The 107144-nt window shown below is 51.6% G+C and overlaps 6 protein-coding genes, 1 long non-coding RNA gene and 1 other non-coding gene across 8 annotated transcripts; all 8 read left to right on the top strand.

Annotated features, from left to right (window-relative positions):
• Positions 1–17244: 17244 nt before the first annotated feature.
• Positions 17245–20842, top strand: LOC129650774 (CMRF35-like molecule 6). The gene is made up of 3 exons (XM_055579580.1): positions 17245–17521; positions 19270–19393; positions 20710–20842. The coding sequence occupies exons 1-3, from the start codon at positions 17245–17247 to the stop codon at positions 20840–20842; spliced, it is 534 nt and encodes a 177-aa protein (XP_055435555.1).
• LOC129648606 (CMRF35-like molecule 6) lies at positions 19274–27642 on the top strand. The gene is made up of 5 exons (XM_055575062.1): positions 19274–19437; positions 22880–24139; positions 24668–24997; positions 25897–26020; positions 27495–27642. The coding sequence occupies exons 2-5, from the start codon at positions 24079–24081 to the stop codon at positions 27640–27642; spliced, it is 663 nt and encodes a 220-aa protein (XP_055431037.1). The 5' UTR covers positions 19274–19437; positions 22880–24078.
• A 12542-nt stretch (positions 27643–40184) lies between these two features.
• Positions 40185–50538, top strand: LOC129648608 (CMRF35-like molecule 6). Its single transcript, XM_055575063.1, has 4 exons — positions 40185–40348; positions 47426–47755; positions 48673–48784; positions 50269–50538. Exons 2-4 carry the CDS (start codon positions 47458–47460, stop codon positions 50414–50416), a joined length of 558 nt encoding a protein of 185 aa, XP_055431038.1. The 5' UTR covers positions 40185–40348; positions 47426–47457; the 3' UTR covers positions 50417–50538.
• Positions 50539–54433: 3895 nt separating this feature from the next.
• On the top strand, positions 54434–56839 carry LOC129650773 (CMRF35-like molecule 6). The gene is made up of 2 exons (XM_055579579.1): positions 54434–54791; positions 56535–56839. Exons 1-2 carry the CDS (start codon positions 54434–54436, stop codon positions 56693–56695), a joined length of 519 nt encoding a protein of 172 aa, XP_055435554.1. The 3' UTR covers positions 56696–56839.
• Positions 56840–60854: 4015 nt separating this feature from the next.
• LOC129650772 (CMRF35-like molecule 6) lies at positions 60855–65510 on the top strand. The gene is made up of 5 exons (XM_055579577.1): positions 60855–61402; positions 61865–62194; positions 62631–62632; positions 63036–63223; positions 64707–65510. Exons 1-5 carry the CDS (start codon positions 61342–61344, stop codon positions 64852–64854), a joined length of 729 nt encoding a protein of 242 aa, XP_055435552.1. The 5' UTR covers positions 60855–61341; the 3' UTR covers positions 64855–65510.
• A 3656-nt stretch (positions 65511–69166) lies between these two features.
• Positions 69167–73405, top strand: LOC129651106 (uncharacterized). Its single transcript, XR_008714010.1, has 2 exons — positions 69167–69239; positions 72608–73405. It is a non-coding gene; the product is annotated as an uncharacterized LOC129651106 (long non-coding RNA).
• Positions 73406–76767: 3362 nt separating this feature from the next.
• LOC129650771 (CMRF35-like molecule 7) lies at positions 76768–87289 on the top strand. The gene is made up of 4 exons (XM_055579576.1): positions 76768–76807; positions 84505–84834; positions 86391–86478; positions 87124–87289. The coding sequence occupies exons 1-4, from the start codon at positions 76768–76770 to the stop codon at positions 87287–87289; spliced, it is 624 nt and encodes a 207-aa protein (XP_055435551.1).
• TRNAE-UUC (transfer RNA glutamic acid (anticodon UUC)) lies at positions 77245–77317 on the top strand. The gene has a single exon. It is a non-coding gene; the product is annotated as a tRNA-Glu (tRNA).
• Positions 87290–107144: the final 19855 nt, after the last annotated feature.

Raw genomic sequence — 107144 nt, 5'->3', positions numbered from 1 at the left:
GCTTCCTAGACACGGGTTTCCTTAATGAGTCACCACTCAACAAACATTTAATTTACTTGCTGTGTGCCAGGAACTGATCCAAAGGCTAGGAATATGACTGTGAACTAATGGGCAAGGTTGTGTTTTCATGGAAGTTTCTTTCAAATGGGTAGATTTTAGACAATGGCAAGATGGATAAGAAGATAGATAGATAGATGATAGGTAGGTAGGTAGATATGGATGATCAATAGATACAAAGATACATACACACATAAGAATAGACAGAGGACAGTTGATAGAGATGTGTGAAAGGAAGGATAGCTAGATGTGGCTAGATGGATGGATGGATGGATGGACAGATGGATGGATGGACGGATGGATAGATGGATGGATGGATGGGTGGATGGATGGATGGACAGATGGACGGACAGACGGATGGATGGATGGATGGGTGGACGGATAGATGGATGGATGGGTGGACAGATGGATGGATGGATGGATAGATGGATGGGTGGAGGGTGAACAGATGGATGGATGGATGGATTGATGGGTAGACAGATAGATGGATGGATGGGTGGGTGGACAGATGGTTGGATGGATGGATGGATAGATGGATGGATGGATGGATGGATGGATGGGTGGATGGATGGGTGGACAGAGGGACAGATGGACAGATAGATAGATGGATGGATGGATGGATGGACAGATGGATAGATGGATGGATGGATGATACATACATAGATGAATATAGATAGATATGGATGGATGATTGATAGATACATACAGAGGATAGTTGGTAGAGATGGAGATATGTGATGGGATGGATAGATATATGATAGATAATAGAGGTAGATACTTGGATAGATAATAGATAAATAATGGAGGAAATGTCAGTTAACAGCAATCACTGTGAGGAAAATGAAGCAGGTGTGTAGGGTAGGGTGAGAGATGTTTGGGAAGTGACGGGCATAATGAAGGCTACCAAGATGCTCAGTGAAAACAAATAACCAAGAGATTGTCTTGGTTTAGATTTGTTCAAACTCGATCCTAAGACACGTTTTGGCGAGTAGATCCCAGGAATAATGGTGGAACAGGGAAGCAGGGAACGCCAGTGAAGCAGACACCAGTGAAAGACGTGTCACCATAGCAACGGGGCTCACTCCCCCTCAGAGAGACTCTGTGGGGCATCCCCCGGGTTGGTCCCACAGAGCAGTGAGGAAGCCAGGGTGGTGGTCCACACACACTGGTCCTCACGGTGGGAGAAGATGGAGAGGCTGGCGGTTTTCATACAGAGTGGTGAGGGACGGCCTCTCAGAAACAGTGACACTTGAACAGAAACCTAAAGAAGTGGGAGAGCCCACCAAGAAGGAGCCTGGAGGAGTGTCCAGGCAGGGGATTCTATAGCATGTCTGGCCTGCTTGGTGCAGGAAGCCACGCACACTCCAAAAACCAGAGATCGCCCCAAGCCAAGGATGTGGGAGACCACTGGTGGGCTCAGTACTGTCCAAGCAGCCAAGAGGTCATGTGGGCAAGGAGGGCACGAGGTGGGGTACCAACAGGGTTGGCCACAGGAGCCCAGTGTAATCTTGGAGGTGGCCCTGGAGGGCCACCTTAGGCTGGGAGCCAGGCAGAGGGTCGGGGAGGCAGAGCGATTAAGCAGAGGCTCAGGATGGGAAGAGGACATGGGATTTGTGAGGAGCTGGAGTGAGGGCAGGTCCTGGGACCCGGAGGTGAGAGAACTGGCCATGAGCTGAGCAAGGAGTTGAGATCGTTGTGGTTGAGACTGCGGAACCATTTAAACAGAACAGATGCTCTCCCACGCGGTTGTTAAGGGTGAGTGGGATCTTCCCCAGTGGTCCAGTGGCTAAGACTCCACGCTCCCAATGCAGGCGCCCAGATTAAATCCCTGGTCAGGGAACTAGGGATTCTACTTGCCACAACTATAAGATCCCACATACCACTACTAAGACCCAGTGCAGCCTCAATACCAACTAGACTTGACCTTGATTTTGAGTTTTGAGGCCACGGGACCTGAGCACAGAGGAAGATGGGGGAGGGGCCTAGGCCTCCTGTTGAAGCAGAAACTTACCACCGGTCACCGCATCCTCCCACAGGCCCCTGCTGGGCAGCACCCACTTCCTGCTCCTGGTCTTCCTGAAGGTGCCCCTGCTCCTGGGCATGCTTGGTGCTGCCCTCTGGGTCAACAGGCCTCAGTGGGCAGTTTGTGGGGAGACAAAACCAGTCTGACCAAGACAACCTGCAGCCCCGCTCCCCCACCATCAATATCCTGTCCAGAGACACAGCCGCTCAGACTAGAGAAGAACTGACCTTGAACTTCATGTCGCTTTTCACCTTATATCCAGAGACTCGATAAAAAAACAACAACAACCAACTTTAAAAAGTTTAATGAAATATATCACATATACAAGTGTCTATATGATGTTCACCTGCCTGGTGCTTGGCTGGAGAGAACTGGGAAGAGCGTTTCACAAGGGCACCCAGAACCCCTCATTCCCTAGGAGGGAGTCCCAGGCACAGCACCACCGCTCGTCAGGGGACCCCAGGGCCTGATTTTCTGCCATCTTGCCCACCTACGTTCCTTTGCCCCAGGTGTAGATTCTCAACTCTTCATTTCTTCATTCACTCACCAAATACAAAGAGCCTGGCATGTTTCTAGGTGTTGGGGAGAGAGCAATCATTAAACCATGGGTTTATATTCTAATGGGAGTTAAAAAAAAATAAAGATACAACACTGGTTTATAATAAACGTTGTGGGGACTTCTCTGGTGGTCCAGTGGTTAAGACTTCGCCTTCCAATACAGGGGGTGAGGGTTTGATCCCTGGTCAGGGAGCTAAGATTCCACATGCCTCATGGCCAAAAAACCAAAACATAAAGAACAGAAGCAATGTTGTAACAAATTCAATAAGCACTTTAAAAATGGTTCACGTTAAAAAAAAAAAAGCCTTATAGAGAAAAAAACAGACCAGAATTCAGAGGATGGGGCAACAGGAGGGCAGAGACGACCTCTCAGATGAGAGCCTCCAGCTGGCTGGGGGAGAGGGGGAGGTGGATGGGCTGGACAGAGGCAAAGGCCTGGGTCAAGAAGGAGCAGGGCTTTGACAACCCTCTCTCTCCAGCCGGGTGATCTCCTCTAAGTCAGCCAGCATCAAAAACAGTCTCCATGAAACAGAGCCTCTTGCTCTCTGGGAAGTGGGAGCTTGGGTAGAGGTGCAGTTTACCTCGTTGGGACCCATCCCCCGTGTCCGAGCCCCAGGTCAGTCGGAAGCCTTGCTGGGTGGATGTGGCATCTCTATTTCCTGACCTCAAGGGCAAAAATAGAAGGTAACCACTCGGGCTTCCCAGGTGGTGCTAGTGGTAAAGACCCCTCCTGCAATGCAGGAGACATAAGAGATGAAGGTTTGATCCCTGGGTCGGGAAGATCCCCTGGAGGAGAGCACAGCAATCCAGTCCAGTATTCTTGTCTGGAGAATCCCATGGACAGTGGAGCCTGGTGGGCTATGGTCCATGGGGTCGCAACGAGTCAGACACGACTGAGGTAAGTCGGCACACACCAGGGCACACTTGTGGCAGTTCTTCAGCCCACCACCAGACGGTGCTAGTGGCATCTTGCAGAGCTTCACTCCTTCAAGGACATACGAACAATTCTACTCTAACCGGATTGCCTCTCAGCTGCTGAATCTGATCCTGGCCACCGTGAGTATCAGAACAAGACCCGTTGCATCCTGACAGCCATTCCTCTCCAGGCTGAGTCCTACAGCCTCTTCCCTCTCGTCAGCCTGAGCTGTCTGAGTAGGGGTCACCTTCCCACCCTGGGATTGACCAGACAAGGACCTAGACATCCAGGGGTTGGATCTTCAGCTTCCCTGAGCAGCAGCTCCCTAACTGCTCTTCGGGATTTCTTTCTCTCTGGGAGGAGTGGAGAGACCCAGCGCCCCCTGCTGGACGTGTCTGCTGCTGCTGCTGCTGCTAAGTCGCTTCAGTCGTGTCCGACTGTGCGACCTCATGGACGGGCAGCCCACCAGGCTCCCCCGTCCCTGGGATTCTCCAGGCAAGAACACTGGAGTGGGTTGCCATTTCCTTCTCCAATGCATGAAAGTGAAAAGAGTGAAGTCGCTCAGTCATGTCCGACTCTTAGCGACCCCTTGGATTTCAGCCCACCAGGCTCCTCCGTCTATGGGATTTTCCAGGCGAGAGTACTGGAGTGGGGTGCCATTGCCTTCTCCCGCTGGACGTGTCTACTCGCTTGGAACTCGAAGTGGTGACGACTGTCAGTGTTTCCTTGTACCGCCCATGAGTGAGGGAAGCTGCTATTCCTATCAAACCACCAGTAGATATGCAAATGAGCAGGGCCCTATGGGGCCTTCCCGGGCTGGGGGTGTGTGTGGGGTGGTCAGGCCTTCCCCCTTATCCCTTGCTTTAGGTCCTTTCTGAAGTACCTAGGTAATAGTATGTGATGCACATTTCCTGCACTGTTTTGCAGAGGTGGAAACCCCCCACCAAAGGAAAGATGTTGACTACTTGAGGACCATGATCACTGGGCCCCAGGCCTCCTGGAGCCTCAGGACTGGTGGACGGAACCCCTGTGACACCCCCTGCTCCCCCTCACCAGCCGATCAGAGGAACGTGGGGGACCCGGCGACCACGCACCCCCCACCCCCCGCCAACCTGGCTTTTAAAAATGCTTTGCTGAAGTCTTTCAGGGAGCCCAAGGCTTTCTAGGCCTCCTCTTCTTGCAATGAAACTTCCTTTCCTCTGGACTCCAACGTTCCAGTTTGATTGGCCTCACTGTGCGTCGGGCACAGGAACTTGCATCAGCAAATTAAGTTTTAATCCAGTAGTCATTTTATAGCCCAGTTAATTCTACTTTATGGCCGTTTGTGTAACAGAAAGTCAGTTTCTGAACTTGGCACATTTAAAATACACTGCAATTTTTATAATCTTCTTTTGGTATCGCTCCTTTTTTTGAGACTCTAAGAGCTTCAAAAAATAAAAGGCTTTGAATAAAAGCCTTTGACTGTGTGGATCACAATAAACTGTGGAAAATTCTGAAAGAGATGGAATACCAGACCACCTGACCTGCCTCTTGAGAAACCTATATACAGGTCAGGAAGCAACAGTTAGAACTGGACATGGAACAACAGACTGGTTCCAAATAGGAAAAGGAGTATGTCAAGCCTGTATATTGTCACCCTGTGCTGGGGTCCAGCCCCGGCTGATCCAGGGTATTCGAAGGAGAGACAGCTTAGGCGACCTATTCAAATGTTAATTAGAGATATAAAGAGTAATAAAAAGAGGATAGCTCAGTAGGAAAATTCAGTGGAGAAAAGAAGCTGAGTGGCTTGGTTTACGTGGAAAATCAATATAACCCGTGACCCCAGGTTAGCTCTGACTACGGAGGCCGCAGGCACCCTCTCAAATAGCGGAAGGTGCCCCACCTTAGACACCTTCTCGAGTGGGTCTTAGAAGCCCAGGCAAATAAATGGTCGCAGAGGATATCCGCGCTCCAGATGGACACTCAGCTGGAGGTTGAGGGGAAGAATGACATGGGGAGACCAAGCGTTGGTGAGCAAGGCCCGTAGCTTTATTTTCAACAGGGGCTTATATACCCTAAGTTACACATAGAGGATAATAGGGGATGCAAAGTCAGCAGTCTTTGATGCTTATCAAAAACCAGGGTTTCTTTCCTGCAAATTTATTGTATACAAATGGTTTAGGTGATTTACATCATCTTCTGGCCAGAAGGCCTATTAACATTTTATGACTCTTGACAAGGACTTATCAACAAAGACTTATTTTCTCTAAGTGTAATTATTTTAAGGTTTGGCGCCATCTTCCGAAGATAAAATTGCATTCCTATAGGGCAGATGTGTAATGGGTTTACAACAAAGGAAAGAATTTATTACCTTAAGGGTCTAAAGTTACTAACACCAAGGCCACTACTTATTTTTTCTACATACCAACTATTAATTAATACACATTCAAGGATACAATTCAGGGGATGTGGAAACTTGGCAACAAACATTGGCTCATTAATGAAATCTTTTACTAGTTTTATTCTGACAGTTTCTAACTCTCTGAGAGGCTCTAAGCTATTTGAATATCTTAAGCTTCCCATGCCTCTGGAGGCTGGGAGACTGTAAACAATTGTATGCATAGCTGTAGGTGTCCTGGTAAACTTGTCAGGCGAGTTAGAGAGCCATCTGAGGGGTTTGAATTTAAACACTCCTAATTGCCCAGGAACTTTATTAACTGGAGCTGTAAGTTAACTCTTTGACAGAGAGAGCGAGATGGTGGTGGGGGACAGCCCCCAGTAAAGTCAGAGGTGAGAGCACAAAGCAATAAAGTAGGCAGACTCTGGTTTTTGGGGGTAGATGCTCGAGAATATCCGGGGGGACTCCCGAGGCTCGATCCCGCCTTTGCGTATGCCGAGCCTCCTTCCTCATGACCTTTGTTACGAGTGGAATGTCTCTCGCTGGCTCCTGGCAACCCTGCTTATTTAACTTATATGCAGAGTACATCATGAGAAACACTGGTCTGGAAGAAGCACAAGCTGGAATCAAGATTGTGGGGAGAAATATCAATAACCTCAGATATGCAGATGACACCACCCTTATGGCGAAAGTGAAGAGGAACCAAAGAGCCTCTTGATGAAAGTGAAAGAGGAAAGTGAAAAAGTTGGCTTAAAGCTCAACATTCAGAAAACGAAGATCATGGCACCTGGTCCCATCACTTCATGGGAAATAGATGGGGAAATTGTGGAAACAGAGTCAGACTTTATTTTTGGGGACTCCAAAATCACTGCAGATGGTGACTGCAGCCATGAAATTAAAAGATGCTTACTCCTTGGAAGGAAAGTTATGACCAACCTAGATAGCATATTCAAAAGCAGAGACATTACTTTGCCAACAAAGGTCTGTCTAGTCAAGGCTATGGTTTTCCCAGTGGTCATGTATGGATGTGAGAGTTGGACTGTGAAGAAGGCTAAGCGCCGAAGAATTGATGGTTTTGAACTGTGTTGTTGGAGAAGACTCTTGAGAGTCCCTTGGACAGCAAGGAGATCCAACCAGTCCATCCTAAAGGAGATCAGTCCTCGGTGTTCTTTGGAAGGACTGATGCTGAAGCTGAAACACCAATACTTTGGCCACCTCGTGTGAAGAGTTGACTCATTGGAAAAGACCCTGATGTTGGGAGGGATTGGGGGCAGGAGGAGAAGGGGACGACAGAGGATAAGATGGCTGGATGGCATCACCAACTCGATGGACATGAGTTTGAGTGAACCCCGGGAGTTGGTCATGGACAGGGAGGCCTGGTGTGCTGTGATTCATGGGGTTGCAAAGAGTCGGACACTACTGAGCGGCTGAACTGAACTGATTTTATAAAGTATCTACCTTATTCCCCAGGTTTCTGTGGAACTTAGAGAGACCCTGAAACCCAGAGGGAAATAAAGCTCATACTCCTGATCCACTCCCCGTCAAAGAAAGATAATTACTTGGCTTTAAGCTCAGTCAGTAAAGAATCCACCTGCAATGTGGGGGATCTGGGTTTGATCCCTGGGTTGGGAGGATCCCCTGGAGTAGGGCATAGCAACCCGATCCAGTATTCTTGCCTGGAGAATTGCCGTGGACAGAGGAGCCTGGAGGGCTGCAGTCCATGGGGTCTCAAAGAGTCGGACATAACTGAGCAACTAAGCACACAACTTTTTATTAATTATAGTTTTCCCTAGTGAAGTTCAGTTCAGTTCAGTTCAGTTCAGTTGCTCAGTCGTGTCCGACTCTTTGCGACCCCATGAATCGCAGCATGCCAGGCCTCCCTGTCCATCACCAACTCCTGGAGTTCACTCAGACTCACATCCATCGAGTCAGTATGCCATCCAGCCATCTCATCCTCTGTCATCCCCTTCTCCTCCTGCCCCCAATCCCTCCCAGCATCAGAGTCTTTTCCAATGAGTCAACTCTTCGCATGAGGTGGACAAAGGACTGGAGTTTCAGCTTTAGCATCATTCCTTCCAAAGAAATCCCAGGGCTGATCTCCTTTAGGATGGACTGGTTGGATCTCCTTGCAGTCCAAGGGACTCTCAAGACTCTTCTCCAACACCACAGTTCAAAACCATCAATTCTTCAGCGCTCAGCCTTCTTCACAGTCCAACTCTCATACCCATACATGACCACAGGGAAAACCATAGCCTTGACTAGATGGACCTTTGTTGGCAAAGTAATGTCTCTGCTTTTGAATATGCTATCTAGGTTGGTCATAACTTTCCTTCCAAGGAGTAAGCGCCCTTTAATTTCATGGCTGCAGTCACCATCTGCAGTGATTTTGGAGCCCAAAGAAATAAAGTCTGACTCTGTTTCCACAATTTCCCCATCTATTTCCCATGAAGTGATGGGACCGGATGCCATGATCTTCGTTTTCTGAATGTTGAGCCTTAAGCCAACTTTTTAACTCTCCTCTTTCACTTTCATCAAGAGGCTTTTGAGTTCCTCTTCACGAATGATGCTAAAGGAAATGATGGTAAATGAATGGTAAAGGAATGATGCTAAAGCTGAAACTCCAGTACTTTGGCCATAAGGGTGGTGTCATCTGCATATCTGAGGTTATTGATATTTCTCCTGGCAATCTTGATTCCAGCTTGTATTTCTCCCAGCCCAGTGTTTCTCATGATGTACTCTGCATATAAGTTAAATAAGCAGGGTGACAATATACAGCCTTGACGTACTCCTTTTCCTATTTGGAACCAGTCTGTTGTTCCATGTCCAGTTCTAACTGTTGCTTCCTGACCTGCATACAAATTTCTCAAGAGGCGGGTCAGGTGGTCTGGTATTCCCATCTCTTTCAGAATGTTCCACAGTTTGTTGTGATCCACACAGTCAAAGGCTTTGGCATAGTCAATAAAGCAGAAATAGATGTTTTTTCTGGAACTCTCTTGCTTTTTCCATGATCCAGCGGATGTTGGCAGTTTGATCTCTGGTTCCTCTGCCTTTTCTAAAACCAGCTTGAACATCAGGAAGTTCACGGTTCACGTATTGCTGAAGCCTGGCTTGGAGAATTTTGAGCATTACTTTACTAGTGTGTGAGATGAGTGCAATTGTGCAGTAGTTTGAGCATTCTTTGGCATTGCCTTTCTTTGGGATTGGAATGAAAACTGACCTTTTCCAGTCCTGTGGCCACTGCTGAGTTTTCCAGATTTGCTGGCATATTGAGTGCAGCACTTTCACAGCATCATCTTCCAGGATTTGGAATAGCTCAACTGGAATTCCATCCCCTCCACCAGCTTTGTTCGTAGTGATGCTTCCTAAGGCCCGCTTGACTTCACATTCCAGGATGTCTGGCTCTAGGTCAGTGATCACACCATCGTGATTATCTGGGTCATGAAGATCTTTTTTGTACAGTTCTTCTGTGTATTCTTGCCATCTCTTCTTAATATCTTCTGCTTCTGTTAGGTCCATACGATTTCTGTCCTTTATCGAGCCCATCTTTGCATGAAATGTTCCCTTGGTATCTCTGATTTTCTTGAAGAGATCTCTAGTCTTTCCCATTCTGTTGTTTTCCTCTATTTTTTTGCATTGATGGCTGAAGAAGGCTTTCTTATCTCTTCTTGCTATTCTTTGGAACTCTGCATTCAGATGCTTATATCTTTCCTTTTCTCCTTTGCTTTTTGCTTCTCTTCTCCCCAGACAGCCATACTGCTTTTTTGCATTTCTTTTCCATGGGGATGGTCTTGATCCCTGTCTCCTGTACAATGTCACGAACCTCCATCCATAGCTCATCAGGCACTCTATCTATCAGATCTAGGCCGTTAAATCTATTTCTCACTTCCACTGTATAATCATAAGGGATTTAGGTCATACCTGAATGGTCTAGTGGTTTTCCCTACTTTCTTCAATTTAAGTCTGAATTTGGCAATAAGGAGTTCATGGTCTGAGCCACAGTCAGCTCCTGGTCTTGTTTTTGCTGACTGTATAGAGCTTCTCCATCTTTGGCTGCAAAGAATATAATCAATCTGATTTCAGTGTTGACCATCTGGTGATGTCCATGTGTAGAGTCTTCTCTTGTGTTGTTGGAAGAGGGTGTTTGTTATGACCAGTGCATTTTCTTGGCAAAACTCTGTAGTCTTTGCCCTGCTTCATTCTGTATTCCAAGGCCAAATTTGCCTGTTACTCCAGGTGTTTCTTAACTTCCTACTTTTGTATTCCAGTCCCCTATAATGAAAAGGACATCTTTTTTGGGTGTTAGTTCTAAAAGGTCTTGTAGGTCTTCATAGAACTGTTCAACTTCAGCTTCGTCAGCGCTACTGGTTGGGGCATAGACTTGGATTACTGTGATATTGAATGGTTTGCCTTGGAAATGAACAGAGATCATTCTGTCGTTTTTGAGATTGTATCCAAGTACTGCTTTTCGGACTCTTTTGTTGACCATGATGGCTACTCCATTTCTTCTGAGGGATTCCTGCCTGCAGTAGTAGATATAATGGTCATCTGAGTTAAATTCACCCATTCCAGTCCATTTGAGTTCACTGATTCCTAGAATGTCGACATTCACTCTTGCCATCTCTTGTTTGACCACTTCCAATTTGCCTTGATTCATGGACCTGACATTCCAGGTTCCTATGCAATATTGCTCTTTACAGCATCAGACCTTGCTTCTATCACCAGTCACATCCACAGGTGGGTATTCTTTCTGCTTTGGCTCCATCCCTTCATTCTTTCTGGAGTTATTTCTCCACTGATCTCCAATAGCATTTTGGGCACCTACTGACCTGGGGAGTTCCTTTCAGTCTCCTATCATTTTGCCTTTTCATACTGTTCATGGGGTTCTCAAGGCAAGAATACTGAAGTGGTTTGCCATTCCCTTCTCCAGCTGACCACATTCTGTCAGATCTCTCCACCATGACCCGCCCATCTTGGGTTGTCCCACGGGCATGGCTTAGTTTCATTGAGTTAGACAAGGCTGTGGTCCTAGTGTGATTAGATTGACTAGTTTTCTGTGAGTATGGTTTCAGTGTGTCTGCCCTCTGATGCCCTCTTGCAACACCTACCGTCTTACTTGGGTTTCTCTTACCTTGGGCGTGGGGTATCTCTTCACGGCTGCTCCAGCAAAGCCCAGCTGCTGCTCCTTACCTTGAACGAGGGGAATCTCCTCACTGCCACCCTTCCTGACCTTCAACATGGGATAGCTCCTCTAGGCCCTTCTGCGCCCGTGCAGCCAGGGCTCCTTGGACGTGGGGTTGGTCCTCCCGGTTGCCGCCCCCGGTCTCGGGGGTGGGGTTGCTCCTCCCAGCCACGGACCCTGGCCTCAGGCTTGGAGGCGTGGGGTAGCTCCTCCGGGCCGCTGCCCCTGACCTCGGACGCTGGGTATCTCCTCTCGGCCGCCCCCCCTGACCTCAGACACAGGGTAGCTCCTTTCTGCCGTTCCTGCGCCGTCGCAGCCTGGCACTCTCGGCCGCTGCCCCTGACCTCGGACTTGGGGTAACTCCTCTTGGCTGCCGTCCTTCTGGCATGGGGTCCTCCCGGCTTCTGCCCCTGACCTCCGACGTGGGGTAGCTCCTCTCGGTCGCAGCCGCCTGCGCTTAGTGCGCCGGCACCAATTTGAAACTGTTAGGTGTCGTCCAGCGGGCTCCAAAGAGCTCTGGCACCACAGTCCTTTATGTCTCAGTGCAAAGAATTCAGTGAGGGCAAAGTGGTAGATAAGAAATTATTTATTAGAATTGGATGCTTGTGAGGTTTACAAAAGGGTGGCTGAGAGATATCACGCCCGAGAACTTACTGGGCTACAGTTTTATAATCAAAGGAAAGGGGAGGGGGAGGAGAACTTTGTCTTCCTCACGTAGACGTAGTGCTTCCATCATCAGCTCCTCCAGGTTGAGTAGTGGAATTTTCTTGTCCCTACATGGTCAAGCTAGGTCCACAAATTATTGTGTGTGTGTGTGTTTTATGTGTGCAGAGATCATTAATTACTGAGCTCACTGGACAGGATGTGGTCATGCCACCATCGTTTTATTTTTGGGAGGTTTTGTTGCTAAGCAAGCTTGCTTGGTTTTGTGGTTAAGCAAACCTGTTTTCATGAGTAATCATCAAATTACAAGACTTGTAGCTCAGCTGGTAAAGAATCCCCCCTGCAATGTGGGAGACCTAGGTTCAAACCCTGGGGTTGGGAAGATCCCCTGGAGAAGGGAAAGGCTACTGACTCCAGTATTCTGACCTGGAGAATTCCATGGACTGTATAGTCCGTGGGGTCACAAAGAGTCGGACACGAATGAGCGACTTTCACTTTCACCCCCCCACACACACACACCCATTTATTTTCTACTTACAGTCCCTAGTGGGGTGACTATTTAATCACCTACATTGTCCCTTTATTCTGTCCCTATCAAATTAACTCTGTGGTTGGTTCTTATGCTATTTAATGCTCCACTTGACACTTCAGGCTCTTTGCTCTACAGGTCTCTCTAGGAGCCCACTGAAACACAAACAGTTCATCAGCTCCGAGGAATGTCTGCGGAGGAGGTGGGGATGTCACTCCATAGGAGAGTTGCCATGCCCCCCTCCAGGGGATCTTCCCAACCCAGGGATCGAACCCAGGTCTCCCACATTGCAGGCGGATTCTTTACCACCTGAGCTTAAAGCCACATAATTGCTCTTTGAAGGGGAGTGGATCAGGAGTATCAGCTTTATTTCCCTTACAGAGGTTTGGGATCCCTGTTGTCAAGTCCTCGAAAGAAATCTTTCTGAGTTAGGTCTTCATGTGCAGACTTGAGAGTTTAAGAAGGAAATTCCCACAGGGCCAGATACACACCTATGTTGGTCAACACTCTCTAGAGAAACAGAACAATGGATGTTTGCATATGAAGAGATGTATTATAAGGAACTGGCTCACCTGGGAATACCACTGTCTGCTGTCTGTATAGTTCACACCAAGGTCAAAAGTTTGAGAAACAGAAGTGCCAAGGATAGGAAGCAACCAGGCATGAAGGGCTGAATACCTTGTTCCTCCACCTGTCAGGCTAACTTCATCGGACCGACTAAAGGATGCCCGCCTACACTGGGAGATCAAATGAGGTCCAATAAGTCAATCCTAAAGGAAGTCAACCCTGAATATTCACTGGAAGAACTGATGCTGATGCTGAAGCTCCAATATTTTGGTCATCTGACACGAAGAGCCTACTCATTGGAAAAGATCCTGATGCTGGAAAAGATTGGAGGCAAAAGAAGAAGGAGGTGGCAGAGGATGAGATGGTTGGATGGCCTTACCAACTCAGTGGACATGAATCTGAGCAAACTCTGGGAGACAGTGAAGGACAGAGGAGCCTGGCGTGCTACAGTCCATGGTGTCGCAAAGAGTTGGACACAACTTAGGGACTGAACTACAACAACAACCTACATTGGGCAGGGGCAACCTGCTTCACTGAGTCCACCCCTGCCCATGCCAATCTCACCGGGACCCTCACACACACCTGCAGAATTGTTTAATCTGGGCACTCTGTGGCCAGGCGGGTTGATGCATAAAATTAACCATCACAACAGGAACCCCTACAGAAAACCAGATGTGTTTCCTGCATTACTGTTGCCGTTGCCCATGCTGATTTTTCCAACCAATCAGCACAGCCAGGAGCTGGCAGAAACTGCTTTCAGCTCAAGAAATGTTTTTCTGGAAAGGAAGATACGCTGGGGAAGTTAGTGAGAAGGGAGAGATCTTGGTGGGTGGAGAAGGTGTAGGAAACAGTCCAGATCAGGTTTCTCAATTGAGATTACCATGGTGGCCAACAAAGGTTCGTCTAGTCAAGGCTATGGTTTTTCCTGTGGTCATGAATGGATGTGAGAGTTGGACTGCAAAGAAGGCCGAGTGCTAAAGAATTGATGCTTTTGAACTGTGGTGTTGGAGAAGACTCTTTAGAGTCCCTTGGACTGCAAGGAGATCCAACCAGTCCATTCTGAAGGAGATCAGCCCTGGGATTTCTTTGGAAGGGGAATGATGCTAAAGCTGAAACTTCGCCACCTCATGCGAAGAGTTGACTCATTGGAAAAGACTCTGATGCTGGGAGGGATTGGGGGCAGGAAGAGAAGGGGATGACAGAGGATGAGATGGCTGGATGGCATCACTGACTCGATGGACGTGAGTCTGAGTGAACTCCGGGAGTTGGTGATGGACAGGGAGGCCTGGCGTGCTGCGATTCATGGGGTCGCAAAGAGTCGGACACGACTGAGCGACTGATCTGATCTGATGGTGACCAACAAACCTCGCATTCTGCTTCCTGGCTCTGATGACTGTGTTTCTCCCTCTTGCTGGCCCCTGGCTCTTTCCCCTTCAGAGTCACTATATGGTGAGGAGATACTTAGGCTGTTGTGCCAGGGAAATCTGGGTTTGGGTCTTGACACCATCACTTATGATATGCTTCTGGTCAGTTTGTTTGGGCTTCCCAGGTACCACAGTGGTAAAGAATCTGCCTGCCAATTCAGGAGATGTGGGTTCGATCCCTAGGTCAGGAAGATCCCCTGGAGAAGAAAATGGCAACCCACTCCAGTATTCTTGCCTGGGAAATCCCATGGAAAGGGGAGCCTGGTGGGCTGCAGTTCAGGGGGCTGCAAAGAGTCAGACATGATTGAGCGACTGAACATGCACACATGCAGTTTGTTTACCTTTTGATTCGTGGGAAAGGTAGTTGGGAAGAGGTGAGGTTTATCGATATACTCTTTACTACAGGAAAAAGACCGGTAAATGATCAATTTCCACCCCCCCACCCCGCCAAAATCAAGCAAACTTTCCAAAGCATAATTTTCACATTTTGATTTTGCATGTGTGTTCATTACTTAATTTTTTATTTCCATGTTTTGGTTTTTAAATTCTTTCAAAAAAGGTTTATTAATTACAATGTTGTGTTAGTTTCAGGCATACAGCAAAGTGATTCAGTTACACACATACATGTATTCATTTTCAGATCCTTTTCCCATATAGGTTATTATAGAATACTGAGTAGAGTTCCCTGTTTTACACAGTAAATCCTTGTTGGCTATCTATTTTACGTAGAGTATTATGTGTTTGTTAAGCTCAAACCCCTAACGTATCTCTACCCCCACCCACATTTCTCCCTTGGTAAACCATAAGTTTGTTTCTGAAATCTGTGAGTCTGATTCTGTTTCGTAAATAGTTTATTTATATCATTAAAAAAAAAACAAACCTGGACTCCATGTATGATATCATATGATATTTGTCTTTCCCTGACTTACTTCACTTAGTGTGACATCCTCCAGGTCCATTCATATTGCTGCACACAGCACTATTTTGTTCTTTCTAAACTGGTGCTTAAATTCTTTTATCGAGGTAGAGCATGCAAACAGAAAGGGCACAGGAGGATTGAGATGGAGACAGCTGTAATCACAGAGTTGTCGGGAGAGAGGGCTATTGTAATGCCAGAGGGAGAGGAGGGAGAAAGAGGGAGAGTTAGAGAAATCCAAGACTACAGGATTTGGGTTCCAGGATTATTGTGGCCTCTGATCTTGATAAGGCAGTCTAGAAGAGGGACAGATCTGGGAAGAGAATATTTAGGAGGAAATCAGTAGACCTGGCTTTTGCAGGAAAAGGTGGAGAAACACATAAGGTGGGTGAGATGAACCTGCAGCTGGACCGACCTGCCTGTCAATCCCAGGGGGAACCAACCCTAAACCATGACGTCATGAGGACGAGTCACTCTGAGTGAGGACAGACCTGCCTGCCCACCTCCTGGGAAGGACCACCCCCCTCTCTGCATCTCTGCTCATCACTGCGAACTCAAAAAGAGGCCAGCTCTGGTGTCTTCAGGCAGACCGCCCCCATATTATACAGCCGCCCCCTCCACGCTGTTGGGTGGAGGGTAAAGGGCTGGAGTGAGATTCCCTGGGTCCCAGCTTCCCCCTTAGCATCTTTCACCACTGAACTGCCCTCGCTCACACTCAGTTCTCTGTGCTGAGGCTCACGATGCAGTCCACTCTCAAAGAAGAGTAAAAAGTGAGGGATGTGGAGGGTTGGGGTCAGCGGCTCCCCGTCTGTGTCAGGGATCCAGGAGACACACTGGGAGGGAAGCCATGGGCTGTGGGATTTGCTCTTGGACCCAAGACAGGACCTTCTGGAAGCATCAGAGGTTGACTGAAGAGGAGCCCGAGGCTCCACAGGGGCGGTGCTCTCACGGGTGCATGGGTCTGCAGGTTGGCAGGACACAGACCCACTGTGGTCACCACCCAGGCCAGGGAGGATGGAGGAACCTGGCACCTGCCCCCAGAGCCATCCACCCTGACCACAGAGGAAATGATGTATCACCAAGGGTGGGGACGCACCTCGGAGAAAGAGCCCAGCGTGGCCCAGGTGTTGGGGGGCATGCGTGAGACCCACAGGGGCAGCTATGGGCTAAGCAGAGTGGGCCGCTCATCCTCGGAAGGTGACCGCAGACGTCCAGTCACGAGACTGAGAGAAGCCGGGGGTCACCGGCTGGCGTCGCATGGCCCTTCTGCTCCTCACCCCAAGGTTTCTGCACGCGGCTCAGTACTGGCTGCCAGGAGGACTGTGGAGACCAGGGACAGGGCTGGACTAGGAGCAGAGAGGCCCAGAGGGGCAGAAGTGGGCATCGGGAGGGAATCCCCTGAGGAGGCCTGACCCTGTCCCTGCCCGGGGCCTGGCGCTGCTGCAGGTGACATCCCTGCTGGGGAAATGACCCCGAGGGGCAGGGCTGGGTGGCTGCCTTCAGCTCTGCTGCTGCTCCAGCTCCCAGGTAGGTGGCTCAGCCCTTCCTGGGGGAGGGGAGGGGCAGGGCTGGAGCTGGGTGAGTGGGGGGCCAGGAGAGGGGGGTGGGGAGAAGGTTCCAGAAGGGGCTGCCACCTGTCTCAGCAGTGAGCAGGAGGTTCAGGGCGCGAAGCAGGTGAGGCTGGTCCACTGTGCTGGTGGGAGGGGGCGCCTGTGAGGGTCAAACCTCAATCGTCACAGTCAGAGATGACCTCTTGGGGCACCACACACACACACACACACACCCTGAGTTTTTCTGTCTCCACAAAATCCTCTCCTCTGTGAGGAGGGACCTCCTTCCCCCTTCTTCCACCCCTGGGTCTGAGGAAGGGCCTGCCTCCTGCCTTGGCCTCCTCCAGACCCCACGGGCCCTCGATGGACCTGCATCCAGGGCTCCCCAGACCCAGACTCACTCGATGGAGTTGGACTCGGTTGTGTTTTACAGGCTGTTTGTCCCTGAGTGGCCCCCGAAGCGTGACAGGCATCGTGGGGGATCCATGAGCGTGGAGTGTGAGTACCAGGAGGTGTTTATGGACGACATCAAATACTGGTGCAAACACCCATGTGTGTCACTGTGGAAGATTGTGGAGACCAGAGAGTCAGAGAGAGAAGTGAGGAGGGGCCGTGTGTCCATCAGAGACCGTCCTGCAAGCCTCACCTTCACAGTGACCTTGGAGAGCCTCAGAGAGGAGGATGTGGGAACGTATGGATGTGGGATCTATGTGCCACTTTACCGTGACCCCACCTTCCAGGTGGAGGTGTCTGTGATCCCAGGTGAGCCTGAGACGCCAGCTCTAGGGCTGCTGACATACCTGGGACCCTGACCCTCAGGAAGGACCTGGAGCGGAGGGTGTCGTGGGATCAGTGATCAGGACCCAGGCTCTGAGTGGTCGGCAGGCACACAGCACACATCCACCTCTGGTTCTTCAAGACCTCCTCTGTGTCCACCCCTGACACACCCTCACACCTGAAGCTCTCCTGAGAGGAAATGGAGGGGGACACGCCCTGAATCTGGGGGCCTGATGCCTTGCTGTCTTCACAAGGGTCAGGTTCACTCTGAAGGTGACCCTGTGTCTATTCCTGGACTTCTCTGGCCAGCCCTATGGGGCGGGGACCAGCAGGGCCAGCAGAGGGCATTGCAGTGTCGTGGAGGGCTCCTGGGGCCCCAGCTTCGCAGTGGTGGTCCTGGGGGTCTGCAGAAGCCGTGAGAGGGGGGAGGCGGAGTCCCGGAGCCCACGTGGAGCCTTGGATGCTTTGGAGACCCCTCCCCACTCCAGCCTGACCTTGCCTATCCCTCTTCCTCCGGCACCTGGCACCCAAGGAGGAAACCCAGAGGAGCCCGTTAGGCAGAGAAGGATGAGGAACAGGGCTCTTAGGAGGTGTTATGGCCCTCAGTGGACCGCCACATGCTGCAAATGAATCTTTAAACTTTTCTTTCTTTCTCTTTGGCTGTGCTGGGTCTTGGTTGCTGCACGTGGGCCTTCTCTGGTTGCAGCAAGCAGGGCCTGCTCTTTGCTGTGGCGCTCGGCTTCTCACTGTGGCGGCTTCTCCTGCTGTGGAGCACGGGCTCTAGAGCCTGGGCTCAGTTGTTGTTTATGCCTAGTGGTGTGTGGGATCTTCCCAGACCAAGGATTGGACCCACGTCCCCTGCATTGGAAGGCAGATTCTTTGCCACTGGACCACTAGAGAATCCCCAATAAGTCTTCTTTAACAGAAGGCTGCTCTGGTTTCCTAAGAACCCAGTCACGATACTCTGTCCATATATTCGCTTTCTTCCCTTGACTTCTTGTTCTGAGGTTGTGCCCGGCTCCCCTGAGTTCCTTCCTGTTGGTTGTTGCTTCTCTCTCACGAGGGAGGTTTCCTTTGTATGTTTCTGTTTACAAGAAAGGAACCCAGAGTTTACTGGCTCCGCGGGGTGTGTCAGGGAAGGGTTCTGTCCACTTACCTCAGGAGAGGCCACATTTCACGGGGTCCACCAGGTTGATATCTCTCTAGATCTTTCTGGTCATGCCCTCCCACGGAGAGGACTGCCTGGGGCACTGGGCCTGGCTGACAGATGACACGGGGTCTCCTGATTCAGCTCAGAGTCAGCTGCAGGACTTTGCGTTTGAGCTTCGCTCCAGCCACTCCCCTTGCCCGTGACTGTCTGCCCCGTCTCTCTGTGTTAATCCCCAAAGAAAACGTGTCACCCCGTTTGTCCCGTGGCAGGGTGGACCAGGAGGACAGAGGTGTCACTGTGCCAGGGGATGATCTGGAGCCAAGTGCCCTCTCCACACTCTCAGATCCCCCGGGGAGCAGGGCCATATACCTCTGACAGTGCCCACCTGGGCAGGGGACATCTGGAGAGGGGTAGGGAGGGGGGCCCAGGGTGTTGTTCAGGCCTGGGTGTGGCCAGGAGGGTGGTGGACACAGCACATCCATCCAGATGTTGTGAGTGACCTTGACTGTGAGTCAGAACCACACTGGGACAGAGGGGGGTACCCAGGGGGCAAAATGGGGCCTGACTTGTGTTTCTCCCTCAGTCTCTATGACAGCCACCAGCCCCAAGAGGTCCACAAGCACCCCGGAGTCTCCCACGACCTTGGCAGTGCCCACCTGGAGTGCAGTGTCCGGGCAGGAGGCCCCTGATCCCGGCCAAGCGCATCGGTAATGGACCCCCATCCCAGGACATCCACCTGGGTGATTTCTAGGTGAGACCGGGGAGTAATAGACAAGTGTCCCTTCACCAAGGACCCTAACTTTTTCAACAAATTCTGTAACAAGCAGTAAAGGTCCTACTAAGTGCCAGGAGCTCTCGTTGACTTGGGATCCAGCACCAAAGCACACAGACACAGTCCTGCCCGGACAGAGCCGTGTTCTAAGCGGCGATTCACACAGTGAGCAGACCGGCACGTCGGTTGTGTAAATACACTATCTACTGATGACTGCTTGGAGGAAAATGCCACCTGTGGAGGGGCCAGCATGTGTGGGAGGGTGGTGGAGTTTGCTGGTTAAAACACAATGATGAGAGGGCCGCTAATCGATTACAGACGCTTGAATGGAGGCCTGCAGGATCTGGGGAGCCAGGCATGCCGGGATCCTCAGAAATGAGGCACCAGGCACAAGGGGGGCAGGCTGAACAAAAGGCCCCCAGCCCAGGGCAGGGCAGGAACAGATGCTCTGGGCGTTGGTGACCCCTCTGTCCCCTGGAGCCCTGGTCATCTGTATCATCTTGCTGAAGAGCCCTGGCCTCTGAGGGTGCAGAGCTGCGGGGATCACTCTTTCATCAGCCAAGGACTTTGAAGGACTGGAGCTTTGGAGACCCTGGGCAGGTACCAACTGCTCACTGAATAAGACGGAACAGTCCCTGCTCTCAAGGTGGCTGTGCTCTATTGGCTAGCAGACGTCAACCAAGTCTCCCCAGTATTGGGTTCTGCACCCTAGACTGCAAAACCCCCACCTGAGGAGTGTGTTAGTTTTTCACTCATGTCTGACTCTTTGTGACCCCCACGGACTGTAGCCCACCAGGTTCCTCTGTCCATGGGATTCTCCAGGCAGGAATACTGGAGTGGGTAGCCATTCTCTTCTTGAGGGGATCTTCCTGACCCAGGGATCAAACCTGGGTCTCTCCTGTACCATACGCAGATTCTCTACCCTCTGAGCTGCTGGGGAAGCCCCCATGAGGAGGGCTCAAATAGAAATCCTCCTAATGCCCAGGTCCCCGTTGGATCTCCAATCTCCCTCACATGATTCTCATGGCTGCATCCACCCTTATGTCCACAGTCCTAAGTCTCAGGGGCAATTCTTGAAGATCAGGGTCCAAAGTCCTTCAGGTGGGGCTGCTCTGTGTCGGGTTGATCCTTGTATAGATTCTTGTAGCCACAGAACCTGGATGCGGGGCAAGCAAGGTGGAGACACCAGGGCCTCCCCTAGGATGCTGCTCACTCTCCGTCCCCGTGTCCCCCTTGGCCCCTGCTGGGCAGCATCCACTTCCTGCTCCTGGTCTTCCTGAAGGTGCCCGTGCTCCTGGGCATGCTCCGTGCTGCCCTCTGGGTCAACAGGCCTCTGAGGAGCTCTGCGGACAGGCAGAGTCAGTCCATTTACGAGAACTGGTAGCCCCCATGTTCATCGTGTCGTCTTCGATGATGCAGTCGGACCACTGGATGGAAATGACCTTCTGTCCATCTGTCCTGTATCACCCTCTACCTCTCTTTCAGAATACTGTATTTGTAGATTTCCTTGTAGCTTTTTTTCCTTGCCCATAATTCTCTAAAACCAAAAGCATACCTCCTCAATAGGTGCTTCTGAACTGTAACCACAGATCAATATCGAGTACGGAGCTTCCAGCTCATCCGCGGAGCATCATTCATGCACTGAACTCTCAGGGGCTCTCTCTGCAGTCTTCAAACCCCAGGAGTGTGGGAATCCTGCTTTTGGGTCTGTGTTGATGGATCCAGGCAGTTCCATGGTTTCCCACATGATCCGTGCTACCATAATCACCCACGGTCCACAGGTCTCGGATCCATCGTGGGGAATCTTCCAGATGCTGAGTGTGTATATTTAATTATGCATTCTGAAGCTCAGGAAATAAATAGCAATGCAGAGATTTGATGGTCCAGGGGACCAGCATGCATGGGACCTGAATCCAAACTCCATTCTGCACGAACCTCCACACCCCACTGTTCTGTCTAATGGACCAAAGGGCCATGTTGGGTTTCTCCAATTGGTGTGAATTCAGAACAGAATCCAGCATTGCACGGAAAATCAGCTTATTCCCCTCCCCATGCCCAGTCAAACTGGTTAGTGTGTTTAGGTCCTTTGCGGATGGCTGGTAGAAGAATAACAGTACAGAATTTATGCAACCATCACAGAATCCTTCCTTCCTCCTATTCAAAGGTAACTCAAGCCCACCCTCACCCCATCATTCAAGGCCCATGGTGATAGACCTGGTTCAAGTTTTAAATGGATTGAGGGCCATGAGTGAGTCTTCTAGTCAATAGCTTAGTCTCCACGACTTGTAGAGGCAAAGACCTGGGTAGGCTTCCCACACTTTCGGCTCAAACTGCATCGTGATGAACTTGCCGGCACCAAAGATCTCTGAGAGGCAGGCTATCATCTTGACTCATCTATCTGAAGCAGCCAGGACCTGGGGACTTGCAGCCACTTTTCATGCAGCAAATATATGGGGAGAGGACTAAAGTAGTAACCGCTAACCTAGGCGTTGCTTCCAACCATGATTAAACAGAAGACAGAGCCCAGCTTTTGGTGCTCACATTCCACTTGGTGGACAGAGAGAAAACAGACACCATAGTCCAGGTATGCTGACATGCAGATGTCCAGGTCCACACTGAAGAGTATCTTGTAGTAACGTAAGATAAGAGGAGGTGCTGTTGGTGAGACAGCAAGGGATGAGTCCTATCAGCCTCGTGAAGAGGGTGATATTTAACCAAGTCCAGAAGAAAGGAATGCAGTGAGCCCTGCGGGTGCCTGGAAGAAGAGCCCTCAGCAAAGGGAACTTCAGGTGCAAACGTCCTGCCTTGGGAGCGTTTGAGATGCGGATCCAGGGGAGAGCAGAGGGCAGATGCTTGCAGGGTCCACTGGAGCCATGTTCTCCAAGATCATGGTCCAGTTGTGTTCACCAGCCTGGGTAGAAAAGGAACACCAGGATTGGAGATCCTAGTTTCCTGAAAGCAGGGGAGTCCTGAGAGAGGAATTCAGTCATTGATCCCTTAGCTGAATTACCACAGGCTATGCTGGAAAGACACTGGGCTTCAGGCAAGATGGGGACCATCAACTCATGGGGCCACATCCCAGATGGAGACACACAGGGAGCCACAAATCCCAGGAGATAAATCCAAGAGGGGGTTCAAATGATCCAACAGGACATATAACAAGAGAACCAAACTAAGCTGGGAGGGTCAAGGAAGTTGTAGCGTCAAGGGTGTCAGCTGTGGGTCAATGTGGGGAGAGTGGCAGCCTGGGGGTGGAGCTGGAGTCAGGATGAGGTGGCTGCGTTCTGGGCCTTGGCATGCTGCCATGAGCTGTGGGAGAGGCCTGGTCAGAACACGGGGCTTCATCTGGAGATGGGCAGGAGTCAGGGGGTGATCGGTGATCGATGAAGCAGAGTGAGCCGGCTCTACTGCACCCCTCCAGCTGCACACTGGGACCCAGGTCTACTGCCCGTGCCCGGGAAGTGGGGAGAGTCAAGACCCACATGGGAGGAATGGGAGACCCTGGTTTCTGCAGACAATCTTGAGAAGCTGAAAAAACCTACCCGAGGGAAGGACTGCAGTCCCCCGTTTCCCCCGTCCCACTGCCCAGGAGGATATGACTTGCTGGCTCTGCACGTCACGTGAGCATGCCACTGTGAGTGTGGACGGGAGGTCTGTCTCCTCTCTGCGGGCCGTCCCCTCCCTCATCTCTGCACCATGAAGAGGCCCCTGCTCATCACGTGGATCCAGGAGAGGCCCCAGCGGCCAGTGCCCTCGCCCACCCGCTCTGTGCCACTGATGGGGCGGAGGCTCCTCTCAGCCCCCAGGTCCCCAGCTTCTCATCCCTCCACCCAGTATCCTCTCCTCTGGCCTGCATTCTCAGCCTCTCTCTGCTTCTCAACGGGGAGTAGACTCTGCCCTGAGGTGCAGCGTGAAGAAGGGGTCTTGAGGGTTTGGATCCGCTGTTCTGTGTGTAATTGGGCAGCGAGGGGCCTAGAGGGGGGAAGCCACAGCCCGAGGGATGTGTACCCTGGGGGGAACCAGAGCCAAGGTGGAACGTAGGAAGTTGTCTGGGGTCACGGGGCAGATTTGCCGGGCAGGAAGAGAATTTTGGGTTCTGTGGGGGCAGAGTCCTGTGGTCGCCTAGAGCTGCAGGTGGGGAGACAGTGACCCCTTGGTCGCCGCCAGGACTGGGGAGGATGGATGAGCATGACATCCACTCTCGGACTTCCCATCCTGACCACAACGAAATGACGCATCGCAGAGGTCGGGGATGTGCCACGGAAGAGGAACCCAGCTTGTTCCTGCTCTGTGGATGGGAGTGTGAGACTGAGAGAGAATCTGCTGTGGGTTGGGCGAGGAGGGTCAGCCTCCCCGATCGAGGGGCCCGGCACGTGTCTAGTCGCTGGACTGAGAGGAGCTGAGGGCAGCGGGTCCTTGCCCTGGACCAGCCGTGTTCCCCTCCCCCTAAGCTTCCTGCCTCCTGACCTCTGGACCATCTGACCTGACCCAGGACGGGACCAGGAAGCAGAGAGGCCCAGAGGAGCAGAAGTGAGGACTGGGAGGCACTCGTCTGAGGAGGTTCGATTTTGTCCCGGCCCAGGGCCTGGCGCTGCTGCAGGTGACATCCCTCCTGGGGAAATGACCCCGAGGGGCAGGGCCGGGTGGCTGCCTTCAGCTCTGCTGCTGCTCCAGCTCCCAGGTGAGCTGCTCAGCCCTTCCTGGGGGAGGGGAGGGGGCAGGACCGGAGCTGGGTCAGCGTGGTGGGAGGGTGGGGGTGGAGCCCGCAGCAGGGGGTTGGGAAAAGGTTCCAGGAGGGGCTGCCACCTGTCTCAGCAGCTAGCAGCCCGGTTCAGGGCACGAAGCAGGTGAGCCTGGTCCACTGTGCTGGTGGGAGGGGGCGCCTGTGATGGTCACACCTCAACAGTCACAGTCAGGGATGACCTCTTGGGGCACCACACACACACACACACACACGGAAGTTTCTTGGGGCATCAGACACACACACACACACACACACACACAGAAGTTTTCCCATCTTGGGCTCTTCCGAGGATACCCTCTCCTCTGTGGAGGTAGCTCCTCCCCGTCTTCCTCCCTCGGGTCTGAGGAAGGCTCCCTTTCTGCCTTGGCCTCCTCCAAACCCCACGTGCCCTTCAGGGACCTGCATCCAAGGCTCTTCTGACCCAGGCCCACCTGATCGAGAGCCGGACCCGGTTGTGTTTTCCAGGCTGTTTGTCCCTGAGCGGCCCCCGCAGAGTGACGGGCATCGTGGGGGGATCCCTGAGAGTGGAGTGTCGGTATCGGGAGGAATTCATAAACAGTTCCAAATTCTGGTGCAAATCCCCATGTGTGTTATTGTGGAGGATGGTGGAGACCACAGTGTCAGAGAAAGAAGTGAGGAGGGGCCGCGTGTCCATCAGAGATCATCCTGCACACCTCACCTTCACAGTGACCTTGGAGAGCCTCAGAGAAGAGGATGCGGGAACGTACTGGTGTGGGATTGATGTTCCATTTCAAACTGACATCACCTTCCAGGTGGAGGTATCTGTGATCCCAGGTGAGCATCTTCCACCCTCACTCCAGCACCAGGCTGGTCACCCGGACCCTCAGGAAGGAAGTGGGACAGAAAGGCTGGGCCAGGATGACCGGGAGGGGGTTGGGCGGTGGGCCTGGCTCTGGGTGGTGTCTTGGGCCCACGTTTGTTTGCACACATGCACATCTCTGTCTGTGAGTGGGGCCACCCTAGAGCTACACGTGGACACTGTCAAGGTGGGCATCTTTCTGCTTCACGGGCTGGCAGGCATCCCACTCTGGGGTCCAGGCTGCCTGCTCTCCTCACAAGGGCACGTCCACTCTCAAGGGGCCCGTGTCACTTTCTGGCCTGTGCAGAGTCCTGCCTATGGGGGGAGAACTCTCACAGGCTCCACTGCATACAGGCTGGCCTTGACCCCGGGGCCCTGAGGGCCTGAGACCGGCCCTCCCCTGAGCCCAGGGGTGGGACCTGCACCAGAGCCCGTACCTGCGCCGGGTTTCTCCACCACGATCCTGCTTTCAGTACATATCCTGACCTTGTGCTGGCCCTGAGGCCACCAGTGACCCTCCAGTGTTCTGGAAGGCCCGCCAGGAGTTCTGGGGCTTCTTTTGTAACCCCAAGGAAAGAGCAAAAAGGAGCCCCTACCCTGTCCCTCTTGGGACTCGCCCTGCCCTGCCAGGCGGACCCTGCCTGTCCCTCTTGCTTTCTACTTGGCTTTGACTGTGCTCACTTGGCCAGGGTGAGCGGTGGAGGGAGGGGTTCCCAGGATGCTGGACAGGCCTGGGTGAGACCATGGGGAGCAGTGGACACGCACATCTGACCAGATGGCCTGAGTGACCTCGACTGTGTGAGTCACAGCCACACAGGGACGGAGTGTGGGACCCGGGGAAGGACACAGGGCCTGCCTTCTGCTTCTCCCTCAGCCCCTGCTACAGCCACCGGCCCCGAGAGGTCCACAGGCTCCCCAGGCTCTCCCACGAGCCTGCCAGTGCCCACCTGGAGCACCGCATCTGGTCAGGAGACCCCTGACCCTGGCCAACCTCCTCGGTAAGGGGCCCACGTCCCAGGACATTGGCACCTGGGTGGTTTCTCCTCTGGGTGAGGGGACAGGTGGGGGGATTTGGGTCTTCCGTCTCTGGGCCCCTCGTTTATTCCCACACCGGACTGTGAAGGTCCTACGACGTGCCTGGTTCTCTGCCGTGGATGCAGGTAAGACCCCCCAGGCAGGATCCGGCTCTGATGAGAGTTGTGCTGTAAGGGGGAGGTCACGCCCTGACCAGTCCACACAGAGTTCCTATGTAAATATGGTGGTTTGTGATGAATACTATGGAGAGATACCAGCCACTGGGGTTTGGTGAGAGTGTGTATGGGAAGGTGATTAGATTTGCTATTTAATACATGATAATCAGGGATGCCTGGCTGAATCATTTGAGGAGACACCTGCAGGATTTGAGGACCCTGGCATTCAGGGTTCCAGTCAGAGAGAAAAGTGAGTGCAAATGTCCCACAGAAGGAGCCTTCAGGACCCCGGCCCAGGGCGGGGAGGAAGCAGGTTTCCTGGGCATTGGTGGCCGCTGCACTCTGTCCCCTGCCTCCCCCCAGCCCTGGTCATTGGTGATCTCTTGTTGAAGGCCCCAGGGTCAGAGGGCAGAGAGAACGAAGGTGGTCATTTATTCATCCATCAACTACCATGCACTTTTTTTTTTGCTTTGATTTTCCCCATGCAATTTTCTAAATTTAATTTTTATTTATATTAGATTATAGAGTATATCATAACTTTAAAAAATTAATTTATTTTTTAATTGAAGGGTAATTGTTTTACAGAATTATATTGGTTTCTGCCAAACACCAACATCTATCAGCCATGATTATTAGAGTATACCAGAGTTTTTAAGTGTTCACCTTTGGAGATACGTCCTGAGTTGCTAAGTCATGTCCAGTTCTTCATGACACCATGGACTGTAGACTAGCAGGCTTCTCTGCCCATGGACTCCTCCAGGCAAGAATACTGGAGTGGGTGCAGTTTCCTACTTCAGAGGATCTTCCTGACCTAGGGATCGAACCCATGTCTCTTAGACCTTGGGTCTTTGGAGGTATCAGGCTGGTACCAGTTTCTCCCTGTGAATAAAGCAGTCCCTTTCTTTTTGGGAAATCTGTTTACAGGAGAGCAGACATCACACAAAAAAGCCTACTACTGATTATGTACCCTGGAAAGGCTAACCCACATGTGAAGGGTCTTGGAAAAAACCTTCTCCTGCCCAGATCCCTCCAGGATCCCTGGTCTCCCTCACGTGATTTTCACAGCCCCATCCACCCTCATGCTCACAGTCCTAATTCTCAAGGGCTATTATTAAGCAGAGACAAGCCAGCAGAGGGCCTTAGGGTGGGCTGCCCTCTCCGGGGGTGATACTTACGTGGATGGTCCTGGACTCAGGACACAGGGACGGGGGTGGGGAGGGACTGTGGAACCAGGGTCCCCACTAAGGATGCTGCTCCCTGTCTGTCCCCGTGTCCCCCACAGGCCCCTGCTGGGCAGCGCCCACTTCCTGCTCCTGGTCTTCCTGAAGGTGCCCCTGCTCCTGGCCATGCTCGGTGCTGTCCTCTGGTTCCACAGGCCTCTGAGGAGCTCTGCGGACCGGCGGAGGCAGTCCATTTACGAGAACCAGTAGCCCCCATGTTCATCGCATCCTCTTCAATGATGCAGTCTGCCGTAGGATGGAAATGACCTTCTGTCCAGCTGTCCTGTATCACACTCCACCTCTCTCTCAGAACTTCTTTGTAACTTTTTTCCTAGAACATGGTTCTATACATCCTAAATATAACCTACTCAATAGGGTCTTCTGAACTGTAACTGCAGAACAACGTTGAGGACGTACCTTCTGGTTAACTCACAGAGCATCGCTCATGTACGGATCTCTCGGGCACTCTCCCTGAAGTCTTCATCCCCAGGAGTGTGCACGTCTTCCTTTGGATCTGTTTTGATGGATCCGGGCAGTTCCATGGTCTCCCCCACCATCTGCGCTACCACAATCCCTCACCTTCCACAGGGCTCGGATCCACTGTGGGGAATCTTCCAGTTGCTGAATCTGTCTAATTAATTATGCATTCTGAAGCTCAGGAAATACCAATGCAGAAAATTCATGAGTCCTTTGGGCCCACTGAGACTGAGTTCTGAGTCAAGATTCCATTGTTCACAAACCTTCATAAGCCTCTGCTCTGTCTAATGGACCAAAGAGTCATGTTGGGCTTCTCCAATTGGTGTCAGTTCAGAACAGAACCCAGAGTTGCCTGAAAAATTGGTTATTCCCTCCTCATGCGCAGTCAGACTGGTTAGTGTGTTCAGGTCCTTTGTGATGGCTGGTAGAACAGTAAGAGTACTCAGTTTATGCAGCATAACGGAGTCCTTCCTTCCTCCTGTTCAAGAGTAACTGAAACCCTTTCCCACCCCATCATCCAAGGCCTGTGGTTTTAGACCTGGTTCAAGTCTGGAAATAGATTGAGGGGCCATGACTGTTTCCTCTGTTCAATAGCCTAGTCTCTCCTAATTATAGCAACAAAGAAAGGCTTGAGTAGGCTGCCCACCGATTTCAGTTCAAGGTGTACCATGATGAAATGTGGGCACGAAACATGCCCGAAAGGTAGGTTATTGTTGAAAGGTTGTTGTTGAATCACCTGAAGACACCGGGATTCTTGGCCCTGGGAGAAGAATTCAATCCGGGGCCAGAGATGAGGCCTGATCGCTCAGAGCTTTTGTGTAATAAAGTTTTATTAAAGTATAAAAGAGATAGAGAAAGCTTCTGACATAGGCATCAGAAGGGGGCAGAAAGAGTACCCGCTTGCTAGTGTTAGCAATGAAGTTATATACTCTCCAATGAATCCAAAGAATGTCTGGAGGTTGTAAAGACCTCACCAGACCTACTCCCATAATTTATATTTTAAGATAACAGAATTAGCCAGAAGGTTTAATCCAGAGACTGTCCTCAGGCAGGATACATTATTGTTATATAATCCCAAGGAATGTAGAGAAGGAAAAAAAAAGTTTGTCCTTTCTTCCTCCATGAGAATTCCCAACCCCTCTTGTCAAGTCCAGCCCTGGCTGATCCAGGGTATTGGAAGGGGAGACGGCGTCGGCTATTAATTTAAATATTCATTAAAGATATAAAGAGTAATAGAATGAGGATAGCTCAGCAGGAAAATTCAGTGGAGAAAAGAGGCTGAGTACCTTGGTTTACGCAGAAAATCAATATAACCTGTGACGTCAGGTTAGCTCTGACCATGGAGGCCGCAGGCGCCCTCTTGAATAGCGGAAGGCGCCCCACCTTAGGCACCTTCTCGAATGGGTCTTAGAAACCCAGGCAAATAAATGGTCGCAGAAGACCTCCACGCTCCAGATGGAGACTCAGCCGGAATGTGAAAAGAAAGAATGACATGGGGAGACCAAGCTTTGGTGAGCAAGGCCCGTAGCTTTATTTCCAACAGGGGCTTTTATACCCTGAGTTACACACAGAGGATAATGCTGCTGCTAAGTCGCTTCAGTCGTGTCCGACTCTGTGCGACCCCATAGACAGTAGCCCACCAGGCTCTGCCCTCCATGGGATTCTCCAGGCAAGAACACTGGAGTGGGTTGCCATTTCCTTCTCCAATGCGTGAAAGTGAAAAGTGAAAGCCAAGTCGCTCAGTAGTGTCCCACTCTTCACAACCCCATGGACTGCAGCCCACCAGGCTCCTCCATCCATGGGATTTTCCAGGCAAGAGTACTGGAGTAGGGTGCCATTGCCTTCTCCGATAGAGGATAATAGGGGATGTGAAATCATACAAAGTCAGCAGTCTTTGATCCTTATCAAAACCAGGGTTTCTTTCCTGCAAATTTATCGTATACAAATGGTTTAGGTGATTTACATCATCTTCTGGCCAGAAGGCCTATTAACATTTTATGACTCTTGACCAAGGTTTGTCAACCATAAGACTTATTTTCTCTAAGAGTAATTATTTTAAGGTTTGGCGCCATCCTCCGGAGGTGTTAGATAAAGTTACATTCCTAATAGCAGAGGTGCAGTGGGTTTACAACAAAGGAAAGAATTTATTACCTTAAGGGTCTAAAGTTGCTAACACCAAGGCCACTACTTATTTTTTCTACATACCAACTATATTAATTAATATACATTCAAGGATACAATACAGGGGATGTGGAAACTTGGCAGCAAGCATTGGCTCATCAATGAAATCTTTTACTAGTTTTATTCTGACTGTTTCTAACTCTCTGAGAGGCTCTAAGCTATTTGAATATCTTAAGCTTCCCGTGCCTCTCAAGGCTGGGAGACTGTAAACAATCATATGCATAGCTGTAGGGGTCCCGGTAAACTTGTCAGGCGAGTTAGAGAGCTATCTGAGGGGTTTGGATTTAAACACTCCTCGCAAAGAGTTGGACACGACTGAGCGACTGATCCGATCTGATCTGATCTGAATGCCCAGGAACTTTATTAACTGGAGCTGTAAGTTAACTCTTTATCAGAGAGAGTGAGATGGTGGTGGGGGACAGCCCCCAGTAAAGTCAGAGGTGAGAGCACAAAGCATTAAAGTAGGCAGACTCTGGTTTTTGGGGGTAGATACTCGAGAATTTCCAGGGGGACTCCTGAGGCTCGATCCCGCCTTTGCGTATGTCGAGCCTCCTTCCTCATGACCTTTGCCACGGGTGGAGGTCCTCACGCCGGCTCCCGCCACCCTCTCTCCTTGGGGACCCCTAGACTCCTTATCAACCTGCCTAGGAAATGACTCTCTCATTCCCCCCTTTTCTTTTAGGAGAATTATGTTGCCTATGGAAAAGGGGCATTGTTCTCATTCCATAACTGCTTCCGAGCTGACAAGGGGCGTTGTCCCTAAATTGGTGAGGCAACATATTCTCCTAATCCTCATATTGAGGATATCTGATCCAGGGGCCTCAAATAGTAGTTGGAGGAAGCTGCAGCAGTAGCAGACGTTTGAGCAACCATTTGTAACTTAAAAGCTTTCAAGCAGCTAGAAACAAATCCAGTTATACAATTACAGATGCAGGCAACATAGTCATTAAAACAAGTTAAAATCGAAATTAAAAGTCACATTATGTCCATAGTTAAAGTGCAACGTGTCGCACCAGTCCATTTTAGGGTTGGTAGATGTCATCAGATGAAGAAGAGGCATCGCATGTGATTGCTGTCGAAAGTATTCACAGACTTGGAGAAAGTCTTTTCCTTGAAGTGGAAATGTCCACCTCTGGAAGCCTTCCACTGATGAAGAGGGGAGCACTCCACAGACCCAGCAGTTAGACCAATTGTGGAATGCAGTGTAGGAGTGAGCCCAGGACAGGAAGGCCTTGTCTTGAGGATCGAACGGCAGACTCAGGATTTTTGGAGTCAGCAGAAGTAGACTCACATAGATTATCAGGCCCATCTGCTGCCCTTTGCTTAACTCTAGAGGTTGGCTCAGAGCCACAAGCTCCGCTAACAGAGCACTGGTTCCCTGGGGGAGAGATTTTGCTTCCAAAACCTGTTCAGCAGTCACCACGGCATAACCTGCTTTACGCTTTCCACCTCGAACAAAAGAACTGCCATCTGTAAATATTCCCATGTCAGGATTGCCTAATGGGGTATCCTTTGGATCCTCCCGAGCTGCATAGTTTAAAGTTAGGAATTGAGAACAATCGTGATCAGGTGTTTCATTTTCCTTCTTAGGAAGGAAAGTGGCAGGGTTTAGATTTCCACAAACTTTAAGCTTAGTTACTGGTCCTTCTAACAACAATGACTGATATTTAAGAAGCCTACTGTCTGTCATCCAAGTATTAACCTTAGAATTTAAGATTCCACTCACATCATGAGAAGTCAGTACAGTAAGGTTTCGTCCATTAATTATTTTTAAAGCTTCAGGTGCTAATAAAGCTGCTGCCCCAATTACTCTTAGGCAGTGGGGCCGCCCACGTGAAACTACATCTAATTCTCTGCTTAGATAAGCAATAGGTTGCTTGTGAGGCCCTAGGGTTTGTGTCAAAACTTGAATGCCACACCTTTTCTTTCCGTGACAAACAAATTAAATTCTGACCCTGTGGGCAAGCTCAGAGCTGGAGCTTGCAGGAGAGCAGTCTGAAGAACCTTAAAGGCCTTGAGTTTCTGGAGACCAAACCAGTTTGTCGGTTTGGGCCTGCTGAGTTTCAGCTATAAGTTTATATAAAGGCCGGGCAAGTTCCCCATAACCCGGAATCCAAATGTGACAGTAACCTGTGATTCCTCAAAATCCTCTCAATTGTCTTAATGTCATAGGTAGGGGATGATTTAGTATAGGTTTAATTCTCTCAGGGCCTATGGCCCTAGTCTCTTCTGATATGATTAGGCCCAGATATCTAACGGATTGTTGACAAAGCTGAGCCTTTTCTCTTGATGCCTTGTAACCGCAGCCTGCCAGAAAGTTTAAGAAATCTTCTGAGGCTCGCGAACAAGCTTCCTCTGTCTCAGCACAGAGCAAAATATCATCTACATATTGTAACACCACCGCTTCAGAGCTATTAAAGTTTTGTTGATCCCGTGACAAACTTTGTCCAAATAAGTGAGGACTGTCACGAAATCCCTGGGGCAAAACTGTCCAGGTTAACTGAGAAGCTGGCTGTGTAGGGTCTTCAAAGGCAAATAGAAATTGACCTTCTTCCGCCAAAGGCACTGAATACAAGGCATCCTTTAAATCAATTACTGAGAAATATTTGACCCGCTCAGGAATTTCAGACAATGGAGTATAAGGGTTAGGCACCACGGGGTGTAAAGGAACTACAGCCTCAATTATTATTCGTAAATCTTGAACTAGTCTCCATTTACCATTCGATTTCTTTATACCCAAAATAGGAGTGTTGCAAGGACTGTTACAGGGAATTAATAGTCCCTGCTCCTTTAAATGTTCAATGATGGGTTTTAACCCTTCCTTAACCTCAGGTTTCAGTGGATGCTGCTTCTTATGTGGAAATAAGTGTGGGTCTTTGAGCTTGACAACTACAGGAATAGCATTTTGTGCTCGACCCACAGATTTTCCATCAGCCCATACTCTAGGATTTACATTTTGTTCAACTAAAGGGAGAGAAAGGAAGGGCTCTATATTCATGAAAACAGAGGCATGGACCTTGCTCAGTATATCCCTTCTCAAAAGGGGTGAGGGAGATTCTGGCACGATCAGAAACTCGTGTGAAAACAGCACAGAATCCCAGTTGCAAGATAAAGAATACCTGAAATAATACCTTTTGGCTCGTCCTGACAGTCCCATTATGGAAGCGGATTGGGAAGAAAGTGGGCCAGGGCTTCAGTAAGCACAGAATAAGTTGCCCCAGTATCTAAAAGGAAATCGACAGATCCCCCCCCCCACCCCGCCAATTATTAATGGGGTTCCTCAGGTGTAATTAGGACGGGAGCTTGTGTGGGGACCCCCGGGCACCTTCAGTCCTGATTGTCTTGAGAGTCCGGCCCCGGAGACCTACGCCTCTGGGGGCAGTCTCTCTTCCAGTGTGGTCCTTTGCAGACTGGACATGGAGCCAGGGGCGGCTTAGATGCCTGAGGGCAATCCCGCTTGAGGTGCCCCTCCTTTCCACAGTAATAGCAAGCCCATCCCTTTTCACCTGGGCCCCTCTGGGCATTTTTCTCAGGCTGTTTAAGAACGTTTTTCATAGCCAAGGCGAAGGCTTCCGCATTTGTCTTTTTTCACCTTTCTTTCTTTTCCTCATATTCCCTACCATAATAGACTGTCTGAGCCAGTTGTAACAGAGTATCTAAAGACTGATTTGGCCCATACGCCCATTTTAATAGCTTACCGCGGATATCTGGAGCCGACCGAGTGAGAAATCTATCCTTTAAGATTACTTTTCCCTCTTCACTTTCGGGATCAATCTCAGTGATTCTGCGAAGGGCTTCTCTCAGACTACCTAGGAATTTACCAGGAGCTTCCTTCTCCTCCTGTTCTATGTCTGCCAATTTGCCATAGTTTAAAGGCTTAGATGGAGAAGACAATGGCACCCCACTCCAGTACTCTTGCCTTGAAAATCCCATGGACAGAGAAGCCTGGTAGGCTGCAGTCCATGGGGTCGCTAAGAGTCGGGTACGACTGAGTGACTTCACTTTCACTCTTCGCTTTCATGCGTTGGAGAAGGAAATGACAACCCACTCCAGTGTTCTTGCCTGGAGAATCCCAGGGACGCGGGAGCCTGTTGGGCTGCCGTCTATGGGGTCGCACAGAGTCGGACACGACTGAAGCGACTTAGCAGCAGCAGCAAAGGCTTAGAACACGTGTGCCTAAGTCCTTCAAGAATACATCTAACAAAATGACTCTGATCCCATCTTCCTTTAGCTGCGTTGTAGTCCCAGTCTGGTTCTATAGTTGGGACCGCCTGATTCCCAGTGGGGAGGGCCGCTATCTCGTTCTCCCTCCTCCCTACTGATTCATTACCAAGCCATTCATCTCCATAAGCAACCGCTTTTCCCAAAACTCGAGTCTGACTCTGGAGTCAACGTTTGTCCCAAGATACACATCACATCCTTCCAAGTGGGGTCATAAAGCAGAGTGACACCTTTAAAAGCTCTAATATATTTTTCTGGGTCCTCTAAATAGTCTCCCAGGTCTTCCTTGATTCTTTGTATTTCTTGATAAGAGAAAGGCTTATTAACTCTCACAGACTGATTATTTCTCCCAGTGGGTGTTTCATAAAGAGGCAACAGCTTGTGTGGCTGTTCCTCAGTCTCTCTGGCTGCTCTGCGCATATGATCCCAGGGATAGATTGGAGAAACCTGTTTTTCCTCTTCTCTTTGTCTCCTGTCCTCCATCTCATCTCTTACTTTGATGGTCTGAGTTTCTACTGAAACCAGAGTAGTCTGAGGTCGTACTGAGACAGGAGTTGTTTGGACCTCCATGTGGGCAGTTTGAGACCAAGGCAACCCTTCTGAGGGGGGTTCTCTGGCTTTCAACTCTCTTTGCTCAACTTGGAGGCCCAGGTACGGGGGCAAAGTAAGAGGACAAGAGGGAGCTGAAGGTTTCACACCCAAATCTATACCCTTAGGACATAAGTCTGGCATATTTGGCAGAGAGAAAAAGGGCAACACATATGCTACTTCTACCCATTTCCCTTGTTCCTTACAGAACTGGTCTAATTGTAGAACAGTATTATACTTAAGAGACCCTCCAACTGGCCACCATTCGCCGTCCTCCAATGGATACTGTGGCCATGCAGTATCACATAGGAAGACCAGGTGTGTCTTCTTTAAGCCCCGGGGATCAAATCTATCCCAGTTTTTCAGGATACAGTTCAAAGGAGTGCGGCTGGAATTGTTAGCTCCCATCTGTAAGAGAGAAAAAAGCGACCATGGCCATTTTTCTACCGGAGGCGTCCCTCCCTGCTCTAGATGGGGGTGTAGACAGATGTTACACCAAAAGCTTTTCCTTCCTGGTCGGACTTAGTCTGTCCCTTACCGACGCAGGCACAGTCCACGTCCCTCCCAGTTCTACCACCGAGATGGGGTGAGGAAGTACTAGGGGTAGACCTGATAGCATCCCTACTTGATGTCCAGCTCTTCACCTTTAACCTTGCTTGCCTCTGATGTCACCTGGGGTGAATCAGAGTAACCTTTTGGAATGCCTCCCAAGCTAAGACCACTGGGGGAAACATTTGTCACCTGAGTGCCTGTGCATGCCCCTGAGTATTTCCTGACCACAATAAGACCGACACGAACATAAGACTGAGATGTTCTTTCCAAGCATCACCATACCAGTATAACAGCCTCCTCTGATCCACTAAGAGCCTGCGTACCAAAGGAAAAAACCCATTGCAGTCCCAATCTGAGTAACCTTTAACCTCAGAGATGTTCTTGGAGCTAGAGCTCCATCTAGCTTCCAAACTTTCGATTCCTAGAGAGGCTAGGCTCTTTCTTGACTACCAATCCAAGTTTGGGACCTAAGCCACAGTACACAATAACAGTATAGATCACAAGTCCCTTGAAAGTCTATGATCCGATAGATTAGGTTAGTACTTCTAGTTCCCAAGGAGTTATGAAATGGTCAAAGAGACCGAAAAGTTTGACCGAGAAAGGAGAATTCGGTCCACAGGCTTTGCCCATTTCTGGTCGATTCCTGAAGGAGACATTGGGTGCCTCTTGGCATTGGCAGGTCAGTATAAGCCCCCCGCCCCACCCCCAACAGGTTTCTGCCATAAGCCTTATGATATCACCATGGAACCGCAGAGCAGGGCTCCTTACTTGCTTCACGCAGGGCATGCCATTCATTCACACAAGCACACCGTAGAGTTAGTAAAGCACAGCAGAAAACGTGTTTGCTAAGAGAACAAAGAACTAAAGCTCCAAGCATCCTTACCTTGTCCTGAAGGATCCTGGACGAGCCCCCAAGATGATAGGTTGTTGTTGAATCATGCGAAGACACCGGGATTCTTGGCCCCCGGAGGAGAAGAATTCAATCCGGGGCCAGAGATGAGGCCTGATCGCTCAGAGCTTTTGTGTAATAAAGTTTTATTAAAGTATAAAGGAGATAGAGAAAGCTTCTGACAAGGGATCAGAAGGGGGCTGAAAGAGTACCCGCTTGCTAGTGTTAGCAATGAAGTTATATACTCTCCAATGAATCCAAAGAATGTCTGGAGGTTGTAAAGACCTCACCAGACCTACTCCCATAATTTACATTTTAAGATAACAGAATTAGCCAGAAGGTTTAATTCAGAGACTGTCCTCAAGCAGGATACATCCTTGTAAAGACCAGTTCTACTCCCATAATTTACATTTTAAGACAACAGAATTAGCCAGAAGGTTTAATCCAGAGACTGTCCTCAGGCAGGATACATTATTGTTATCTAATCCTAAGGAATGTAGAGAAGGAAAAAAAAAAGTTTGTCCTTTCTTCCTCCATGAGAATTCCCAACGCCTCTCTCCTTGGGGACCCCTAGACTCCTTATCAATCTGCCTAGGAAATGACTCTCTCATCGTCATGACTCGTCCATTTGAAGCAGCTGAGCCTGGGGGAATTTCAGCAGCTTTTCATTCAGGAAACATATAGGGATGAACAAAGTAGCAAGCACTAATTCAGGCAATGGTTCCAACCATGAACAAACAGAAGAAAGAGCTCAGCTTTAAAAAATTGTTTTCCTTGAACATTAAAATTGTTTTCCTGTTCTGGGTCTTTGCTGCTGTGCGGGCTACTCTGTAGTTGTGGTATGCAGGATTCCCTTGGTGGTGGCGTCCCGTTTTGTGGAGCATGGGTTCCAGGGCTCAAGAGCCTCAGTAGTTGGGCTTTCCTCGCTCTAGAGCACAGGCCGATCAGTTGTGGCAAATGCTTAGCTGCTCCATGGCATGTGGGATCTTCCTGGATCAGGGATGGGACCCGTGTCTCCTGCATCAGCAGGCAGATTCCTTACCACTGAGCCACTAGAGAAGCCCCAAACTCGGCTTTATGGCACTCACATACCAGCTGGTTGACCCAGATAATTAACAAACACGAGAATACAGGTATGCAGACATGCAGAAATGTCAAAGTCCAAGTAAGTTGAAGAGTATCTTGGAATAACATCAAATCAGGTAAGGTGTTATTGGAGCAGTTGTGAGGGGTGACTTCTGTCAGGCTCCGTGAATAAGGTTGTATTTAATTGAGATCAGAAGAAAGAAATGGAGTGAGCCCTGTGGGCATCTGGAGGAAGAGCCTTTGGGCAAAGGAAAGGCCAGGTGAAAATGTCCTGCCAGGGGAGCACTTTCGATGGGGATCCAGGGAAGACTAGGGAGCAGATGCCTGCAGGGTCCGGTGGTGCCGTGTTCTCCAAGAATCATGCTCCAATCCTGTTTCCCAGCCTGAGCAGGAAAAGACAGACCAGGACAGGAGAACTCAGTCTTCTCAAAGCAAGGGAGACCTGAGAGAGGCGTTCACCATTGATCCACTCGACAGCCCAGGAGCTGAACTGCAACACGCACATATTGTGGAAAGACTCCGGGCCATGAGGCAGGACGAGGACCCTGCATTCATGGGGTCATAGCCCAGCAGGAGACACACCGGGAACCCCAAATCCCAGGCGTGATGAAAGCCTAGGGGGTGTCATAGGCTCCAAGAGACCATAGATGGGGAGCCAACATAAGCTGGGAGAGTGGATGAGAGTGTCCAGTCGAGGATATTGGTGGGTCAGGCAGGGGAGCAGGGATTCAAGGGTCTGGACCAGGCCGGAAGTGAGTAGGGCAGCAGCCCGGGGTGGATCTGCAACAGGGTGTTGAGGCCGAATGCTGGGCCTTTGGATGCTGCCAAGAGCTATGTGGAGGGAGCCAGTCAGAACACGGGGCTTCGTCCTGGGACGGGCAGGCATCCAACCCTGCTGTGCACTGGGACTCAGGTGTACTGCCTGTGACCAGAACTGAGGAGAGTCAGGATCTGCAGGGGAGCAGTGGGAGACCCTGGGGTGTGCAGACCAGCTTGAGAAACTGGAATAACCTACCCGAGGGTAGGACAGCAGGGCCCCCACCCCCCACCCCAATACCCAGGAAAATAGGGCTTAAAGGTCCAGCATGGCACTTGAACAAGCCACCATCAGTGAAGGCCGTCTGTCTCCTCTCTGTGGGCCGTCCCCTCCCTCATCTCTGCACTGTGAAGAGGCCCCTGCTCATCAGTGGGGATCCAGGAGAGGCCCCAGCAGCCAGTGCCCTGGGGCCCCTGTTGTACAATCACCCCTCTGTGCCATTGGTTGGGGAGGAGGTTCCTCTCAGCCCCAGGCCCCCAAGTCCTCATCCCTCCACCCAGCATCTTCTCCTCTGACCTCCTGTAGGTTCTCAGTCTCTCTCTGGTTCTCAAAGCGGAGTAGACTCTGTCCAGAGGCAGAGCATGGAAAGGTTGGGAACCGCTATTCTGAGTCGAATGTAGGCAGTGAAGGGCCCAAGACACGGGAAGCCACAGCCCGAGGGATGTGTACCCCGGGGAGAACCAGAGCCAAGGTGGAACATAAGAAGTTGTCTGGGGTCACAGGACAGACTTGCAGGGCAGGAAGTGGACTTGGGGTCCCACAGGCTGCCTGCAGTCCCAGGTCATGGTGACACAGACCCTGGGTCGTCCCCACCAAGGCCAGAGAGGATGGATGAGCATGGCATCCTCATCCGAGTGTCCATCCTGACAGCAGGGAAATGATGTGACATGGAAGCTAAGGCCCCACAGAAGAGGAGCACAGCTTGGTGCTGCTGCCGGAGCATGTGTGAGACCGAGAGAGGACCTGCTGTGCAGGGTGGGGAGGGGGCAGCCTCCTAGACTGGGGGACCTTGGACACATCAGGTCGCTGGATTGAGAGGAGCTGAGGGCAGTGGGTCCGAGCACCTGGACCAGTCGTGCCCCTCCCTCTAAGCTTCCTGCCCCCTGCCCCCTGAAGCACCTGAGCTGACCCGGGATGGGACCAGGAAGCAGAGAGGCCCAGAGAAGCAGAAGTGAGGACTGGAAGTGAGTCCTCTGAGAGGCTCCGCCCTGTCCCTGCCCGGGGCCTGGCGCTGCTGCAGGTGACATCCCTGCTGGGGAAATGACCCGAGGGGCAGGGCTGCGTGGCTGCCTTCAGCTCTGCTGCTGCTCCAGCTCCCACGTGCTTGGCTCAGCCCTTCCTGGGGGAGGGGAGGGGCAGGGCTGGAGCTGGGTGAGTGGGGGGCCAGCAGCGGAGGACGAGGAAAAAGTTCAAGAAGGGGCTGCCACCTGTCTCAGCAGCGAGTAGGAGGGGTCAGGGTGCGAAGCAGGTGAGGCTGGTCCACTGTGCTGGTGGGAGGGGGCACTGTGAGGGTCAAACCTCAACAGTCACAGTCAGAGATGACCTCTTGGGGCACCACACACACACACACACACACCCTGAGTTTTTCTGTCTCCACGAAATCCTCTCCTCTGTGAGGAGGGACCTCCTTCCCCCTTCTTCCACCCCTGGGTCTGAGGAAGGGCCTGCCTCCTGCCTTGGCCTCCTCCAGACCCCACGGGCCCTCGATGGACCTGCATCCAGGGCTCCCCAGACCCAGACTCACTCGATGGAGTTGGACTCGGTTGTGTTTTACAGGCTGTTTGTCCCTGAGTGGCCCCCGAAGCGTGACAGGCATCGTGGGGGATCCATGAGCGTGGAGTGTGAGTACCAGGAGGCGTTCGTGGATGACATCAAATACTGGTGCAAACACCCGTGTATGTCACCATGGAGGATTGTGGAGACCAGAGAGTCAGAGAGAGAAGTGAGGAGGGGCCGCGTGTCCATCAGAGACCGTCCTGCAAGCCTCACCTTCACAGTGACCTTGGAGAGCCTCAGAGAGGAGGATGTGGGAACGTACGGATGTGGGATCTATGTGCCACTTTCACGTGACCCCACCCTCCAGGTGGAGGTGTCTGTGATCCCAGGTGAGCCTGAGACGCCAGCTCTAGGGCTGCTGACATACCTGGGACCCTGACCCTCAGGAAGGACCTGGAGCGGAGGGTGTCGTGGGATCAGTGATCAGGACCCAGGCTCTGAGTGGTCGGCAGGCACACAGCACACGTCCACCTCTGGTTCTTCGAGACCTCCTCTGTGTCCACCCCTGACACACCCTCACACCTGAAGCTCTCCTGGGTGGAAAGGGAGGGGGAGACACCCTGAATCTGGGGGCCTGCTGCCTTACCGTCTTCACAAGGGTCAGGTTCACTCTGAAGGTGACCCTGTGTCTCTTCCCGGACTTCTCTGGCCAGCCCTATGGGGCGGGGACCAGCAGGGCCAGCAGAGGGCATTGCAGTGTCGTGGAGGGCCTCTGGGGCCCCAGCTTCGCAGTGGTGGTCCTGGGGGTCTGCAGCAGCCACGAGAGGGGGGAGGCGGAGTCCCGGAGCCCACGTGGGGCCTTGGATGCCTTGGAGACCCCTCCCCACTCCAGCCTGACCTTGCCTATCCCTCTTCCTCTGGCACCTGGCACCCAAGGAGGAAACCCAGAGGAGCCCATTGGGTAGAGAAGGATGAGGAACAGGGCTCTTAGGAGGTGTTATGGCCCTCAGTGGACCGCCACGTGCTGCAAATGAATCTTTAAACTTTTCTCTCTTTCTCTTTAGCTGTGCTGGGTCTTGGTTGCTGCACGCGGGCCTTCTCTGGTTGCAGCAAGCAGGGCCTGCTCTTTGCCGTGGTGCTCAGGCTTCTCACTGCGGCGGCTTCTCCTGCTGCGGAGCACGGGCTCTAGAGCCTGGGCTCAGTCGTTGTTCATGCCTAGTGGCGTGTGGGATCTTCCCAGAGCAAGGATCGGACCCACGTCCCCTGCATTGGGAGGCAGATTCTTTGCCACTGGACCACCAGGGAACCCCCAATAAGTCTTCTTTAACAGAAGGCTGGTTTCCTAAGAACCCAGTCACGATACTCTGTCCATATATTCGCTTTCTCCCCTGACTTCTTGTTCTGAGGTTGTGCCCGGTTCCCCTGAGTTCCTTCCTGTTGGTTGTTGCTTCTCTCTCGCGAGGGAGGTTTCCTTTGTATGTTTCTGTTTACAAGAAAGGAACCCAGAGTTTACTGGCTCCGCGGGGTGTGTCGGGGAAGGGTTCTGTCCACTTACCTCAGCAGAGGCCACATTTCACGGGGTCCACCAGGTTGATATCTCTCTAGATCTTTCTGGTCATGCCCTCCCACGGAGAGGACTGCCTGGGGCCCTGGGCCTGGCTGACAGATGATACAGGGTCTCCTGATTCAGCTCAGGCTCAGCTGCAGGACTTTGCATCTGAGCTTCGCTCCAGCCACTCCCCTTGCCCGTGACTGTCTGCCCCGTCTCTCTGTGTTAATCCCTAAAGAAAACGTGTCACCCCGTTTGTCCCGTGGCAGAGTGGACCAGGAGGACAGAGGTGTGGCTGTGCCTGGGGGTGACCTGGAGCCAAGTGCCCTCTCCACACTCTCAGATCCCCCGGGGAGCAGGGCCATATACCTCTGACAGTGCCCACCTGGCCTGCGAGCATCTGGAGAGGGGCAGGGAGAGGGGCCCAGGGTGTTGGTCAGGTCTGGGTGTGGCCAGGAGGGTGGTGGACACAGCACATCCATCCAGATGTTGTGAGTGACCTTGACTGTGAGTCAGAACCACACTGGGACAGAGGGGGGTACCCAGGGGGTGAAGCGAAGCCTGATTTGTGTTTCTCCCTCAGTCTCTATGACAGCCACCAGCCCCAAGAGGTCCACAAGCACCCCTGAGTCTCCCACTACCTTGGCAGTGCCCACCTGGAGCGCTGTGTCCAGCAGGAGGCCCCTAATCCCGGCCAAGCGCATCGGTAATGGACCCCCATCCCAGGACATCTCACCTGGGTGATTTCTAGGTGAGACTGGGGAATAATAGGCAAGTCTTCCTTCACCAAGGACCCTAACTTTTTCAACAAATTCTGTAACAAGCAGTAAAGGTCCTACTAAGTGCCAGGAGCTCTCGTTGACTTGGGATCCAGCACCAAAGCACACAGACACAGTCCTGCCCGGACAGAGCCGTGTTCTAAGCGGCGATTCACACAGTGAGCAGATCGGCACGTCGGTTGTGTAAATACACCATTCACTGATGACTGCTTGGAGGAAAATGCCACCTGTGGAGGGGCCAGCATGTGTGGGAGGGTGGTGGAGTTTGCTGGTTAAAACACAATGATGAGAGGGCCCCTAATCGATTACAGATGCTTGAATGGAGGCCTGCAGGATCTGGGAGCCAGGCATGCCGGGATCCTCAGAAATGAGGCACCAGGCACAAGGGGGGCAGGCTGAACAAAAGGCCCCCAGCCCAGGGCAGGGCAGGAACAGATGCTCTGGGCGTTGGTGACCCCTCTGTCCCCTGGAGCCCTGGTCATCTGTATCATCTTGCTGAAGAGCCCTGGCCTCTGAGGGTGCAGAGCTGCGGGGATCACTCTTTCATCAGCCAAGGACTTTGAAGGACTGGAGCTTTGGAGACCCTGGGCAGGTACCAACTGCTCACTGAATAAGACGGAACAGTCCCTGCTCTCAAGGTGGCTGTGCTCTATTGGCTAGCAGACGTCAACCAAGTCTCCCCAGTATTGGGTTCTGCACCCTAGACTGCAAAACCCCCACCTGAGGAGTGTGTTAGTTTTTCACTCATGTCTGACTCTTTGTGACCCCCACGGACTGTAGCCCACCAGGTTCCTCTGTCCATGGGATTCTCCAGGCAGGAATACTGGAGTGGGTAGCCATTCTCTTCTTGAGGGGAACTTCCTGACCCAGGGATCGAACCTGGGTCTCTCCTGTACCATACGCAGATTCTCTACCCTCTGAGCTGCCGGGGAAGCCCCCATGAGGAGGGCTCAAATAGAAATCCTCCTAATGCCCAGGTTCCCCTTGGATCTCCAGTCTCCCTCACATGGTTCTCATGGCTGCATCCACCCTTATGTCCACAGTCCTAAGTCTCAGGGGCAATTCTTGAAGATCAGGGTCCAAAGTCCTTCAGGTGGGGCTGCTCTGTGTCGGGTTGATCCTTGTATAGATTCTTGTAGCCACAGAACCTGGACGCGGGGCAAGCAAGGTGGAGACACCAGGGCCTCCCCGAGGATGCTGCTCACTCTCCGTCCCCGTGTCCCCCTTGGCCCCTGCTGGGCAGCGTCCACTTCCTGCTCCTGGTCTTCCTGAAGGTGCCCGTGCTCCTGGGCATGCTCCGTGCTGCCCTCTGGGTCAACAGGCCTCTGAGGAGCTCTGCGGACAGACAGAGTCAGTCCATTTACGAGAACTGGTAGCCCCCATGTTCATCGTGTCCTCTTCGATGATGCAGTCGGACCACTGGATGGAAATGACCTTCTGTCCATCTGTCCTGTATCACCCTCTACCTCTCTTTCAGAATACTGTGTTTGTGAATTTCCTTGTAGCTTTCTTTCCTTGTCCATGATTCTCTAAAACCAAAAGAATACCTCCTCAATAGGTGCTTCTGAACTGTAACTACAGCTCAATATCGAGTACAGAGCTTCCAGCTCATCCGCGGAGCATCATTCATGCACTGAACTCTCCGGCGCTCTCTCTGCAGTCTTCAAACCCCAGGAGTGTGGGAATCCTGCTTTTGGGTCTGTGTTGATGGATCCAGGGAGTTCCATGGTTTCCGACATGATCCGTGCTACCATAATCACCCACCGTCCACAGGTCTCGGATCCATCGTGGGGAATCTTCCAGATGCTGAGTGTGTATATTTAATTATGCATTCTGAAGCTCAGGAAATAAATAGCAATGCAGAGATTTGATGGTCCAGGGGACCAGCATGCATGGGACCTGAATCCAAACTCCATTCTGCACGAACCTCCACACCCCACTGTTCTGTCTAATGGACCAAAGGGCCATGTTGGGTTTCTCCAATTGGTGTGAATTCAGAACAGAATCCAGCATTGCACGGAAAATCAGCTTATTCCCCTCCCCATGCCCAGTCAAACTGGTTAGTGTGTTTAGGTCCTTTGCGGATGGCTGGTAGAAGAATAACAGTACAGAATTTATGCAACCATCACAGAATCCTTCCTTCCTCCTATTCAAAGGTAACTCAAGCCCACCCTCACCCCATCATTCAAGGCCCATGGTGATAGACCTGGTTCAAGGTTTTAAATGGATTGAGGAGCCATGAGTGAGTCTTCTAGTCAATAGCTTAGTCTCCACGACTTGTAGAGGCAAAGACCTGGGTAGGCTTCCCACACTTTCGGCTCAAACTGCATCGTGATGAACTTGCCGGCACCAAAGATCTCTGAGAGGCAGGCTATCATCTTGACTCATCTATCTGAAGCAGCCAGGACCTGGGGACTTACAGCCACTTTTCATGCAGCAAATATATGGGGAGAGGACTAAAGTAGTAACCGCTAACCTAGGCATTGCTTCCAACCATGATTAAACAGAAGACAGAGCCCAGCTTTTGGTGCTCACATTCCACTTGGTGGACAGAGAGAAAACAGACACCATAGTCCAGGTATGCTGACATGCAGATGTCCAGGTCCACACTGAAGAGTATCTTGTAGTAACGTAAGATAAGAGGAGGTGCTGTTGGTGAGACAGCAAGGGATGAGTCCTATCAGCCTCGTGAAGAGGGTGATATTTAACCAAGTCCAGAAGAAAGGAATGCAGTGAGCCCTGCGGGTGCCTGGAAGAAGAGCCCTCAGCAAAGGGAACTTCAGGTGCAAACATCCTGCCTTGGGAGCGTTTGAGATGCGGATCCAGGGGAGAGCAGAGGGCAGATGCTTGCAGGGTCCACTGGAGCCATGTTCTCCAAGATCATGGTCCAGTCGTGTTCACCAGCCTGAGTAGAAAAAGGAACACCAGGATTGGAGATCCTAGTTTCCTGAAAGCAGGGGAGTCCTGAGAGAGGAATTCAGTCATTGATCCCTTAGCTGAATTACCACAGGCTATGCTGGAAAGACACTGGGCTTCAGGCAAGATGGGGACCATCAACTCATGGGGCCACAGCCCAGATGGAGACACACAGGGAGCCACAAATCCCAGGAGATAAATCCAAGAGGGGGTTCAAATGATCCAACAGGACATATGACAAGAGAACCAACCTAAGCTGGGAGGGTCAAGGAAGTTGTAGCGTCAAGGGTGTCAGCTGTGGGTCAATGTGGGGAGAGTGGCAGCCTGGGGGTGGAGCTGGAGTCAGGATGAGGTGGCTGCGTTCTGGGCCTTGGCATGCTGCCATGAGCTGTGGGAGAGGCCTGGTCAGAACACGGGGCTTCATCTGGAGATGGGCAGGAGTCAGGGGGTGATCGGTGATCGATGGAGCAGAGTGAGCCGGCTCTACTGCACCCCTCCAGCTGCACACTGGGACCCAGGTCTACTGCCCGTGCCCGGGAAGTGGGGAGAGTCAAGACCCACATGGGAGGAATGGGAGACCCTGGTTTCTGCAGACAATCTTGAGAAGCTGAAAAAACCTACCCGAGGGAAGAACTGCAGTCCCCCGTTACCCCCGTCCCACTGCCCAGGAGGATATGACTTGCTGGCTCTGCACGTCATGTGAGCATGCCACTGTGAGTGAGGACGGGAGGTCTGTCTCCTCTCTGCGGGCCGTCCCCTCCCTCATCTCTGCACTGTGAAGAGGCCCCTGCTCATCACGTGGATCCAGGAGAGGCCCCAGCGGCCAGTGCCCTCGCCCACCTGCTCTGTGCCACTGATGGGGGAGGAGGCTCTTCTCAGTCGCAGGTCCCCAGCTTCTCATCCAGAGTTCTCTCCCCTGGTCTCCATTCTCAGTCTCTCTCTGCTTCTCAACGGGGAGTAGACTCTGCCCAGAGACGGAGCATGAAGAAGGGTTCTTGGAGGCTTGGGAACCGCTGTTCTGTGTATAATGTGGGCAGTGAGGGGCCCAAGAAGGGGGAAGCCATAGCCCTAGGGAGGTGTACCCTGGGGAGAACCAGAGACAAGGTGGGACGTAGGAAGTTGTCTGGGGTCACGAGGCAGATTTGCCAGGGAAGGAAGAGGATTTTGGGTTCTGTGAGGGCAGAGTCTTGTGGTCGCCTAGAGCTGCAGGTGGGGAGACAGTGACCCCTTGGTCGCCGCCAGGACTGGGGAGGATGGATGAGCATGACATCCACTCTCGGACTTCCCATCCTGACCACAACGAAATGACGCATCGCAGAGGTCGGGGATGTGCCACGGAAGAGGAACCCAGCTTGTTCCTGCTCTGTGGATGGGAGTGTGAGACTGAGAGAGAATCTGCTGTGGGTTGGGCGAGGAGGGTCAGCCTCCCCGATCGAGGGGCCCGGCACGTGTCTAGTCGCTGGACTGAGAGGAGCTGAGGGCAGCGGGTCCTTGCCCTGGACCAGCCGTGTTCCCCTCCCCCTAAGCTTCCTGCCTCCTGACCTCTGGACCATCTGACCTGACCCAGGACGGGACCAGGAAGCAGAGAGGCCCAGAGGAGCAGAAGTGGGTACTGGGAGGCACTCGTCTGAGGAGGTTCGATTTTGTCCCGGCCCAGGGCCTGGCGCTGCTGCAGGTGACATCCCTCCTGGGGAAATGACCCCGAGGAGCAGGGCCGGGTGGCTGCCTTCAGCTCTGCTGCTGCTCCAGCTCCCAGGTGAGTGGCTCAGCCCTTCCTAGGGAGGGGAGGGGCAGCGCTGGAGCTGGGTGAGCAGGGGGAGAGGGGAGAAGTTTCCAGAAGGGGCTGCCACCTGTCTCAGCAATGAGCAGGAGGGTTCAGGGCATGAAGCAGGTGAGCCTGGTCCACTGTGCTGGTGGGAGGGGGCGCCTGTGATGGTCACACCTCAACAGTCACAGTCAGGGATGACCTCTTAGGGCACCACACACACACACACACACACACACACACGGAGGTTTTCCCATCCTAGGCTCTTCTGTCTCCGAGGACACCCTCTCCTCTGTGAGGAGGGAGCTCCTCCCCGTCTTCCTCCCCTGGGTCTGAGGAAGCCTCCCTTTCTGCCTTGGCCTCCTCCAGACCCCACCGGTCCTTCAGGGACCCGCATCCGGGGATCTTCTGACCCAGGCCAACCTGATGGAGAGCTAGACCTGGTTGTGTTTTCCAGACTGTTTGTCCCTGAGCGGCCCCCGCAGAGTGATGGGCATCGTTGGGGGATCCCTGAGAGTGGAGTGTCGGTACCGGGAGGAATTCATAAACAATACCAAATACTGGTGCAAACACCCATGTGTGTTATTGAGGAAGACGGTGGAGACAACAGAGTCAGAGAGAGAAGTGAGGAGGGGCCGTCTGTCCATCAGAGACCATCCTGCAAACCTCACCTTCACAGTGACCTTGGAGAACCTCAGAGAGGAGGATGCAGGACCGTACCGGTGTGGGATTAATGTTCCATTAACACTTGACCGCATGTTCGAGGTGGAGGTGTCTGTGACCCCAGGTGAGCATCCTCCACCCTCACTCCAGCACCAGGCTGGTCACCCGGACCCTCAGGAAGGAAGTGGGACAGAAAGGCTGGGCCAGGATGACCGGGAGGGGGTTGGGCGGTGGGCCTGGCTCTGGGTGGTGTCTTGGGCCCACGTTTGTTTGCACACATGCACATCTCTGTCTGTGAGTGGGGCCACCCTAGAGCTACACGTGGACACCGTCAAGGTGGGCATCTTCCTGCTTCACGGGCTGGTGGGCATCATGCTCTGGGGTCCAGGCTGCCTGCTCTCCTCACAAGGGCATGTCCACTCTCAAGGGGACCGTGTCACTTTCTGGCCTGTGCAGGGTCCTGCCTATGGGGGGCGCACTCTCACAAGGCCCCTCTGCATACAGGCTGGCCTTGAGCCCGGGGCCCTGAGGACCTGAGACGGGCCTGCCCCTGAGCCCAGGGGTGGGACCTGCTCCAGAGCCCGCATCTGCACCGGGCTTCTCCACCATGATCCTGCTTCCAATACATACCCTGCCCTTGTGCTGGACCAGAGGCCACCAGTGACCCTCCAGTGTTCTGGAAGGACCTCCTGGGGCTCTGGGGTTTCTCTTGTAACCCCAAGGAAAGCGAAAAAAGGAACCCCTACTCTGTCCTTCTTGGACTCACCCTGCCCTGCAAGGCTGACCCTCTCTGTCCCTCTTGCTTTCTACTTGGCATTGACCTTGCTCACCTGCCCAGGGTGCATCTGGAGGGGTGGGGGGAGGGGAGCCCAGGGTGCTGGTCAGGCCTGAGTGAGACCATGGGGAGCAGTGGACACGCACATCTGACCAGATGGCCTGAGTGACCTTGACTCTGTGAGTCACAGCCACACAGGGACAGAGTGTGGGACCCGGGGAAGGAAACGGGGCCTGCCTTCTGCTTTGCCCACACCCCTGCTACAGCTACCGGCCCCGAGAGGTCCACAGGCTCCCCAGGCTCTCCCACGAGCCTGCCAGTGCCCACCTGGAGCACCGCATCTGGTCAGGAGACCCCCGATCCCGTCCAAGCTCCTCGGTAAGGGGCCCACGTCCCAGGACATTGGCACCTGGGTGGCTTCTCCTCTGGGTGAGGGGACAGGTGGGGGGATTTGGGTCTTCCGTCTCTGGGCCCCTCGTTTATTCCCACACGGGACTGCAAAGGTCCTACTGTGTGCCTGGGGCTCTGCCGTGGATGCAGGTAAGACCCCCCAGGCAGGATCCGGCTCTGATGAGAGTTGTGCTGTAAGGGGGAGGTCACGCCCTGACCAGTCCACACAGAGTTCCTATGTAAATATGGTGGTTTGTGATGAATACTATGGAGAGGTACCAGCCGCTGGGGTTCGGTGAGAGTGTTTGTGGGAAGGTGATTAGATTTGCTATTTAATACATGATAATCAGGGACGCCTGGCTGAATCATTTGAGGAGACACCTGCAGGATTTGAGGACCCTGGCATTCAGGGTTCCAGTCAGAGAGAAAAGTGAGTGCAAATGTCCCACAGAAGGAGCCTTCAGGACCCCGGCCCAGGGCGGGGAGGAAGCAGGTTCCCTGGGCATTGGTGGCCGCTGCACTCTGTCCCCTGCCTCCCCCCAGCCCTGGTCATTGGTGATCTCTTGTTGAAGGCCCCAGGGTCAGAGGGCAGAGAGAACGAAGGTGGTCATTTATTCATCCATCAACTACCATGCACTTTTTTTTTTACTTTGACTTTTCACCATAAAACTTTTCTATTTAATTTTTATTTTATATTAGATTACAAAGTATAGAGTATATCACAACTTTTAAAAATTAATTTATTTTTTAATTGAGGGTAATTGTTTTACAGAATTGTATTGGTTTCTGCTGAACACCAACATCTATCAGCCATGATTATTAGAGTATTACAGAAACTTTTAAGTATTGACCTTTGGAGATACGTCATAGATGCTAAGTCATGTCCAATACTTTGCAACTCCATGGACTGTAGACTAGCAGGCTTCTCTGCCCATGGACTTTTCCAGGCAAGAATACTGGAGTGGGTGCAATTTCTTAATTCAGAGGATCTCCCTGACCTAGGGATCGAACCCACGTCTCTTAGACCTTGGGTCTTTGGAGGTATCAGGCTGGTACCAGTTTCTCCCTGTGAATAAAGCAGTCCCTTTCTTTTTGGGAAATCTGTTTACAGGAGAGCAGACATCACACAAAAAAGCCTACTACTGATTACTATACCCTGGAAAGGCTAACCTCACATGTGGAGGGCCTTGGAAAAAATCCTTCTTCTTCCCAGATCCCTCCAGGATCCCTGGTCTCCCTCAAGTGATTCTCACGGCCCCGTCCACCCTCATGCTCACAGTCCTAATTCTCAAGGGCTATTAATAAGCAGAGACAAGCCAGCAGAGGGCCTTAGGGTGGGCTGCCCTCTCCGGGGGTGATGCTTACGTGGATGGTCCTGGACTCAGGGCACAGGGACGGGGGTGGGGAGAGACTGTGGGACCAGGGTCCCCACTAAGGATGCTGCTCCCTGTCTGTCCCCATGTCCCCCACAGGCCCCTGCTGGGCAGTGCCCACTGCCTGCTCCTGGTCTTCCTGAAGGTGCCCCTGCTCCTGGGCATGCTCGGTGCTGTCCTCTGGTTCCACAGGCCTCTGAGGAGCTCTGCGGACCGGCGGAGGCAGTCCATTTACGGGAACCAGTAGCCCCCATGTTCATCGCATCCTCTTCAATGATGCAGTCTGACCGCTGGATGGAAATGACCCTCTGTCCAGCTGTCCTATATCACACTCCACCTCTCTCTCAGAACTTCTTTGTAACTTTTTTCCTAGAACATGGTTCTCATACATCCTAAATGTAACCTACTCAATAGGGTCTTCTGAACTGTAACTGCAGAGCAACGTTGAGGACGTACCTTCTGGTTAACTCACAGAGCATCGCTCATTTACGGATCTCTCGGGCGCTCTCCCTGAAGTCTTCATCCCCAGGAGTGTGCAAGCCTTCCTTTGGATCTGTTTTGATGGATCCGGGCAGTTCCATGGTCTCCCCCACCATCTGCGTTACCACAATCCCTCACCTTCCACAGGGCTCAGATCCACCGTGGGGAATCTTCCAGTTGCTGAATCCATCTAATTAATTATGCATTCTGAAGCTCAGGAAATACCAATGCAGAAAGTTCATGAGTCCTTTGGGCCCACTGAAACTGAGTTCTGAGTCAAAATTCCATTGTTCACAAACCTTCATAAGCCTCTGCTCTGTCTAATGGACCAAAGAGTCATGTTGGGCTTCTCCAATTGGTGTCAGTTCAGAACAGAACCCAGAGTTGCCTGAAAAATTGGTTATTCCCTCCTCATGCGCAGTCAGACTGGTTAGTGTGTTCAGGTCCTTTGTGATGGCTGGTAGAACAGTAAGAGTACTCGGCTTATGCAACGTAACAGAGTCCTTCCTTCCTCCTGTTCAAGAGTAACTGAAACCCTTTCCCACCCCATCATCCAAGGCCTGTGGTTTTAGACCTGGTTCAAATCTGGAAATGGATTGAGGGGCCATGACTGTTTCCTCTGTTCAATAGCCTAGTCTCTCCTACTTACAGCAACAAAGAAAGGCTTGAGTAGGCTGCCCACTGATTTCAGTTCAAGGTGTATCATGATGAACTTGTGGGCACCAAACGTCCCCGAAAGGTAGATTATCGTCATGTCTCGTCCATTTGCAGCAGCTAAGCCCGGGGGAATTTCACCAGCTTTTCACTCAGGAAACGTATAGAGATGAACAAAGTAGCAAGCACTAATTCAGGCAATGGTCCCAACCATGAACAAACAGAAGAAAGAGCTCAGCTTTAAAAAATTGTTTTCCTTGAACATTAAAATTGCTTTCCTGTTCTGGGTCTTTGCTGCTCTGCGGGCTACTCAGTAGTTGTGGTGTGCAGGATTCCCTTGGTGGTGGTGTCCATTTTGTGCAGCATGGGTTCCAGGGCACAGGAGCCTCAGTAGTTGGGGTTTCCTCGCTCTAGAGCACAGGCCGATCAGTTGTGACAAAAGGCTTAGTTGCTCCATGGCATGTGGGATCTTCCTGGATCAGGGATGGAACCCGTGTCTCCTGCATCAGCAGGCAGATTCTTTACCACTGAGCTGCCAGGGAAGCCCAAGAGCTCGGCTTTATGGCCCTCACATACCAGCTGGTTGACACAGATAATTAACAAACACGAGAATACAGGTATGCAGACATGCAGAAATGTCAAAGTCCAAGTAAGGTGAAGAGTATCTTGGAATAACATCAAATCAGGTAAGTTGTTATTGGTGCAGTTGTGAGGGGTGACTTCTGTCAGGCTCCACGAATAGGGTTGTATTTAACTGAGATCAGAAGAAAGAAATGGAGTGAGCCCTGTGGGCATCTGGAGGAAGAGCCTTTGAGCAAAGGGAAGGCCAGGTGAAAATGTCCTGCCAGGGGAGCACTTTCGATGGGGATCCAGGGAAGACTAGGGAGCAGATGCCTGCAGGGTTTGGTGGTGCCGTGTTCTCCAAGAATCATGCTCCAATCCTGTTTCCCAGCCTGAGCAGGAGAAGACAGACCAGGACAGGAGAACTCAGTCTTCTCAAAGCAAGGGAGACCTGAGAGAGGCGTTCACCATTGATCCACTCGACAGCCCAGGAGCTGAACTGCAACACGCACATATTGTGGAAAGACTCCAGGCCATGAGGCAGGACGAGGACCCTGCATTCATGGGGTCACAGCCCAGCAGGAGACACACCGGGAACCCCAAATCCCAGGCGTGATGAAAGCCTAGGGGGTGTCATAGGCGCCAAGAGACCATAGATGGGGAGCCAACATAAGCTGGGAGAGTGGATGAGAGTGTCCAGTCAAGGATATTGGTGGGTCAGGCAGGGGAGCAGGGATTCAAGGGTCTGGACCAGGCCGGAAGTGAGTAGGGCAGCAGCCCGGGGTGGATCTGCAACAGGGTGTTGAGGCCGAATGCTGGGCCTTTGGATGCTGCCAAGAGCTATGTGGAGGGAGCCAGTCAGAACACGGGGCTTCGTCCTGGGACGGGCAGGCATCCAACCCTGCTGTGCACTGGGACTCAGGTGTACTGCCTGTGACCAGAACTGAGGAGAGTCAGGATCTGCAGGGGAGCAGTGGGAGACCCTGGGGTGTGCAGACCAGCTTGAGAAACTGGAATAACCTACCCGAGGGTAGGACAGCAGGGCCCCCACCCCCCACCCCAATACCCAGGAAAATAGGGCTTAAAGGTCCAGCATGGCACTTGAACAAGCCACCATCAGTGAAGGCCGTCTGTCTCCTCTCTGTGGGCCGTCCCCTCCCTCATCTCTGCACTGTGAAGAGGCCCCTGCTCATCAGTGGGGATCCAGGAGAGGCCCCAGCAGCCAGTGCCCTGGGGCCCCTGTTGTACAATCACGCCTCTGTGCCATTGGTTGGGGAGGAGGTTCCTCTCAGCCCCAGGCCCCCAAGTCCTCATCCCTCCACCCAGCATCTTCTCCTCTGACCTCCTGTAGGTTCTCAGTCTCTCTCTGGTTCTCAAAGGGGAGTAGACTCTGTCCAGAGGCAGAGCATGAAAACGTTGGGAACCACTATTCTGAGTCGAATGTAGGCAGTGAAGGGCCCAAGACACGGGAAGCCACAGCCCGAGGGATGTGTACCCCGGGGAGAACCAGAGCCAAGGTGGAACATAAGAAGTTGTCTGGGGTCACAGGACAGACTTGCAGGGCAGGAAGTGGACTTGGGGTCCCACAGGCTGCCTGCAGTCCCAGGTCATGGTGACACAGACCCTGGGTCGTCCCCACCAAGGCCAGAGAGGATGGATGAGCATGGCATCCTCATCCGAGTGTCCATCCTGACAGCAGGGAAATGATGTGTCACGGAAGCTAAGGCCCCACAGAAGAGGAGCACAGCTTGGTGCTGCTGCCGGAGCGTGTGTGAGACCGAGAGAGGACCTGCTGTGCAGGGTGGGGAGGGGGCAGCCTCCTAGACTGGGGGACCTTGGACACATCAGGTCGCTGGATTGAGAGGAGCTGAGGGCAGTGGGTCCGAGCACCTGGACCAGTCGTGCCCCTCCCTCTAAGCTTCCTGCCCCCTGCCCCCTGAAGCACCTGAGCTGACCCGGGATGGGACCAGGAAGCAGAGAGGCCCAGAGGGGCAGAAGTGAGGACTGGAAGTGAGTCCTCTGAGAGGCTCCGCCCTGTCCCTGCCCGGGGCCTGGTGCTGCTGCAGGTGACATCCCTGCTGGGGAAATGACCCGAGGGGCAGGGCTGCGTGGCTGCCTTCAGCTCTGCTGCTGCTCCAGCTCCCACGTGCTTGGCTCAGCCCTTCCTGGGGGAGGGGAGGGGCAGGGCTGGAGCTGGGTGAGTGGGGGGCCAGCAGCGGAGGACGAGGAAAAAGTTCAAGAAGGGGCTGCCACCTGTCTCAGCAGCGAGTAGGAGGGTTCAGGGTGCGAAGCAGGTGAGGCTGGTCCACTGTGCTGGTGGGAGGGGGCACTGTGAGGGTCAAACCTCAACAGTCACAGTCAGAGATGACCTCTTGGGGCACCACACACACACACACACCCTGAGTTTTTCTGTCTCCACGAAATCCTCTCCTCTGTGAGGAGGGACCTTCTTCCCCCTTCTTCCATCCCTGGGTCTGAGGAAGGGCCTGCCTCCTGCCTTGGCCTCCTCCAGACCCCACGGGCCCTCGATGGACCTGCATCCAGGGCTCCCCAGACCCAGACTCACTCGATGGAGTTGGACTCGGTTGTGTTTTACAGGCTGTTTGTCCCTGAGTGGCCCCCGAAGCGTGACAGGCATCGTGGGGGATCCATGAGCGTGGAGTGTGAGTACCAGGAGGCGTTCGTGGATGACATCAAATACTGGTGCAAACACCCGTGTATGTCACCATGGAGGATTGTGGAGACCAGAGAGTCAGAGAGAGAAGTGAGGAGGGGCCGCGTGTCCATCAGAGACCGTCCTGCAAGCCTCACCTTCACAGTGACCTTGGAGAGCCTCAGAGAGGAGGATGTGGGAACGTACGGATGTGGGATCTATGTGCCACTTTCACGTGACCCCACCTTCCAGGTGGAGGTGTCTGTGATCCCAGGTGAGCCTGAGACGCCAGCTCTAGGGCTGCTGACATACCTGGGACCCTGACCCTCAGGAAGGACCTGGAGCGGAGGGTGTCGTGGGATCAGTGATCAGGACCCAGGCTCTGAGTGGTCGGCAGGCACACAGCACACGTCCACCTCTGGTTCTTCGAGACCTCCTCTGTGTCCACCCCTGACACACCCTCACACCTGAAGCTCTCCTGGGTGGAAAGGGAGGGGGAGACACCCTGAATCTGGGGGCCTGCTGCCTTACCGTCTTCACAAGGGTCAGGTTCACTCTGAAGGTGACCCTGTGTCTCTTCCCGGACTTCTCTGGCCAGCCCTATGGGGCGGGGACCAGCAGGGCCAGCAGAGGGCATTGCAGTGTCGTGGAGGGCCTCTGGGGCCCCAGCTTCGCAGTGGTGGTCCTGGGGGTCTGCAGCAGCCACGAGAGGGGGGAGGCGGAGTCCCGGAGCCCACGTGGGGCCTTGGATGCCTTGGAGACCCCTCCCCACTCCAGCCTGACCTTGCCTATCCCTCTTCCTCTGGCACCTGGCACCCAAGGAGGAAACCCAGAGGAGCCCATTGGGTAGAGAAGGATGAGGAACAGGGCTCTTAGGAGGTGTTATGGCCCTCAGTGGACCGCCACGTGCTGCAAATGAATCTTTAAACTTTTCTCTCTTTCTCTTTAGCTGTGCTGGGTCTTGGTTGCTGCACGCGGGCCTTCTCTGGTTGCAGCAAGCAGGGCCTGCTCTTTGCCGTGGTGCTCAGGCTTCTCACTGCGGCGGCTTCTCCTGCTGCGGAGCACGGGCTCTAGAGCCTGGGCTCAGTCGTTGTTCATGCCTAGTGGCGTGTGGGATCTTCCCAGAGCAAGGATCGGACCCACGTCCCCTGCATTGGGAGGCAGATTCTTTGCCACTGGACCACCAGGGAACCCCCAATAAGTCTTCTTTAACAGAAGGCTGGTTTCCTAAGAACCCAGTCACGATACTCTGTCCATATATTCGCTTTCTCCCCTGACTTCTTGTTCTGAGGTTGTGCCCGGTTCCCCTGAGTTCCTTCCTGTTGGTTGTTGCTTCTCTCTCGCGAGGGAGGTTTCCTTTGTATGTTTCTGTTTACAAGAAAGGAACCCAGAGTTTACTGGCTCCGCGGGGTGTGTCGGGGAAGGGTTCTGTCCACTTACCTCAGCAGAGGCCACATTTCACGGGGTCCACCAGGTTGATATCTCTCTAGATCTTTCTGGTCATGCCCTCCCACGGAGAGGACTGCCTGGGGCCCTGGGCCTGGCTGACAGATGATACAGGGTCTCCTGATTCAGCTCAGGCTCAGCTGCAGGACTTTGCATCTGAGCTTCGCTCCAGCCACTCCCCTTGCCCGTGACTGTCTGCCCCGTCTCTCTGTGTTAATCCCTAAAGAAAACGTGTCACCCCGTTTGTCCCGTGGCAGAGTGGACCAGGAGGACAGAGGTGTGGCTGTGCCTGGGGGTGACCTGGAGCCAAGTGCCCTCTCCACACTCTCAGATCCCCCGGGGAGCAGGGCCATATACCTCTGACAGTGCCCACCTGGCCTGCGAGCATCTGGAGAGGGGCAGGGAGAGGGGCCCAGGGTGTTGGTCAGGTCTGGGTGTGGCCAGGAGAGTGGTGGACACAGCACATCCATCCAGATGTTGTGAGTGACCTTGACAGTGAGTCAGAACCACACTGGGACAGAGGGGGGTACCCAGGGGGTGAAGCGAAGCCTGATTTGTGTTTCTCCCTCAGTCTCTATGACAGCCACCAGCCCCAAGAGGTCCACAAGCACCCCTGAGTCTCCCACTACCTTGGCAGTGCCCACCTGGAGCGCTGTGTCCAGCAGGAGGCCCCTAATCCCGGCCAAGCGCATCGGTAATGGACCCCCATCCCAGGACATCTCACCTGGGTGATTTCTAGGTGAGACTGGGGAATAATAGGCAAGTCTTCCTTCACCAAGGACCCTAACTTTTTCAACAAATTCTGTAACAAGCAGTAAAGGTCCTACTAAGTGCCAGGAGCTCTCGTTGACTTGGGATCCAGCACCAAAGCACACAGACACAGTCCTGCCCGGACAGAGCCGTGTTCTAAGCGGCGATTCACACAGTGAGCAGATCGGCACGTCGGTTGTGTAAATACACCATTCACTGATGACTGCTTGGAGGAAAATGCCACCTGTGGAGGGGCCAGCATGTGTGGGAGGGTGGTGGAGTTTGCTGGTTAAAACACAATGATGAGAGGGCCCCTAATCGATTACAGATGCTTGAATGGAGGCCTGCAGGATCTGGGAGCCAGGCATGCCGGGATCCTCAGAAATGAGGCACCAGGCACAAGGGGGGCAGGCTGAACAAAAGGCCCCCAGCCCAGGGCAGGGCAGGAACAGATGCTCTGGGCGTTGGTGACCCCTCTGTCCCCTGGAGCCCTGGTCATCTGTATCATCTTGCTGAAGAGCCCTGGCCTCTGAGGGTGCAGAGCTGCGGGGATCACTCTTTCATCAGCCAAGGACTTTGAAGGACTGGAGCTTTGGAGACCCTGGGCAGGTACCAACTGCTCACTGAATAAGACGGAACAGTCCCTGCTCTCAAGGTGGCTGTGCTCTATTGGCTAGCAGACGTCAACCAAGTCTCCCCAGTATTGGGTTCTGCACCCTAGACTGCAAAACCCCCACCTGAGGAGTGTGTTAGTTTTTCACTCATGTCTGACTCTTTGTGACCCCCACGGACTGTAGCCCACCAGGTTCCTCTGTCCATGGGATTCTCCAGGCAGGAATACTGGAGTGGGTAGCCATTCTCTTCTTGAGGGGAACTTCCTGACCCAGGGATCGAACCTGGGTCTCTCCTGTACCATACGCAGATTCTCTACCCTCTGAGCTGCCGGGGAAGCCCCCATGAGGAGGGCTCAAATAGAAATCCTCCTAATGCCCAGGTTCCCCTTGGATCTCCAGTCTCCCTCACATGGTTCTCATGGCTGCATCCACCCTTATGTCCACAGTCCTAAGTCTCAGGGGCAATTCTTGAAGATCAGGGTCCAAAGTCCTTCAGGTGGGGCTGCTCTGTGTCGGGTTGATCCTTGTATAGATTCTTGTAGCCACAGAACCTGGACGCGGGGCAAGCAAGGTGGAGACACCAGGGCCTCCCCGAGGATGCTGCTCACTCTCCGTCCCCGTGTCCCCCTTGGCCCCTGCTGGGCAGCGTCCACTTCCTGCTCCTGGTCTTCCTGAAGGTGCCCATGCTCCTGGGCATGCTCCGTGCTGCCCTCTGGGTCAACAGGCCTCTGAGGAGCTCTGCGGACAGACAGAGTCAGTCCATTTACAAGAACTGGTAGCCCCCATGTTCATCGTGTCCTCTTCGATGATGCAGTCGGACCACTGGATGGAAATGACCTTCTGTCCATCTGTCCTGTATCACCCTCTACCTCTCTTTCAGAATACTGTGTTTGTGAATTTCCTTGTAGCTTTCTTTCCTTGTCCATGATTCTCTAAAACCAAAAGAATACCTCCTCAATAGGTGCTTCTGAACTGTAACTACAGCTCAATATCGAGTACGGAGCTTCCAGCTCATCCGCGGAGCATCGTTCATGCACTGAACTCTCCGGCGCTCTCTCTGCAGTCTTCAAACCCCAGGAGTGTGGGAATCCTGCTTTTGGGTCTGTGTTGATGGATCCAGGGAGTTCCATGGTTTCCGACATGATCCGTGCTACCATAATCACCCACCGTCCACAGGTCTCGGATCCATCGTGGGGAATCTTCCAGATGCTGAGTGTGTATATTTAATTATGCATTCTGAAGCTCAGGAAATAAATAGCAATGCAGAGATTTGATGGTCCAGGGGACCAGCATGCATGGGACCTGAATCCAAACTCCATTCTGCACGAACCTCCACACCCCACTGTTCTGTCTAATGGACCAAAGGGCCATGTTGGGTTTCTCCAATTGGTGTGAATTCAGAACAGAATCCAGCATTGCACGGAAAATCAGCTTATTCCCCTCCCCATGCCCAGTCAAACTGGTTAGTGTGTTTAGGTCCTTTGCGGATGGCTGGTAGAAGAATAACAGTACAGAATTTATGCAACCATCACAGAATCCTTCCTTCCTCCTATTCAAAGGTAACTCAAGCCCACCCTCACCCCATCATTCAAGGCCCATGGTGATAGACCTGGTTCAAGGTTTTAAATGGATTGAGGAGCCATGAGTGAGTCTTCTAGTCAATAGCTTAGTCTCCACGACTTGTAGAGGCAAAGACCTGGGTAGGCTTCCCACACTTTCGGCTCAAACTGCATCGTGATGAACTTGCCGGCACCAAAGATCTCTGAGAGGCAGGCTATCATCTTGACTCATCTATCTGAAGCAGCCAGGACCTGGGGACTTACAGCCACTTTTCATGCAGCAAATATATGGGGAGAGGACTAAAGTAGTAACCGCTAACCTAGGCATTGCTTCCAACCATGATTAAACAGAAGACAGAGCCCAGCTTTTGGTGCTCACATTCCACTTGGTGGACAGAGAGAAAACAGACACCATAGTCCAGGTATGCTGACATGCAGATGTCCAGGTCCACACTGAAGAGTATCTTGTAGTAACGTAAGATAAGAGGAGGTGCTGTTGGTGAGACAGCAAGGGATGAGTCCTATCAGCCTCGTGAAGAGGGTGATATTTAACCAAGTCCAGAAGAAAGGAATGCAGTGAGCCCTGCGGGTGCCTGGAAGAAGAGCCCTCAGCAAAGGGAACTTCAGGTGCAAACATCCTGCCTTGGGAGCGTTTGAGATGCGGATCCAGGGGAGAGCAGAGGGCAGATGCTTGCAGGGTCCACTGGAGCCATGTTCTCCAAGATCATGGTCCAGTCGTGTTCACCAGCCTGAGTAGAAAAAGGAACACCAGGATTGGAGATCCTAGTTTCCTGAAAGCAGGGGAGTCCTGAGAGAGGAATTCAGTCATTGATCCCTTAGCTGAATTACCACAGGCTATGCTGGAAAGACACTGGGCTTCAGGCAAGATGGGGACCATCAACTCATGGGGCCACAGCCCAGATGGAGACACACAGGGAGCCACAAATCCCAGGAGATAAATCCAAGAGGGGGTTCAAATGATCCAACAGGACATATGACAAGAGAACCAACCTAAGCTGGGAGGGTCAAGGAAGTTGTAGCGTCAAGGGTGTCAGCTGTGGGTCAATGTGGGGAGAGTGGCAGCCTGGGGGTGGAGCTGGAGTCAGGATGAGGTGGCTGCGTTCTGGGCCTTGGCATGCTGCCATGAGCTGTGGGAGAGGCCTGGTCAGAACACGGGGCTTCATCTGGAGATGGGCAGGAGTCAGGGGGTGATCGGTGATCGATGGAGCAGAGTGAGCCGGCTCTACTGCACCCCTCCAGCTGCACACTGGGACCCAGGTCTACTGCCCGTGCCCGGGAAGTGGGGAGAGTCAAGACCCACATGGGAGGAATGGGAGACCCTGGTTTCTGCAGACAATCTTGAGAAGCTGAAAAAACCTACCCGAGGGAAGAACTGCAGTCCCCCGTTACCCCCGTCCCACTGCCCAGGAGGATATGACTTGCTGGCTCTGCACGTCATGTGAGCATGCCACTGTGAGTGAGGACGGGAGGTCTGTCTCCTCTCTGCGGGCCGTCCCCTCCCTCATCTCTGCACTGTGAAGAGGCCCCTGCTCATCACGTGGATCCAGGAGAGGCCCCAGCGGCCAGTGCCCTCGCCCACCTGCTCTGTGCCACTGATGGGGGAGGAGGCTCTTCTCAGTCGCAGGTCCCCAGCTTCTCATCCAGAGTTCTCTCCCCTGGTCTCCATTCTCAGTCTCTCTCTGCTTCTCAACGGGGAGTAGACTCTGCCCAGAGACGGAGCATGAAGAAGGGTTCTTGGAGGCTTGGGAACCGCTGTTCTGTGTATAATGTGGGCAGTGAGGGGCCCAAGAAGGGGGAAGCCATAGCCCTAGGGAGGTGTACCCTGGGGAGAACCAGAGACAAGGTGGGACGTAGGAAGTTGTCTGGGGTCACGAGGCAGATTTGCCAGGGAAGGAAGAGGATTTTGGGTTCTGTGAGGGCAGAGTCTTGTGGTCGCCTAGAGCTGCAGGTGGGGAGACAGTGACCCCTTGGTCGCCGCCAGGACTGGGGAGGATGGATGAGCATGACATCCACTCTCGGACTTCCCATCCTGACCACAACGAAATGACGCATCGCAGAGGTCGGGGATGTGCCACGGAAGAGGAACCCAGCTTGTTCCTGCTCTGTGGATGGGCGTGTGAGACTGAGAGAGAATCTGCTGTGGGTTGGGCGAGGAGGGTCAGCCTCCCCGATCGAGGGGCCCGGCACGTGTCTAGTCGCTGGACTGAGAGGAGCTGAGGGCAGCGGGTCCTTGCCCTGGACCAGCCGTGTTGCCCTCCCCCTAAGCTTCCTGCCTCCTGACCTCTGGACCATCTGACCTGACCCAGGACGGGACCAGGAAGCAGAGAGGCCCAGAGGAGCAGAAGTGGGTACTGGGAGGCACTCGTCTGAGGAGGTTCGATTTTGTCCCGGCCCAGGGCCTGGCGCTGCTGCAGGTGACATCCCTCCTGGGGAAATGACCCCGAGGGGCAGGGCCGGGTGGCTGCCTTCAGCTCTGCTGCTGCTCCAGCTCCCAGGTGAGTGGCTCAGCCCTTCCTAGGGAGGGGAGGGGCAGCGCTGGAGCTGGGTGAGCAGGGGGAGAGGGGAGAAGTTTCCAGAAGGGGCTGCCACCTGTCTCAGCAACGAGCAGGAGGGTTCAGGGCATGAAGCAGGTGAGCCTGGTCCACTGTGCTGGTGGGAGGGGGCGCCTGTGATGGTCACACCTCAACAGTCACAGTCAGGGATGACCTCTTAGGGCACCACACACACACACACACGCACACACAGAGGTTTTCCCATCCTGGGCTCTTCTGTCTCCGAGGACACCCTCTCCTCTGTGAGGAGGGAGCTCCTCCCCGTCTTCCTCCCCTGGGTCTGAGGAAGCCTCCCTTTCTGCCTTGGCCTCCTCCAGACCCCACCGGTCCTTCAGGGACCCGCATCCGGGGATCTTCTGACCCAGGCCCACCTGATGGAGAGCTGGACCTGGTTGTGTTTTTCAGGCTGTTTGTCCCTGAGCGGCCCCCGCAGAGTGAGGGGCATCGTTGGGGGATCCCTGAGAGTGGAGTGTCGGTACCGGGAGGAATTCATAAACAATACCAAATACTGGTGCAAACACCCATGTGTGTTATTGAGGAAGACGGTGGAGACAACAGAGTCAGAGAGAGAAGTGAGGAGGGGCCGTCTGTCCATCAGAGACCATCCTGCAAGGCTCACCTTCACAGTGACCTTGGAGAACCTCAGAGAAGAGGATGGGGGACTGTACCGGTGTGGAATCGATGTGTTATCTACATTTGACCCCATCTTCGATGTGGAGGTGTCTGTGATCCCAGGTGAGCATCTTCCACCCTCACTCCAGCACCAGGCTGGTCACCCGGACCCTCAGGAAGGAAATGGGACAGAAAGGCTGGGCCAGGATGACCGGGAGGGGGTTGGGCAGTGGGCCTGGCTATGGGTGGTGTCTTGGGCCCACGTTTGTTTGCACACATGCACATCTCTGTCTGTGAGTGGGGCCACCCTAAAGCTACACGTGGACACCGTCAAGGTGGGCATCTTCCTGCTTCATGGGCTGGCGGGCATCCTGCTCTGGGGTCCAGGCTGCCTGCTCTCCTCACAAGGGCACGTCCACTCTCAAGGGGCCCATGTCACTTTCTGGCCTGTGCAGGGTCCTGCCTATGGGGGGCGTGCTCTCACAAGGCCCCACTGCATACAGGCTGGCCTTGAGCCCGGGGCCCTGAGGACCTGAGACGGGCCTGCCCCTGAGCCCAGGGGTGGGACCTGCTCCAGAGCCCGCATCTGCACCGGGCTTCTCCACCACGATCCTGCTTCCAATACATACCCTGCCCTTGTGCTGGACCAGAGGCCACCAGTGACCCTCCAGTGTTCTGAAAGGACCTCCTGGGGCTCTGGGGTTTCTCTTGTAACCCCAAGGAAAGCGCAAAAAGGAACCCCTACTCTGTCCTTCTTGGACTCACCCTGCCCTGCAAGGCTGACCCTCTCTGTCCCTCTTGCTTTCTACTTGGCATTGACCGTGCTCACCTGCCCAGGGTGCATCTGGAGGGGTGGGGGGAGGGGAGCCCAGGGTGCTGGTCAGGCCTGGGTGAGGCCATGGGGAGCAGTGGACACGCACATCTGACCAGATGGCCTGAGTGACCTTGACTCTGTGAGTCACAGCCACACAGGGACAGAGTGTGGGACCCGGGGAAGGAAACGGGGCCTGCCTTCTGCTTTGCCCACACCCCTGCTACAGCCACCGGCCCCGAGAGGTCCACAGGCTCCCCCGGCTCTCCCACGAGCCTGCCAGTGCCCACCTGGAGCACCGCATCTGGTCAGGAGACCCCCGATCCCGTCCAAGCTCCTCGGTAAGGGGCCCAAGTCCCAGGACATTGGCACCTGGGTGGCTTCTCCTCTGGGTGAGGGGACAGGTGGGGGGATTTGGGTCTTCCGTCTCTGGGCCCCTCGTTTATTCCCACACCGGACTGCAAAGGTCCTACTGTGTGCCTGGGGCTCTGCCGTGGATGCAGGTAAGACCCCCCAGGCAGGATCCGGCTCTGATGAGAGTTGTGCTGTAAGGGGGAGGTCACGCCCTGACCAGTCCACACAGAGTTCCTATGTAAATATGGTGGTTTGTGATGAATACTATGGAGAGATACCAGCCGCTGGGGTTCGGTGAGAGTGTTTGTGGGAAGGTGATTAGATTTGCTATTTAATACATGATAATCAGGGACGCCTGGCTGAATCATTTGAGGAGACACCTGCAGGATTTGAGGACCCTGGCATTCAGGGTTCCAGTCAGAGAGAAAAGTGAGTGCAAATGTCCCACAGAAGGAGCCTTCAGGACCCCGGCCCAGGGCGGGGAGGAAGCAGGTTCCCTGGGCATTGGTGGCCGCTGCACTCTGTCCCCTGCCTCCCCCCAGCCCTGGTCATTGGTGCCCTCCTGTTGAAGGCCCCAGGGTTGGAGGGCAGAGAGAACGAAGGTGGTCATTTATTCATCCATCAACTACCATGCACTTTTTTTTTTACTTTGACTTTTCACCATAAAACTTTTCTATTTAATTTTTATTTTATATTAGATTACAAAGTATAGAGTATATCACAACTTTTAAAAATTAATTTATTTTTTAATTGAGGGTAATTGTTTTACAGAATTGTATTGGTTTCTGCTGAACACCAACATCTATCAGCCATGATTATTAGAGTATTACAGAAACTTTTAAGTATTGACCTTTGGAGATACGTCATAGATGCTAAGTCATGTCCAATACTTTGCGACTCCATGGACTGTAGACTAGCAGGCTTCTCTGCCCATGGACTTTTCCAGGCAAGAATACTGGAGTGGGTGCAATTTCTTAATTCAGAGGATCTCCCTGACCTAGGGATCGAACCCACGTCTCTTAGACCTTGGGTCTTTGGAGGTATCAGGCTGGTACCAGTTTCTCCCTGTGAATAAAGCAGTCCCTTTCTTTTTGGGAAATCTGTTTACAGGAGAGCGGACATCACACAAAAAAGCCTACTACTGATTACTATACTCTGGAAAGGCTAACCTCACATGTGGAGGGCCTTGGAAAAAATCCTTCTTCTTCCCAGATCCCTCCAGGATCCCTGGTCTCCCTCATGTGATTCTCACGGCCCCGTCCACCCTCATGCTCACAGTCCTAATTCTCAAGGGCTATTAATAAGCAGAGACAAGCCAGCAGAGGGCCTTAGGGTGGGCTGCCCTCTCCGGGGGTGATGCTTACGTGGATGGTCCTGGACTCAGGGCACAGGGACGGGGGTGGGGAGAGATGTGGGACCTGGGTCCCCACTAAGGATGCTGCTCCCTGTCTGTCCCCATGTCCCCCACAGGCCCCTGCTGGGCAGTGCCCACTTCCTGCTCCTGGTCTTCCTGAAGGTGCCCCTGCTCCTGGGCATGCTCGGTGCTGTCCTCTGGTTCCACAGGCCTCTGAGGAGCTCTGCGGACCGGCGGAGGCAGTCCATTTACAGGAACCAGTAGCCCCCATGTTCATCGCATCCTCTTCAATGATGCAGTCTGACCGCTGGATGGAAATGACCCTCTGTCCAGCTGTCCTATATCACACTCCACCTCTCTCTCAGAACTTCTTTGTAACTTTTTTCCTAGAACATGGTTCTCATACATCCTAAATGTAACCTACTCAATAGGGTCTTCTGAACTGTAACTGCAGAGCAACGTTGAGGACGTACCTTCTGGTTAACTCACAGAGCATCGCTCATTTACGGATCTCTCGGGCGCTCTCCCTGAAGTCTTCATCCCCAGGAGTGTGCAAGCTTTCCTTTGGATATGTTTTGATGGATCCGGGCAGTTCCATGGTCTCCCCCACCATCTGCGTTACCACAATCCCTCACCTTCCACAGGGCTCGGATCCACCGTGGGGAATCTTCCAGTTGCTGAATCCATCTAATTAATTATGCATTCTGAAGCTCAGGAAATACCAATGCAGAAAGTTCATGAGTCCTTTGGGCCCACTGAGACTGAGTTCTGAGTCAAGATTCCATTGTTCACAAACCTTCATAAGCCTCTGCTCTGTCTAATGGACCAAAGAGTCATGTTGGGCTTCTCCAATTGGTGTCAGTTCAGAACAGAACCCAGAGTTGCCTGAAAAATTGGTTATTCCCTCCTCATGCCCAGTCAGACTGGTTAGTGTGTTCAGGTCCTTTGTGATGGCTGGTAGAACAGTAAGAGTACTCAGTTTATGCAACATAACAGAGTCCTTCCTTCCTCCTGTTCAAGAGTAACTGAAACCCTTTCACACCTCATCATCCAAGGCCTGTGGTTTTAGACCTGGTTCAAGTCTGGAAATAGACTGAGGGGCCATGACTGTTTCCTCTGTTCAATAGCCTAGTCTCTCCTACTTACAGCAACAAAGAAAGGCTTGAGTAGGCTGCCCACTGATTTCAGTTCAAGGTGCATCATGATGAACTTGTGGGCAACAAACATCCCCGAAAGGTAGGTTATCGTCATGTCTCGTCCATTTGCAGCAGCTAAGCCCGGGGGAATTTCACCAGCTTTTCACTCAGGAAACGTATAGAGATGAACAAAGTAGCAAGCACTAATTCAGGCAATGGTCCCAACCATGAACAAACAGAAGAAAGAGCTCAGCTTTAAAAAATTGTTTTCCTTGAACATTAAAATTGCTTTCCTGTTCTGGGTCTTTGCTGCTCTGCGGGCTACTCAGTAGTTGTGGTGTGCAGGATTCCCTTGGTGGTGGTGTCCCATTTTGTGCAGCATGGGTTCCAGGGCACAGGAGCCTCAGTAGTTGGGGTTTCCTCGCTCTAGAGCACAGGCCGATCAGTTGTGACAAAAGGCTTAGTTGCTCCATGGCATGTGGGATCTTCCTGGATCAGGGATGGAACCCGTGTCTCCTGCATCAGCAGGCAGATTCTTTACCACTGAGCTGCCAGGGAAGCCCAAGAGCTCGGCTTTATGGCACTCACATACCAGCTGGTTGACACAGATAATTAACAAACACAAGAATACAGGTATGCAGACATGCAGAAATGTCAAAGTCCAAGTAAGGTGAAGAGTATCTTGGAATAACATCAAATCAGGTAAGGTGTTATTGGTGCAGTTGTGAGGGGTGACTTCTGTCAGGCTCCACGAATAGGGTTGTATTTAACTGAGATCAGAAGAAAGAAATGGAGTGAGCCCTGTGGGTATCTGGAGGAAGAGCCTTTGAGCAAAGGGAAGGCCAGGTGAAAATGTCCTGCTGGTGGAGCACTTTCGATGGGGATCCAGGGATGACTAGGGAGCAGATGCCTGCAGGGTTTGGTGGTGCTGTGTTCTTCAAGAATCATGCTCCAATCCTGTTTCCCAGCCTGAGCAGGAAAAGACAGACCAGGACAGGAGAACTCAGTCTTCTGAAAGCAAGGGAGACCTGAGAGAGGCGTTCACCATTGATCCACTCGACAGCCCAGGAGCTGAACTGCAACACGCACATATTGTGGAAAGACTCCAGGCCATGAGGCAGGACGAGGACCCTGCATTCATGGGGTCATAGCCCAGCAGGAGACACACCGGGAACCCCAAATCCCAGGCGTGATGAAAGCCTAGGGGGTGTCATAGGTGCCAAGAGACCATAGATGGGGAGCCAACATAAGCTGGGAGAGTGGATGAGAGTGTCCAGTCAAGGATATTGGTGAGTCAGGCAGGGGAGCAGGGATTCAAGGGTCTGGACCAGGCCGGAAGTGAGTAGGGCAGCAGCCCGGGGTGGATCTGCAACAGGGTGTTGAGGCCGAATGCTGGGCCTTTGGATGCTGCCAAGAGCTATGTGGAGGGAGCCAGTCAGAACACGGGGCTTCGTCCTGGGACGGGCAGGCATCCAACCCTGCTGTGCACTGGGACTCAGGTGTACTGCCTGTGACCAGAACTGAGGAGAGTCAGGATCTGCAGGGGAGCAGTGGGAGACCCTGGGGTGTGCAGACCAGCTTGAGAAACTGGAATAACCTACCTGAGGGTAGGACAGCAGGGCCCCCACCCCCCAGCCCAATACCCAGGAAAATAGGGCTTAAAGGTCCAGCATGGCACTTGGACAAGCCACCATCAGTGAAGGCCGTCTGTCTCCTCTCTGTGGGCCGTCCCCTCCCTCATCTCTGCACTGTGAAGAGGCCCCTGCTCATCAGTGGGGATCCAGGAGAGGCCCCAGCAGCCAGTGCCCTGGGGCCCCTGTTGTACAATCACGCCTCTGTGCCATTGGTTGGGGAGGAGGTTCCTCTCAGCCCCAGGCCCCCAAGTCCTCATCCCTCCACCCAGCATCTTCTCCTCTGACCTCCTGTAGGTTCTCAGTCTCTCTCTGGTTCTCAAAGGGGAGTAGACTCTGTCCAGAGGCAGAGCGTGAAAAGGTTGGGAACCGCTATTCTGAGTCGAATGTAGGCAGCGAGGGGCCCAAGACGGGGGAAGCCACAGTCCGAGTGTGTGTACCCCGGGGAGAACCAGAGCCAAGGTGGAACATAGGAAGTTGTCTGGGGTCATGGGGCGGATTTGCAGGGCAGGAAGTGGACTTAGGGGTCCCACAGGTTGCCTGCGGTCCCTGGTCATGGTGACACAGACCCTGGGTCATCCCCATGAAGGCCAGAGAGGATGGATGAGCATGGCATCCTCATCCGAGTGTCCATCCTGACAGCAGGGAAATGATGTGACACGGAAGCTAAGGCCCCACAGAAGAGGAGCACAGCTTGGTGCTGCTGCCGGAGCGTGTGTGAGACCGAGAGAGGACCTGCTGTGCAGGGTTGGGAGGGGGCAGCCTCCTAGATCGGGGGACCCTGGACGCATCCAGTCGTTGGATTGAGAGAAGCTGAGGGCAGTGGGTCCAAGCACCTGGACCAGCCGTGTGCCCCTCCCCCTAAGCTTCCTGCCCCCTGCCCCCTGAACCACCTGAGCTGACCCGGGACGGGACCAGGAAGCAGAGAGGCCCAGAGAAGCAGAAGTGAGGACTGGAAGTGATTCCTCTGAAGAGGCTCCACCCTGTCCCTGCCCGAGGCCTGGCTGTAGGTGGCATCCCTGTTGGGGAAATGACCCCGAGCGGCAGGGCTGGGTGGCTGCCTTCAGCTCCGCTGCTGCTCCACCTCCCAGGTGATTGGCTCAGCTCTTCCTGGGGGAGGTTGGGGGGCGGGGAGGGGCAGGGCTGGAGCTGGGTGAGCGTGGGACCAGCAGCGGGGGGAAGGGAGAAAGTTCCAGAAGGGGCCGCCGCCTGTCTCAGCAGAGAGCAGGACGGTTCAGGGAGCAAAGCAGGTGAAGCTGGTCCACTGTGCTGTTGGGAGGGAGAGCCTGTGATGGTCACACCCCAACAGTCACAATCAGAGAGGACCTTGGCTCCTCCCAGGAACACACACACAGTTCTTTCCAGCCTGGGCCCTTCCCTTCTCCGTAGACACCCTCTCCTCTTTGAGGAGGGTACGTGTCCCTCCTCAGCCTTCCCTGGGTCTGAGGAAACGTTTGCCTCCTGCCTCCACCTCTTCCAACCCCACGGGCCCCTTGCGGGACCCGCATCCTTGGTGTTCCCAGCCCTGCGCCCCTGGACGAGGAGCTGGTTGTGTTTTCCAGGTTGTTTGTCCCTGAGTGGCCCCAGCAGAGTGACAGGCATCGTGGGAGAATCCCTGAGCGTGGAGTGTAGGTACCAGGAGGAATTCATAGACGACAACAAATTCTGGTGCACATCCCTATGTTTGTGGAAGACTGTGGAGACCAGAGAGTCAGCGAGAGAAGTGAGGAGGGGCCGCGTGTCCATCAGAGACCTGCAAGCCTCACCTTCACAGTGACCTTGGAGAACCTCAGAGAAGAGGATGGGGGACTGTACCGGTGTGGAATCGATGTGTTATCTACATTTGACCCCATCTTCAATGTGGAGGTGTCTGTGATCCCAGGTGAGCATCTTCCACCCTCACTCCAGAGCCAGGCTGGTCACCCGGACCCTCAGGAAGGAAATAGGACAGAAAGGCTGGGCCAGGATGACCGGGAAGGGGTGGGCGGTGGGCCTGGCTATGGGTGGTGTCTTGGGCCCACGTTTGTTTGCACACATGCACATCTCTGTCTGTGAGTGGGGCCACCCTAGAGCTACACATGGACACCGTCAAGGTGGGCATCTTCCTGCTTCACGGGCTGGTGGGCATCCTGCTCTGGGGTCCAGGCTGCCTGCTCTCCTCACAAGGGCATGTCCACTCTCAAGGGGCCTGTGTCTCTTTCTGGCCTGTGCAGGGTTCTGCCTATGGGGGGCGCGCTCTCACAAGGCCCCACTGCATACAGGCTGGCCTTGAGCCCGGGGCCCTGAGGACCTGAGACGGGCTTGCCCCTGAGCCCAGGGGTGGGACCTGCTCCAGAGCCCGCATCTGCACCGGGCTTCTCCACCACGATCCTGCTTCCAATACATACCCTGCCCTTGTGCTGGACCAGAGGCCACCAGTGACCCTCCAGTGTTCTGGAAGGACCTCCTGGGGCTCTGGGGTTTCTCTTGTAACCCCAAGGAAAGAGCAAAAAGGAACCCCTACTCTGTCCCTCTTGGGGCTCGCCCTGCCCTGCCAGGCTGACCCTCTCTGTCCCTCTTGCTTTCTACTTGGCATTGACCATGCTCACCTGCCCAGGGTGCATCTGGAGGGGTTGGGGGAGGGGAGCCCAGGGTGCTGGTCAGGCCTGGGTGAGGCCATGGGGAGCAGTGGACACGCACATCTGACCAGATGGCCTGAGTGACCTTGACTCTGTGAGTCACAGCCACACAGGGACAGAGTGTGGGACCCGGGGAAGGAAACGGGGCCTGCCTTCTGCTTTGCCCGCACCCCTGCTATAGCCACCGGCCCCGAGAGGTCCACAGGCTCCCCAGGCTCTCCCACGAGCCTGCCAGTGCCCACCTGGAGCACTGCATCTGGTCAGGAGACCCCCGATCCTGGCAAACCTCCTCGGTAAGGGGCCCACGTCCCAGGACATTGGCACCTGTGTGGTTTCTCCTCTGGGTGAGGGGACGTTCGGGGATTTGGGTCTTCCATCTCCGGGCCCCTCGTTTATTCCCACACCGGACTGTGAAGGTCCTACTGTGTGCCTGGGGCTCTGCTGTGGATGCAGGTAAGACCACCAAGACAGGACCCTACTCTGAGAGTTGTGCTGTATGGGGGAAGTCACGCCCTGACCAGTCCACACAGAGTTCCTATGTAAATATGGTGGTTTGGGATGGGTACTACGGAGAAATACCAGTCACTGGGGTTTTGGTGAGTGTGTGGGAAGGTGATTAGATTTGCTATTTAATACATGATAATCAGGGACACCTGGCTGATTCCTTTGAGGGGAGACCTGCAGGATCTTGGGAGCCTGGCATTCAGGTTTCTGCACAAATAAGACTCCAGGTAGAGAGAAAAGTGAGTGCAAATGTCCCATAAAAGGAGGCCTCAGGACCCGGTCCAGGGCAGAGCAGGTGGCAGAAGCTCTGGGCATCACTGGCCCCTGCACTGTGGCCCCTGCCCCCCAGGAGCCTGGTCAGACGTGTCATCCTGTTGAAGAACCCCAGCCTCCGGGGGCGGAGAGAGCTCAGGGAGTCATTCGTTCATCCATCAACTACTACCGTCACTTGTTTTTTCTAACGTTCACCGTATGACTTTTTTTAATTTAATTTTATTTCATGTTAGAGTATACGGCAGATGTTTAAGGGCTGGTCTTCAGAGGCATCCAGCTGGTATGAGTTTCTCCCTGTGAATAGAACAGTTCCTTCCTTCATGGAAAATGCTGTTTATAGGAGAGGAGACACGACTGATTACTGTACCCCGGATAGGGTAGCCCCACATGTGGGGGGCCTTGGAAGGAACCCTCCTCCTGCCCAGATCCCGCCAGGATCCCTGGTCCCCCTCACGTGATTCTCACCCTCACGCTCACAGGCCTAATTCTCAAGGGGATTGTTAAGCAGAGAGAAGGGGAGCAGAAGGCCTTAGAGCAGGGCTGCTCTGTCCGGGGGTGATCTTCGTGTGGACTGCCGTGGCCTCAGCTCTGGGGGGCGGGGGTGGAGAGACCAGGGCGTCTCTCTAAGGATGCGGTTCACTGTCCCCGTGTTCCACACAGGCCCCCGCTGGGCAGCGTCCACTTCCTGCTGGGCAGCGCCCACTTCCTGCTGCTGGTCTTCCTGAAGGTGCCCCTGCTCCTGGGCATGCGCGGTGCTGCCCTCTGGGTCCACAGGCCCTTGAGAAGCTGAGAACCAGTGACTTCTGTTGCTATGCCTGCTCAGGGTCACAGCCCCCTCTGGTGGACGGAAATGACTCCTGACCAATAAATTCAGTGCCAGTGTCTCTCTCAGAACACTAGGTGAACTTTTGGGAAACTTTTTCTTGCAATGTATCATACAAACAAAAGAATATACCTAATAAATGCCTACTCTTTAAACCAGGAATACCCTGTAATACTTGAGTGTATACCTTGCAGCTTAAGTAATAGACGTCGTTAAAAATTTTGAAGCCCTAAGTTCCTCCTTTAACTTTGGATTTTACATTCATCATCTCCTTTCTTCATGGTTTTACCATATATATGCACATGATTTTCCAGAGTGTGTATGTATATACACATACAGGTTTGTCAACCCAGCATCTTCTTTGTCAGTTTAATTTAATGTTTGTTTTATAATGGAATAGAGTTGATTTACAATGTTGTGTTAGCTTTAGGTGTACAGTAAAATGATTCTGCTATACATACATATCAGTTCAGTTCTCAGTTCAGTCGCTCAGTCGTGTCCAACTCTTTGCGATCCCATGAATTGCAGCACGTCAGGCTTCCCTGTCCATCACCGACTCCCGGAGTTCACCCAAACTCATGCCCATCGAGTCGGTGATGCCATCCAGCCATCTCATCCTCTGCCGTCCCCTTCTCCTCCTGCCCCCAACTCCTCCCAGCATCAGAGTCTTTTCCAATGAGTCAACTCTTCGCATGAGGTGGCCAAAGTACTGGAGTTTCAGCCTCAGCATCAGTCCTTCCAATGCAGAGTTCCAAAGAATAGCAAGGAGAGATAAGAAAGCCTTCCTCAGCAATCAGTGCAATACATACATACACATATATCCATTTTTTAGATTCTTCTCCCACAGAGGTTGTTCCAGAGTATTGACGAGAGGTCCGGGTGCTATACAGTAGGTCCTTGTCGATTAGCTATTTTATTCAATATATATAGTAGTATGTATATGTTAAGCTCAGACTCCTAATTTATCCTCCCCTCAGAGCATTCATATATTTTTAACAGTCCCCAAGATTACTTTATTTTCATTTTTTCCAGGTATTTTTAGATATAACTGATGCACAGCCTCCATTTCTCCGTGCGTGCACACCATGCCTTCTTCGTCTCTTCATCTGCTGTGATTGCAGTGAACAGTGTGTGGGATTCTTCGAGACCCTGTTTTCACTTCCTTCTGATACACATCTTGAAGTGGGATGGCCAGGTGATATGGTAGTTCTTCTCTTCAGGTTTTGAGGCACCTCCATGCTATTTTCCATAGTGGTAACGATGCACAGAGATTCCCTTTTCTCCACATTCTTGCCAGCACTTGTTAACTGTCGTCTTCTTGGTGATTGCCATTCTACAGACATGAAGCGATTGGCATTTCCTTGGCGGTTAGTGATGTTGACTATCTTTCCATGGACCTGTTGGCCATGAAATAGACACTTTGGAAAACTGTCTACTCAGTTTCTCTGCCGTTTTTCTTTTTGGCCACCCCTCTTGGCTTGTGGGATCTTAGTTCCCCAAGCAGGAACTGAACCCATGCCCTAGGCAGTGAAAGAGTGGAGTGCTCGTCACTGGGCTGCAGAGATGGAATTCCTCACCACAATTTTTAAACTGGATTTTGTGTGTGTGTGTTGAGCTGTATGATTTCTTTATATATTTGAGATATTAACCCCTTATCCAGAAGTATGGTTTGCAAATTTTTTCTCCCATTCTGTAAGTTTCCTTTTCATTTTTGTTGATTGCTTCTTTTACTGTGCATAAGCTTTAAAATTTGATGCAGTCCCACTTATTAATTTTTGCTTTTATTGATTATGCTTTGGGTGTTACATTAAAAAAATCATTGCCAAGACCAATGTCACAGAGCTTTGTCCCTATGTTTGATTTCTGTGTATTCTTGGACTTTTTTCCTAGAGTGTTTATCCTGTTTTATTTGTCTAATTGACTCTGAAAACTGGTACAGCGTTGTTACAGTTTTATTAAAAGTCTTGCTATCTGATAGGACATTACTGCACATTGTTGTCTGACATTAGGAGTCTTTGCAAATATTGGCCCTTCCCTCTTCCATATAAATTTTACAATTAATCAAATTTAAAAGGAAGAATAAACTATGTCGAGAAAAAAAACCCACAAGATTATTTCAACTGAAGCAGAAAAAAAAATTTGATAAAATTTAACACCTTTTCATCATGAAAAACACTCAAGAAACTAGAAATAAAAAGAGAAACTCCAACATATAGCAACCCTGCTAAAACCCGACTCCTTCTAGCTTTATGTGTAGACAATCAAATCACCTATAATAATTTGGAATTTGGTTTCTTCGTTTCCAGTTCTCTTTTCTTTTGTTTCTCGTTCTATTTATTCCATGAGCCAATCAAAGCCTTGAGTCGAAGTCATCCTTATGAACATCCTGGTCTTCCTCCTCCTTTTAAAGGGAAGCCTTTTCATGATTTGCCTTTTTTTCCTTTGGCCGTGCCCTGAGGCTTGCGGGACTTCCCTCATGGCTCAGCTGGTAAAGAATCTGCCTGCAATGTGGGAGACCTGGGTTTGATCCCTGGGTTGGGAAGATCCCCTGGAGGAGGAAAAGAATTCCACAGACTATATAGTCCATGGGGTCGCAAAGAGTCGGACATGACTGAGCGATTTTCACTTTGGCATTGAAAGTATGGAGTCCTACCTACTCGATCCCCAGGGAAGTCCCTACCACTGGTTTTAATGTTTGCAGAATGTTTCCTTATAGATATCTTTCCATTCCTAGCTTCTCAGGAAAAGTACTGGATTTGTATATAATGCTTTGCATGTTGTTGTTCAGTCATCCAGTCGTGTCCAACTCTTTACAACTCCATGGACTGCAGCACACCAGGCCTCCTTGTCCCTCATCACCTCCCGGAGTTCACCCAAGTTTATGTCCATTCAATTGGTGATGCCATCCAACCATTTCATCCTCTGTCACCCCCTTCTTCTGCCCTCAACTTTTCCCAGCATCATGGTCTTTTCCAATGAGTCGGCTCTTTGAATCAGGTGGCCAGAGTATTGAAGCTTCAGCTTCAGCATCAGTCCTTCCAATGAGTATTCAGGGTAATGTGGTTTCTCTCCTTTATTACATTCAGTTCAGTTCAGCTCAGTCCCTCAGTCATGTCCGACTCTTTGAGACCCCATGAACTGCAGCACACCAGACCTCCCTGTCCATCACCAACTCCCGGAGCTTGCTCAAACTCATGTCCATTGAGTTGGTGATGCCATCCAACCATCTCATCCTCTGTCATCCCTTTCTCCTTCCACCTTCAATCTTTCCCAGTATCAGGGTCTTTTCCAATGAGTCAGTTCTTTGCATCAGTGGCCAAAGTATTGGAGTTTCAGCTTCAGCATCAGTCCTTCCAATGAGTATTCAGGACTGATTTCCTTTAGGATGGACTGGTTGGATCTCCTTGCAGTCCAAGGGACTCTCAAGAGTCTTCTCCAACACCACAGTTCAAAAGCATCAATTCTTCGGGGCTCAGCTTTCTTTATAGTCCAACTCTGACATCCATACATGACTACTGGAAAAACCAAAGATTTGACTAGACGGACCTTTGTTGGCAAAATAATGCTTTTTAATATGCTGTCTAGGTTGGTCATAACTTTTCTTCCAAGTGGCAAGTGTCTTTTAATTTCATGGCTGCAGTCACTATCTGCAGTGATTTTGGAGCCCCCCAAAATAAAGTCTCTCACTGTTTCCGTTGTTTCCCCATCTATTTGCCATGAAGTGATGGGACCACATGCCATGATCTTAGTTTTCTGAATGTTGAGTTTGAAGCCAACTTTTTCACTCTCCTCTTTCACTTTCATCAAGAGGCTCTTTAGTTCTTCTCTTTCTGCCATAAGGGTGGTGTCATCTGCATATCTGAGGGAACTCCCTAAATTTTTTATAGCAGCAGCAGCAGACTTGCTCCACGTTCCCAGAGAAGTGAAGATGGTGGGGCAGTGAACTGACTGATTCTGAGAAAACCTGGGGGAGACTCACATCCCAAACCTTTTCCTACTTCCCATCACTTTCCTGGGCCCATTGCGCCCTGGTACGTGACTAAGGTCCTCTTACTCCTCCCAGCCCTTCTGAATGTGTGCTGAGCCACCAAAGCACAGGACTTCCAGGGACAGCTCCCCGTCCAATTTGGCTCTGGACACCTGCAAAGAAATACCCTCCCTTGCCTTCTCAGAACTGCTCTTGAAGAGTTTTACTCCTGGGTTTTATATATTGTGATCTGAATTAAATGATATCTGGTTAAGATTAGAATTTGTCCTATTATTAGTGAGGAAACCCAGTCCACTGGCTTCTTCTCAGCCTCTTGTCCTGGGCTTTTTTCTTTTTTGGCTACACCCTGTGGCATGCAGGATCTTAGTTCCCGGACCAGGGATGGAACCCAAGCCCCCTGCAGTGGGAGCACAGAGTCTTAACCCCTGGACTGCCAGGGAAGCCCCATCCTGTGCTTATTTTAATCCTACTCTTCATCTAGTGTCTGAAGTCTTGCCCAGGGTACGAATAAGGACACACCGTGCTAACCATACCCCAGAACTCTGTTTTTGGAACCTCTCATACGTTTCCTCATTAAATTCGCATAACAACTCTTATTAGTCCATTTTACAGATATAAACACTGAGGCTCAGAAAGATTAAGTAAGTTGTCCATAGTTCTATGGCTTATATGGGGTGCTCATGGGGTTAGAGCCCTGGTTCGTTTCATTTCGTAGCCGGCACATTTATGCACGTGGCTGTAACACCTGGACGGAGGCACCAGCAGGTGTACCGAGCACGGACACCTGACATGTGAGTTGGACAGTTTCCTGCTGCTGGGACCCGTTGCTGTCATGGAGAATCACTTCTGGAGTTGACACCAGACCCAAGGCCTGGTAGGTCAGACACCCGCTCCTCTGACCCTTCTGCAGACACAGGCCCCCTTTCTCCCTTGCACAGCTCCCTAGCTTCCTCTTTCTTACCTAGTGCACACTCTCATGCCCTGTGACCCAGCCCCACCAAGAAACAGCACTGCTTATGCTGAATAATTAAAAGCAGGAAACACTCACTCTATAAAAGGAAGCGAATGAGTAAGAAACTCAAAGGCGGTCTGGACAGGCAGAGGGCACCAGCCTGCCTGTGCCCAGAGCTTTGAGAGTCAGCTGGCACCTGGGCGTGCTTCCCAGTTTGTAAGTCAGCAGGGAGAGGAACCCGGAGGCAGGACCATGTGGCTGCCCCCAGCTCTGCTTCTTCTCAGCCTCCCAGGTGAGTGGGCTGGGGCCCTGCAGGGGGTGAGGGGGTGGAGGGTCTGTGCCAGATATGTGTGCATGCTAAGTCACTAAGTCGTGTCCAACTCTTTGCTGCCCCATGGACTATCCCACCAGGCTCCTCTGTCCACGGGGTTCTCCAGGCAAGAATACTGGAGTGGGTTGCCATGCCCTCCTCCAGAGGATCTTCCTGACCCAGGATTATAATCCACATCTCTTGCATCTCCTGCCTTGGCAGGTGGGTTCTTTACCACTGTGCCACCTGAGAAGCCCTTGTCCCAGGTACGAGGAAGAATATCTTGGGGAAATGAGAGGTGACTTTGTTACTTCATCCAGCGAAAGTTCACTAGGTTCCTCTTTGTACCAGGCAGGCATCTGGCCCTGAGGAAGGGAAAAGAGAAATAGGACTGACCATTAAAAAGAGGAGCTGGGAGTTCCCTGGTGGTCCAGTGGTTAGGACTCTGCACTTTCACTGCTGAGGGCCTGGGTTCAATCCCTGGTCGGGGAACTAAGTTCCCACGAGCCGAGCAGAACAGTCTCGTGGCAACTGTCCATCTGATGAGCTTGGGAGAATGTGAGGATCAGCTCTTCAAGTGGAGAAGAGGGACCAGTGTTCCTTGGAGAGGGAACTGCATGCCAAGGGTTGGAGGCTTGAGAAAGGACGCTGGGTTCGTGCAGAGGGAGCTCTGAATTCTCAGAAAGGCTTGGGGTGACTGGTTAGAACTGAGGTTAGGAGAGCCACAGATAGGACTCTGAAAGGCCCGGGATATCCTGCCCAGGAATGGAGGCTTTCAAAGAGGAAACTGCTGGGTGACGGGAGGGGCTTCTCTTCTATGGAAAACCATTGCCCTAGCATCTAGGAAATAGTGTGGAAGCTTGCACAATGTAGGCAGTAGGTGTGGGTCACAAGTCCTCTCCCTCCAGGCCTGGGGACTGACCATGTGACACTCACAGACCACTCCGTGGAGGGGCCGCAGGAAAGAGCATGGCCAAGGAGTCTGGAGAGCTGAGTTCTGGTTCCTTGTTGGATTTCCAGTGGGATGGGAGTCCTTGAGCCCTTTCTAGCTCTAATGATGTAGGACTCTACCATTCAGATGGTAGGGCTGTGGGCGTCCCTGAATTCTCACTGCCATTGTTGATGGTATTGATGCTGAAGAAGCCTTCTGATGATACCTGTGGACGGCTTGTGGGACTGGCTTGTCTGTGACGGCCATGTCACTAACAGCAACCCCAGATGGCCCAGACTCCCAAAGGATGGCCGCTCAGAATGTCTGCATCTCCCCCTGGGGTCCAGCTTTCCATCTGAGTCCCAAGCCCAGCCCTCCATCTCCTCTCTCTCTTAACCTCAACGTCCAGCTCACCGGGAGGCCAAGGAGAAGGGCATGGGTAGACTGTGTTAGGATCACATGCTCCTACACGCATGTACACAACACACTCACCCATACACACATACATACCTATGGAATCACATGACAGTTCACGTCTATATTCTCACACGCTCATAATACACACACACTCGTATGGACACAGAGACACACACATATATTCGCTCACAGGGACACAGAATAACACACACTCGCACAGCCACACACATGCTCACACAGGCCGATTGGTGGCTTGAGGGGAGGGTTGGCCTTGCGAGAGGGGATGGGTCCCTCCTCTTCCAATTCTGAACGAACTTGGGCATGAAGTTAGTCAAGGATGGAAAAAAAAAAGCAAGCCAGTCAAGTTTTCACGTCTAGACACCATCAGCCACCCTGGGTTTCCTCTGTGAAAGGCAGGAGAGAAGGTGGGCATGGTGAAGTCACAGCGACCCAGCTTCTGGTTGGACATTCATCTGCTTGGTATCCTGACCCCCAACAACTCAGAGAATGGAAGAAGAGATTTCTGTTCTCCAAAGAGCGAAGTGTTGCAAGAATAGCCAGGGGCCCAGATTTGCACCCCAGAAACTATTTCTCTTAGCTTGGGCTGGCATGACGTCTGGGGAACACCAGCCCAGACCCCCAGCCCCGTAAGTGCAAACTAAGACAGGATCAAACCCCACTGCACAACACACGTTCCCTCTGGAACAGGGCCTCTGCTCTGAGCCCGCCTTGGGTGAATTTGACTCATTTTTATGCGTCATTTGTCACTTGCTATCAGCCTAGATGTGGAGATTAACCATGATCTTGATTTTGAGACAGGACTGTCCACCCAAGAATTTTGCACAGAGGGCAAACTTTCCTGAAAGCTTGACATGAAAAAGAAAGTTTATATCTCAAATTCACAAAAGCAAAAAAAAAAAAAAAAATTGAAATTCAAATTCAAACAGCCAGGCTCCTCTGTCCATGAAGTTCTCCAGGCAAGAATACCGGGTTGGGTAGCCATTCCCTTCTCCTGGGGATCTTCTCGATGGATGCACGGGTCAAACCTGGGTCTCCCGCATTGCAGGCAGATTATTTACTGTCTGAACCACCAGGGAAGCCCCAAACCGGCTTAGGCTTTTAAAACCCATCGGCTACGTTTCTCAGAGTTCTGCTCCCAGGTCAGCAGTACTGTCTTGTCATTTTTCTCTCTTCCTTCAGACCAGTTCTTGGGGGAATTCCCTGGAGGTTTGGTAGTTAGGACTTCTTGCTTTCACTGCTGGGGCCCGGAGGTTCAATCCCTGGTCAGGAACTAAGATCCTGCAAGCTGCAGCGGCAAGGCCAAAAGACAAAAACTAAACAACAACAACAACAAAACACTCTTGCAAACACACGTAGGTCCAATGAACAGTTTATCATCCATCATAATCTCTGTTTATAAAAACCTCCCATGTATTTTTAAAAAACAAGCCCCATCACATTATGAGTGCTGGACCATTCTGTTAAATTCCCTACCCTGGGGAGGGTGACGTTTCTGTTTCCAAGTATCCACACCTGTTTTCTGCTGTTTATGATCACCAGCAGATAGAATCCGTATTCATTGTGCTTTTGCTTCCTACTATAGCTGTGTTATTTGTTTTTAAGGGGAAAAAAAAAAATGACCCTTTCTGCTGACTCTTACATTAGATTTTAATTTACATCAATTCCTGTCTTTTTTTTTTTTAGCAATTCTCTTAATTGACTCCTTTTTAATGAAAAAAAGCTGTTAATTATGTTCATTATTATTATCAGTTAATTATGTTTTCAAAGATTTTGACAAAATAGAAATGTGTGACTTAGAAAGTGAAATTTCTGCTCAAAAACCTCAAACTCAACACTAATCACTTATTAAAGATCAATTTTTCCCCCTATGCATGGGCTATCAAAATACTGAGAAAGTGGAATCACTCACACTCTGTCAGGCAACTTGTTTGAACACAATAGCAATATGTCTGGGACGTCTTTCTCGTCATTATGATCTGTCTTTTCTTTTAACGTGTATGTAGCTATTTGGTTGCACTGGGTATTAGCTGCAGCATGTGGGATCTAGTTCCCCGACTGGGGATTGAACCTGGGCCACCCACTTTGCAAGTGGGGAATCAGCCACTGGACCACCAGCCAAGTCCCTGTCTTTTTCTTTGAACCATGTGTTGGATAGATCACAATCTATTAGCCCCGCCTCCCACTGGTGGCTTTGGATTTGTTTCCAGTGTTCACTGTTTGGATAGCAATCCAACCAGCACCTTACACTTCATTTCTCATTGGTGTGGAAACTGTAGTTGATCCTAGACTTGGATGAGTCTGTCTGAGATCATAATGACCAGCTTCTTTTCAAAATTAATCACAAACTTCAACAGTACCAACCAGGATCCAGACACTGTGTAAGTCACAGGGGCTGGGGCTGGGAAGAGAGAAAAAAACACACACACAATGTATTCATTCTCTCCCAAGCTCTCCTCCCATCCAGGCTGCCTGGTAACATGGAGCAGAGTTCCTTGTGCTGGACAGTAGGTCTTTGCTTATCCATTTTAAGTGTAGAGAACTCAGGCATTTAAAATCATTCCAAGGCAGCGGGAAGTGGCTGCAGGAGAGTCCCGAAAGATTTTAAGTGCTCATGGCAAGTGTCATTGAGGAGGAATCTGGGGACAATTTTGGTACAAAACCCTTGTGGCGATGTGCAGAGGAGACAGGAGGAGAGGTGCAGTGGGGGCTGGGGAACCCCGAGGGGTGCCGCTGCTGTGACCCAGGCAGCAGAGCAGGGCTGCGGCCGGGCTCCCGCTGATGGGGCAACTCCTGAGTGTTGAGGGTTGCACACATCCCCAAGAAGAACCTGCAAGGTGGAAAGCAGCTAGTCAGTTTACACATACAGAAGCAAGGCTCAGAGATGAAGCAACCTAAAGTTTCCCAACTAGCCTGTGGCTGACAGGTCTTTCTGGGTCCAAAGCTCAGTATCTTTCTAGCATGTCAAGCTGTCCCCGTGGACCTTGACGGCAGAGGAAACAAGACAGTCATTTGGACAAGCATTTTTGAGGTGTCCTGTGCTAAGTCGCTCAATCCTGTCTGACTCTTTGTGACCCTATGGATTGTAGCCCGCCAGGCTCCTCTGTCCATGGGATTTCCCAGGTAAGACTACTGGAGTGGGTTGCCAGTTTCTTCTCCAGAGGTCTTCCTGGCCCAGGGATCAAACCTGAGTCTCCTGCATTGGCAGGTGGATTCTTTCCCACTGAGCCACCAGGGAAGCCCCCGTTTTTGAGGGAGAGCTGACTAATTGGTTACCCGTTGTTGTGGACGGGGAGGGAGGGGACAGGGCAGTGAAGGTGCCAGGGTCTCCAGTTAGAGGTGCCCGTGGTGGTGCTGGTTTGAGGAGGGAGTAGCATTAGTTCTGCTGATTGAAATCTACACTACTTTCTTATCATAACCGAAAGCAGGGACAGGCTGCTCGCTGCTCAAAAGCCATTAAAGACACCAGGTTGGTGGGAAGTTTGCTTTAGTTTGGATGCCAGCAACAGGGCGGGGTGGGTGCTGGGCATGGACGCCTGTCGAAAGGCTGATCCCCCTCCCACTGACAGTCAAGAGGCCAGAGCTTTTATAGACTGCGGGAGGGGGCTCCATGCAGAAACAGCACAGTCAGCCCTGACAGTCAACTTGAAGTCGGTCATCAGTGGTCTGACCAGTGTCATCGTATTATTTTAAGTACAGTTAGTCTTCGGTTCCAGGGTCGGTTTGTTCTCATTTCCCTGAGGCCAGTTCTTGGAATTGTGGCCGCTTATGTCATGGCTATAATCCGGTCATCTGTAATTAACTTCTCCACCTGGCGAGGGGCTCATCTCTGTAAGACTGCTCACAGAGCGCGGCTCAGAATGCTATCTGTAGCCCTTGGGAAGGAACTAAAGGTCTCTGACTATGCTTAAGGACGGCTTCGCTAACATCTGGTCTCTCCTGACTGTTTCTCTTGGCTTCTGCATGTTCTCACTTCTCTAATGAAACTTATTCATGGGCTAAATTTTTTCCACAGATGAATGGCAGGCAGAGGACAAGGGGGGGCAGGCACCACAGGGTTCCGCTCCACTCACTGTGGCTGCTGTAACAAATTACCACAAGCCTCGGGGCTTGCAATGACACAGACTTATTTTCTTACAGTTCTGAAGGTCAGAAGTCCAAAACGGTCCTACTGGCTTACACTCAGGAGGTCAGCAAGGGTTCACTCCTTCTGGGTGCCCTACAGAAGAGCCTGTCTGCTCAGCTTTCCCAGTTTCTAGAAGCCACCCACAGTCCTTGGCTCGAGAGCCCTTTCTCTGTTTTCAGATCTCTGATGCTGATACTAACTCTCCTTCAGCTCTTTCACTTTTTTTTTCCTTTTTGATCACGTGGCTGGTGGGAATCTGCATTCCCTGACCAGGGATTGAACCCAGGGGTGCAGTGGAAGCGTGGAGTCCTGACCACTTGACCGCCTGGGAAGTCCCTTCTGCTTTCACTTTTAAGGACCCTTGTGATTACAATGGACCCAGCTAGATAACCCAGGATAAGCTTGCCGTCTTGAGAGCCTTGTTTCAGTTGCATCTGTGAATTTCTGGGAATTAGGATGTGTGCTTAGTCGCTCAGTTGTATCTGACTCTTCGTGACCCCATGGACTGTAGCCCAACAGGCTCCTCTGTCCATGGGATTTTCTAGGCAAGATTATTGAAGTAGGTTACCATTTCCTACTCCAGGGGGTCTTCCTGGCCCAGGAATCAAACTCGCGTCTCTGATATCGCCTGCACTGCAGGCGGATTCTTTGCCAAAGAACCATAGGGGAAGCCCAGGACTTGAGCGTCTTGGGAGGGAGTTATTCTGCTTCCATATGTGCAAACCCCAAGTAACTAAAATAGTTTCAGGGAGAAGGTCTGAGGTGTGAGAGGTGACACCTGGTGCAACGGACCTGACTGCTTCCTTCCTGCACAGACCCCAGCTCTCGCCCTGGCCCTGGGGCTCTGGGGCCATGGGGTGGTCAAGAGAGGCTTCCTGTGAGCTTCTCTTGGTGTATCGCCCCGTGGTCAATGCACAAATGGTCCTGGCCAAGGACAGAGTATCTGTGTATCTGAACACAGTGAGTTTAAGCATTCAGTTCACAGAAAACAGAACACCCAGTTCCACTCCCAGCAGACCCTTGCTGGTTCATCCACGCCAACCCTCCACAAGAGAGAGGAAGTGCTGAAGGAGAGTGAGTCTGGATGGAAGAAGCGATGCATTCAGTTCTGTGACTGTCGGGACGTCCCTTGTGGTCCAGGCATTGGGACTCTGCTTTCACTACTGCGGCCCAGGTTCAGGCCGTGGTTGGGGAACTGGGATCCCCAAAGCTGTGCGACACAGCTCCCCTCAAAAGCGTCATAGCTCTGTAACTATTGAGTCTGGGAAAGAGACATCCAGTGTGGATTTGCAAGCAGTAGGCTGGGGCCAGGGCTTCCCAGGTGGCGCTAGTGGTAAAGAATCGGCCTGCAATGCAGGAGACGTAAGAGATGTAGCTTGCATCCCTGGGTCGGGACAATCCCCTGGAGGAGGGCATGGCAACCCACTCCAGTATTATTGTCTGGAGCATCCCACGGACAGAGGAGCTTGGCAGGCTACAGTCCATGGGGTCACAAAGAGTCGGACACGACTGAAGTGACTCAGCATGTGCACAGGCAGGCTGGGGCCAAGGCGAGAGTCGGGGCTACAAATGTGGATTTGGGAATCATCAGCATATAGGCAAGAACTGAAACCAAAGGAATGGAGAGTCACTCTTTGGGGGCGTAATACAGTGAGACAAGATAAAGGCTGGAGGGGGGACCCTGGCTCCTCCTTGGGAGAGCTGGCTCAGACTGGGGACGCCTCTTCCCGCCTCGGTGCCCAGTGACGTCACGTGGATAGCCTGACGTCAGCCGTGGGAATATTTACACTCCGGAAATTGGAAAGCACTCCAAATGAGATTATTTTTACCCCCAGAGACGGGTTGTTAGGTATTTACCAACACAGCAGCACGGTTGACACCAAGATTTAAAGAGGAAGGGAGAGAAGAGAACCCGCAGAGGCCTTGGGGACCTGGTGGTTGGAGAAGAGGAGGAGCCGGTTGAGAACAGTGTTGAGAGTACACGGAAAGAAAGTGCCAGAAAAGCAGATGCAGGGAGCAGGTGTAGGGACATGGGGACCAAAGAGACCAAGGCAGCTGGTGGGGAGGAGAAGGTGGACTTGAGGCATCAGCTGGGGGGTTCTGGGAAGGCCGGGCACCCTGGTGCAAGCTCGGACATCAGTCTGGCCCAGCTCTGGCAGGAGCTGGATTCTGGGTTCTGTTTTCCAGGCTGTTTGTCCATCCGAGGCCCAGAGTCCGTCTGGGGCTGGGAGAGGGAGTCGGTGAGCGTGCAGTGTCACTATGACCCTGGATGGGAGACCCACCAGAAGTGGTGGTGCCGGGGAGCACGGTGGGCCTCATGCCGGATCCTCGTGCAAACCCAGGGATCAGAGCGAGAAGAGAAAGGAGCCCGCGTGTCCATCAAGGACCATCAGAGAAACCACTCGTTCACAGTGACCATGCAGGAGCTCAGGCCGGACGACACAGACACTTACTGGTGCGGGATTGAGAACCCTGGAGCCAACCTGGGGACACAAATTAAAGTGACTGTTGGTCCAAGTAAGAGCCTCCTTGTCTACGCTCCGGGGCCCTGGTGCTCAGGATTGGAAGAATGAAGTCCCCTCCCCACCCCTCCCCGAGGGCAGGAGAGAAAGGATGGAGTGTCTGAGAGCGAGTGTGAGTGAGACCAAGGGACAGACGGATGGGGAGGAAGGGGAAGAGACCAAGGCAGAGCACCACTTCCCAGCCCGGCTGCCCACCACATCCCCGAGGTCTCTCCGAGGCCTCTGCAGTGATGTCCCAGAGCATCCCTCTAGGAAGCGGCCAACCTTTGGTCATCACACCTGGGACCCGTCATTACTCAGAGGGGCACAGAGGGACATCTGGGGTAACCCAGTGCGTCCCAGTGCTGAGCCCCAGGAACCTGGCCACCCAGAGTGCTCTGGGCTTCTGCTCTCGGAGACCAGGCTGCTCACAATAAATCGTCTCCATAGTATCTCATAATGAGATATATATCTCCTTCATCACTGTCACTGTTCACTATTTCACCAGAAGGGGTCCTCTTATCCACCAGTCTTCCAGAATCCCCCTCGCTCGTTTCCATGCCAGGAACTAGATGCCCTGTTTCCAGAACTGTCTGTTCTTGAGCCCCGTTTGCTTGGGCATTATTGAGCAGAAAGGACCAGGGATTCCCACCACCTTCAACCAAAAAGTTCCACTTGTGGTGTGATTCTTCTCTCTCCCCAGAATAAAACGCAGTGCTTACTTTTATTTCATTTTCTTTTGAATTCTTTTTAAATCAGAATGTAATTTTTTTTCATCTTAAAAATTTATGTTTTTTGAAGTACAGTTGATTTGTGGAAGCGTTAGTTGTTCAGTCATGCCCAATTCTGCAACCCCACAGACTGTAGCCCACCAGGCTCCTCTGCCCTTGGGATTCTCCAGGCAAGAATACGGGAGTGGGCGGCAGTGCCCTCCGCCAGGGGATCTTCCCAACCCAGGGATCCAACTCCATAGCTGACTTACAATGCTGTGTTAATTTCCACTGTACAGCAAAGGGATTCAGTTAGTCATATATTAACATATACATCCTTTTTCTTCTTTTAAATTTCTAATTGGAGGATACTTGCTTTACAATGTTGCATTGGTTTCTTCTGTACAGTGAAGTAAATCAACCATATGCATACAATTTCCCGTCCCTTCTGAACCTCCTTCCCATCACCGCCTCTTCCTACCCGCTAGGTCATCACAGAGCACCCATCACCGCCTCTTCCCACCTGCTAGGTCATCACAGAGCACCCAGCTGAGCTCCTGGGGCTACACAGCAGCTTCCCACTACACGTGGAGGATGGGACGAACTGGGAGACTGGGATTGACATATTTAATTCTATTCCTTTTGGCCACACCTGGAAACGAGGGGGGACATGACTGTGTATTGTGGTTCAGATGACTTGGTAGAAAGGGGAGAAACCAGAGGGACTGCAGCCCGAGAGAGGAAGCCCCCTGGACCAGGGGAAAGGGGTCTCCTGTGAGGGCTGAGTGCAGTGGGGTATGGTGAGGGGAGAATGCACCCCAGGTCTGTGCTGATGACCTGGGGTGACTTTGCCTGTGTGTAGGGGAAGCTGCTCTGGCCGTAGTAGGAAGTCAGGTCTCCAGGAAGACGACCACCAGCCGTCTAGCCGCGTCCTCCCGCCCCCACAGCAGGTGAGTAGCTGTGGTCCTTTCTCCTGTGGCTTCTCCTGTGGGGCCGTCAACCATTATGCAGTCAGTCACCTTATCCTGGAGCCCACCTCGGTCAGAGCCAAGGCCCCAAGCCCACCCACCGTGCCCCTCTGCCCAGGCCCCTCCTCATCCTCTATCTTCCCATTCGAGCCCTGGCCAGACGTCTGCTCTGCAGACTCCTCCTCTATTAGCATCCCTGCTGGAGGGGAGGTCGCGGGTCCTCTGCCCATTCAACAAAACAGCACAGATGACTTTTGAATGTGGAGGGAAACGAGATACAAACCTCCAGGTTTAGCAACATGGAGCTGGCAGTCATGGGAGCGGTGAGAACACAGAGCCAGCCTGCCGTGGGGGACCGGCAGGTGCATCTCCTGTGCTGAGATGTGCTTCAGGCAAAGGTGAAATTGGAGAGGAAAGTGGGCACAGAACAGAGCAAAGCTGCAAAGCTGAGCTATTCCAAGGAGCCCTCAGGACTGAGCCATTAAGCAGGTCCCTGTGAGTCTTCAGACGAGGCTGCCGAGTGCAGGGTCACAGGCTTTGCTCCCCGCAAGGCTCCCCGGTGTCTGAGTTCTGGGGGGGTGGGCATGGAGGGGCCCGGGGCTCTGACTGCTCTGCGCCCCTTCCCAGGACCCACTACGTGCTCCTGGTGTTCCTGAAGGTGCCCTTCTTGCTCGGCTTGATTGGTGCTGTGCTCTGGTTGGAGGAACGTCAGAGGGACCCTGCGGAGCAGCGGGGACAGCCCATCTACGCGAACTTGTCCTCTGGGCTTCTGACCAAGGACACCCCCGTTTAGACGGACAGATGAGTGGAGCCTTCCAACACCGCACCCCATTTCCAGAGAAAACTCAGCTGTGGACGAAACACCCCGGAGTCACAGGATGCGCCCACCCCGCCCTGCCCCGCTCGGCTCAGGGCCACTGCTCCTGATGTGCGGTCCCCACCTGGAGGGCCAGCATCTTGTTCCTGCTTCTCTGGGCTGCAAGTGCCCTGCCTGGACCCACACTTGGGGTTCAGGGTTCACAGTTGGGAGCTGCTGGGCTAGAGCCCAAGTTCAGACCATTGTGCCCCCACTGCTGGAAGAACTGGGGCGCAGGGCCGGGGACCAAAGTCCAGGGGGAAGCCACAGGGATACAGGAGAGGGGAGGGGGCCCTCCTTCCTGAGACCAGCTCAGCGCGCTCCCTGACTGGGCTTCTGACATATGGGATTTTGTAGTCTTTTTTCCTTAAGCTAGTTAAGCTGGGTTTTTTTTTTTTTTAATTTATTTTTTAATTCAAGGATAATTGCTTTACAGAATTTTGTTGTTTTCTGTCAAACAGCAACATGAATCTCAAGCTGGGTTTTGATGGCTCGTGACCATCACTTGACTTGATGCACTCGCATGCACACACACACACCCACCCTACACACACACACACCCACCCTACACACACACCCACCCTACACACACACACACCCACCCTACACACACACACCCACCCTACACACACACACACCCTATACACACACACACCCTAAGGAGGGTGATTCTGGGGAGAGTCCTGGTTCTGGACCGTGACAGGTTGATGTCCCCTCTGCCCAGTGAGGACACCGCTCTGTGTCCAGGGGGCTGAGGAGGGGCCCTGGGGCTGGTCTTTGTCTTCCCCCTTCATCCTCCCCCTCCCCACTCAGCTCTGGCTCCCCAAGCCCCCTGCCCCCCACCTCTCAGGGGCTGGGCTGCTGGGCGGCTGAGACTCAGGAGCCCGGCCTTCACTTCCCCCCTCAGCAGGACTGCAGAGTCTCCATGGGGCCCTGGGGCCTCAGAAACCACCTCAAGGTCAGGGAAGGTGATATAAAAGCTGTCTGAGGAAAGGGGTGGTGTCTCTTCTAAATAACGTGTGCATCTGGTTAATTAAAGTTGTCTGAGGGAAATCTCGTTGCCTCTCTGAAGTGATGTCCTCGGGGACTTCCCTGCTGGCTCAGTGGTTAGAACTCTGAGCTTCCACTGCAGGGGCCGCGGGTTCGATCCCTGGTTGGGAAACTAGGATCCTACACGCTGTGCCGCTCAACAGTTAAAAAAAAAAACAGTTATGTTCTTTAAAATCATCATAATAATTTAAAATGTCTGAGGGAAAGTCGCCTCTTTGAAGCGCCTCACGTGCGTCAAGGACGCTCTGGGATTCGGTCTGTCTGTGTCACGGGCCACGGTCCTCACACCAGCAGCAGCCGCACTTCACTGAGGAGAAACAGCTCCACCTGAGACGAGTCCCTCCACACCTAGACAGGCAAGCACGTGGATAGACACATGTTTGGAATGTTTCCCTTTGGCTGTTCCCCCAGCTTTACCAGGCTTCCCTGGGGGCTCAGCGGTAAAGAACCCGCCTGCCAACGCAGGAGACGCAGGTTCGATCCCTAGTTCGGGAAGATCCCCTGGAGAAGGAAATGGCAACCCACTCCAGTATCCTTACCTGAAAAATCCCATGGACAGAGGAGCCTGGTGGGCTACAGTCCATGGGGTCCCAAAGAGTTGGACCCAACCAAGTGACTCAACAGCGACTATATTTAAGGTGTAAATGTGATTTTTTAAAGGTGCACAATGTGCTAATTTAAGATACATATATATTGTGAAATGAGTATCCCAATCAAGTTAACACAGTCACCACTTTACACACTTATTTTTTTAAATCAGTTTTAATATTTTTTGTGCAGTGAGAACATAAGATCTACCCTCTTACAAATCCCCAGGATACAGCACAGTCTGATGAGCTGAAGTCCCCATACTCTTAGAGCCCAGATTTACTCATCTCAGACCTGGAAGTCTGTGCCCTTTGATCAGCCTCTCCTATTCCTTCCCATCCCCTCCAGCCCCTCCCACCACCAACCACATTCCATTCCCTAGTTCTACATGGAATGTTTTTGAACACCTGTGAAGACCCATCAGTCCTGCTCTTTGTCCTAATAGGCGAGCCCTGGTTCTCAGCCCCGAGAGGCCACCGGAAGATGCTTCAACTGAGGGTGAAGGAGAAGGGAATCTTCCCTGTCCCCAGTAAGGTGGCTGGGGCCTCCGCTCTCCCACCTCCACAGGGGTACTGTAGTCCCCTCTCTTTGTCCTTTGGCCAATGAGAAACCTTCTCCCTCTTTGCATTTGGTTTAGGGTTCTGGTCAGTGATGGGCCTGCAAGTTCCCAGAAAGAACAGAATTTGAGCCAGAGTTGGTGATGGACAGGGAGGCCTGGCATGCTGCAGTCCATGGAGTCGCAAAGAGTCGGACACAACTGAGAGACTGAACTGAGCTGACTGAAGACACCAAGTCACTCTGTTGGGAACCCACAGTCTTCCAGCTCCCAAGTCCCCTCCTCTGTGAATACGTCCTGGATCCAGCCTTCCGAAGATCCAACCAGACAGATTCAGGTAACATAGCAGCTCTGCTCTGCAGGAGGCAAAGCCAGAGTCCAGCTGCCTCCTCGGCTCAGGTGGCTGAGCGGCCGTTGGCGGTTGCCAACCTGGGGACAGTGATTTCCCGACAGTTCTTTGCAGCTGATATTCACTTAGTCCTGATCTCTATGAGAAACTGTGGGTGAGTTGTTACTCACACAATGTCATCAAAGAAAATCCACTGGAGTAGGCATCACCTGTCTGTCCTGAACCCCATCCCTGCCACACACACACACACGCATACAATCACACACACACTCATGCTTCTGGCAATTGCCTCTTGGGTTCCAATGAAAGCTGTCAGGCCTCACTTGACTAATACGCCCACTCTCCACGGCAGGGAGAGAGACAGAAATGAAGTAGGTCAGCACCACAGCTGGGATGATATTTTCCAGCCAGTGTGTTTCTAGCAGGAGCCTGGTACCCAAGCCCTCATGCCCTCCAATAGCTGGAGACGCCTATGGTTCCTCGTGTGTGGTTTTAACAGGTTCTGTAACCAAGTGTTGGCCGAGGTAGAGAGAGCGGATGCGGATTGCTCTTTAGAGGAAAGCACAACTTCTCCTTCCCTGTGAGCTCCTATCCATGGGCCTCTACTTCTGAGCATCTGTGCAACCACACAGGAAGTTCACCCAGAGCAGAGAGAAGCGAATCAGGGGCAGGAGAAGCAACAGGAGCCCAAGCCAGGACTCGGGGAGCTTTCTTCTTGATGATGGATGCGTCCTGAATGATGTTTTCCTAATGAGTGTATGCTAAGTCGCTTCAGTTGTGTCTGACTCTGTGCACTCCTAAGGACTGTAGCCCACCAGGCTCCTCTGTCCATGGGATTCTCTAGGCAAGAATACTGGAGTGGGTAGCCATGCCCGTCTCCGGGGGATCTTCCTGATCCAGGGATGGAACTCGGGTATCCTGCATTGCAGGCAGATTCTTTACCATCTGAGCCACTAGGGAAGCCCTGTTTTCTTAATAAATGAGGCAAAAGGAATAAGTTTTCAGTGCTTCGCTCATCTATTCTCTGAAACTCTGTTCTCCACAGCTGGCTTGTCTGCCTGGCTTTGTTCCACCTGCCCCAAACTTCCCAGATCCTCATGGCTGGCTTTGTTTCTGTCCTTATCTGGGGACCCTGCCTCCTGTGAAGCTGGGAGTCAAGGTTCCTCCCAGAAGGGGAGTCCAGATGCACCTCTGGGGGCTTTCCTGAGTTCCCCCTAACACTCAACTGGGAGAGTTAGCAGGGAGGGGACCTGGAGCCTGGGTCCCTCTGGGCAACCCTCTCCCATCCCCTTGCTGCTGCGCACTACCCTTCCCCCTGCTCCTCCTCTGCCAGTCATCTCTGTTGCTCCACAACATGTGGGCTCTTAGTTCCCAGACCAGAGATCGAACCTGCATACCCTTGCAATACAAGGCCATTCTTAACCACTGGACCACCAGGGAAGATCCAAACTAATCTCAGTAAAGCAAATGTGGGAAGGAAAAAAAATCCAACGCTAATCATACCCTAGTCATCAAACCAGAAAGACGGGTAGACTCTTCACTTTGAAGACTTTTATTTAGGGCATTACCCTGACTATGAAGAGAAAAAGTGGGAACCTTGGAGGGGAAGGGCAGCTGGCCAGAGGCAGGAGGGGGCTGTGATGGGGCGTCGGGAGGATGGACACTTCCTGTAGTTTAAACACAACTTTGCATGCATTCTGCTTATTCCATTACCAAGACAAAAGCTCATAGTCTGGTTTGCATCAGGCTCTTAACCCTGTACGAGGAGTTTTCTGTCACTGCTGCATCAGTGAAATTAAGACACAGTTGGAGGAGGTGGGAGAAGAAACTAGAGGAAAGAGAAACACCAAGGAGATCTGGGCTGGAGGTTTGGGAGCCAGGTAACCAGCATCCAGACCAATGTGGCGGCCACAGGACGCATGTGGCTACCGAGCACGTGACGTCGTGGCTGGCCAGCCTTGAGGCGTGCTGCAAATGTCAAATACGCACCAGGTATTGAAGACTTGCTATGGAAAAAAGAGTTTAAAATAGCTCCAATATCACTGAAATGATAATATTTTGAGTGTATCGAGTCAGTTCAGTTCAGTTCAGTCGCTCAGTCGTGTCTGACTCTGCAACCCCATGGACTGCAGCACGCCAGGCCTCCCCGTCCATCACCAACTCCTGGAGTTTACCCAAACCCATGTCCATTGAGTCAGTGATGCCATCCAACTATCTCATCCTCTGTCGTTCCCTTCTCCTCCTGCCCTCAATCTTTCCCAGCATCAGGGTCTTTTCAAATGAGTCCGCTCTTAGCATCAGGTGGCCAAAGTATTGGAGTTTCAGCTTCAACATCAGTCCTTCCAATGAACACCCAGGACTGATCTCTTTTAGGATGGACTGGTTGGATCTCCTTGCAGTCCAAGGGACTCTCAAGAGGCTTCTCCAGTGTATCGAGCAATACTACTAAAATCAATTTCAACTTTTTAAAAGTGTTTTTAAGGTGGCCAATAGAAAAATGTTAATGGCACCGGGTAAAATCCACATAAGATTGAGATTTGCTGCTGTTTTTATATCAAGACACGCAAGAGCTGGAAAGGGAGTATTCTGAGGCTGCCCCCAGCCCTGCTTGGGGAAATGGAGAGGGGTGGGCTTCTCAGGATGGTGGGAAGAGGGGACATGAGACTAGGGACTGGGTTGGGTCAGAGAGTTAAGATGATCAAACATCGTACTGAGAAGCCAAGAATTTCTGAGGATAAATCAGGATGGATCCTGTAAGGATTTTCTAGTCTCTCCTCTCCTGGGTAACTCTTTTTGGCCCTTTCAGATTAAAAAATAAAGATTTTAGACTAAAAAAAAAAAAAAACAACACCTTGGATTTGCACATCGTTTGCTAAGCCTGGGTTCCTAAGGTGCCCTGAGAAAGCCTGGGGGTTGATCTTATGGGGACAAACACATCCAATCCTGAATAATGAGTGCCAAAAACACGATAGTGATTTCCCTGGCGGTCCAGCCACGTGACGCCAGGGAATCTGCCTGCCAACGCAGGGGTGACGTGTTCGATCCCTGGTCAGGAAGCTAAGATCCCACATGCCTTGGGGCAACTAAGCCACCCGCCACAACTGCTGAGTCCACGAGTCACAACTAGAGAGAAGCCCGAGCGCTGAGACAAAGATCCCGCGTGTGGCAAGCAAGACGACACAGTCAGAAACGAATAAATATTTTTAAAAAGAGAGAGCGTTGCACTGGGATCAGGATGTGTGGACTGCGATCCTTGCACTGTGTGACCTTCTGTCTCTGGTTTCCCTGCCCACCTCCTCCTAATGTCCTGTGTGCAGTGAAGATATAGACACAGTGTCTCCTGACAGCTTTTTCATCTTAAACTTCGAGAAAGCTTGAGCCCTCTCTCTGCACGGCAGGCACCCGCATATGCTCGTTCTCTGTGCTGACGAGCAGAATGAGGAAGAGGAAAGCCATGAAGCAGGAACCATGCTTATCTCATCTATTTCTCCATCCCCGGTGTGGACACCACCTGTTAATCTAGTAAAGAGTTAATAAATACAGGAATGAGGAAATGACAGACAATGTGGGAGGTGTCAGTACGAGAGTGGGGGCCTGCCCCGTGAGCAGGAGTTCATTTAAAATAAAACTCAGTGTTGGCGGTAGGGAGGGGGAGTTTAGAAAGACACACGGAATATTTGCCAGGCTCAAAGGACCAATGTCATGATCTGACTTCACTTTTATTTTTTTCTGAACAAACCTCACGGCTTGTTGGGCTCTTAGTTCCCTGACCAGGGATGGAACCCAGGCCCCCTGCAGTGGAAGCATGGAGTCTTAACCATTGGACTGCCAGGGAAGTCTCAACTTCAAACTTAAGTCAAGCAAACCCTTTAAACCAGAAGTTTTCAACCGGAGACAATGAAGTGACATCTGTCAATGTCCAAGATGCTTTTGGTTGTCACAACAGGTCCAGTGGTTAAGAATCCACACCTCCCATGAAAGGAGCAAGGGTTCAATCCCTGGTCAGGGAACTAAGATTCTGCATGTTGCATGGTGTGGCCAAAAAAAAAAAAAGGAAGAAAAGAAAGGGTAGGGGGAAGAGACGGGAGAATATGAAGAAGAACGTGAAGAAGAAGAAAGAACTCATGATAATAAAAGTAGGAAAAAACAAAAGAAAAATAATAAAAGTCTCGCTAAGAAAGGCTAACCCTGGGAGACAGATAAAAAATGAATCACTCCAAGGAGATAAACAGAGCCAAGGTTGAGAAACTCTATTTGAACAAAGAACATGATGCCAACTGCAGAATATTTGGAACACAAAGAAAGATAGAGACGATGAGGGCCACTTGAGGCCAGCCTGGCTGCAGATGGAGATGCCCCAGCGGAATGACGCTGGTTCTAACCCAGGCTTATGAACTACCTTCTGCCTCTTTCATGATTTAGGCAACCCCCCATATAACTGAGACCAGAAAACTGGAGAGGGGCCCTGAAGCCTGCCTGGAGGCATGAGGTCAAGACATTCAGGTTCTGGAAGGGACTGTCCCCCAGATGAATCCTTTGAGCTGAGCCGTGGTAGAGTCTGAGCATCTCTGCCTGTGTGGCTGGAGTCTGGGTTCTAGATTTGCAAGGATGAGGACCAGGCCCGGGTAAATTCACACAAGGGATGTAACACGAAGAGGCCCCTGCACCATCTTCTACATCCATCCCCTTCAGACGCACGTGGGGAGATTGGTCCAGCCAGAAGAAACCCCAGGGTCCCCGTGGCCCACTTCATGAGGCAGAGCAATCCCAAGGGGACTGGTGCATCCTTCTGTCTGCTGGGTCTGGCCCTCAAGCTGCTCACATGCATTCTCCTTGATCTCATCTCAGCATCACTCCCACTCTCCCCACTTAAATTGCTGTCAGTTCAGTTCAGTAGCTCACTCATGTCCGACTCTTTGCAACTCCGTGGACTGCAGCACACCAGGCTTCCCTGTCCATTACCAATTCCCGGAGCTTACTCAAACTCATGTCCATCACGTCGGTGATGCCATCCAACCATCTCATCCTCTTGACAGAGGATGAGACATGACATGAGACATGACAACCATCTTCTCCTGCCTTCAGTTTTTCCCAGCATCAGGGTCTTTTCCAGTGAGTCTGTTCTTCGCATCAGGTGGCCAAAGTATTGGAGTTTCAGCTTCAGCATTAGTCCTTCCAATGAATATTCAGGACCGATTTCCTTTAGGATGGACTGGTTGGATCTCCTTGAAGTCCAAGGTGCTGGGAGCGAGCTCCTCCCCTGGCAAAGGTCTTGAGGAAGGAGGCTTGGCATACGCAAAGGCAGGATCGAGCCTCAGGAGTCTCCCTGGAAATTCTCGAGCATCTACCCCCAAAACCAGAGTCTGCCTACTTTCTGCTTTGTGCTTTCACCTACACCTCTGGCTTTACGGGGGGCTGTCCCCCACTACCTCTCTCTGAAAAAAGAGTTAACTTACAGCTCCAGTTAATAATTCCAGGGTGTGACAGTGTTTCAACCTACAAACTCCTTTGGAAGTCCTCTAGCCTGCCTGAATAGGTTTTTTCCAGCAACATGTGATTGTTCAGAGCCTCCCAACTGTGAGAGGCAGGAGATGTTCTAAACTGTCTAAACACAGATTCCTTTGAGTAGTTAAAAGATTGATTAGAAATTGTATTGGTGAAGGGTTTTTCACTTGTTGGGCCAATGTTTGCTGCTAAGTCTCCATATCCCTTACCTACTGTGTCCTTGGCAGTGTATTGATTGATATAATGGGTGTATAGAAATGTAAGTAGTAGCCTCAGTGTTTGTAACCTTGGACCCTTGAGTTAATTCTTTTCTTGATTGAGCCCACCTCACCTTTGCCCTATAGGAATGCAACTTTATCTAATGCTTTTTGGATGCTGGCGCCTGACTTTAGAATAATCACCTTTAGAGAAAAATAAGTTTCTTAAAATGTTAACAGGCCTCCTGGCCAGAAGATGATGTAAATCACCTAAACTTTTGCATATGATAAGTTTGAAAGCCTGGCTTCGATAAGGATCAGGAACTGCTGTCTTTGCATGACTCTACCCCTTCCCCCATTATCCTCTATGCACAACTTAAGGTATAAAACTACTTTGGAAAATAAAGTATGCCCTTTTTTGTTCACCGAAATTTGGTCTTCCCATGTCGTTCTTTCTTTCACCTTCTAGCTGAACTTTTCCTCTGAGGCAGGGAAGCTCGTCAAGCCTACTAATTTTGCCTGGGCTTCTAAGATCTGACCGGGGAGGCCTTAGTGTCTCCTCTCCTTCGGGAGAACGGGAGGACGCCTGTGGCCTTCGTAGGTGACGTTAATTCCCTGCTTTGGAATTTTATTCAGCCTCTTTTCTTCGCTGAATTTCTTCCCCGAGCTATCCTTATTTCACCACTCTTTATATCCTTAATAAACGTTTAATTAAGCAGTTGTTTCCTGATTTTCGCCGACGCCGTCCCCGCTTTGAATTCCCTGGATCCACCGGGGCTGGACCCCGGCACCAAGGGACTCTCAAGAGTCTTCAACACCACAGTTCAAAAGCATCAATTCTTTGGTGCTCAGATTTCTTTATAGTCCCAACTCTCACATCCATACATGATCACTGGAAAAACCATAGCTTTGACCAGACAGACCTTTGACTAGATGGACCTAAATTGCTGTGCTGAGCCTAAAATTCAGCAGCAAGGAGAAAAGTTCATGCAGGGAGGTCAGAGAGCATCCACCCCGCTGATTAGGGATGGGAAGGGAACTTACATCACAGGTCAGTGATAGCGTATTGTCACACACCCACATGCACACACACGCACTGAGTGTGCAAACAGAGCAAACCCCCTTTCACAACATCCACCGCCCCATTTTTCTCAATAACTCTGGCTGCTGGGCAAGGCCAGTCTCCACCCCACTTCATATGTGAAGGAATTCAGTTTACTGTCCACCAGAAATGAACACAACATTGTAAATCAACCGTATTTCAATCAAAGAAAAAAAAAAAAAAAGACTCAGGTCTCTTTAGAGCCAGAATCCAGGCTCCGTGCAAACAGTACAGGCTTGGGTGCATCCCTTCACCTCCTTGGGCCTCAGTTTTAACATCTGTGAAATGGATGACGCATGATCTATCCCACCCCGGCCAGCCCTGACTTCCCACATGACGCCAAGCCAGGAGTGGAGGCCCGTTTCCTGACGCCTGGTCTGGGCCTCTCTAATCACTGACCAGGCTGTGTTGCCTCTGTCAGGCGAGAATTTGGAGTTGGAGGACTTAGTACCTCAAACATCTATGGGTAGAGAGTGGTTCCTTCTGAGCTCGACCTCCTGGAGCTCTGTACCCAGGAAGAAAGATGCTTCAGTGACAAGGGTGGGGGTGGACGTTGTTCTCTAAGCCGGAGCCCCAGGAAAGCAGGAAGTCCTGTGATCGGCACTCTTTCCCGGCCAGGTTCCATCTGGAGCTCCCGATGGAGACTGTGGACTGTTTCCTCAGGCACGTCAACTTGGGCTGTGCTCCCTGCATGCATGGGTCTGGCACCCTGGAGCAGAGTGCGAAGACCACAGGAAAAGAAATTAAAACAGTCACTTCACGGGAAAATGGGTTTGACGTCACTCCTAAGTAAGGGAATGCAGATTGATAGTATTATCTCCAATCACACAAAAATTAAAATAGAGGTTTGAAAATATCCAAGATGGGCAAGAGTGAAGGGAAATGGGCTGTGCTGGGTATTCTTAATGGGAAAGTCAGAGGGCAAGGCCTTTTGAAGGGCAACCTGTCAGTATCTATCGAAATAAACAGTTCCCAGGGACTTCTGTGCTGGTCCAATAATTAAGGCTTGGCCTTTCAATGCAGGGCGTGCAGGTTGGATCCCTGGTCCGGGAGCTAAGACCCCATGTACCTCAAGGCCAAAAAACCAAAGTATAAAACAGAGACAATATTGTAGCACATTCAGTAAAGACTTTAAAAAAAAGAAAGTTCCACTGATGGGATTTTTTTCAGCAGCTTTAATCACAGATATATTTTATACACATGTATAAAAACATGGCCTGTGATGGCCAAGGATGGATGGATGGAATTTTGATCTCTCCCATCTTGAACCTCTCTCTGTCTCTGTCTCTCTCTATCTCTGTCTCTCTGTCTGTCCGTCTGTCTCTCTCATACACACACACACCCCCACACACACATCCACCAAATTGCTCCTAAGATGCTAAGTGTCCGGCTATGGTCTTAATGAGGATGATACTGTTCCAACTTCACTTGTGACATGAATAGAAAGCCCGAGAGCTCTTTCTCTGACATCTGTAGAGAATGTTATGCAGCCCTTTCTCCTGACCCCACATCCTTCGGGTCAGGGACAGTCTGCGAGTTTAATGCTCTGGGGAGCGTAGTCCGTGTCTGACCCGCCGCACTCTGTGGGGACGGTTCTGCTTCTGTTGAAGTGAAGAGCTGCTTAGTCAACTGATCATCCGCAGTGACTTCCTTTTTAGGGAGCATAGTTGATGCACAATATTATATGTTATGGGTGTGTAATATAGTGATTCACAAGTTTTTTTCAAAAATTATTTATTTATTTTTGGCTGTGCTGGGTCTTCATTGCTGTGCGGGCTTTTTCTCTAGTCGTGGCAAGCGGGAGCTACCCTGTACTTGCGGTTTCTGGGCTTCTCATTGTAGTGTCTGCTCTTGCTGCAGAGCACAGGCTCAATAGTTGTGCTATAACGGGCTTAGTTGCTCTGCGGTGTGCGGGATCTTCCCGGATGAGGGGTCAAACCCGTGTCTCCTGCATTGGCAGGCAGATTCTTTACCACTGAGTCACCAGGGAAACCTGTGACTCACAAGTGTTAAAGGTTATACTCCATTTATAGTTATTATAAAATGGTGGCTCTGTTCTCTGTGCTACAATATGTTTGTAGCTTATTTATTTTATACAGAGAAGTTTGTATCTCTTAATCCCCTGCCCTTATCTTGTCCCTCCCTCTGCCCTCTCCCCAATGGTAACCACTTATTTGTTCTCTGCATCTATGAGTCTTCATGGTGACTTTCACCTTGAATTCAGTTTATTGAGTGTTAGATGCTTAGAGACCCTCGTCAATCCAAGCTCCCTGCTCCTTTATAACCATCATTTCTCCTCTTCACTTGCCTTCCAGATTTAGCCACCTGCACACACAATAGGAAAAGGAGTACGTCAAGGCTGTATATTGTCACCCTGCTTATTTACCTTATATGCAGAGTACATCATGAGAAACACTGGACTGGAGGGAGCACTAGCTGGAATCAAGATTGCCGGAAGAAATACCAATAACCTCAGATATGCAGATGACACCACCCTTATGGCAGAAAGTGAAGAGGAACTGAAAAGCCTCTTGATGAAAGTGAAAGTGGAGAGTGAAAAAGTTGGCTTAAAGCTCAACATTCAGAAAACGAAGATCATGGCATCGGTCCCATCACTTCATGGGAAATAGATGGGGAAGCAGCGGAAACAGTGTCAGACGTTATTTTTCTGGGCTCCAAAATCACTGCAGACGGTGACTGCAGCCATGAAATTAAAAGACACTTACTCCTTGGAAGGAAAGTTATGACCAACCTAGATAGCATATTGAAAAGCAGAGACATTACTTTGCCAACAAAGGTCTGTCTAGTCAAGGCTATGGTTTTTCCTGTGGTCATGTATGGATGTAAGAGTTGGGACTGTGAAGAAGGCTGAGCACCGAAGAATTGATGCTTTTGAACTGTGGTGTTGGAGAAGACTCTTGAGAGTCCCTTGGACTGCAAGGAGATCCAACCAGTCCATCCTAAAGGAGATCAGCCCTGGGATTTCTTTGGAAGGAATGATGCTAAAGCTGAAACTCCAGTACTTTGGCCACCTCATGCGAAGAGTTGACTCATTGGAAAAGACTCTAATGCTGGGAGGGATTGGGGGCAGGAGGAGAAGGGGATGACAGAGGATGAGATGGCTGGATGGCATCACTGACTCAATGGACGTGAGTCTGAGCAAACTCCGGGGGTTGGTGATGGACAGGGAGGCCTGGCGTGCTGCGATTCATGGGGTCACAGAGAGTCGGACACGACTGAGCGACTGAACTGAACTGAACACACTAATGATGACAAGTAGATGGGGAAACAATGGAAACAGTGAGGGATTTTATTTTGGGGGGCTCCAAAAATCACTGCAGATGGTGACTGAAGCCATGAAATTAAAAGATGCTTGCTCCTTTAAAGAAAAGCTTAGATAGATAGACCAACTTAGATAGCATATTAAAAAGCAGAAACATTACTTTGCTGACAAAGGTCCATGCAGTCAAATCTATGGCTTTTCTAGGAGTCATGTATGGATGTGAGAGTTGGACTATAAAGCAAGCTGAGCCCCAAAGAATTGATGCTTTTGAGCTGTGGTGTTGGAGAAGACTCTTGAGAGACCCTTAGACTGCAAGGAGATCCAACCAGTCCATCCTAAAGGAAATCAGTCCTGAATATTCATTGGAAGGACTGATGCTGAAGCTGAAGCTCCAATACTCTGGCCACCTGATGCGAAGAACTGACTCATTGGAAAAGACCCTGATGCTGGGAAAGACTGACGGTGAGAGGAGAAGCGGACGACAGGATGAGATGGCTGGATGGCATCACCGACTGGATGGACTGAGTTTGAACTCCGAGAGTTGGTGATGGTCAGGGAGGCCTGGCGTGCTGCAGTCCGTGGGGTTGCAGAGTTGGACACGACTGAGCAAGTGAACTGAACAACTGACACATGAACGAACCGATGCCAACATCGGTTATTAAACAGTTCACTTCACTTCACTTCACTTATTAAACAGTTAGTTGCCTGGCTGGTGCAGCCAGCATCCTTACACTTGTTTTAATGTGTTACTTGTAAATACACGTTATTACAGCTTGCATAAGGCGGCTGAGGTTGACTGGGCTGTTTCATCATAGAAATCAACAAACCTGGGCTGTTGGGTTTTACCTTTTAAGGGTGACTAGCTATGCTCCCACCTGTAACTATTAAAATAAAGGTCTTAGTGCCTTGCAGATTTGCTTAACAATTACTGATAAAGAGAAAGGAAGGGAGGGGAGGGAGGGAAGGAGGAAGAAAGAGAGAAAGGAAGACGGAAGGGAGGAAAGGGAGAGGGAGGAAGGTAAGTCTTACAGGGAGAACGTTCTTTGGTTCAAGGCCTGTATTCGGTGGGTCCACGTGACAACCCTAAACAGTTCTGAGAGCAGTGTCATTTGCTTTTTACACTTTTCCTCCAGTCACATGGGAGCCCAGGGTCTGCCCTTGGCCTGGGCTTTAGGGTGTATTATGGACTCATTTGCTCCAGGTGGCCCAGATTCGCAGCCTGTAAGGGGAGGGCAAGAGTCCTGAGGGTCAAATTCAAAGGTTCTGGGAAGAGTGTTATAGCAAAGAAATGGCAGCAAGTAACTTTCAGACAAGGAACTTAGGCAAGGTTAAGTTCCTCCCAGTGGTCACGTATGGTTGTGAGAGTTGGACCAGAAAGAAGGCAGAATGCCAAAGAATTGATGCCTTCAAACTGTGGTGCTGGAGAAGACTCCTGAAAGTCCCTTGTAGAGCAAGGAGATCAAGCCAGTCAATCTTAAGGGAGATCAACCCTGAATACTCAATGGAAGGACTGATGCTGAAGCTGAAGCTCCAGTATTTTGGGCATCTGATGTGAAAAGATGACTCATTAGAAAAGTCCCTGATGCTGGGAGAGATTGAGGGCGGAAGGAGAAGAGGGCGTCCAAGGATGAGATGGCTGGGTGGCATCCCCGATGCAATGGAAATGAACCTGGGCAAACTCCGGGAGCTGGTGAGGGACAGGGAGGCCTGGCGTGCTGCAGTCCATGGGGTCGCAAAGAGTCAGACATGACCGGGCAACTGAACAGCAACGACAACAATTCAGACACTGAGAATCCAGGTCAAGGCCGCCTGGAGGGAGTCTCAGAGACAACCAAACAAAGTGGATGGCAGACAGGCAGGGTGGGAGGAGCCTTTAAGAAGAACTTGCTGGGACTTCCCAGCCATCCAGTGGCTAAGACTCCATCTTCCAATACAGGAGACGCAGGATCAATCTCTGATCTGGGGACTAAAATCCCGCATGCTACAGTGAAGGCTGGACCCAGCCATAAATAAATAGTAATTATTTATAAAGAAAAAAGAGCTTGCTTCTGAGCCTGGTGAGGCTGAGAGCCCTAAAGGGCCACTGGGCTGTCGCTGGATGAGAAAACAGAGTCTCAGTGACCCTGGGGGACAGTCCTGGATCCTGGAGCAGGTCTGGGCAGAGGTGAGACCTAAGACCTGCTCTGTCTGACCCCGGATCCATTGTATCAGCCACAGGAGGCGTGACTGCCCTTCCCTGTGACCTGCTGAAGTCAGCCTGGGGACAATCCAGGGACTGGGAAAAGGCAGCTGGGTACCAAACAAGAGAAGCCAAAGTTGAGGAGGAATCGACTTTGCTTTCAGCACAGTGATATCCAAGGGATGGGAGTGGCAATGGAGGCATTGCAAAGCTGAGTGGGAGTTGTCTTGTCCTTTCTCCTCCTTCAAGCCCTGCCCCTTCTCAGCTGCAAGGATCCGGAAAATATAGAATTTCTTCTGCCTTGACAGACCGGCTGGAGCAATGAAAATGGGCTTGGTGTGCAGAACGTGTGATTCCAAATATGGCCACAAGGTGGAGACAGCTGTCCAGTCCTTCCTTGCTCAGGGGCTGAGGGTTTATGCAACCAACTTGCTGCCAAGCCACATTTAAAAACACGTGGTTTGGGGGAGGGGGCGGGCGCAGGGAAACAGTTTTAAAGTCATTTTCTTAACCTTGAGTGAGTCAGCCCTGGGTCATCTTTCTAAAGGTCTCTGGCTAATTTAGAAATGCCTTTCAACCCCTTAGACCAGTTGTGAATATACGATTGTGTGCGGCATGTGCTAAATGCCTTCAGTCATGTCTGATTGTTTGTGACCCTCTGGACTGCAGTCCGCCAGGCTCCTCTGACCAAGGGATTCTCCAGGCAAGAACAGGGATTGGTCTCTTATGTTTCCTGCATTGGCAGGCGGGCCCTTTACCACTGGCGCCACCTGGGAAGCCTGAATATATGATTAACCTAACATTATTTAATACTGCTTCCTTTCTCCTTCCCTGCTGGCTCAAATGGTAAAGAATCTGCCTGCAATGCAGGAGACCCAGGTTTGATCCCTGGGTCAGGAACATCCTCTGGAGAGGGGAATGGCAACCCACTGCAGTATTCTTGCCTGAAGAATTCCACGGACAGAGGAGTCTGGCAGGCTACAGCCCATAGAGTTGCAAAAAATCAGACATACCTGAACACTTTCACTCACATTTAATACTGCGAATATTTACCATGCAGGTAGCCCGTGCCAAACACAGTGCTGTATTTTGAAGGGGAATCTGAATTGTAAAACCAAGGCAAGACACAACTGGGGAAGGACTTTATTGGACACCACTGGGATCCCGAGACACGAGAAGGGCATCTGGCTGCAGCAGGCTTGCTGCTGCTGCTGCTAAGTTGCTTCAGTCGTGTCCGACTCTGTGCGACCCCGTAGACGGCAGCCCACCAGGCTCCCCCGTCCCTGGGATTCTCCAGGCAAGATCACTGGAGCGGGTTGCCATTTCCTTCTCCAATGCATGAAGTGAAAAGTGAAAGTGAGGTCGTGAAAAGAAAGTGAAGTCGCTCAGTCATGTCCAACTCTTTGCAACTCCATGGACTGCAGCCTACCAGGCTCCTCCGTCCATGGGATTTTCCAGGCAAAAGTACTGAGTTAGTCCAAAAGAGATCATATAAGCAACCTACACACAGATGATTCAGGAAAAAGTTATGTGTAAATGGAAGAACAAAACGAATGTGGCAAAATGGTTTTTTTTAAAGAGTGAATCTGGATAAATGATATATAGGGGTGCTATGTACCATTTTCAGAATTTTTCTGTAAATTTGAAATTGTTTTAAAATAATAAAGGTTTTTTTTTTTTTTTTTTTTTCCCTAAGCACTAACATCCCAGGAGTCCTGGACACAAGATTCAGATTTTCCGTTGCCTATCGGAGTGGCATTTGTCATTTCGGGTTTAACTCTCTGGCCTGTGGCTCCTCTTCTCTAAAACAAAGAAACCAATTTGCTTTCACTTCTGTAAAACGTTCCACTGTGTGAGTAATCCTCAGCTCACCCATTCCTCTAGAAGGAAAGATGAAAGGAAAAGAAGCAAGTGAAATTGATTTTAGCAATATGTTTAAACACAGTATGCTGCTGCTGCTAAGTCGCTTCAGTAGTGTCCGACTCTGTGCAACCCTATAGACGGCAGCCCACCAGGCCCCACCGTCCCTGGGATTCTCCAGGCAAGAACACTGGAGTGGGTTGCCATTTCCTCCTCCAATGCATGAAAGTGAAAAGTGAAAGTGAAGCCGCCCAGTCATGTCCGACTCTTAGCAACCCCATGGACTGCAGCCCACCAGGCTCCTCCGTCCATGGGATTTTCCAGGCAAGAGTACTGGAGTGGGGTGCCATTGCCACCTACCCCAAATACTATCATTTCAAAATGTAATCATTGTGTCATTAATGAGATAGTCTAAATACATCCTCTTATGTGTATCAAGTCTTAGACTCACAGCCCGTCTCAATGTAGAGTGAGCACGTTTCAAGAGCTCGTACCTCCCTGCCTCAGTGGGTCCATGGCCGCCTCAATTTGAACAGCAGAGCTGCCGGTTCTTTGGACAACCCCAAATCAGAGTCCCGCCCTTGCCCAGGCCAAATCCTCCTTCTCCCACCCCCATCCAGGCCTCCCTTTTCTGGTCTGAGGCTGGAAAGCTTTCCCTCCCTCCTCTCCCTCCCTCAGATTTATGGTCTGGGCACATTTCTTCCTCTTTAAACAAAGCCTTGATGGTTTTGGAACCACAAAGGCAAGCAACCTTTACCCTCTGCTCTTCTTGTGGTGTCCCAGCTTCCCTAAGGGCAGGAGACCCAGTGGATCTAAAGGATTAGAAGGAACTGCCAGGAACGACAAGACTGCATCAATTAGCATTTCAAAACTATTTTCCCACAGCAAACTATTTTTTTTTCCTTTAATTTTGTTTTTTCTCTGTCTTGGAGGCAGAGGCAAGAGCAGTGGTTGGCTCCCTTATGGATAAAGGATTCCCCCCAGACTCCTCCAGTTCCCCCAGGAGGCGATGACGTCAACAGAGTCCTCCTTTCAGGTCAAGGCTCTGCATCACTTGCTTGAAAGTAAGAAGGATGAGCAGAGGCTGGTTTAGCGGATGACGGTTTGTCTTGGAGGACTGGGGAGAAAAAGGTGACAGGAGACTAACTCTCTAGGGGCAGGGGTGGGGTTTTATATCAGCTGCATTGATTGCTACTGTGTTCTGTCATTTAGGTACCCTGCTATTTCATTTTATCTCCACCACAAACAAACATTTCCAGGGATGTTTTCCATTTTACAGATAAGAAAACTGAACTGAAGATCAGACACATATGATCATGTCATATATACGCATATGTATATATGTCATACATCATTGTCTACGTCATCTACATACATATTGTTGTTGTTTACTTGCTCAAGTTTATCCGACTCTTCTGTGACCTCATGGACTACGGCCCACCAGGCTCCTCTGTCCATGGGATTTCCCAGGCAAGAATCCTGGAGTGGGTTGCATTTCCTTCTCCAGGGGATCTTCCCGACCCAGGGATCGAACCCCTGTCTCTGCACTGCAGGCGGATTCTTTACCACTTCGGATATGTGTTATATAATCAAAAGGGAAGAAATATAAGAAATACTAACGTTACTTCTGGATGACTAGAGACAGGAAGAATAAGGACCCTGATTTTCACTGTATATTCTGTAAAATTTGAGTTTTTGATTGTATAATACGTTGCTTAATTTTTGATTAATACAGCTTAAAATATGAAGTCCAGTCAAATGTAGGTTGAGGCATTTCTGAACACATCACCCTCAAGCAGATCTTTGTTCAGCGAAGAGTCACCAGGTTGCCACTCCTCCTGATGCAATTATGAGGAGTATACCCGCGGGGTCCCTGGAGGAAAGCTATAAAAGAAATTAGAAACGTATCTGTCTTGCAGAGATTGCCTTTCCCAATGTCCTTTGGTATGCAGAGCTTCCTGGAAGGAAGTTGGGCAAATGTGTGTAGATTAACAAGACTCCTGGGGAAAGAGGTGGAGAGCCAGCCCCTTCCCTGATGCTGTTAGACCTTCTTGGATGGTCTTGGCTGAGACCCACTGTCAGGAAGTGCTATTAAGGGCTCCCGAAGGGTCGCCATCGCCATGGGCAGTCTACACTGGGAAAAGCATCCCTTAGAGATTCACGGGGTGGGGGCAGGGAGGGGGGAACAGCGTGTGGCTATGGCAGATACCATCTTGATCTGGCCCCCATGGCCAAGCCACACAGTTTTACCGTTGTGGTTGTGGTTGGTAGCTCAGCTGGAAAAGAATCCGCTGGCAATTCAGGAGACCCCAGTTCTATTCCTGGGTCGGGAAGATCCTCTGGAAAAGGGATAGGCTACCCACTCCAGTATTCTTGGGATTCTCTGGTGGCTCAGCTGGTAAAAGAATCTGCCTGCAATGTGGGAGACCCGAGTTCAATCCCTGGGTTGGAAAGATGCCCTGGAGAAGGGAACGGCTACCCACTCCAGTATCCTGGCCTGGAGAATTCCATGGATTGTATAGTCCAGTTCAGTTCAGTCGCTCAGTTGTGTCCAAATCTTTACAACCCCATGGGCTGCAGCATGCCAGGCTTCCTTGTCCATCACCAACTCCTCGAGCTTGCTCAAATTGAGTCAGTGATGCCATCCAACTATCTCATTGGGCACCTACCAACCTGGGGAGTTCATCTTTCAGTGTCCTATCTTTTTGCCTTTTCATACTGTTTATGGGGTTCTCAAGGCAAGAATACTGAAGTGGCTTGCCATTCCCTTCTCCAGTGGACCACACTTTGTCAGAACTCTCCACCATGACCCATGCATCTTGGGTGGCCCTGCATGGCATGGCTCATGGTTTCATTGAGTTAGACAAGGCTGTGATCCATGCGATCAGTTTGGCTAGTTTTCTGTGACTGTGGTTTTCATTCTGCCTGCCCTCTGAAGGATAAAGACTGTAGAGTCCATGGGGTCGCAAAAAGTCGGACATGACTGAGCGGCTTTCACTTCTGTGGCTGTAACACCAGCTACCAGCACTTCTTTTGACTGATGCTCAGAGATTTGCCTCCTACAGAAGATTTCTAATTGGTGAAAACTCAGACTAAATAAATATTTTAAATTCAGTCCACTTG

This window comes from Bubalus kerabau, chromosome 4 (genome assembly GCF_029407905.1).
Source record: "Bubalus kerabau isolate K-KA32 ecotype Philippines breed swamp buffalo chromosome 4, PCC_UOA_SB_1v2, whole genome shotgun sequence".
Taxonomy (NCBI): Eukaryota; Metazoa; Chordata; class Mammalia; order Artiodactyla; family Bovidae; genus Bubalus; species Bubalus kerabau.
The sequence above is the reverse complement of the archived record's forward strand: the minus strand, read 5'-3'. Positions and strand labels throughout refer to the sequence as shown.

Bases quoted from the DNA above. Each gene is read 5' to 3' on its own strand.
- LOC129650773 (XM_055579579.1), top strand. From the start codon at position 54,434: ATGGAGTTGGACTCGGTTGTGTTTTACAGGCTGTTTGTCCCTGAGTGG. The intron at 54,792-56,534 runs GTGAGCCTGAGA...TTTCTCCCTCAG, and splicing joins GGAGGTGTCTGTGATCCCAG to TCTCTATGACAGCCACCAGC.
- LOC129648608 (XM_055575063.1), top strand. From the start codon at position 47,458: ATGGGCATCGTTGGGGGATCCCTGAGAGTGGAGTGTCGGTACCGGGAG. The intron at 47,756-48,672 runs GTGAGCATCCTC...CCCCTGCTACAG, and splicing joins GGAGGTGTCTGTGACCCCAG to CTACCGGCCCCGAGAGGTCC. The intron at 48,785-50,268 runs GTAAGGGGCCCA...TGTCCCCCACAG, and splicing joins GATCCCGTCCAAGCTCCTCG to GCCCCTGCTGGGCAGTGCCC.
- LOC129648606 (XM_055575062.1), top strand. From the start codon at position 24,079: ATGACCCCGAGGGGCAGGGCCGGGTGGCTGCCTTCAGCTCTGCTGCTG. The intron at 24,140-24,667 runs GTGAGCTGCTCA...TGTGTTTTCCAG, and splicing joins GCTGCTGCTCCAGCTCCCAG to GCTGTTTGTCCCTGAGCGGC. The intron at 24,998-25,896 runs GTGAGCATCTTC...CTTCTCCCTCAG, and splicing joins GGAGGTATCTGTGATCCCAG to CCCCTGCTACAGCCACCGGC.
- LOC129650772 (XM_055579577.1), top strand. From the start codon at position 61,342: ATGACCCCGAGGGGCAGGGCCGGGTGGCTGCCTTCAGCTCTGCTGCTG. The intron at 61,403-61,864 runs GTGAGTGGCTCA...TGTGTTTTTCAG, and splicing joins GCTGCTGCTCCAGCTCCCAG to GCTGTTTGTCCCTGAGCGGC. The intron at 63,224-64,706 runs GTAAGGGGCCCA...TGTCCCCCACAG, and splicing joins GATCCCGTCCAAGCTCCTCG to GCCCCTGCTGGGCAGTGCCC.
- LOC129650771 (XM_055579576.1), top strand. From the start codon at position 76,768: ATGTGGCTGCCCCCAGCTCTGCTTCTTCTCAGCCTCCCAG. The intron at 84,835-86,390 runs GTAAGAGCCTCC...GCCTGTGTGTAG, and splicing joins TAAAGTGACTGTTGGTCCAA to GGGAAGCTGCTCTGGCCGTA. The intron at 86,479-87,123 runs GTGAGTAGCTGT...GCCCCTTCCCAG, and splicing joins TCCTCCCGCCCCCACAGCAG to GACCCACTACGTGCTCCTGG.
- LOC129650774 (XM_055579580.1), top strand. From the start codon at position 17,245: ATGAGCGTGGAGTGTGAGTACCAGGAGGTGTTTATGGACGACATCAAA. The intron at 17,522-19,269 runs GTGAGCCTGAGA...TTTCTCCCTCAG, and splicing joins GGAGGTGTCTGTGATCCCAG to TCTCTATGACAGCCACCAGC. The intron at 19,394-20,709 runs GTAATGGACCCC...CCTGCTGGGCAG, and splicing joins GATCCCGGCCAAGCGCATCG to CATCCACTTCCTGCTCCTGG.